General features: G+C 43.1%; 5 protein-coding genes, 1 long non-coding RNA gene and 2 pseudogenes across 7 annotated transcripts; 6 read left to right on the top strand and 2 right to left on the bottom strand.

The window, feature by feature from the left end:
• Positions 1 to 17,390: 17,390 nt before the first annotated feature.
• PSMB9 (proteasome 20S subunit beta 9) lies at positions 17,391 to 22,139 on the bottom strand. The gene is made up of 6 exons (XM_037052700.1): positions 21,990 to 22,139; positions 20,181 to 20,248; positions 19,339 to 19,470; positions 18,543 to 18,672; positions 18,157 to 18,298; positions 17,391 to 17,569 (listed from the first exon to the last, which is right to left on the bottom strand). The coding sequence occupies exons 1-6, from the start codon at positions 22,047 to 22,049 to the stop codon at positions 17,442 to 17,444; spliced, it is 660 nt and encodes a 219-aa protein (XP_036908595.1). The 5' UTR covers positions 22,050 to 22,139; the 3' UTR covers positions 17,391 to 17,441.
• Positions 22,140 to 22,446: 307 nt separating this feature from the next.
• On the top strand, positions 22,447 to 30,583 carry TAP1 (transporter 1, ATP binding cassette subfamily B member). 2 transcript variants are annotated; one of them, XM_037052695.1, is made up of 11 exons: positions 22,448 to 23,255; positions 23,703 to 23,817; positions 23,952 to 24,082; positions 25,002 to 25,207; positions 25,872 to 26,069; positions 26,904 to 27,032; positions 27,188 to 27,376; positions 27,910 to 28,083; positions 28,345 to 28,507; positions 28,852 to 28,988; positions 29,987 to 30,583. In XM_037052695.1, exons 1-11 carry the CDS (start codon positions 22,658 to 22,660, stop codon positions 30,197 to 30,199), a joined length of 2,253 nt encoding a protein of 750 aa, XP_036908590.1. In that variant the 5' UTR covers positions 22,448 to 22,657; the 3' UTR covers positions 30,200 to 30,583. The 2 variants fall into 2 exon arrangements, with proteins under 2 accessions (XP_036908591.1, XP_036908590.1); XM_037052696.1 differs by lacking the exon at positions 26,904 to 27,032 and having other exon boundaries at positions 22,447 to 23,255.
• An 891-nt stretch (positions 30,584 to 31,474) lies between these two features.
• Positions 31,475 to 34,705, top strand: PSMB8 (proteasome 20S subunit beta 8). Its single transcript, XM_037052699.1, has 6 exons — positions 31,475 to 31,908; positions 32,617 to 32,764; positions 32,921 to 33,032; positions 33,463 to 33,592; positions 33,964 to 34,168; positions 34,403 to 34,705. Exons 1-6 carry the CDS (start codon positions 31,762 to 31,764, stop codon positions 34,489 to 34,491), a joined length of 831 nt encoding a protein of 276 aa, XP_036908594.1. The 5' UTR covers positions 31,475 to 31,761; the 3' UTR covers positions 34,492 to 34,705.
• A 1,583-nt stretch (positions 34,706 to 36,288) lies between these two features.
• On the top strand, positions 36,289 to 50,623 carry TAP2 (transporter 2, ATP binding cassette subfamily B member). Its single transcript, XM_037052698.1, has 12 exons — positions 36,289 to 36,440; positions 36,884 to 37,383; positions 37,471 to 37,585; positions 44,067 to 44,197; positions 44,404 to 44,609; positions 46,784 to 46,981; positions 47,193 to 47,321; positions 48,546 to 48,734; positions 48,918 to 49,091; positions 49,275 to 49,434; positions 49,696 to 49,832; positions 50,204 to 50,623. Exons 2-12 carry the CDS (start codon positions 36,891 to 36,893, stop codon positions 50,381 to 50,383), a joined length of 2,112 nt encoding a protein of 703 aa, XP_036908593.1. The 5' UTR covers positions 36,289 to 36,440; positions 36,884 to 36,890; the 3' UTR covers positions 50,384 to 50,623.
• A 14,449-nt stretch (positions 50,624 to 65,072) lies between these two features.
• LOC118991541 (40S ribosomal protein S27-like) lies at positions 65,073 to 71,543 on the top strand (annotated as a pseudogene).
• On the bottom strand, positions 71,076 to 85,583 carry LOC118991540 (HLA class II histocompatibility antigen, DO beta chain-like). Its single transcript, XM_037052857.1, is given in 6 exon segments — positions 71,076 to 71,903; positions 71,906 to 71,986; positions 72,432 to 72,571; positions 72,573 to 72,672; positions 72,933 to 73,127; positions 85,475 to 85,583. Coding segments are annotated over 6 exon segments (732 nt in total). The 3' UTR covers positions 71,076 to 71,796.
• A 205-nt stretch (positions 85,584 to 85,788) lies between these two features.
• LOC118991539 (HLA class II histocompatibility antigen, DQ beta 1 chain-like) lies at positions 85,789 to 89,084 on the top strand (annotated as a pseudogene).
• Positions 89,085 to 111,874: 22,790 nt separating this feature from the next.
• Positions 111,875 to 113,980, top strand: LOC118991555 (uncharacterized). The gene is made up of 3 exons (XR_005067441.1): positions 111,875 to 111,926; positions 112,852 to 112,904; positions 113,716 to 113,980. It is a non-coding gene; the product is annotated as an uncharacterized LOC118991555 (long non-coding RNA).
• The last annotated feature ends 24,726 nt before the right edge of the window (positions 113,981 to 138,706 follow it).

Raw genomic sequence — 138,706 nt, 5'->3', positions numbered from 1 at the left:
AAGGCACAGAAAATAGCATAGATGGTAGGTAGAAAATAGATAGGGGGGAGGGCGAGAATAGTGGGGGAAATATAGAATCTAAAGAAATTGAGACATGTGGTTATAAACTAAGGGGGAGAGAATAGTGGGGGAGGGAGTGTGCGGGTGGAAGGGAATGAAGGGGGGGAATAGAACAACTGTAATGGTATAATCAATAAAATATTTTTTAAAAAATAAATATTTTCTTCTAACTATATGCACATTTCTGTATGTTTAAAACACACACATAATGATAAATTATAGTTAATAAGCAAAAATAAAAGAGAAGACTTGTACTTCATGGTTGGTCTTAGAATAGTCATTATACTCTTTTTTAAAATATTTTTTTAAAGATATTATTTATTTATCTTTAGAGGGGAAGGGAAGGAGAGAGGAAGAGAAATATCAATGTATGGTTGCCTTTCATGCGTCCGCCGCCGGGAACTGGGAACCGGGAACTGGCCTGCAACCCAGGCATGTGCCGTGACTGGGAATCGAACCGCGATCGTGTGGTTCGCAGGCTCGTGCTCAATCCACTGAGCTACACCAGCCAGGGCAAATAGTCATTATACTCTTAAAAAGAGGTAGAGGAAGTTTCCTCCCCCTTTGGTATAATCAGCTCAGTTAGATTTTTATTCTCATCAGAATACTTTCATTCAATGTCCTGACACCTTTGAGTGCTTTGAACTGACATTGTCACGTTCTTAAACCAGTTTGAAAGCAGATAACAAATGTCCTTTGCTTCTGAGAGATCTAAAACTTCTTTTTATTTTGCTTTATCTGTTTTTTAATCTTTATTGTATTTTTCCTGTTACCATTTAGTCCCCTTATATGACCCCGCCCCAGCAATCACCACACTCTTGTCCATGTCCATGAGGCCTTTTTCCTCAATCCCTCCACCCCTCACATCCCCACAGCGCCCACCCCGCACTCCAGCTGTCGTCTGTTCTCCGTCTGAGCCTGTCTCTGCTTCGTTTGTTAGTTCAGTTTGTTCACTAGATTCCACACATGAGTGACAACATATGGTATTTGTCTTTCTCTGCCTGGCTTATTTCACTTAGCATAATGTTCTTCAGGTCCATTCATACTGCTGCATTGGGTAATTTTTTTTCTTTTTCATGACCAAGTAGTATCCATTGTGTAAAAATCCCATAGTTGTTTTATCCACTCATCTGTTGATAGACACTTGGGCTCTAGAACTTCTTATAATTATCATACACTCCTTTATATTTATTTTATGTTTTTAGAAGAAGTCAATTGATTTTTAATTTTTTATACCCTTACCTGAGGACATATTTTTTTCCATTGCTTATAGAGAGGGAAGAAGGGAGAGAGAAAGAGAGAAATATTGATGTGAGAGGGAAGCACCTATTGATTGTCTCCCTTACGTGCCCAGACCAGGAGGGAGAACCCAAAACCCGGGTTTGCACCCTGAACAGGAACTGAACCTGCGACCCTCCAACTGCTGAGCCACACCAGCTAGGGCCTTTATATTTATTTTAGAATGTTTTGTCACTCTGGTCATTGGGACAGTAAAAGCTATAGCAATCGTTTACTCTCAGGTACCTGTGCACTTACATTTATTAAGTGACCTGTTTCTGTGAAAATTCTTTTTGATTATCGCCTTAATGACACCCAGAGCCTGAATTCAGAATGCTGAACTGTCAAACTATCTTTTATTCTGAAAAAAAAATTTTTTTTCCTGCTGGGTAGTCACTACCCACTTGACCACTAGAGAGCACCAAAAGCTTAATCTTTCACCTCATTAAAAATATAAATAAATGGAGCCACTTTTAAAAGGAGCATTAGCTGTGACCCCAGAGGAAATGCCTTGTGTGTCTTATGCCTCAAGCCTCTGGATGTTAAAACAGGGCAGAATAACCTCTATACTGGGTCTGAAGCAACACTGTGTCCCAAAGAACTGTTTGCAAAAAGGAAAGCAGGTATCATGACCAGACTGAGGAATATGGGACTGAACATTAGAACATGGTTTAGAATTAATGTCACTATGTTGTTGTCTGCACCGACAGAAATGCCTTCCTTCTGTGGATGTAATCCTTCCCCTTCCCTTCTTATAAACACCATCGCCTTTGTCTCCTAATCTGAACACTATCTGGGCTTCCACCAGAATTGCTGCATCCTCACGGGCTACTCTTATTAAACTCAACTAAGCATTTATTGCCTCTCACTTCGAAAGGCCTTTATTTTTAGGTTAACAACCTTATAAAATGAAGAGTCTAGAAAAATACTAGGTGCATTTGGCATGCTTTATGTGTTTTAAATTAATTTATACTATCAAAGAGCTATCCTGTGTATCAAACCTACAATGTGGAAAAAGCTGAAAAATTAAAAAAAAACTTTCTTGATTAATTTTGTTTAGGTAAAACTATAATGTATGTTTTAATGGCTATGTTTTAAGATAGATAAAAACATACTTTTTTTCATATTTCAAGTTTGGCATGAAGACACTCATTTTAAAGAGGATTTTGTTTTTTGGGTTTAAGATACCCAGAACTGGTAGGAATTGGTAAGAACCCTAAGACACACGTTACGGGACGGCTGGAGGGCTGTGGACGGCTCTCAGTGCCCTCACTACCTGCTACAGGGGTGGCCAACATTTTGGTGTCTCTGGGTCACAATGGAGGAAGAAGAGTTGTCCTGGGCCACACATTAAATATATTGCAACACATAATCACAAAAAATCTCATAATGTTTTAAGTACATTTATGATTTTGTGTTGGGCTACATTCATAGCCATCCTGGGCCTCATATGTCATGAATTTTTAAAAAAATGGGTCTTCTGAGGGAAATAACAGAAAAAGACAGTCTCAGAAGCTCAGTGTCAATGACTCTGGCAGGTTATTGCAGAGAATAGAATTATGAAAACAAACTTCCCAGTTCAAGCATTGGAATTATAGGACTTTTAGGATGGAAGCAGATGAATTGATTGATGTGTGTTAGCCCAAGATCAGTAGAACAAGAAATGAGACTGGATGAAACTGTTATCCTATGCTTAGTCATGACTATTTGTTTTAGAATATTGTTTAAATGTTTTATTTTCTGAGATAAGCATATGAGAAAACTATTAATTTTCTTCATGATTTTTCTATCTATAACCCTCAACTTTAGCCTGTGCTCATGGAAACTGAAACCAAATATTCTTTGAATGGTGTCTTTTTCCCATTGGAACCTAAGAATTCAGGAAAAAACATCCTATAGTAAATCTTAATATAGATTACAAAGTATAAATATCAAGAGAAATTACAGATGATGATAACCCGATTAACTGAAATTAATTAATTGTAGAAATGCTTCTACAATTTTTTAACTAAAAAAGTCTCAGTTATTTTTTGTTAAAGAACATTAACTGAAATTTTGCTTTTTATAACTAGCACACATCTACACATTGAACATTTCTGTGACAGCATCACTGGTAGAATGTATGGTAATTCTATCAAAAATTTGGCTTATAGTTCTTTTCTGAAAATACTATGCAAAGTGCTTTTATAGACTGCTTTCTATTTCATGGCAATGTGCCGATGTGCAGCAGTTCAGCAGTCTTATCTTCACATTGGGACACTGATCAGGCCAGAAATGTCCCATTTAAAGGAAAATCCAACTTCCGGCCAAGATGGAGGCATAGGTAGACACACTGTGCCTCCTTGCACAACCAAAATAAGGACGACAAATTTAAAAGCAAAAAAACCCAAGCAGAACTGACAGAAAATCAAACTGTATGGAAGTCCAGTAACCAAGGAGTTAAAGTAGACACATTCATCCAGACTGGTAGGAGGGGCGGAGTCAGGTGGCTGGGCAGAGAGGGGTTGTGGCAAAAAGAGAGGTGGCTGGTGGACCCCGGGTGCTCAAGGCGGCAGCAGGTGGATCCAGAGAGGCAGTGGATTGTGGAGGGGCACCGCACACAAGGTGGTGAGCGGACCAGGCAGTCCCACATTCCTGTGCAGACAAACCAGGCAAAACTGGGGATTGAGATAGACTGCACAATCTAGGGTCCCAGTTCGGGGAAATAAAGTCTCAAAACACCAATTGAAGACATCTGTGGGGGTTGAGGCACCTGGAGGAACTTCCAGCCTCACAGGAGAGTTCATTGGAGAGACCCACAGGGTCCTAGAATGTACACAAACCCACCTACTGGGAATCAGCACCAGAAGGGCCCAATTTGCTTGTGGAAAGCAGGGAAAGTGACTGAAATCTGGCAGAGAGCGGAGCAAATGCCATTGTTCCCTCTCAAACCCCCTCTCTCACATACAGCGTCACAACCCAGTGACTGGGTTGCCCTGCCCTGGTGAGCACATAAAGATTTGCCCCTCACTATGTAACAGGCACATCAAGACAAAAAAAAAAAGTCCCAAACAAAAGAACAGATCAAAGCTCCAGAAAAAAATACAACTAAGTGATGAAGAGATGTACAGTTCAAAACACTGGTGATCAGGATGCTCACAGAATTGGTTGAATTTGGTCACAAATTAGATGAAAAAATGAAGGCTATGCTAAGTGAAATAAAGGAAAATGCACAGGGAACTAATAGTGATGGGGAGGAAACTGGGAGTCAAATCAATGGAGTGGACCAGAAGGAAGAACGAAACAACCAATCAGAAAAGAATGAAGAAACAAGAATTCAAAAAAATGAGGAGAGGCTTAGGAACCTCCAGGACATCTTTAAACATTCCAACATCTGAATTATAGGGGTACGAGAAGGGGAAGGGGAAGAGCAACAAGTGGAAAACTTATTTGAACAAATAATAAAGGAGAACTTCCCCAGTCTGGCAAAGGAAATAGACTTCCAGGAAGTCCAGGAAGCTCAGAGAGTCCCAAAGAAGTTGGGCCCAAGAAGGAACACACCAAGGCACATCATAATTACATTAGCCAAGACCAAAATGAAGGAGAGAATCCTAGAAGCAGCAAGGGATAAGGGGACAGTCACCTACAAAGGAGTACCCATCAGACTGTCAGCGGATTTCTCAAAAGAGACCTTACAGGCAAGAAGGGGCTGGAAAGAAGTATTCCAAGTCATGAAATCCAAAGACCTACAGCCAAGATTGCTTTATCCAGCAAAGCTTTCATTTAGAATGGAAGGACAGATAAAGTGCTTCTCAGATAAGGTCAAGTTCAAGGAGTTCATCATCACCAAGCCCTTATTATATGAAATGTTGAAGGGACTTATCTAAGAAAAAGAAGATGAAAAATATGAACAGTGAAAGGACAGCAAACTCACAGTTATTAACAACCACACCTAAAACAAAAGCAAACCAAGAGGACAGCTAGATCAGGAGCTGAACCATAGAAATGGAGATCACATGGAGGGTTAGCAACAGGGGAGTGGGAAGAGAAGAGGGGAGACGGTACAGAGAATAAGTAGCATAGACGGTAGGTAGAAAATAGACAGGGGAAGAGTAAGAATAGTATGGAAAATGTAGAAGCTAAAGAACTTATAAGTATGACACATGAATGTGAACTAAAGGGGGGAATGTGGGTGGGAGGGGGTATGCAGGGTGGAGGGAAGTGATGGGGGAAAATGGGATAACTAATATCATAATTAAGCAAATATATTTAAAAAATAAAATAAAGGAAAATCCATTCAATTGGGCATGACAAGTCACTACTTAGAGAAAAGTCGGCAGTGCATGTATGGAGACAAAGCCTACACAGCCCCCCTAGTGCTCTGGCTCATGGTTTAAATCCCCACCTGACAGGTGGAAAAGGGCGCTACTTCTGAGCAGCCTGATCACTGGTGAACTTGGGGCACTTCAGAGAAAATGGGATTTCATGCACAGGTATGGGCACTGCAAGGAAAACTCTGCGGAGGTCAGTAGAGGGAGGGTTCTCCAAATGGATGAGCTGACAGGTGGCAACAAAAATATTTCTGGTTATGATAGAAGTGATTAAAATTACAACCTTATGGGCTAAATCCTTCCAGACAGGTGTGATCTCTCTAGATTTAATATCTTAAAACCTTTGTTTTACAGTTAACAACACATCAGGAGGTCTTTAACATCTTAATCCTAAAACAGGCCAAATAAGAGATTATCCAATTAATGATACTGAATTGGAACATTTCTGGAAAGATTTTATTTGGTCAACTCTGTACCTTAGGGGAAGGAATTGAACAGGGAAGGTGTTCCAAAAATTATAAATACGGTGGAATTGTGCTTGGTTAATTATTTAATACCACACCTGAATGTTTTCTCACAATCCTGCCTGACCAAAGTCTGAGTGTTATAGGGATTGCACTTGACTAAAAAGAGCCCGGCTGGCCCTGTACTAGTAGAAAGCTGATACAGTATGATGGCTTTGCTTTTTCTCTGGTAACGAAGATAACACCAAGGTTATGGTTTTATTGCCCTGTAGTACAGTAAACACTTTGACTCTCTAAGGTAGCGATCTCTCCTGACTACATACATGCTTTATTTTGCAAATACTCTTCGAATAAGTCTCTTGTATTCTTCCTGGTTAATTGGTTTGATAAAACTTTAAAGTCTAACAAATTTTTCTCAGAATTCTAACAACAGATGGACAGCTCATTACAAACAGATGAAGGCGCTCCCATCCCCCCGCCCCAGATCTGATAAACCGCATCCCTGCTGCGGTGTCCCTCCCTCCTTAGGAAGGGGACGTGAGCGTACTGGACTGCACCAGTACCGACGTACTTCCGGAGCCACTGTTATTTCTGGAACTTCCCCCTTTTGACCACTGCTTCCCCAAAAGCCAGTCGCGTCTTTGGTCACCTTCCTCAGCGAGAGGAATGCAGAATGAACCCCCACTTCCTCCTGTTGCTCAGATTGAACTGAAGTCTCAGGTGGATGAATTTGGTGGTGGGACTTAGGTCCCACATACATGCCCCAGCTTCCAAGAGAACTAGGGAAGTGAGTGTTCTGAACTCGCTATGGGGAGACCAGACTCGAAATGTGGGGGACATGTTTACAGCATCCTAAAGGTGTTCAAATCAAATCCGAGTGTAAGGTGCTGCAGAGTGGCTGCAGGGGCGGCGCGAGGGGGAGGGGCGGGGGTGCTTTGGTTCACCGGACGCATCAGTATCCTTAAAGCCCAGTAAACCTCATACTCACAAAAAATAACAGAATAATTGTTTTTGTTTCAAGCCACAAAATTTAGGGGTGGTTTCCCACCCAGCGATAGACAACTGAAACATATATTGTATATTTTTGTGTGTGTCTGTCATCTTCACTATTATTATTTCTGTAACATTTTCCCATGTTGCTGCATTATCAACAGTTGGTTAAAAAACATTTCTTACATAGTATTTCATGATATGAGTGTACTACATTTTTAAAGATTTTATTTATTCATCTTTAGAGAGAGGGGAAGGGAGGGAGAGAGGAAGAGGAACATCAACGTGTAGTTGCCTCTCACTCACCCCCTACTGGGACCTGGCCTGCAACCCAGGCATGAGCACTGACTGGGAATCAAACTGGGGACCCTTTGGTTCGCAGGTCGGTGCTCAAACCACTGAGCCACACAAGCCAGGGCAGTGTACTACATTTTATTTATCCATCTACTGTTGAGGAATTATTTTGTTAAACAATTGACAGTAATCTGTGGACACTATGACATCATGCCTCTAAACAGTTTGCTGTGTGTTTACAGAGCGGGGACATCTCTCCTGTATGACCACAACACCAGCATCGCCCCAGGACACTGAAAGTTGACTCAATATTATCAAGTCTTCATGTCCATGGTCGTATCCTCCTGATTGTCTCAATAGTGCCCAGTTGAAAAGCACTGGGTCTGTTTCTGCAAAGCTGTGCCGGGAATTTGGGGGTGCACAGTTCTCAGACTCCTCTGTACCTGTTCACATGCCCCCATTTCATATCTCAGGCTCCAAATCCATCCCAACTGGTGGCCTTACCTCAGCATAAGAGGCCCTGTGGGGTTATGCGATTAATATTTCTACAACTTCACAGCCTTTATCATCAGACCCTACCCTTGGCTCTCATCTGCATCTGTGCTGGGTTACAGGTGAAAAGGTTACAGTGGCTTTTCAAATTTTTTCATTCCTGTCTTGAGTTTGGATGAAAAGCTTGGACTTTAGTCTCTTTTCTTTGTATGTTCTCTAGGGTAAAGGCAGGAGAATGGGGGACATTTGTAATAGTGTCAACAATTTAAATGAGTAAATAAATAAGTGGAATATGTTGACTAGATTCTAAAAGATGGAATCAAGTTATGCATATACATTGGAGAGGAGTGCTACAAATGTAGGGAAAATCTGAGTATTTTTAATTCCTACCCTCTCTAAATCCCGATCTTCAACTGAACACTTTGTTTCCTGTTTATTTATTGGATGAGAAAAATATGAAATTATCTATTATTTATTATGAAACTATAGAAGAAATTGCTCTCAGAGCTGTTTTTCTTTGAGTCATTGACTTTTTAAAATGTTTAGATGCAGCTCTGGCTGGTGTGGCTCAGTGGATTGAGCACCAGCCTGTGAACAAAAGGGTAGCTAATTCCATTCCCAGTCAGGGCACATGCCTGGGTTGTGGGCCAGGTCTCCAGCAGGGGGCGCATGAGAGGACACATTGATGTTTTTCTCCTTTTTTCTTTCCTTCCCTTCTGTCTAAAAATAAATAAATCTTAACAAAAATAAAATATTTAGATGAAAATGGTAGAATTAATTATGTTTTTCAGTTCATGGCACATGCTCATCATTCCATACAAAATATCCTGTTTGTCATTCCTTATCCATTTTTATCCCTACCTTCTACTTCCAATTTCTGTTTCTTCATTGAGTGCAACCATTCTAATGTGTCTTATGTGTTTCTTTTTATTATATTTATTCTTCCAAAATGTGTATTGTTTTGAGTATTTTTTTTACTTAAAGAGAATAATTCTGTGCTAAATAAGCTCATCCAGTTACTTGTGTATTCCTTCTACCCTCTGCTTTAAAGATCCACCTGTGTTACTGTGTAAGCATTTAATGAACTTCTTTTTAACTTCTCCCTAGTACTCCAGGGCACGCATTCACAACATTTTCCTGTGCTCTTTCTGGTGGACTCATAGTTGACCTCTATTTATCTGCTAACACAATAACTTACAGACGACGACGTCCTTGTGTGGGTCTTCTCATGGGCCCGCAGGAGGAAGGAGCAAGGCGTATTCCCAGTAGTGGAATCGCTGGATCATAATATTTTTCACACTGAATTTGATTAAGCATCACAGAATTCTCTCCAGAAAGGCTGCCCCTGTTTGTTTTCACTAGCAGGCTTCCTTATTCGTTTTCTCACCAGGCCTTGGCATTATCTAAGTCTCTAATGTTTCCAGTCTAATAGCTCTAACGTATAAATTTGTTTCCCCATGATTTTTGTAGAGTTCAGTTATCTCTTCAAATGGTCGTTATCTTTTTTGTTTCCTCTTCTGTAAAGTCTGTGTCTGTCCCTTGTGCATTTTTCTCGAGGGCTTGCTGCCTTTTGTTACTGATTTGCATTTCATCGCATATTCTGGATATTATCCCTGGTCGGCTTGAGATGGTGCAAATATCCTCTCCCATTCTGTCATTTGTCTGTAAGAGTTGCCCATGGTCTTTGTTTTAAAAAAGCCTTTAATTTTGATGCAATGAAATAATATTTCCCATTATGGTTTTAGGGGATTTATATAAAGAAGTCCTTCTTTGTCTCTAGTCACACAGGTAATTTTTATGCTTTATTCTATTACATATAAAGTTTCCCATTTTCTCTTTCTCTCCTCTTTTCCCATCCTCTTCAATTTATGTGCTATTGTATGTGGCATTAGGTCAGAATCTAGCTTTGTGTTTCCTTATATGTGGGCCACTTTTATAACAACACCTATTAAACAATCCATAATTTCCTTATTAAATTTTGATGCCAATTTTATTGTATATTAGGTTCCCATATGTATATGGGCTTGTCTGTCAGCTTTCTACTTCCATACCTCATTTTGGATTTCCATTCCTTTGTCAATTTATTATATTTTTAAGATAACTATTGGATTTATAGTATGCTTTTTTCTTTTTTAAAAATTTAATCTTTATTGTATTTTTTCCATTATGATTTAGTCCTCTTATACCTCCCTCCCCCCATCAATGGCCACACTGTTGTCTATGTCCATGAGTTTTTTTCCTTTTTGCTCAATCCCTCCACTCCCTCCCGTTCCCTCCCCACCAGATGTCATCCTGCTCCCCACCTATGAGTCTGTCCCCATTTTCTTTGTTAGTTCAGTTTGTTCATTAGATTCCACATACGAGTGAAATCATATGGTATTTGTCCATGATTGGCTTATTCTCTGACTGGCTTATTTCACTTAGCAAAATGTTCTCCAGGTCCATCCATACTGCTGCAAAGGGTAAAATTGCCTTTGGGCTTGTATTCCATTGTGTAAATGTCCCATAGTTGTTTTATTCACTCATCTATTGATGGACCCTTGGCCTGCTTCCCTATCTTGGCTATTGTAAATAATGCTGCAAGGAACAAAGGTGTGTCTATATTCTTTTGAATTAGTGTTTTTGTATTCCCTCAGATATATTCCCAGAAGTGGGATCACTGGGTCAAAAGGCAGATCCATTTTTAATTTTCTGAGGTATCTCCATACTGCTTTCCACAGTGTCTGCACCAGTCTGCATTCTCACCAACAATTCAAAAGGGTTCCGCTTTCTCCACATCCTGTCCAGCATTTGTTTGTTGGTTTATTGATGACAGCTATTCTGACTGGTGTGAGATGGCATCTCATTGCGGTTGCAATTTGCATGTCTTTGATGATTAGTGAAGTTGAGAGTCTTTTCACATGTCTGTTGGCCATAATAATAATCATAGTTACATGTAATGTTTTAATGTTTTTTTAAGACAAGTATCTCTTTATATTGCATTTACTTAAAGTTTTGCTTAGCTATTTGAAGACCTTTGTCCTAATATATATTCTTTTTAAAAAATATCTTATTTATTGATTTTTAGAGAGAGGGGAAGGGAGTGAGAAAGAGAGGGAGAGAAACATCAATGTGTGATTGCCTCTCATGTGCTCCCTACTGAGGACCTGGCTGGCCACCCAGGCATGTGCCCCTTACTGGAAGTTGAACTGGTGACCTTTTGGTTCGCAGGCCAGCACTCAATCCACTGAGCTACACCAGCCAGGGCCTATTATGTATTCTTTAGGGTAAATTTATAAAGTTCCCCAAAAGGTCAAATGGAGTTTCAGTTGGGATTGTACTCAATGTAAAGATTAATTTTGGGAGGGGCAATTGATATCTTATCTCATCCATGAATGCAAAATGACTTTCTATTATTTGAAGTTATATGCAATAACTTTTTTAGAGTTTTAAATTTTTCAATGAATTCTTAATTGAATTAGTCAGTGAATACTTTAATAATTTTTTAGCTATTGTGAATCATTTCTAATTTTTATTCTATTTCTTATTGGTTATTCCAATGCAGAGAAATGCTACTAATTTTCTTGTTCTTACAGCTAAAAATCTTGTTATTTTTTTTTTGTTATTTTGATAGCTTGCTGCTTCTGTTGTTTCTATTTTTAAGTAGATGATGATATAATCCTCAAGTAACAGTAGTTTTACCCGGTCCTCTTATTTCTCTTTCCTTCCTGATGCAACAGCCTGNAAATGACTTTCTATTATTTGAAGTTATATGCAATAACTTTTTTTTTAAAGATTTTATTTATTTATCTTTAGAGGGAAGGGAAGGAGAGAGGGAGAGAAACATCAATGTATGGTTGCCTCTCATGCATCCCCTGCTGGGAGGTGGCCTGCAGGGAACTGGCCTGCAACCCAGGCATGTGCCCTGACTGGGAATCGAACCTTGATCGTCTGAGTCGCAGGCCCGTGCTCAATCCACTGAGCTACACCAGCCAGGGCTGCAATAACTTTTTTTAGAGTTTTAAATTTTTCAATGAATTCTTAGTTGAATTAGTCAGTGAATACTTCAATAATTTTTTAGCTATTGTGAATCATTTCTAATTTTTATTCTATTTCTTATTGGTTATTCCAATGCAGAGAAATGCTACTAATTTTCTTGTTCTTACAGCTAAAAATCTTGGGTTTTTTTTTGTTATTTTGATAGCTTGCTGCTTCTGTTGTTTCTATTTTTAAGTAGATGATGATATAATCCTCAAGTAACAATAGTTTTACCCAGTCCTCTTATTTCTCTTTCCTTCCTGATGCGCCAGCCTGAACTCCAGGGTCTTTCACTAGCAATTACTGGGCACATTCTTATCTTGTGCACTGAACACTTTTTTTCCCATTCAATATGCTGCTCATCATAGATCTTTTGGAATAGAATCTTTACTAAGATAAGAAAGTTTATTTGATTCGTGGTTCCCTAACTGTTTTTTCACAAATCATAAATGGATACTTAACTTTATAAATTGCTTGAGAAAAGCAGGGAATTTTTCCTCTTTAGTCTATGAATATGGTGACTTACAGTTATATATTTTATTATATTGAGTATCTTTGCATTCTAAGGATTCTCCATTTAATCTTGATATAGCATTATTATTTTAATACCATTGAATTCAGTTCATAAATAATTATTTATTCTTCCCAACAATGTTCAAGGTGAAATTGGCCTATTTTTTCCTTGACTTTTCCACAATTCAGTTTGAAATTGAGATTATACTAGCCTGATGCTAACATTAGCTGAGCAGCTTTTAATCTTTTTTCCTGTTTTTTTTTCTATATTTTTTCCTGTTCTTATCCTATATATATTTTCCCCAATATATATAGGATAAGAGTTGCATATTACTTGAATGTTTGATGTTTTTCACCTGTGAAACCATTCAGACAGGTTTTTTTAAGCAAATTATTTTTATCAGAGGTATTTGGCAACTTTTTCTATTTCTTCAGTGTTTACTGACATAGCAAATTTTGTATTCTTGGTAATTTTGGTAGCTTAAATTTTTCTAGGAATCTATTTCACAGAGGTTTTCAAATTTATTAGCATCTACTTGTTTATAAAACCATTTATTTTTCATATCTCTATTATATCTGATAGCTATTCCCTCCTTTTCATTCGGTACTTTGTTTAATTGTTCCTTTCACCCCTTTGTTCATGGTCAGTCTGGTTCTAAGTCTGAATATCTCACAACTAATTTTTAAGAAGCAGCTATGGGTTTTGTGAGTCTTTACTGCATAGTTTTGTTCTCTATTTTGCTTTCTATTCTTATCCTTATAATGTCCCTCTTATTTTTTCAGCTTTGCTCAATTGCTCTTATTTTAGATTTTTAGAAGAATTTTTAGGTTATTTACTTTTAAGTTTTCTAGTTCTAATAAATGTATATTTGAAGCTATAAAATCCTAAGTACTTTTTAAACTGCGTTTAACTGTTATGTATCAAAGTTTGATATGTAACATTTTTACTAAGTGAGTTAACTTCCTTTATGATTGCTTTTACAATCCATGTAATTTATCAGTTTTATTCTTAGTTTGCATTCCATGAGAACCTCAGGTATCCTTTTGTTCTTAAGTGCTGATTTTATATACAGTCTGACCACCGAATGTAGGTATTTTCAAAGATCCAAATACTTTGGAAATCATTGGAGTTTTCTATGTAGTCTAGTGTATATTCTATTTCAGTAAATGTTCTGTGACTTGAAAATTTTTATGTTTTTATGGCTTTTCATTTCATAGTGAATCATTTGAATCTTGTACCTGATTTCATTTCCTTCTTTGCTTTCACCACCCTGAGGCTCAGAGCCGGTTGGTTCCCAACTATCCATAGCTGGCTGATAAGTGCGCGTCCTGGCGATCTGGCTCTCTGCGCGGAAGGCTCTGACTGGCAGCATTGCTGGTTTCTGTGGCAGAAGTTTTTCACCACGGTCAAGGTTTAACAGCTTCCTTTCAAAATTCATGAGTAGTTTACAATCTTCTCTTATTAGCCAGTATAAGACAGTTCCAGCACACACCTTTTGAAAAAGATATTTATGTTGCCCTGGCTGGTGTAGCTCAGCGGATTGAGTGCGGGCCTGTGAACCAAACAACTGCAGTTGGATTCCCAGTCAGGGCACAGGCCTGGGTTGCAGGCCAGTTCCCAGCAGGGGACGCACGAGAGGCAACCATACATTGATGTTTCTCTTCTTCTCTCCTTTGCTTCCCCTCTGAAGGTAAATAAATAAAATCTTTAAAAAAAGATATTTATGTTGTAGACTAGTTTTACCCCCTGGCTTCACTTCTTTCTTTTTTAAAGTAATAATACTTTTAATTAAATTAACTGCTTTTTAAAAGGAATTTAAAAATTTTAATTGATTTTAGAGAGAAAGGAAGCACCGGAGAGAGAGGGAAACATTGATTTGTTGTTCCGATTATTCATACACTCATTGGTTGATTCTTGTACTTGCCCTGGCTGGGGATGGAACCTGCAGCCTTGGCCTATAGGAATGACATTCTAATCAACTGAGCTACCCAGCCAGGGCCAATAAAATTACCTCCTTAATAGCACGTTTGATACTAATATTAACAGTCCCCCTTCTTGGTTTCTTTGCATTTTGTGCAACATCCCTTTGACTCGATTATTCATGAGTCTGTTTGTCTTCACTTATTTCTAAATTTTAGTTTTTCTTTGTTCCAATTTCTTTTTTTTTTAGATTTTATTCATTTATTTTTAGAGAGGGTGGAGGGAGAGAAACATCAATGTGCGAGAAAAACATCAATGGGCTGCCTCTCGCATCCACACATGCACTCCCCCAAACTGGGGTCCAGGCCCTGCAACCCAGGCATGTGCCCTGACTTGGAATCAAACTGACAACCCCCTGGTTTTCCGGGCAGTGCTCAATCCAATGAGCCACACCAACCAGGGCTCTTTCTTCTTAAACTGTGTCTGTCTCTGTAAGTTGCTATAAGCCCTTTTTGGAATAAGGTGTATAAGAGGATAATTTGTTGGCCAATTAAGAAAAAGACAGCCTTCTGCTTTTAAAAGGTCTAAGTCTTCGCTGTGCTTCTTTCGGGCATGTTGTGGGCTTGTGCAGCTCAGTGGTCACCCGTGCTCACCAGGTTCATGTCTCATGAGCGAGGGACTCCCCTTCTTCCCACCCCTGTTTTGAAGGTTCCCCTCAACTCTCCCACCCGCAGGATCCTTTTCCTGGTTCCTTTGGCCAGACAAGGGGTGTCTCCTGGCTCTGCACTGCAGCTCTCACTGGAGACTGTGAGAAGAAAGAGGAAAAACAATTGAAAACCACCCCAGGGAGTTGTCTTTACAAGTTTTGACTCTTCACAATCTTGGTTTCTTTTTCAGAGTCCTTTAGTACTTGATTTTGTCTGCTCTCCAGTTCCTAGTTGTGATCACCAGGTGAGGTGGGCTTCTAAACTATTATTTTAAACTTTAAAATAAATTAAATATCATGGCTAGAAAAAAACCCTCAAGGATCTAGTAATTTTAGATCCTCCCTCCAAGGGCATAAGACTGTTTTTAGGGTACTTTGAATTTGTACGTTTAGCCTGAGGTCCAGAAAGACGAGCAGACAGAGCTTCCAAGGGAGCCCACTAAGGTTTCTAAGCCCTGGTGTGTCTCTTCGCCACTCACCTGTTAGCAAACTGGCATTGAATGTCAAAGTGGTACACCGCGGTGGAAGCCACTCAACAATTTCATCTGACGGAAGAGGCAATGAGGGCCCCAGCGGGGAATAATTTGTGTTGTCACCCAGGAAGTACCCAGCAAAGGTAAGACCAGAACTCGGCTTCTTTAATACAGTTAAGTCAAGTGTCTGGTAACAACTTCAATTTCCTAAGTGGCAACTATTGGCTACTTGGCTCATTATTGCAGATTTCAAGGAGGTGATGATATATGAAGCTTGAGGGAATGGGAAGTTTTATGTACTGGGAGGAAAGGCATATTTCAGCCTTTGGACTTGCTATGACTTTGGTCAAGTGACTTGCTCTTTCTAAGTCCCAATCTGTCCTTAAACAGAAAAAGTAGTAGGACCTATTGTGAAGCCTGAGGAAAAAGGGCTCCTGGTGGCTAACTGGGCTCAAATTAAAACAAAAAAAGTGCCCCCCACCCAAAAAAAGCAATGCCTAGTACTGGGTTCTGCAGAGGGACCTCTGCACAAAATGCACTTCAGGGAGAGGCCTGCCTACACTATGCTCCTGCCATCTGAGCCAGCCCTGGAATCCCATTTTAACCAATAGAACTGAGGTTTTTCATGTAGCTGCACAGCTCTGACCAATCAGAGTGGCTCTATTCTGACCAATCAGTACAGTGTCTTTTGGACCAATCAAATTTTAAAGATTTGGAGTTCTTATTTGCATGAGGATGGACCAGTCAGGGACTAGGGGCCAGGACTCCTGTCACTATAAACCAGCTCCCCTTCCTACCCAAGACTGAAGTCTATTTCCCCAGAGAAGACCAGGACAGATCTGAGCTGGCTAGCTGGAGAGAGGCCTGGCCCCAGGGTGGCTTCCCAGCCATGCTGTATCTACAGCTGTGCTGTCCCGTCAGTGAGCTGTTTGCACTGAATAGAGTATCCTTCACCGAACCCCAACTGAGAGTTCCTGTTTGTGCTGAATTGGCTCCAACAATCATCAGCTGACACCATACAGGCTTTTTTGTTTGGGTTCTAAGAGGTAACGTTTATAAGCATTTAGCAAATGCCTTGTTTAATAAATATAGATTTTATGGTTGTTATTACCCTTTGAAATTCACAAGTGCCCTCTTTGAAATGCTTTTTAAGAAAACCTAAGCATTTATCACCTGCTGAGTTCTAGTGTAAATGAATGCATTATGAAAGAAACTGTTTTCCAGGTGAGGCTGCTGGTGCCCTTAGCGACCTCTCATGTATGTCGCTGTCTCATCTGCCTCTCAGTCTAGGCCAGGGGTTTTCAGCCTTGTTCACCTCCTGGCACACATAAACCAATTACCAAAATTCTGTGGCACATCGAAAAATGGATTTTTCCTGATCTGACAAAAAATAGTATAACTTCGATTCATTCATACCTAATGCTATTGTTGTGTTGGCTGTTGTTATTTTTTAAATTTGACAATCTAAGGGAAAAGAGGCCTGTGCCCCTGACTAAATGGGGAGGTACTGCATGTTTTAAAAACTCTTGCCCCACATTGGTCGCTGGGGCATACCACTTGAAAATCGCTGGTCTAATTTAAAACTTGAAAACTAGCCTTAAAGGGATGAATCCTACTCTTCAACTTCCACCCTCCTCCTTGGAGTGTCAGAATGAATTTTTATTGTTTCTAATATTTCAATATCACTCAGTCCCTGATGACCTGCCGTGTATGGGGCTCTGTCTGGCATACTCCACACCCTTCTTTTCCTGGGAAAGGTGTTTTAGACCTGGGGGCAAAAGAATAAAAAGGTACGCTGACACCTGGGGTGGAAGGAGCCCCTCCACGAAGCTTCATTTCCCTGAATACCCATTTCCCATCGACCAGGCTGGGTTACTTATTAGAGAGTTTATTACAAAATAAGGAGAGGCATCTGAGGAAGATTCACTCGTCATAGAATTTCGGCAGCTCATTGCCCAGGATTACTCGATGGTCCACACCAGCAGCTGTAATAGTGACCAGGTATATGACACCCCCACTGGAGCCATCCCGGCTCATGGCCAGAGCAATAGCTGCAGAGGGTTCAAGTTGGAGAGAGAGAGAGAGAGAGAGAATGGCTCGACTTCAAAAGACATTTCCTTCCCCTCCTGTCCATATGCCTACTACCACCTTCCAACCTCAAAACCCATCTCCTAGAGAGGCATATTAGGTGGTGTGTTAATAAACCAACCTAAAAGTTAAAAAAAAAAGAAAAAAGAAAAAACCCCACCTTATATAAAATATCTCTGAATGTCCATGGTCTCAATATTCCTACCATGATCCATTTCAAGTTATAAATAGCTTAACCATCAGCTCCCAAATCCTCGAATATTTGTCAGTCGGCTCTCATGAGCTAGCCCAGGACAGCTCAGCACACCACTGGTTCTTACAGTAACCACTTATCCTAATTTGCTGCACACAGAACTTTGTCCTGAAGTCCCATCTATATCGTTTCGCATTTGTCCTGCCCCCTTTCACTTTCAAAACTGTCCCGGTTTGGACATTAAGTTAAATGGTCGCCCGACATATTCCTCTTCCTGTTCCTCCTACTCTACATCCCTCCCGAGTTAAAACCCTTGCCCCTGGTTGGGTTAATTAACCCTTCCACTTGGTTAATTACCATCCGTGGTGAAGCGCCTGCACTCCTCAGCGGACATGCCTGGTTTATAAGCTGCATCCACATAACCGTAGATATAGGTGCTCCCAGAGCCACCAATTGCAAAGGGCTGTCGAGTCAGCATTCCTCCCAGGGTTCCATATACCTGGGGGAGGCATCCTCAAGTCAGAATAAAGCAGCACCAATCCTCTTCTTGCCACGGAGACAAGCAGGCGGTCCCCGTGGTCTGCAGTGAGGCCTCAGTATCTCCTGCCCCCATCGGGGCAGACTGTCCCATGTTTTTAGAGGCAGTGTCTTTGGGACTCAATGCTAGAAGACAAGTGACCTCCAGCTCCCTCTCGAGGGGGACGGGGAATCCCAAGGGAGAGCGTGCCCTGGGAGAGACCCACCTGGCCACCTTCGCGTTGGTCCCAGCCGGCTACCATGAGGTGTGCAGACAGTTCCTCTCGGTATTTATAGCTGATATTTCTCACCACATTTGCAGCAGCGAGAACAAGTGGAGGTTCTTCCAGTTCCATCCTGAAGGAAATGTTAGGAATAGGAAGAAGGGTCAATATAATTTCCTGCTGTTCCACCCTCGTGTGCCATTACCATCGGCCTTGCCAAGGGACACGGAAACCCGTAGCTGTAATAGGGGTCAAACTCCAGCTCCCCTCCCACATGTGCAGGGGAGTCCAACCCCACCATCGACCGATAAGAAGATTTCAGTCGTTCCCCTCTTTCACCCTGTTCCACCTGCCACCCCCTCCCTGCCTAATGACATGACTCTCTGGGCTACCAGAGCCCCGTCCTTGTGGGTAAAAGCAGATAAGCATTACTTCCACCCCAGTGACCTGGTTTCCTATAGGGTGATGTGATACATGGGCCACATCACCATTTTCTCCCTTCTTATTTATATTGGGATAGTGTTGTGCAGTTTTCAAACTGCCTTCACATCTATCATATGATTCTCAAAATAACTATCTGGTGAGTTGGGTAGGTACTATTGGCTCCACTTCACAGGTGTGGGAATTAGCCCAGAGACATGAGAGTGCCAGTTAAAAGTTAATAAAAGCAGGAGTTAAAACCAGAGTTTTTCTTTAAATTTCTAGTGCAGTGCTCCTGGAACAGGGCACTCACTGTATGGGGGTTCACTGGTTGGGGGAAGTCTAGCAGGGGTAGTGCGAGGACCCCAAAGCTTCATACCCATGGAGCTCCAGCTGGTAGGCAGCCATGTCTGCCACAGCTTGGGCGTCAGCAGCCGAACCAGAGAGCGCACAGTAGATGCGATGGTGTAAGGGGGACAGCTTGTCGAACACCCGGTTCACCACAGCCTGTCTGTAGGGAAGGAGTCAACAGTCATCAGTGTTAGAGTTGCAGGAGATTGTCCAGTGTTTCCCAAATTTATTCGACAGGAGAACAGCATGGAGTGCACGAAATTTAATGCTTGCATTAAAGCAGGAAGCAAAACATCATCTCAAGTTAACCACTGCAAGGAATCAAAATTACACTTATTTTCAGGCTTAGATTTTATAATAAAATAAAAAATATTAAGCTAAGAATAAGGCTACTCTTACAAATTTTTCTTTACTGTTAACCATCCTGAGGAAGTTATGTGGTCTATGGGACATAAAGTAGTATTGCTGTAATCTTGTACTCATTTTGCATGCGAGGAAATGGGCAAAGAGGGAGAAAGACACAGTCAGTTCAACAGGTGACAGATGAGAAACCAGGATGCCTGCTTGTCAGAACCATCTTTTCTTTCTCTAAATATAGACGGATGGCGGGCCCCTCAAATCTCCATCTGTATCCCTTTCTCAGACCCAGTCTCTTCCAGGGACGGGCCACATAGCGTTCAGCCCCTGGACCTCCTCTGTGAATTCAGAGACCCAAGCACCCATCCAATATCTTATTATAGTGACCTTTCTGAAAGGTTAACTCCATTTCTCCAAAGTTCTAGTTCACCATGCTCTTCATGAATGGGTTAAAAATTGCATATTTGGGGCCATTAGCTTCTTTCTGAAGCATATACCTTCACTGGTACTCACCCTGCAGACACCCGAGAATCAGAACCCACCACAACGCCTCCATGGAACTCTACTGCCATAATCGTTGTCTGCAGAGACACAGAGGATGGGATGTCAGACCAAGAAGAGCCCTGATCCCCTCAGGTCAGAGGTGAGGAGACATTCCCAGAGAGAGGAGGACACTGGCTCAAGGTCACACATTTACTCAGGCCAGATCTGACTCCCAGGATAGGACTTTTCTCCACCTTCCCGTTTGCTCCATTGTCCTTCCTGCTTGCAAGGGAACGCCACAGCCTGGCCGTGGCACAGCACTGGAGGAACTGCAGTGCACCCCCACCCTTCCAAGGGGAATCCTTCCCACTGCAAAGAGAGCGCAGGGGATGAGGCTCCTAGAGGCAGAAGTCTAGCGCTGGGGCCCTTCCAAGCACCAGTGAGGCAGCCTCACGAGTGAATTACAATTTCCACCACATGTGCTTGTGTGTGCAGACCTGACAGAGCAACCACTGTGACCTTGGAAACAAGTTCAGGTCTATTTTGGGTCCAGAATCCTCCATCCACACCCTCCTTAATTAGGACTGAGCCCTTCAGTCTAATGAACACAGGAAAACATCGAGGGGGGCCATGGTCGGCAGGGCCATATCTTAAGGAAGGAGGAAAGCACACGAGGCAGTTTAAAACAAAGATTTCATTTAAGGATTTCTGATGAAGAGGTAAATAGACACTCAGCAGTCAGGAGATGTGTACCAAGGAATGATTTGAAGAGTTTGAGCTGACTTTTCCAGGTCAAGAAGAGAAATTAAGGAAGGGTAAAGGAGGATAAAAATACACTTTTCCCATTTTCATTGAGTTTGAAAAAGCCTAATGGTTCAAATGAGAAACTGAGTCATAGAGAAGGCAAGTGACTTGTCCAAGGTCACACAATTAATAGCAGACCTGAGACTAGAATCCAGGTCTAACTGCCATCTCCCGATGGGCTTCTGTTTCCTACTTTCTGCAGCCCATTGGAAGCAAAGGGAAATTTTCTAACTTCTCACCACTCTGTGAGTTACTCTGGCCCTCGGGGATACTGTCTACTGTGGGAGCAGTGCTTCCCTGAACACTGATTTACCTACTGATTAACCGAATAGAGGTTAATCAGTAGGACAGGGGCAACCACGTCCTCAGTATTAATCCTCTGCAGCAAAGTGTCCCCAAGAGAAGGTGGTGGCAGTACTCTGGGAGCAGAAGCTAGCCAGTGTTGGGCTGCCACCCCCACCCCTCCGGCAAAGTCCCTGGCGCGTGCGTGGCAGTGGGCAGGGATGGGAGCAGGCACCCTTCTGGGCCAAGCTGGAGAAGGGCACCACCGTCTCACATCGAACCCCCACTCTCAGTGCTGGGACCACGATTACCCAGGTGCCAGTTTATCAAAAGTCTGAGTGATGAGTTGGCCCTTCTCATTTAGTGCCCATACTAACTTCTCATTTAGTGCCTCTCCCAAATGCTGTCCTATTTCACCCGGGGCGCCATTTCCTTATCTCTGCACCTTCTCTAATCCCCTGCCTTGATTTGACCACCCCACTTTCTAGCCAGAGTGAAAGCGAAAGCGCTTTAGAGCTTCCAGCTAAGAGCCGAAGCACCCCATTCTCCACCAGCCTCGCGGGCCCAGTCCCCTCGTGAGCCCCTAGATAGTCCCCTTCAGAACAGAAACGCCCTATATTCATTGCGGGGACTGGGGCACTGAGGACTACAAGCTACCTCCTCACTGTTGGAAGCACTCCTTGGTGCTTCCAGAGTCCCCAGTCGCTCCACCTCCTCCACCCTTCTGCTAGCTCTCAAGCCCAGACTGATTACCCCAGTGTGGACTTCTCCGGCCTGGGTCAAGTCCCCTGTTGGTGGTCCCGGCCGCAACATCACGGCGCCGCACTGCTTGCTGACTGGGGCACTGAATAACGACCTCGGACTGTGCGCAGCGAGCACCCTGCAGCCCCGCCCCTTCGCCACGACCGCCAGGGGGCGCTAAAGCCCTCTCCGCGAGGCTCGCACCCAGGCGCTAACCTGTGTGGGGCAGATCTGCCTGGAGACTGGTGACCAAAGAGCCCCGCCCTGAGGCTGGGGTAGGGATGTCTCGACCAGTGGATTAGCTGGAGCCGACCAGGAAAGGAGGAGGGGCGGGTGTGCGCGGCGGAGAAGGGAGAGCACCTACGCTGCTCCCCAGAGCCTCAGGTCTGATTTCCACGCCTTTTCTCAAGATAGTCTGGGCTGGCGCGTTGCTAAGTGGGCGGACCTAGTGAGCCCCGGGCACTTTCGTTTTCTCTTTCCCCTAAACCGCTCGCTTCTAGCCAGCGCCACTAGGCAAAGCCGGTTCCCGGGACTTTCCAGGAGCGCCGCCCCGGCCCGCCCTTCTCCCTCGCCAGCCGCGCGTCCCCGCGCGCGCCCGGGAGGGCACTCTGACAGCACAGCGAGCCTCCAGCCCAGCCGGGACCGCAGAGAGCCCCGGGCCGGCGGGATCGCCGCGCGCAATGGCCAGCTCAGGGTCCCGCGCTGCCTGCGGGTGCCTCTGCCTCCCTCGAGCTTCCCTCGCGTGGCTGGGGGCAGCGCTGCTGCTTCTCGCCGACTGGGTGCTGCTCCGGCCGGCGCTGCCCAGAGTGTCGTCCCTGCTGGTGCCCGGCGGGTTGCCGCTGCTCCGGGTCTGGGTGGTGGGCCTGAGCCGCTGGGCTGGGCTGTGGCTGGGGGCCCGTGGGGTCCTCAGGGCCACAGCTGGCACCAAGAGTGAAAGCGGAGGAGTCCAGGGATGGCTGCCTTCTTTGGAGCCACTGGCGGCGGCATTGGGCTTGGCCCTGCCGGGACTTGCCTTGTTCCGTGAGCTGAGCTGGTGGGGAGGCCCCAGGAACGCCGACCGCACGGGGCTACTGCACTGGGGAAGTCGCCTCGACGCCTTCGCCCTTAGCTACGCGGCGGCACTGCCCGCAGCTGCTCTGTGGCATAAACTTAGGAGCCTTTGGGTGCGGGGAAGTCGCGGCAGTTCGGGAGACGCGGTGCGTCGGCTTCTAGGCTGCCTGGGCTCGGAGATACGCCGCCTCCCGCTGGTTCTGATCCTATTGATCCTCTCCAGTCTTGGTAAGAGATTCAGGGGAGAGGGACGGGCGCTAGGGGACTGGGCAGGAATCAAGAAGCATGGTTAGTGAGATAGGTTAGTGAGTTCTGGGAAATGTGGATGGGGAAGACGACCCAGCTCCGGCTGAGGATTCCACCTCTGGGCCCCGTGGGAGTCAGGAGTCAGGACTCCAGGCACTGCTTCATTGGACCATGCGGGGCAGCGCCTTTCATACACGTGCATCTTGCTCCAAGACCTCTAGGCTTCTTAATTCAACTCGTAAAGGTCTGATGGGGCCCTAGGACTGCGAGTTCCAGGGAGGCCTGTTCAGGTGCAGGGCTCTATTCTCAATGTGCCTGAGCTTCCCTCCCGGACATTCGTGAGGGGTGGAAGAGGGCTGCGCCCGGGGCAGACTGATCCTGCTGAGACTTGATATTTGTGACTGACACGTCTTTCCTCTTCCTCCCCAGGCGAGATGGCCATTCCATTCTTCACCGGCCGCTTCACTGACTGGATTCTACAAGATGGGACAGCCACCGCCTTCACTCAAAACATAACTCTCATGTCCATTCTCACCATAGCCAGGTCTGCGGCCCGCGGGGGAAGTCTGAGAATGGGGGACTCCGAAAAAGTGCACTCCGAAGTGCACTTCTGTGGGAACCTTCTCTCTGCTCCTGAACACACCCGACCCTCCACCTTCTGTCTCTGTCTCTCTCCAGTGCAGTGCTGGAGTTCGTGGGCGATGGGATCTACAACAGCACCATGGGCCACCTGCACAGCCGCTTGCAGGGCGAGGTGTTTCGTGCTGTCCTCCGCCAGGAAACAGAGTTTTTCCAACAGAACCAAACAGGTTTCTCCTGGAACTCCTTCTTTATACATCACATGCTAGTTATATCCCTATGTGTCCCCTTTTACTTACAGCCTTGATCTCCCTCTCACACACAGACATAGTCATTTCTTATTCTTGGTGTACCCCCTGAGCAAAACATTGCACTCTTTGCCTTCAGAAAAAACTAGTTCCACCCAAGACTTTTACATAAATTTATCACTATATGTATATTTAGAAGAATTGGCAAACCTGGAAATTTTGAGATCACAGAGCCTAAGTGCCTCTTTTACAGAAAAGGAAACTGAGGCCTAGGCCCTAAATGCTGAAATGTGCACAGTCACATATGGTTAGAGGTAAACTTGGGGACCGAACCCATTTCTTGATTTCTAATTCAGTGCTTGGTAGAAATCTAACAGGGATGCAGAGAATCAGAATGCTCAGCATTACAGAAATAAAAGGTCTCCTTCTGCCTGCATACAGCAGGAGGCTCAGTAAGTAGGAAGGAGGAATGAGCCATAGGGACCCATGGAGTCTCATTCTTTAGAAGTCATCAGCATCACAGGTCCTGGACTGCTCTCCAGCGGGACCCTCCGTTTTTCTCCAGCTCTGGCCCGTGATCAGCTGAAGCTGCTCCGGCCTACGTGTGCAGAGGGGGTGCACAAGTTCTTCAAGGAGCACAAATCTGCCAAGAAGTGGGAATTTACATGGGTGTCCATTTCTGTGTAGCTAAATGAAGGCTTTTAGCCAGACTTTTCTGACCTAACACACTCTCCCTGTATTGAAATCTCAGAACTTCCCTATACCCCCTGACCTTCTTTTCCCCACCACCCTTAGAAAACCATGTTGACACCCCTCCCCTCACATCCTGGCTCACTGCCAGTCCCTCCCATTCCTCCAAGACCTGCAGTCACTCCACTCTGTTTTCCCCACCGCCTGGCAGGAGCTATCACCTCTCGGATAACAGAGGATACCTCCACCCTGAGTGAGTCTCTGACTGAGAAGCTGAGCCTGTTGCTATGGTACCTTGTGCGGGGACTGTGTCTCTTGGGGCTCATGCTCTGGGGATCACTGTCCCTCACCGTCGTCACCCTAGTTGTCTTGCCTCTGCTTTTCCTGCTGCCTGAGAAGCTGGGGAAGTGGTACCAGGTATGTCTGGGGAGTTGCCTCAACCTGCACAGACTCTCATCTCCCACTCAGTCCCTCTCAGATTTCTTTCCTGGCACCTCAGTGATTCTCTGTTCATGCACTCCTTGTCTCTGTAGTCTGTGTTCCCACACTCAGTGGGAGTGTTGATCTTCATATTCTCAGTGTCTTCTTTTTTGTTTTTGTTTTTTAAGATTTTACTTATTTATCTTTAGAGGGGAAGGGAAGGAGAGGAGAGAAATAACAATGTATGGTTGCTTCTTGTGAGTCCCCTGCTGGGAACTGGCCTGCAACCCAGGCATGTGCCCTGACTGGGAATTGAACTGCGATCATGTGGTTTGCAGGCTCACGCTCAATCCACTGAGCTACACCAGCCAGGGCTCATATTCTCAGTGTCTTCTAAATTCTGTCCACAATTGGTTTTTAAGAACGTGATTGCTAAGCTAATCTCGAGAATATGATCCACCCTACCCCCGCCATCGACCTCCCGAGTAATTTTTTTCTCTTCTGGATTCCTTTAGTATCCAAGGGGTAGATCTGTGTCCCTTTTACTTCTCTCCTGTCCCTTTGCCTCTTCTCACCTTTAACCTTCAACCAGGTAACCCTGGTACTAGTTTCTTTGTGGTTTGCCAATCCTGTGTGACATCTCTTATCTGTGTCTCCACAGGTACTGGCAGCACAGGTGCAGGAATCTCTGGCAGAGTCCAGCCAGGTAGCCATTGAGGTTTTGTCAGCCATGCCTACAGTCCGGAGCTTTGCCAACGAGGAGGGTGAGGCCCAGAAGTTCAGACAAAAACAGCAGGAAATGAAGGCACTGAACCAGAAAGAGGCCCTGGCCTATGCAGTTAACCTCTGGACTACCAGTGTGAGCACCTGGAGATGAGTGCCCGTTCCCTTGTCCCTAAGGTGCCTTGGGTCCATTCACTTCTCTGTGGCCCTGCTCCACACTCCTCTCCCACTGGGCAATGGTTGGTTCAGTGTTCTCATCCTAGCAATCTGAGGCTCAATCACCCTACTTGGTGTTCCTGACCCACTTCTGCTTTTAATACTAGAGGGCTTCCTCTCACTGTGACACACAAAACCTACCTAACCCCCTTTTAGGAAGATGCAATGTCTTCCAGCCCTAGGACCTCCCCTTGTTTCTCAGGGGTTGTTCAATAAGCCATAAGTTCCTACATCTGGGCCTGCCTCATGCTGGGACTGTGTGGATGTGCTAGTGAGAGCCACGGAAGTAGCAGAGCCAAGCATGTGGTGGCATCTGTGATGTCCTCAAAAAAGAACTAGACCAGCATTCACAAGTTCCTGGCTTGGTGTTGCAATTCACTAGCTCTGTGACCATGGCCTTGTAACTTATCTTCTCTAAGATTGTTTCTTCACTTTAAACGATGGAAGACACTTAACCTTGTTTATAGAGCTTTTGATATGAATATTAGATTATTCATGGAAACCTCTTTTACAGAGCAAAATGCTCCCCAAACAAGGTGATAATAGTGATGGTGGTGGTAATAATGATGACTTCTTTCGTGTGTAATTGAGTAAGACTCCATGGGTCTCTGTGGTTCATTCTTTCCTTCTAGTTGTTGAGCCTCCCCCCATTACTGGGGGGAAAGGAACTTTATATCTCCTTAGTGCTAAGGATTCTGGTTCTTTCTCTGTTAGATTTCTACCACAATCCCTTTTCTCTGTGGCTTCTCCACAGATCTCAGGGATGCTGCTGAAGGTGGGAATCCTGTATATTGGCGGGCAGCTGGTGACAAGTGGGGTTGTGAGCAGTGGGACCCTTGTCACGTTTGTCCTCTACCAGATCCAGTTCACCACATGCGTTGAGGTGCGCTCCTTCCGGCTTCACTCCCCGGTGCTCCCCTTCCCCTTTCCATCACCATCCGTGTCACTTGCCTTCCATTCTCTACCCGTCTCGCATCACATAGCCTTGGCAGGTAGAGGAGGTGCCTCTGCCACTCACGATTCATATCTCCCTTCCAGGTACTGCTCTCCACCTACCCCAGGGTGCAGAAGGCTGTGGGCTCCTCCGAGAAAATATTTGAGTACCTGGACCGGATCCCTCGCTGCCCAGCCAGTGGAGTATTGACTCCTTCAAACTTGGAGGGCCTTGTGCAGTTCCAAGACGTCTCCTTTGCCTACCCTAGCCGCCCAGACGTCCCGGTGCTGCAGGTAGAGCCTCCCAGGGCTTGCATTCCACCAGCCACTCCTTCACCTCTACTGTCCTAAACTGTCTCTCTCACTTCAGCCTGCTTAACACCAGGTACAGAGAGATCCTTCCCAGCCCCTCAGAGGCAAAGATGAGCATCGCCTATTCCATGAAACTGCCAGTTTGGGTTTCTAAGGGGAAGGGCAGAGGAGGCGCTCAGGAAGGAAACTCTCACACCCTAAGGAATTGCTAAAGCAAAACCTGCCCTCCAGCCTCCTGTCATTCCTCTTTCTTGTATTTTGTGATTTTGAATGTGAATTTTTCCTGTTTTCTCGTGGTATCTGATAGCAAGTGTGTGGCATAGCGGTGCCTAGTCTTTGTTCCTGTGTTCGCTTCATCTCCCACCCCTACTCTGTGCATGTGGGAGGGTAGGAGTGACTATATTTCCCCATTTTTCTCCTGTGGTAAAACATCATATGATGTAACAGACAGTGACATCCTCAGGTTTAGGGGCTCAGTCTGCCTCTTACTGTGTGATTGATCCTCTGACACCCAGGGGCTGACCTTCACCCTGCGTCCCGGTGAGGTGATGGCACTGGTGGGGCCCAATGGGTCTGGGAAGAGCACAGTGGCCGCCCTGCTGCAGAACCTGTACCAGCCCACCGGGGGGAAGCTGCTGCTGGATGGGAAGCCCCTGTCCCAGTATGAACACCGCTACCTGCACCAACAGGTGAGCAGAAATGTGGCCTGGGGAAGGGTGAGGAGCACCAAGTAAGAAGAATATTCTCACTAAGCACTCCCTGAAAACTCTGAAAGGAGGGTTAGGGAATGATGGGAGACCTTGGGTGGAGATGGGGGTGTGGTCAAGAGAGAGGGTGTGTAATTTTGTGATTAAGATACCAGTACAGATTTTGAGCCTTTAATTTCTTTATAACTATATAACTATTCCAGTATTCCTTGTTCCTTGACTCTCCATTATATTTTGTCCCAGGTAGCTGCAGTGGGACAAGAGCCAGTGTTATTTGGAAGAAGTTTCCGAGAAAATATTGCCTATGGCCTGATGCAGAAGCCAACTATGGAGGAAGTCACAGACGCTGCAGTGGAGTCCAGGGCTCACAATTTCATCTCTAAACTCCCTCAGGGCTACAGTACAGGTGCTCTCTCCACTCTTCTCACCACTCAGGCATCTGGACCTTGAAATTCCAGTAGTCTTGTCTTTATTCATCAGTTCTTCTCATCCCACTGACATCAGTTTGAAGTTTTAAGATCCTGTTTTCATGGTTCCTTCATCCACACATCCTCAGGCCTCCTCCACTTTCCCAGAGCCTCCCCGTCCAACTGCATCCACATACTCCTAGTTCCATGATTCTTTGTCATATTTTGTCTCGGGTGGCTGCAGTCCTTGGGGGGGGGGTGCGTGCGCGCGCGCGTGTGTGTGAATAAGTGCGTGGGTCCACATGTAGTTATCCAACTGTCACCTTGGCTCTTTTCTGTGCAGAGGTAGGCGAGGCTGGGAGCCAGCTATCAGGGGGTCAGCGACAGGCAGTGGCCTTGGCTCGAGCATTGATCCGAAAACCACGTGTACTCATCCTAGATGATGCCACCAGTGCCCTGGATGCAAACAACCAGTTATGGGTGAGACAATCCTCTTCTTAATGCCGAGTGTCCCACCAATCGTCCTTCCTTCTCTCATGTCATGTTAGTTATGTTAATGTCATAATCATTCGAATTGGTCCTTGTAATTCTCAGCTCCTATTAGCTTCTCCCCAAGATGTGTAGAACCATTTACAAGAAAGTGTCTACATTCTTAGGATCTCTGAAGCCAGAAGTACGGAAAAAAATCCTAATATCAATATTTTTTATATAAATGCTTTAAAAAATATTTTATTTATTTTTAGACAGGGAAAGGGAGGGAGAGAGTTAGAGAAACATCAGTGTGTGGTTGCCTCCTACATGGCGCCCACTGGGGACCTGGCCTGCAACCCAGGCAAGTACCCTGACTGGGAATCGAACTGGCGACCCTTTGGTTCACAGCCCGCGCTCAATCCACTGAGCTACACCAGCCAGGGCCTAACTGAGCTTATACCATTGCCAGGCATGCTACTGGGCCCATTGCATGCATTGCCTCACTCATTTATTCATTGTGAATGCCAGTGAGCTGGCTGCTGTCATCCTCTTTCTGCAGAGGATGAAATGGAGGCTAAGAGAGGTTGAATAACCTGTTCAATGGCATTCATCTATTGAGTAGCAGATCCTAGACTGAAATTCAAGTCTGCCTAACTTGAATGTTCATGCCCTTTACCACTAAGTTATATTTCTTTAAAACAATATAAAACTTCCCAGTCCATAGGTAGAGACACTGTTTAATACAATTTTCTCTTTTCTCATTAGTTTTACCCTAGGACTCTGACTTTTATTACACCATTGCTCCTTGAGTAAAGTCCTTAACAAATCAAAGATTTTACAGAGAAACACTCAAAACTGAGTCTTCTTTGTTCCCCATCCCATGGGGTTGGAATTCCCGACACAAATGGTGGTGAATCTAGTGAGGTCTGTCTTGGCTCTGGAAACACAGATGTCTCCCTGGGCGGGGAGTGGTCCCCAGCTCTGACAGAGTCCATGTCCTTTCTCAGGTGGAGCAGCTCCTCTATCAAAGTCCTGAGCGGTGCTCCCGGTCTGTGCTTCTCATCACCCAGTGTCTCAGCTTGGTGGAACAGGCTGACCACATCCTCTTCCTGGAAGGAGGCACTGTCTGTGAGGCAGGAACGCACCAGCAGCTCATGAAGAACAAGGAACGCTACTGGACGATGGTGCAGGCTCCTGGTGGGTTGGGTGCTCCAGAATGAAAGACTTCTCATCGCCCTCCCTTTTTTTCCTCCTTTGTATACTGGAGAATTTAGGAACAAAGATCTTACCAGAGTCGCAGAGTTGTCAGGAGCGACATCCAGAAATGTAACCCTCCGGGTGATACTTGAAATTCTGCCATGAATATTACCCTCTCTCGAAGATCCTCTTGAAAAAACCGATTCCCTGGAAGAAAACCGGTGTATAACTAACTCCTTAGTGTAACTAGGTGGACAGTCAGGGTCAGTGTGGATAGCACTCTGAAAATAGTTATAATATAAAGAAAGACCGGCTACTTCCAAGGAAACCAAAGGCATATATATGCTGGCCCATAAGTACTGTGTAGATTTTTGGTATTTATAATAAAATTGGTGTCTTGTACTGTGGTCTCTTGGGTTTTCAGCGCACTGAATGGCTCACTGACTTCTGCAGCGCACGTTTCAGGAGCCTGGTGTCTTCTCTCCTTTAGTACCCTCCGTGTTTCACAGCTCAGTGTGCGCCATCTTTTCCCTTAGGTGTTCTGTATCCTGTGGTCGCCCCTCCACTTCCCAGTCCCCCAGCCCCGTGCCGTGCCCACCCCCAAGGGTGGGCAGACTGGGATATGGCGCCTAAGGCACCAGCAGCAGCGCTCATAGCCAGGGCCTTTCTAAGGTGGAAGATAAGGGCCAGCGAGGTTACAAGAAGCGCAAGTGCGCGAGCAGAGGACCTCACACTTCATTTTGCTGTTCAGGTCCTTCCGTGTAAGGGTTCCACCGGCACCGCCACGGAAGGGGCACCTGTCTGGCAAGTCTCAGCGCAGTGGCCAGGGTTGTCTAGAAAGTCCCTTCCAATCAGGGAGGGTCATGGTATGTGACGGTACCAGTTGCTGAGCAGATTAGGACAACACAGGTTGCAAAGAAAGGCGGGGTTTAGAGGAGTTAAACTCAGCCTTGCTCGGACAAGCAAGAATTAAGCTAGGAGGTGTGGGCAGAAAGGATAGTTCTTGCGGTGGCTACAAGTTTGGGAGACCGCTGAACCCCGCCCGAGAGGCCGAATCAAGGACCGTGTGGAAAGATGTGGCGTCTGCGCTCTCTCCGCGGTGCCCCCTTCCCCCACACGCTGCCGGTATATTCTGTTGCCTCGAGACTTAGTGCCTCCACTTAACTAGTGCACCTCCCCCACTTTAAAAATGATGCTCGTGAGAACGCCCCTCGCCCACCCGGACGCGCTGCCTCTTTAGCTGACGGGGGCCCACGGCGTGTACCGTCTCACTACCACTCCGGAACTTCCCAGAGGGTGGTTGCCCGGACGGTAATCTCATCGCTAGAGGGGCTTTCGAAGCCGCTCGGTCTCCTCATTTCTCGGGACGGCCCGTCTACCACCCATCGTTTCCCCAACCTGCCTGCAGGCGGAGCGGAGAAGCTTACCCCCAGTGTGACGCGCCTGGTCCCAGGCGCCCACTAGCTTCTTCTCGCCAAGGTCAGGGGGATGTGGAAAGGATTCTGGTTCCCTCCCCGTAGGGCTGCGGGCTTTCGCTTTCACTTCCTTCAGCGAGTGCGGGCAGGTCTCCGGGTGCCGGGCGATCATGGCGCTGCTCCAGGTGTGCGGAGCCCCCCGAGGGCTGGCGGACGACCCGGCTTTCCCCCTCGCGGGAAGGCGGCACGGCTCGGACCCAGGACACTACCGTTTCTCTGTGCGGTCTCCGGAGCTGGCCCTCCCGCGGGGAATGCAGGTCAGGGCTGTCAGAGAACCCTGGGGGAGGCACAGCGAGGGCGCGGAGGACCCGAGGGTCCGCCTGGGACGGCCCGGAGGCGGGGAGACGCGGAGGGGGCCACCCTTGAGCCTTGGGAAGCCACGTCCAGGGAAGGGGCCACGTGGGACTCGCGACTGACCATCTGAGGGTTAGAAGTGCGGGACCAGGGCAAAGTTAGAGGTGGCTGGGTGCGCCCATGGAAAGACAGGAGCGCTTTCCTTCCCTGACCACATCACACACAAAGCGCGAAGCATTTCTCGCTTGATACAGGGACGGGGCAGTGCTTTGGAAAACCTGTAAACTTAGGCGGTTAGCCTTGCCTTAAAAAGTCACTCACTGGGTGACTGGGATCAAGTCGCCCAGACTAGATTTTGGGTCTCTTCAGTAAAGTAGGGATACCAGTAGTAAATGTGTTTTGTGAGGGCTAGATGACCTATTAAAGTCACCCTTAAACGTTTTAGTTATGATAGCATTTATTTTCTTTTGGAAAAGATTGGTGTCACGTGTCTCTTTCTTTTCTTCTCCCGGGGCCATTTCCTTGTGGAGACGGGTTATTAACTATTCCATTTACTCATGGTTGGAGAATCTCTCTGTAGCTCCTCACCAGAACACTCTAGGCCCCTTTCTGGGAGCCTCCTGCATCGGAAGTTTTCATTGCCCCTTTCTCTGCCTCTTCTCTCTGACTAGCCCACTGAATTCTTCCAGTCCCTGGGTGGGAATGGAGAAAGGAACGTTCAGATTGAGATGGCCCATGGCACTACCACCCTTGCCTTCAAGTTCCAACACGGAGTGATTGTGGCTGTGGATTCTCGGGCTTCGGCTGGGAGTTACATTGGTGAGGCCCTGTCCCAGCAGGTTGACTCTGGGGAGCTGGGCCCTCTTCTCAGCAGGGGCCCAACTTCCGCACCGAAATGGAAGCAGATATTGAAGTAAGACACACAGGGAAAGTGTGGGCTCATTCTTGTTCTCTCAAAACTCCATCTTCTTCCAGCTACCTTAAGGGTGAATAAGGTGATTGAGATTAACCCTTACCTGCTGGGCACCATGTCCGGCTGTGCAGCGGACTGTCAGTACTGGGAGCGGCTGCTGGCGAAGGAGTGCAGGTAAGGGGGGCATTTCATCTCCCTTCTAAGGCTACTAGTCAATTCTGGATCCTGGATCCTCCAGACCACTAACTCTTTCCCCCTGTGCTAACGCAGAATATTAGTGCAAATGCAGGTTTACTCAAAATAGCCTTTTGGCGTTAACCTTCCCCCAAATCTCACTAGGTGTTCTTATCAATAAGCCAGATAATTTGTCAATTATTTAGCACTGTCACCATCAATCCTGGTGGGTTAGTATCATTACTAGAATTTCTTTATGTGAATGAGATACTTTAAATCTCAAATCTCTTCCTAATTCTTGATTCTACAAAGCCATTCCCTTCAAATGCTTGTCTGGTTAATTACTTCCTGCCCATCAAGTGGGCAGCTCACAGACCTCTCCTTCTGCCACCTCTAAGCCCCCTCCCCCCACCACCCTGTCCTCACGCAGGCTGTACTACCTGAGAAATGGCGAGCGGATCTCAGTGTCAGCAGCCTCCAAGCTGCTCGCCAACATGATGTGCCAGTACCGGGGCATGGGCCTCTCCATGGGCAGCATGATCTGTGGCTGGGACAAGAAGGTGGGCTGCCATTCTTCATACTGCCCTCCTGTATGAGATCAGTTCCCCACTGTACATTCCCCCTCCCTCCCCTACGAGATAGGTGGCGAATGGGGTGCTCTGTCATTGATAGGAGGCTGTCGCTGTATATTCATGGCCACTTCTGGGTCCAGATGTTTTAAAAGCTTGTCTCTTTTGATACACTAGCTGATTTGAAGTTCATTCTACCCTCTTCCAAAGTTCTATGATTGTTTAAAAAAGTGCTGTCCTAGCTCAAATATTCTTGTGGTAAACTTTTTTTCTTTTGTCCACTTTTTATGATTCATACTTGAAACTGTGTGTGACCAGCAACTCCCTCTGTTTCCAACCTGGACCCTTCTTGCATCCATTAGGGTCCTGGACTCTACTATGTGGATGAAAATGGGACTCGGCTCTCAGGAAGCATGTTCTCCACTGGTAGTGGGAACAGCTATGCTTACGGGGTCATGGATAGTGGCTACCGGCCGGATCTTAGCCTTAAAGAGGCCTATGACCTGGGCCGCAGGGCTATTGTTCATGCCACCCACCGAGACAGCTATTCTGGAGGCGTTGTCAATAGTAAGACCAGTGCTCCCCCTGGCAAGCCCTGGGTGGGGAAGGGGGGTTTCGCATTGGAGACTGGGGGAGGCAGAGTGGCAGGGAGGAGGTTTTCAGGGTTGGAAGAGGGACACTGAAGTCTCAGTAACAAAGGCTGTGGTGTGTGTGCTCTTGTCAGGGCCTGGAACATGACATCATTAACGAGAACTTGCTGAAGTGAAAGATGACTCCATGTTCTTTCTCATTCGTCCACAGTGTACCACATGAAGGAAGATGGTTGGGTGAAGGTGGAGAGTACAGATGTCAGCGACTTGATGCACGAGTACCGGGAGGCCAATCAGTAACAGTGGTGGCGGCTGGGCAGGCTTTGGAACCTGAGCCAGCTCACCTTCCAGGAGAAAGGGAGGCCCAACCTGAGCCCAGAGACAGGGAACCTGCATCCAGAGGGGTTGGAGCAATGTTTATCCTACGCGTATTCTCTGTTTCAAAGAGCATCCCCCAAACTCAATCATCTGGGTGTCCCCCACTAAGCACAATAAAGCAAAAACGGTTATAACAGCTTCTGTATTGTGGCTGAGTGGGCTTGGTGGTTGGAACAGGAAATAAAAACGTTTCCTGAGAAGACAGACTCAAACCTCTACCTAAGAAATGGGGCCTCACCAAATATTTCTCCTGGGTGTTCCTCCCACATCATCTCTTCAGGACCTCAGGAAGCCTGACCATTGTTATCTGTGGACACTCGTTTGCAATTTAATTCAGGTTAGGGCACTTAGAACAACTGTTTTTGAATTCGTAGAGTTCGATGAACAAGCTTCCACCTTGAATGTGTGTGGTAAGTGTAAACATGGTACCATTGATCTCCAATAGCACTTTGGAGATAGTGGATATTGAATATAAATATAGACATTAGAGGTTCAGTTTCATGGTGTGTCACTCTTAATTGCAAGATGACAGGACTGTGATTGAAGAAGAAGAGATAAGGAGGACACCCTCAAGTGGGGATTCTGAGGGAAAAGTAAGTTTAGAAAAATGAGACAAATATTGAGATTTTTCTGTATTAGGCTGGAACATGGACAATTCACCTCTCAGGAGAGTTAGTAAAAAGAAGAACTTGAAAGTAGGAAGTAGCTGAGCATGAAGTTTTTTTCATTAGGGAGAGACCCTTAAATTCCCAGAATGGGCAGGGGTGGAGAAATTTTAGTAATCCCCCCCCTTTAAATTTCTCCCCTCCCCCATTATCTTCAATCTGAAGTGATTCATTGGTAGTCATTCCAATCATATTTGCAAAGGGGCATCCGGAATCCCAGTGATCACCTCTTGGTTTCAACCCGAAGAGTCATTTCTGGAATCAACAAACCTGCTGGTGCCATAGATAGGCTCCAGGTCAGGCAGAACCTAGGGAACCCTGATGACCATTCTAGTTAGTGTTAAACCAAACCAAGAAACCAAGTCCATTCCCTTGTGCGGAAGGTGCTCCAACGTCTGAACACTGGCTCTACGCAAGGTGCTGTGTTGAGGGCGACTGAGGGTCAGGACCTTCTCAGCTCAAAATCTGTAAGTGGCCCTGGCTGGTGTAGCTCATGCCTTGGTTACAGACCAGTTCCCAGTAGGGGACCACAAGAGACAACCATACATTGATATTTCTCTCCCTCTCTCCTTCCCTTCCCCTCTGAAGGTAAATAAATAAAGTGCTTCAAAATCTGTAAGTGGAAATCCTCTTAGGCCCCGGGTGAGAGTGGCTGCTGACTTCTGCTTAGGAGACCCTATGTATTTTTCCGCTCAGAACTTGGCTATTTTTACCCCAAGACCCTAAAACTGGAGTTTGGGTAGGGAAGAGGGCACTTCTCAAAACAGGTTTAAAGGTTGAGGTAGTTAGACATCGAGGTAAGACAATCCAGCGGTTCTCAGATTACAAAGCAGCCCAATCCTTGAAACAGCTTTATTTTACTTAGTGACAATTTTTAAAAATTGCGATAGTTCTCTACTAGAGTAACAGTTGTTGCCAAGGACGAGATACTCAGCGAGGTCTGGCAACTGCCGGCAAGCGATTAAGGCCCGGGTGCAGAGTCTGCGGGGGTCGCGCCCCCTAGTCCCCCCGCTGTGCACGTGGCCCAGAATCCCGCCCCCGACGGAAGCGAAAGCGAAAGTGGCGGCGCGGGGACACGCTCGCTGGGGAGCGGCGTGGGCGGACAGAAGGTGAGAGGAGGCTGAGGCAGAGGGAGCGGGTGTCTGAGCTCAGTCCTCAGCACTTCACGGGAAGACCTCCGGAGCTGCAGTCCCGGAGCCGCAGCCAGTGAGTTCGTGCGGATGGAAGCCTGGAGTGTGCTACCAGGACGCATCCCAGCCCGCCAGCAACCCGCTGCCATTGCCCCTATACCCCTGGAACCCGGGGGTGGTGGGTGGAAGGAGGGGGTAGAGGGTGGGGTAGGGAGGGCCAGACTTCCGAACTCCGCGCGGGCCGGTGGGGGTGGGGGTGGGGGTGGGGGTGGGGTGTGGGGGTGGGGTGTGGGGGCGTGGGGCGACGGAGGCCTCCGTAGGCTCGGCTTTCCTGCTCCCTCGGACGGGCAGCGCGCCACCTGTCGGGAGAGGGATGTACTGATGAGCACGGGATACCGAGGGGAGCTTTCAGAATAGGATCAGCTAAAGTGAGAATCCGATTCGGCGGAGTGGGAGTCGGGAGCATAGGGGCAAGGACCGGGCTTTCACCTCTATAATTTCTCACTTTCCATTCCATAGTCACATCATGCGGCTCCCGGACCTGAGACCTTGGGCCTCCCTGCTGCTGACGGACGCGGCTTTACTCTGGCTGCTTCGGGGGACTCTGGGGGCTCTGCTACCCCGAGGGCTTCCAGGCCTGTGGCTGGAGGGGACCCTGCGACTTGGAGGGCTGTGGTGCCTGCTGAAGCTGGGGGGACTGCTGGGATTCGTGGGGACACTGCTGCCCCCGCTCTGCCTGGGGACTCCCTTGTATCTTTCCCTGAGGGCCCTGATCCCCGGGGCCTTGAGTGCCCCCCCAGTCAGAGTAGCTTCAGCCCCATGGAGCTGGCTGCTGGTCGGGTGCGGGGCTGCAGCGCTAAGCTGGGCGGTGTGGGCCGTGCTGAGCCCTCCAGGAGCCCTGGAGAGGGAGCAGGGCCAGGAAAACAGCAAAGCCTTGATGTGGCGGTTGTTGAGGCTCTCCAGGCCAGACCTGCCATTCCTCACCGCTGCCTTCTTCTTCCTTGTGGTTGCCGTGTTGGGTGAGTGAGGAGAAGGCTATGGTAATTGGAGGTGGGAAAGGTGCTTGGCACCAGCATATTCGTTTCTCTTCCTGCTTGGTCTTTCAGGTGAGACATTAATCACTTACTATTCTGGTCGAGTGATTGACATTCTGGGAGGTGATTTTGACCCTGAAGCCTTCGCCAGTGCCATCTTTTTCATGTGTCTCTTCTCTGTTGGGAGGTAAGTGATGGGCGACTGGGTTATTAGCTAAGACCCAAATCTTCACAGGGGCCCACACACCCCTAACTCGGTTTTCAGATACCTTTGTGCACAAAGCACAAAATATTTAAAACTAAAACATGCATATATTTATTTATTCACCATTCTTTTTCATGTATTCACTCTTTCACTTCTTCATTCTCCATTTTTGCCCACCATCTTAAAAGTTTACATTACATTACTATAGTACAAATACAGTGAATGTGGTACAAAAGGTGTTCATATATCAAATGGAATGTTTCTCAGTGGCTTCTTAACATTTTTGTCTCCATGAAATTCCAGTTCTCCTTTGTCTTCTACCTTCCACCTTAAGTTTGTTTCCGAAGTTATCCTCTTGTTAGGGTGGGCATGTTTCTCCCCCCGCCCCCCACTCGTCTTGTGACTCTGTGATGTTGTTCCCTGGTGCATCTTTTCTCTATTCCACGTAATTTGCTTTTCCTCTCTTTTTAGACAGGAATCTGCTGTCAGCTACCTAACTAACTAAGGCTGGGACTAGGATGACGTGAGTGAGGCCCCTAGGATGCAAAACTCAAGGCACTGCTCACTCTCAGGGTCTGCCAGTTCCTCCCTGTCCTCCCCCTAGAACCTGATAGCTCTCCTTTTAGGGTCATACTTCATTCAGAGTGTCACAGAAGCCAATTCTTCATCATGTCGTCATGTCATTCTTGCTATTTTTTGCTGAAACCAATTACCCAAAAGTTTGTATTAAAATTAAACTTAAAAAATAGGTCCTCAATTCTCTTTCTCCGTAGCATTTGGCACTAGAATAATCTCTTATTACTGATCTCTTTCTCAAGTTAGCTTTTCTATCTTTCTTTGTTATATATATATATATATATATATATATATATATATATATTGTTCTAATCCCCCCTTCATTCCCCTCCACCCTGCACACCCCCTCCCCCACTATTCTCCCCCTTTAGTTTATGACCACGTCTCAAGTTCGTTAGATTCTATATTTCCCATTCTATTCTTGCCCTCCCCCTATCTATTTTCTACCTACTGTCTATGCTATTTTCTGTACCTTCTCCCCCCTTCTCCTCCTCCCACTCCCCTGTTGCTAACCCTCCATGTGTTCTTCATTTCTATGGTTCCACTCCTGATCTAGCTGTCTTCTTAGTTTGCTTCTGTTTTAGGTGTGGTTGTTAATAACTGTGAGTTTGCTGTCCTTTCACTGTTCATTAAATAAGTGCCTTTAACATTTCATATAATAAGGGCTTGGTGATGATGAACTTCCTGAACTTGACCTTATCTGAGAGGCACTTTATCTGTCCTTCCATTCTAAATGCAAGCTTTGCTGGATAAAGCAATCTTGGCTGTAGCTCTTTGGATTTCATGACTTGGAATACTTCTCTCCAGCCCCTTCTTGCCTGCAAGGTCTCTTTTGAGAAATCCGCTGACAGTCTGATAGGGACAGTAACCTTTGTAGGTGACTGTCCCCTTATCCCTTGCTGCTTCTAGGATTCTCTCCTTCATTTTAATCTTGGCTGATGTAATGATGATGTGCCTTGGTGTGTTCCTTCTTGAGTCCAACTTCTTTGGCACTCTCTCAGCTTCCTGGATTTCCTGGAAGTCTATTTCCTTTGCCAGACTGGGGAAGTTCTCCTTTATTATTTGTTCAAATAAGTTTTCCACGTGTGGCTGTTTCTTTTCCCCTTCTGGTACCCCTATAATCCGGATGTTGGAATGTTTAAAGATGTCCTGGAGGTTCCTAAGCCTCTCCTCATTTTTTTGAATCCTTGTTTCTTCATTCTTTTCTGGTTGAATGTTTCGTTCTTCCTTCTGGTCCATTCCATTGATTTGAGTCCCAGTTTCCTTTTCATCACTGTTGGTTTCCTGTGCATTTCCCTTCATTTCAATTAGTTTAGCCTTCATATGTTCCTCTAATTTGTGACTATAATCAACCAGTTCTATGAGCATGCTGATCACCAGTGTTTTGAACTGTGCATTTGAGAGGTTCGCTATTTCTTTTTTGCTTAGAGTTATTGGCTCTGGGGCTTTGAGTTCTTCTTTAGCCATATTTTGGACTTTTTGTGCCTGTTACATATGAGGAGCGGAGCCCTGGGTGTTCATCAGAGCAGGGCAACTCAATCTCTGGGTTGTGACCCTGTATGTGGGGGCGGGGTCAAAGAGGAGCAATGGTGGTCTTGTCTGCCACCTCCCACCGCTGCCACCGTCGCCGGAGCCTGTGCGTTCCGTCCCACTGCGTGAGAATGTGCGACCCCGGTCAGCCTGCCCCTCACCCTCACTGCTGCTACCCAGGCTGCCTGCGTGCCTGGGTCGGGGGATCTTTCCTGCCCGACCCTGCTCCACTGCTGGCTCCGCCCTTCTTACCGGTCCCGGTTGAACGGTCGTTGTTGTCCGACTTCTGTATAGTTCAATTTTCTGTTCTTTGGCTGTATCTTTGTTCACTAAACCTTTGTTGTATTCAAACTTGGTTGTGGGAGAAGGCACAGTGTTTCCACCTACGCCTCCATCTTGGCGGAAGTCTCTCAAATTAGCTTTTCTGAACTCCCTTTCTACTTCCCAACCTATTCTCCTTGCTGAGGTGAACTTCTCTCTTCTGGACCCTTAAATATGGACTTTTCTCATGACTCAGTCCTTTATCTTTAAGAACATTTTCCCTGTTGAGCTCAGTTTGTTTCTGTAGGTGACTCCAAAGTCCATATTTCCCTGCCCAGCTCCAGTCTTGTAATCCAGCTGCCTCTTTGAGAGCCCCATTGGACAGCCTACTCTCATCTCATGCTCCACATACCCAAAGCTCCAACTACGTCACACTCCCTCCTGGTCTTCTTGGAAGTGGCTTCGTCTCCTTATTCCCCTTTATGAGACCATCAGTATTCTACACTATAAGCACCAGCAACACCGATGCCTTTCTCATAGTCAAAACTAGCTCTGTCATTTTCTGTTTCCAAAATGTTTCTCCTGTAGCTCCCTTCTCTTCATTCTTTTTAAAAACAATTTTAAAGACGATTTTGTTTGCTTATATTTAGAGAGAGAAGAAGGGAAGGAGAAAGAGAGGGAGAGAAACAACAATGAATGATTGCCTCTTGTGCTCTTCCCACTGGGGACCTGACCCAGCAACCCAAGAATGTGCCCTGACTGGGAATCGAATTGGTGACCTTTTGGTTCACAGGCTGGCACTCAATCTACTGATCCATACCAGCCAGGGCCATTCTTTTATTTTATTTTTCATTTTATTTATTGTTATTCAGTTACAGTTGTCCCACCTTTTTCCCCATTGCTCACCCCTACCAGGTCCCCGTCCCACTCCCACAGTCAACTCCCACCCCCCACCACCCACTATTCATACCCATGAGTCCTCTCTTCCTGTTCCTTTGTTTGCCCTTTCCCCTTCTTTGTCCCGTTATTCCCCTTCCTCCTTCCCTCTAGTCACTGTCAGTTTGTTTTTAATTTTACTGTCTTTTACTGTTTTGTTCACTTGTTTATTTTGTTGATTAGGTTCCACTTACAGGTGAGATCATATGGTATTTGTCTTTCACCACCTGGCTTATTTTACTCAGCATGGTGTTCTCCAGATCCATTCATGCTGTCACGAAGGGTAGGAGCTCCTTCTTTCTTACTGCTGCATAGCATTCCATTGTGTAAATGTGCCACAGTTTTTTTGAACCACTCATTTGCTGATGGGCCCTTACCCTCTTTCCAGCACTTGGCTATTATAAGTAATGCTGCTATGAACATTAGGGTGCATAGGTTCTTTTGAATTGGTGATTCAGGATTCTTAGGGTATAATCCTAGCAGTGGGATCATTGGATTGAAAAGCAGTTGCATCTTTAGTTTTTTGAGGAAATTCCATACTGTTTTCCACAATGGCTGCATATGTCTGAATTCCCATAAAAAATGTACTAGGGTTCCTTTTTCTCTACAAACTTGCCAGCACTTGTTTGTTGATTTATTAATAATGGCCATTCTGACCAGTGTGAAGAGGTATCTCATGGTGGTTTTAATTTGTATCTCTCTAATGGTTAGTGATGCTAAGCATCTTTTCATGTGTCTCTGGGCCCTCTGTATGTCTTCCTAAGAGAAGTGTCTGTTCAGGCCCTTTGCCCATTTTTTAATTGGATTGTTTGATTTCTTGGTGTGGAGTCGTGTGAGTTCTTTATACATTTTGGAGATCAAACCTTTGTCTGAGGCATCATCAGCAAATATGTTTTCTAATAGAGTGGGTTCCCCTTCCATTTTGTTGATGTTTTCTTAAGCCGTGCAGAAGCTTTTTAGTTTGATGTAGTTTCATTTGTTTAGTCCGTCCTTCCCTTGCCCTAGGGGATGTATTGGTGAAAATATTGCTTTGTGGGATATCTGAAATTCTCCTGCCTATGTTTTCCTGTAGGACTTTTATGATGTCATGACTTATATTTAAGTCTTTTATCCATCTTGAATTTATTTTGGTGTATGGTATAAATTGGTAGTTTAGTTTCATTTTTTGCATGTAATTTTCCAAATCTCTCAACATCATTTATTGAAAAGGCTCTTTTTACTCCATTTTATGTTCCTGTCCCCTTTGTTAAATATTAACTGACCATACTGACATGGCTTTATTTCTGGTCTCTCTATTCTGTTCCATTGGTCTATGTGTCTATTCTTATGCCAGTACCAGACTATTTTGATTACAGTGGCCTTGTATTATAGTTTGATATCAGGTATTGTAATTCTTCCTACTTTGTTCTTCTTTCTCAGAATTGCTGAGGCTATTCAGAATCATTTATGGTTCCATATAAATTTTTGAAATATTTGTTCTATATTTCTGAAAAATGTCATTGGTATTTTGATAGAGATTGCATCGAATTTATAGATTGCTTTGGGTAGTATGGAAATTTTAGTGATGTTAATGCTTTCAGTCTATGTGTATGTTATATGCTTCCATTTATTTGTGTCTTTCTTAATTTCTTTCTTCAGTGTTATGTAGTTTTCTGAGTATAGGTCTTTTACCTCCTTGGTTAAGTTTATTCCTCAGTGTTTTATTTTTCTTGTTGCTATGGCAAATGGAATTTTTTCCCTAATTTCTGTTTCTGATGTTTTAGTGTTGGTGTACAAAAGTGCCTTCAATTTTTGAATTTTGACTTTGTATCCCACTGTTTTGCCAAATTCATTTATTAAGTCGAGTAGTTTTTTGGTGGAGTCTGTAGGGTTTTCTAGGTACGCTATCATGACATCTGCAAACAGTGACAGCTTTACTTCCTTCTTTCTAAATTGAATGCCTTTTATTTCTTTTTCTTGTCTGATTACTGTGGCTAGAACTTCCAATACTACATTGAATAGAAGTGGTAAAAGCATATACCCTTGTCTTGTGCCTGACTTATGGGGAAAACTTTTAAATTATGACTCTTGAGTATGTTACTGGTTTTAGATTCCTCATATATGACCTTTATTATGTTGAAGTATGCGTCCTCTGTTCCCACTTTGTTGAGTGTTTTTATCGTAAATGGCTGCTGTACCTCATCAAATACTTTTTCAGCATCTGTTGATATGATCATGTGGTTTTTGTCTTTTGTATTATTTATGTGATGTATTGCATTTATTGATTTGTGAATATCATACCATCCGTGCATCCCTGGGATGAATCCCAGTTAATCATGGTGTATGGTTTTTTTAACGTATTGCTAGATTTGGTTTGCCAATATTTGTTGAGGATTTTATCATCTATTTTCTTCAGCGATGTTGGCCTGTCATTTTCTTTCTTCGTTGTGTCCTCTCTCTTCATTCTTATTGTGATCATCAAAGTCCACACCATCATTTTATCTCCTCACAGCCTTCTAAACATAGTAACTAGATTTGTATAAGAAACCCATATTTTATAAAATACCTGCTTCCATGTTTTCACATTTTTCCTTCACATTTTATTGTAAAAATCTTGTTGGTATAAGAGGAGTTGTCCAGCTTCAGGGACTCTTCTAATGGGGAGCAGCATGACCAGGGCTCAGGAGTTTGGTGGGGCAGAGTTCATTGCTGTGGTTCACACAGCGAAGTACCCGAAGTATCTGAAGTATCCAGGACTAGGAAGAAGGACTTTGAGGTTGGGGAGTAAAAGGAGCAAGGCAGAAGGGAAGCCTGGATGGCGGGATAGCCGGGGGAGGCCTTGTCAGCCACTGCCTGTTTCTATTTACAATGTCTTTTCACTTCTGTTGTATTTTTCCCTTGTGTCTAGCACAGAGTGAACTCCATAAATACTGGTGAATTTGTATGGGTTGGGGGTTAGGATTTTGTTCTCATGTAGAGCTCATCATGCCCCTTTTTCTTCCTTTGTTTATTTCTGCCCCTCTTGCCACCCTCCCCCTCCTGTTTCTCTCCTTCTCATGGTATACTTCCCCCGACTTTGCATTTCTTTTCATTCTGTGCTTTTTCTTCTGTTTCCTTCACTTCTTCCCTCCCTCTCTGTTCTATATCCCCTCCATTCTCCTGTCCCCTCCCTACTCTGCAGCTCCCTATCCGCAGGTTGCCGAGGAGGCTGCTTCACCTTCACCATGTCCAGAGTCAACTTGCGGATCCGAGAGCAGCTTTTCTCGTCCCTTCTGCGCCAGGACCTTGGTTTCTTCCAGGAGACCAAGACAGGTGGGACCTGGAGTCCAGGTGTGGGGTTCCCCTGTACCTGCACACACCCTGTCCCTTCACCTGCCCTGTGTCTCTGCAAGTGAGGGAGGCTGCTCAGAGGAGGGGGCTGTGCCAGAGGGAGGGGGCTGTGTCAGAGGGGAAGGTCTGGAGCGGATTTCTGAGGGTTTAATTGCACAGGGCTTGCCTGTCTGCTATGTCTTGCCCAGGGGAGTTGAATTCACGGCTGAACTCCGATACCAAACTGATGAGCTCCTGGCTTCCTTTGAATGCCAATGTGCTCCTGCGAAGCCTGGTGAAAGTGGTGGGACTGTACAGCTTCATGTTCAGACTGTCTCCTCGACTCACCCTTCTGTCTCTGCTCGATGTGCCTCTCACGATAGCGGCTGAAAAGGTGTACAATGTCCGTCATCAGGTACATGTGACTGTTAGGGAACCCCCAGAGAAGAATTGGTCCTGGAGATCTTCTCAGCCCTTAGAGCAGCAGTTCTGACAGGCTTCAGAAGGTCCATGGCCCCTGGGGCTGTATGTAAGAGAGAGAGAGTGTGTGTGTGTGTGTGTGTGTTTGAGAGAGAGGGAAGGAAGGAGGAAGACATGTTTTTCCAGAGACGATAATTGTCATCAGATTCTCAAAGGAGTTTGTACATACCTTCCCCACAAAAGCTTAAAAATGCCATCTTAGAGGGGTTTTAGGTAGAGTTTCCCCCTTTGTAATCAGCAGAAGGAGTGTAGAGAAAGTAGAACATGAAGTCAGTAGAACCTGAGTCTGAATGTTACTCCACCTTCTCTCTCTTTTGAAAAAAATTTGAGGTAAAAGATGCATAATGTAAAATTGACCTTCGTAAACTATTTTTGAATGTGCCATTTCAGTGGCGTTAAATACACTCACATTGTTGTACAGCCACCATCGCCGTCCACCTGCAGGATTCTTTTCATCTTCCCAGGCTGAAACTTGGTGCCCACTAAACAACCTCCCCCCACGCCCTCTCGCCCAGCCCCTGGCGACCACCATTCATTCCACTTTCTGACTCTATGAATTCGATGACTTGGGTACCCTATAAATGTGTTCATACATACTTGTCTTTTTGTGACTGACATTTTATTTAGCATAAGGTCTTCAAGGTTCATCCATGTGGTCGCATGTGTTAGAGTTTTTCTCCTCTTTAAGGCTGAATAATACTCCGTCCATGCAGACAGCACGTTTTGTTCACCCAGCCATCTGTTGACATGCACTTGGCTTGCTCCCACCTTTTGGCTGTTGTGGATAATATTACTATGAATATAAACACACAAGTATTTGTTTGCATCCCTGCATTCAATTCTGTGGGCATGTACCCAGAGGTAGGGTGGCTGGATTGCCTGGTAACTTTATTTTTAATGTTTGGAGCGCCACCACACAGTTTTCCACAGCGCTGCACCATTTTACATTCCCACCAGCTATGCACAGAGTTTGGTTCAATTTTTCCACATCCTTCTGCGACACTTACCTTCTGTAATTTTTTATTATGTTTCTTGTACTTACTTATTTTTAACTGGAAGTTTATACCTTTTGACCACCATCGTCCAATTTTCCTATCGTCCACAATTGCCTTTGGTAACCACAAATCTGATATCTTTTTCTTTCAATTGGGTAAGTTTTTGTTTTTGTTTTTAGATTTCACTAATAAATGAGCTCACATAGTTTTTGTCTTTATCTGACTTATCTCACTGAGCATAATGTCATTAAGGGCCATGTTGTTGCAAAAGGCAGGATTTCTATTTTTAATGGCCTAATAATATATATGTCACTTAAAATAACCATCCTAATGATTGTGAGGTGATACCTCATTGTGGCTTTGATTTGCATTTCCCTAGTGATGAGTGACGCTGAGCATCTTTTCAAATGCTTATTGGCCATTTTTATGTCTTTTTGGGAGAAATGGCTATTCAAGCCCATTGCTCATTTTTAAATCAGGTTGTTTTTCGATTGTTGAGTTGTAGGAGTTCTTTATATATCTTATGTTTTAGCCTCTTATCAGCTATAAGCAAATGTTTTCCTGTTCTGTGGATTTCCTTTTCACTCTGTTGATAGAGCCCCTTTGACACACACAAGTTTTTAATTTCGATGAAGTCTAATTTCTTTTTATTTTGTTACCTCTGCTTGTAGTGTCATATTCAAGAAACATCTGTCAAATCGAGTGTCATGACGCTTTCCCTCTGTGTTTTCTTCTAAGAGTTTTATAGTTTTCGTTTTCAGGGCTAGGTCTTTGATCCCTTTTAAGTTACATCTCCACCTTCTGTTAACCAGCTGTGGCTCCTTGGGGAACTACTCAGACACAGGGGTGGTGTGAATTAGCTTTAATAAAGGGGGAAAAAAAAGAAGAAATTCTGTGCATCTCCTACATTAACTAGCATTGAGAGCTGGGTGATAATTTGCTCCCTCCCTCCTTCACTCTTCTTACTCCTCCCGAAAATAAATGTAAGGAGGAGGGAGAGAAGTCAGTTTTCTAGTCTTAGGTAGATTGGGGAGCATCCACGGGCTGGAATGGGACGGAAGGTTTGCTGCCTTCTGCCGAGTGAACCCGTACATCTTCAGCCCTGCTTTTCCAGGCGGTGCTTCTGGAGATCCAGGACTCGGTGGCGAAGGCCGGGCAGGTGGTGCGGGAGGCAGTTGGAGGGCTGCAGACGGTGCGCAGTTTTGGGGCTGAGGAGCAGGAAGTCTGTCGCTATCAGGAGGCCCTTGAAAGATGCCGGCAACTGTGGTGGCAACGAGACCTGGAACGAGCCCTTTACCTGCTTTTACGGAGGGTGAGAAGGCTGAGTGGCTGGGGGTGGGGGCAGGGGAGGGCCCAGGAAGAGGGCAGGGTCTGGAAGCCGAGGAAGCCGGGAAAGCTGGAGAAACCTCCGGCAAGTCCCAGGTTTCTGCTGCTCAGCTTGGTGGAGAGTGGGGCGGGGGTGGGGGGTGGGGGGAAGGAACGGGAGGAGTCGTTCTCAGTCCCTTCTTTCTTGTCCTTTCCAGATGCTGCACTTGGGGATGCAGGTGCTGATGCTGAGCTGTGGGCTGCAGCAGATCCTGGCCGGGCACCTCACCCAGGGCGGCCTGATCTCCTTTCTGCTCTTCCAGGAGGACACAGGTAGTTACATGCAGGTGAGTTGGGGGCTTGCGCAAAAACAAACACCAGCTGGTGTGGATCAGTGGTTAGGGCAGCCTCCCTTAGACCAAAATGTTATTGGTTTGTTCCTAGTCAGGGCACATGCGTGGGATGCAGGCTAGTTCCCATTCCCTGTTGCTGGCTGGGGGCTTGCAGGAGGCAGCCTGTGGGCAGCTTCATGGTGTTTCTCTCACACTCTGATGTTTCTTTTCATCTCCTTTCTCCCTCCCGTCTCCTCTCTCTAAAAATAAAGAAATAAAATCTTTAAAAAATGCAAAATGCCAGCTCACTGTGTTGTGAAGAGTTTAAAACATGCAAAAAAGGAAAAAAAGAGACAAACTATAATGAACCTGCATGTACCTGCTTTGATAATTACCAATTCATGGCCAGTCTGGTTTCATTTGTACCCTCACCCTCTTCCCTTCCACCCATACTATTTTGAAGAAAATACAAGGTATAACTTCACCTGTAAATATTGTATTTCAAAAATGTAAACATTAAAAATATAACCACGAAGCCATTATCACACCTGAAAAGTTAACAGGTTTCTAAAATTCATCAAATGTGTAGTCAGGGTCAAATTTCCACGTGTCCCATACATGCAATACGTGTATGTACTGCATTGATCTCTTTCTTGTGTGTGTCTGGTGGCATCAGCCATGGCGCCCAATGAACTTACTAAGATCCATGAACTTACTAAGGCTGCAAAAATGGCTGCACCCTACCAACCCTCATCTACTGCTTGGTTACCCAGTCATGCGGTTGGACTAGGAAAGGCAGAAGGAGCATTCAGCTGTTCCTCTATATTTACTAGGTTTCAATATAGTTAGTTACGTCTACTGTATACATTTCCCAGACATTTGTTAAACATCTCCTGTGGAGGGGGAACTGTGGGAGGCACCTGTCTTTAAGAACTTCCCTGTCTAAGGGAGGCTGGGCCTGTGCACAGGGAACTCAGAGACTGAGAAGGTCGGGGGTCGAAGTCACGCTGTGGGGGAGGGTATGGATAGCTCATCTTTAACAGTGCAGTTGGGATGGGGTGGCAGGGTGTTGGTGCTGCTTTTAAATGTCATCCAGACTGCACATTTGAGAATGGAGAGTCTTTCTGGTTGAGGGTAAGCATGGCTGGGGTGAGGTGTGGCAGATGCGTGTGAGCAGTGGGGAAGTTGGTTCCTGGTGGAGCTGTGTTGGGTTAGTTGACCCTCCACTCTGTTTTCCAGACCCTGGTGTACATGTGTGGGGACATGCTGAGCAACGTGGGGGCTGCCGAGAAGGTTTTCCGCTACTTGGACCGGCAGCCAAAGCTGCCTCCACCGGGGACCCTGGAACCTCCCACTGTGCAGGGGCTGGTGGAATTCCATGATGTCTCCTTTGCCTATCCCAACCACCCTGACCAGCCCGTGCTCAAGGTGCCCAGAAGAGGCCAGGGGAGGAAACGGGAGCCCTCACTCCTTGCTGCTTACGTGTGATCAGGCATCAGATCCTGTAGATCAATTGCTTCTGAGAAGCTGATGTTACCTCTGATAGGAAGAGAAGGGGAGGGGGCCTGAGGGAGGAGAGGCAGGCCCCTTACTCTTTCCTGGCTTTTCTAGGGGCTGACCTTCACCCTGCGTCCTGGTGAGGTGACGGCACTGGTGGGGCCCAATGGGTCTGGGAAGAGCACCGTGGCCGCCCTGCTGCAGAACCTGTACCAGCCCACCGGGGGGAAGCTGCTGCTGGATGGGAAGCCCCTGTCCCAGTATGAACACCGCTACCTGCACCGACAGGTGAGTGGTGAGGAAGAAGGGTAGGAGAGAGGAGGGAAGAAGCAAGTGCAGAGAGCACGGGAAATCTGCGAGGGGAACTCAGAGTCCATTCTGGAGGAGGTAGAGGAAAAGGTAGAGAAGGAGGCCAGGAGGACCTTGCTGAGGGGGTTCACACACCGTCCCCTGCTCCCATTCCCTGCCCAGGTGGCCTCGGTTGGGCAGGAGCCTGTGCTGTTCTCGGGCTCTGTGAGGGACAACATTGCTTATGGGCTGAAGGGCTGCAGTGACGAGCAGGTGCTGGCAGCTGCCCGGGCAGCCCGAGCGGATGAGTTCATTAACGAGATGGAGCATGGGCTACGTACAGGTACCTCTGTGAAAGCAGAAAGGAGCCTATTCCTGGTGAGGGTTGTGTCCCTGACACTCCTGTGTGCTGTTCCCTCACCCTTTTCTCGGCTCCCAGTGCCTCTTTCCCCAACACCAGCAGCTCTACAGGGGCCACCGGCAGGTTGGAACCCCATTCCTACTTTACCCAGGGCCATCTTATTTGTGCCCTTGTCCCTGCTTGTGTGGAAGGTGTCATCATGGTTACTTGTGTCTGAGAAAGGGTGTTTGCCGGTTCCCTCAGATGTAGGGGAGAAGGGGAACCTGCTGGCGGTGGGACAGAAACAACGTCTGGCCATTGCTCGGGCCCTTGTGCGGGACCCACGTGTCCTCATCCTGGACGAAGCCACCAGTGCCCTGGACGTCCAGTGTGAACAGGCTGTGAGTATTGGGGCAGGGAACGGTGGGGCCTGGCCCGTCACATTTGAAGGACCAGCCTCTGCAGAACCAGGCAGCGGGGGGGACGAGTGGCCCACTAGCGGAAGGAGTGTCTGCCTTTTTGGTGGTGGGAAGTGGAGTGGAGAACGTGGTGCTTTGGGGACAGTTCCACGTGGGCATCCCTGCCTTTACCACCCTCCAGTGCCACCATGCAGTGGGAGAAGGGCAGTGCACCCCCTTATCTTCCCCTCTCTCCTACCTTCTCTTGTTTCACACCTTCTGAACCCTAAACAAGAAGGTGGGCCAGTGAGGGTGTGGTGTCCATCCTGCTCTCTCTCCCTGAGGCACTATAGCCCTCCCGATTCCCTCTTCAGCTGCAGGACTGGCAATCCCGTGGGGACCGGACAGTGCTGGTGATCGCGCACAGGCTGCAGACCATCCAGAGGGCTGACCAGGTCCTGGTGCTCAGGCAGGGACAGCTGCTGGAGCGCACTCAGCTCATGGTGGGACAGGACCTCTATTCCCGCCTGGCACAGCAGCAGCTGGAGGGCTGAGGCCCTGGACACTGGCCCTTTTCATGGCCGTCTTCCTGACCCAGCAGCTCTGCTTTGAGCCTCCCTGGGGCTGTGCCTCTGGGTACTTGGTTGTTCTGTGATGGAGATTTGGACCATGCGTGCCTTTGTCCATGGGGAGAAGGAGTTGCCGTCTGTGTCCAAGGACCTTACTTCCTTAGTGAACAGAGCTGTGCCTGGTGCTGAGTAGTGTACTGTGCATAATAAATGTACTTTAAAACACTTTTGCTTATTACCCGTATTTTTTGGACTATAAGATGCACCTTCCTCCCAAATTTGGGAGGAAAAGGAAGGGTGCATGTTATAGTCCAAATGTAGCTCACCCGGCTCACTGTGAAATATTGTTATTTATGTTATTAAATAGTTTACCACCTTTTTTGCTTCAAAAAATTTCCCCCCTATTTTCCTCCTCTAAAACCTAGGTGCATCTTATGGTCTGAAAAACACGGAATATAAATAGCACACATTCGTACAGAGAAGCAAATTTAACCTTTGTTTCACTTCCCAGAGGTATCACAGTTACCATTTTGCTGGCTACCCTATTAGTCTTGTCCGTTGTCTGAGTTCATGTTAGCCAGTTGGACATGAATATTGATGAGGTTGCCTTTCTCTACCCTTCCCCATTCCCAGCAATGTCTCATATTTGGGAGCTAGGGTATGGAAAGGCAAAATATAGTTTCAGAATTAAGTATTAATAAATATTGATAATAGGCCCTGGGTGGGTAGGTCAGTTGGTTAGAGCGTCTTACCGATACACCAAGGTTTTAGGTTTGATCCCCAGTCAAGGCACATACAAGAATTAAACAACAAATGCATAAATAAGTGGAACAACAAATTGATGTTTCTATCTCTCTCCTCTTCCTCTCCCTAAAAAATAAAATTTAAAAAAGTGATAATAATTGCCCTGGCTGGTGTAGCTCAGTGGATTGAGCACGGGCCCGTGAACAAAGGATGATAGTTCCATTCCCAGTCAGGGCACATGCCTGGGTTGCAGGCCAGTTCCCGGCAGGAAACACACCAGAGGCAACCATACATTGATATTTCTCTCCCTCTCTCCTCTTCCCCTCTAAAGATAAATAAATAAAATCTTTTAAAAAAACTGATAATAGCTACTGTTTATAGAGTTTAACTTGAGTGAGAACTATGCTAAGTGTTTTTTCTGTATTACCATTTTGTGTCCTTAATCGTATGAAGTTGATTATTATTATCCCCATTATATAGATGAGGAAACTGAGTCTCAAAGAGATTAAATAACTTCCCCAAGCTTACACAGAGGGAGAGCTGGAGTTTGAATCCAGGCCTGACCTCAGAGTCCACACTAGGCCATATATCATAATAAACTTTACTGTCTGGCACAGGGCTCAATTCATAGTAGACAATAATAAGTGTTGGATAAATGACTAAATCTCCTCCCACTGTCCTCATTCTCAACCCTCCTTTCATGCACCAACCAATGAAAATCCAAAGCTGTACACCTAACTGGTTACAGGGATGGACTTACCATTAAAGATTCCCATTCTAGGAACAGAAACTCCTTGTTCCCAGAAATAGCAGGTACTTTCCAGCGCTAGCAATGAACTAGCCAGAGGTGCTGCTGCGTGGGGTTTTGTTCTGCCTGGCAACCAGGCAGCAGGCTCAGAAGCTCCCTACGCACAGAAGCCTTTGCTTCATCCTGCTCGCACCCTGCAGCTCCAGGTATCTGTCTCTCAGCCGTCATAAGGGTGAAATATACCTTTGGAGAGGGGGAGGGCTTGCCTGGTTCCTTCCCCTTCCCACCAAATGCCCTTCCTGTATTTATATGCTGAGAATGACAATTCCTGTATCTCACAACCATGGAGACTATGTAGCCCTCGTGGAAGATAGTCTGTTAAAATTCTGTGACATCCTCAGCACATTTACATCCCCAGACTCATAATCCTTTCAACCCAGAAGGCCTCATAAAAATAAAGCAAGCAGTCAAATCTTATGTTGTAGAAAAGGAAAGTGGCCTGAAATGACACAGCTAATTAGTTTGTCATAGAGCTGGGAGGAAAAGTTGGGCATCTAATGGCAGTACAGGAAGACGCAGCAGACCTTGGGGTCTTAAAATGTCCCCCAACTCTGTCATCTCAGGAGAAACCGCCAGCTACACCTCATGTCAGGGACCCAGAAAAATGTTTCCCAACAGTCAAGGTGGTCATCCTCCACAGACAAACCCTACAGGTGTGGCCTGTCTGTAACCACAGGTGTTAGTGATGCTGTTGTCCCAGAGTGCTAGTTCTTTTCAATTACTCCTCCGATCCCCGTAACACCACTGGATTTTCTCTTACTTTTGCCATTAACATTCAGTATCTTCCTCATTCAGTCATGTTTTATTTTTTCCAAAGGAAAATATGTATGGAAAGGGGTTAACTTAAGAAACTCTCATTTCTTTGTAGCCCCAAACACCCCCACCTCATCTGCTTTGCTCAGTCTTGAATTTCAGGTCCTTTGTGCTCTAGCAGAGTCGGGTAGACGCCGAACGGCAGGGGTGAGTCAAGAAGAGGAGGAGTGGAGTTGTCGGAATTCGGGGACGGGGGTGGGGGTGGGGGTGGGGGAATGGGGGGTGGGGGGGTGGAAGAAAGGCCTTAGGGAGTAAAGAAAACAAGCATCTCCCCTGTTTTGGGTGGTGGGTGAGTAAAAGGAACACCATTTATTTGAGTCTGATGCCATCTAGTGGCTCTAGGAAATCCTGGGTTTTCTACCTAGAGTCTTACGGACTTGCGAACTTGAATAATTCAGTAACAATCGTTTACTGAGTCCTTCCTGTGTGCTGCTGCTGTGCTAAGTGCCTGAATATAGCTTCTTATTTTATCTTCAAGATAATTCTATGTGGCAGGTATTGCTGCCTCCAATTCTGGGAATGAGAAAAATGTAGACTTAGAAACGTGACTAACTTGCCTGGGTCACAGACTGGGAAAAGGTAACCTCTGCCCAACTTTACAACAAAACTCTTCAAAACAGTTGCCTATACTTCCTGCATCCACTTACCCTCCTATTGTTCTTTTTTTTAAAAGAAGCAATTTATTCCAATAGGCAATATATTAATGTGGTTTAGAATTTAAGACACAAAAGGGTGTACAGAAGGAAAGCCTCACTCCCATCCTTCTCCACAGTGTGCCAACACCCCTTGAGAGGTAATCCATACTTGGAGCTTTATGTTATCCTTCCAGAGAAATTTAATGTATATTTAATTATATATGTGTGTATACACTTGCATTCTATTTTTGCACAGAGCAACTCCCTAAATTCCTTGTTCTGAGCTTAACTTTTTAGATTTTAGAAATACATGTTTGTTTGTTTTTAAAAAGTAGTAGTACTGTACTTCATTTAACCTGCCAATTGCTGTTAATGAATAGTTAGGCTATTGGAATTTTTTCACTCTTATAAGTAATGTCTTGCATAGACTTTGTAAAACATGATGTGCAAGAAATTCACAACAGTAAAACCCTGATGGGGGAGTCGCTGAGTCCAAGTGTACTATATACATATTTTAAAAGATTTTATTTATTTTTAGACAGAAAGAAAGGGAGGGAGAAAGAGAGGAGGAGAAACATCAATGTGTGGTTGCTTCTCATGCGCCCCCTACTGGGGACCTGTCCCACAACCCAGGCATGCGCCCTGACTGGGAATTGAACCGGTGACCATTTGGTTTGCAGGCCTGCACTCAATCCACTGAGCCACACCAGCTAGGGCCAAGTGTACTATATTAGTAATATTGACAGATTTTGCAGAATTGCCCTCCTAGAGATTACACTACTGCACAGTTCCATCCGCAATATGAGGTTTTCTGTTTCCCCACATTCTCACCAACACAGTTTTGTTAACTTTTCTGTTTCCCCACATTCTCACCAACACAGTTTTGTTAACTAGATTTTTCCAGTCTTATGGATAAAAAGTAGCATCACACTGTGGTTGTCACTTGATTTTCTTTTATTACAATTTAAGAACTTGGAGGGAAAAATTAAGATCCAAGCAGCAAAGATGAGAAACACACACAGACACAACAACAAACAGCAGCGATGACTAACCTGTCTGACATATTGGCAAATTAAACTGGAAAATGAAAAATGACTGTGACTATAAAAATCACTAGCAGTAATGACTGTTAAATTTAAGAACAAGAGGGACAAATTACGAATAACATGAGAATGAGGCAGTAAAGTAAAAGCATTATAAAGTTTTTGTCTTGTTTGGAAGGAGGGCAGAGGTATCGATGAACTTCAATTGTTAGTCAATTGTTGCCAAGTTGTCATGTTAATAGTGCAGGGGTAACTCTTAACTAATTGGATGTAAAACCCCTAAGCCAGTAGGAGGACATTAGAGATTACTTAAAATTTAATCAATTTAATATAAATCATAAAAGGAGAAAAAAGCAAAGAAAGAACATAAAACAAAAGGCAAAATGTATGATAATGAAAACAAATCCAGAAAACTTGTAATCACAATAAATGTAAATAGCTTAAATTTAGGAGTTAAAAAATTCTCAGATTTTATTAATAATATCACCAAGTCCAGTTATGTGCTCTTCACATGAGTCACAAAAAATACCCTAAAGACATGAAGAGGTTAAAATAAAATGTGCAATTTGATATACAACACTAACAATAACAGAGGATGGCTTGTGAAGTCACGCTGATATTTAGAAAGATAGTCTAACGCCCTGGCTGGTGTGGCTCAGTGGATCGAGCACCAGCTGCAAACCAAAAGGTCACTGCTTGGACTCCCAGTCAGGGCACATGCCTGTGTTGTGGGTCAAGTCTCCAGTAGGGAGTGTGTGAGAAGAAACCACAGATTAATGTTTCTCTCCCTTTCTTTCTCCCTCCTTTTCTGCAAAAATAAATAAATGAAATCTTTAAAAAAATAAAAGAAATGTAGTCTAAGACCAAAGGCAATTATAGAGACAAAGGTGATCGTTGCATGATGATGACAAGAAGTCACCAGAACATTATACGAGTGTATATCAAAGTTTCTTCATTGAAAGTAGAGAGCACAACTTTTCAAGTTCCAACAAAACAAAATAAAAAGAGACCACTTTGGCCCTGGCTGGTGTGGGTCAGTAGATTGAGCACTGCCTGCAAACTGAAAGGTTGCCTGCTCGATTCCCAGTCAGAGCATGCGCTTGGGCTGTGGGCCAGGACCCCTGTTGAGGGAATGGGAGAGGCAGCCAATCTATTATTTTCTATACATTGATGTTTCTCTTCTCTCTTTCTGCCTCCCTTCCCCTCTCTCTAGAAGTAAATAAATAAAATCTTTAAAAAATAGACCAGTTTTGATGTCACAAAAACTCCAATAAATTCCTAAAAGTAGGAATGATATAGGTACTATTCTCTGACCATAATGGAACAAGGTAGATAATAATAAGAAAATCAGAAACAGTAAATGCTCTCTTCCACAAAAAGTCAGAAAGGATAAATGTGCTTTCACATAGAAACTTAAAAAAACAATCTCTCTCTTGACTAGAGGGAGAAATTTAAAAAATAAACTAAGAAAAATCTAGAAAAATGATAAAAATCACATTTCAAAAATTCTGAGATGTAGCTAAAGCAGTACTCAGAGGAGAATTCATAGTCTTATTTACATCAGTGAAAGGAAAAGAATGAAACAAAGTGAATTAAGTGAAAAGAACAAGATCAACCAAATGAAAGCAGGAGTAGGTAACAAAAATAAAAGCAGAAATTAAAAAGTTAGAAAACTAAAGAAGAGTATAATGCATAAATTCAAAAACTTCAACATTGTTTTCTAATAAGATAAGTCTCATCATAAAAAAAATAGAGCAGTTGCAAGTAAAGAAAATAAGAAATGACAAGAACAAAATAAATAGAGAAACAAAGGAAAAATCAGAAGAGACTACTTTGCTCAATATAACTCTCTACAAAAGCCAACCCCTGCAGAGGTATATCAATAAAATAATTTCCATAGGGAAAAAAGAGAAAAGTGTAAAAGAGTTATCCCCAGATACTTAGGGTATGTAATAAAGTCTTTAAAGAGAAAAGAAGATAAATCCAATTCTAATTAAATGGCTCAATAGCATAAAAAGCATTCTTTAAATGAAGTAAGTATATTAATGTTAAACTATGACAACACAAAAAATTATAAATTATTAATATTGATGCAAAAGTGCCAAAAATATTGCAAACAGAATTTAGCACAGGTTAAGAAAAAACTTGTCAGGATCAAATTGAGTTTGTTCTAGAAAACCTTTCTGATGTTCATAATATAATTTCAGTGGCTACTGAGTTCACCGAACTAGGTGAACTCGTGAGTTCAAATGAACTATGAGTTCAAATGAACTATGAATTCAAATGAACACATCGGCAAGACAAAGGGCTACACACATTCACTTTCCCAGGGTGAGGTGACAGACAAAACCATCACAGGGGAATGGTGTCATGTGATACACACAAATCGGTGCATGGGTGGATCCACATTAGACATCATATCAAAGGAGTGATTGCTGATTAGAACCCAGAACCTTTAGTTCCTCAGCTCCCAAAAGGATTTTCTGGGTGAGATCATGAGTTTGCTTCAGACACCCCAAATCCCACCTACTTCTGTTGTTTCTTACACCGTTTCCTTTTCACCTTCCCCTCATGTGACATGTCCTTCTGGTTTGGAGCACCAGTCACCACTGCGGGACAGTTTAGGGCTTTGAACTGGCAATGTTCTTAGCCTAGTACAATCCCTTCAGTTAAACTGTAGCTTAACACATAGTGTTCTCTAAAGATATGTTTCATTTCCTGTCTAGTATCTCAGAATATTTTTCTAACTTCTGTAAGGCAGCTTATGTTTCTGGTAATAAGAGGGTGTAGAAAGAGAAACATGAATTTAAATGAACAGTTTATTTCAAATTTAAGGTCACCAAAATAGCAACTGAAGGGGAAATTGTATCAGGTAATAGGGACACGTATCTGTTACCACTAACAAGAAACAACCACATGTATCACACTCACCTCTCACTTCCTAAGGAATGAGGAGAGAAAGAGGAAGAGAAATGCAAAACATGAGCCAGAGTGAAAAATCACAGAAAGCCCGTATTTGTACCAGGTAGGGCTCTTGGCTGAAGTCAGGCAGGATGAGAAGATCAAAATGCCCCACGTTTTTTCCAAGGTCATATTGTACAAACAGAACACAACCTCAAAAATGGGGGAGAAAGGAATCAGGCCATAACGTCTCCCTTTGTTTGCTGTCTCCCCAGAACTGCACATTCTCTCTGATAAGCCTGGGGAGCCAGATCTTTCTACCACAGACATTGACACTAAGTGTGGGAAATGACTCAACAAGGGCCACTGGCGAGGGAGATTCACGGGCTGTTTTGTCCTCTCTTCTTAGTTCCTACAGACTGTGCCATTCCTGCCTGTGACACACGTGACCACTGGCTTCCTTTTGTAAGAGAGAATATCATGGAGGTCTGTCCTAACACCACATAGTTATAATAAAAATCTTCAGTTATTTTGCCTCTTCGCACACCCTATCATCAGAGATGTGGAAGTTTAGAAATAAAGCTTTCCTGGGTTCCCAAGTGAGAAGTACAGTACAAGGGAATGAGAACAGCCTATGGACTCACTGTGATGTGACCTTTGGTTCATTTTTTCATTACTTCATCTACAAAATGGGGTCATAATAGCATGTACTGTGAAGGGCTGTTGTGATGATTCTCTCCCTCTCTTCCTCTCTGTCTTTCTCTCTCCCTCATCCTCACGTAGTCATATACTGCTTAGAAAACTGACTTGTAATAGCAGTCAGCAAATATTAGGTCTTATTATTATGATGTAGGCAAGTCTGATCTTAGTGTTTATGGACCTTGGAAACATTCACCTCAGAAGTAAGAAGGAGCAGTCCTCCTAACTTTTGGGATCAGCATCCATATCCTCCAATCTCCTCTCACCACACCTTACCGTCTGACAACTCCTTCTCTTCCCTCTAAATGCAAATGCAAGCTTCCATTTAATCTCTATTCCCTAGGCCCCATTTTTCTCCACTTCCCCTGGTCTCTGAGAGCAGCTCAGAAGCCCAGCCAAAGTAGTGCCTGCCGGGAACAGAAAAGGTTTAGACTTACGTCTCATCCACCCTGTCAGGCTTTTGTTGAGTCTGATAACCTCACTCACTCAACCTCATCTCAAATGTTTTTCTTCATTGTCAAATGAGCTAACATAAACCAGAAAATAAAGTAGGTGTGGGGAAGAAGGGAGGAAGTTAAAACTCAGTAGCTTGAGCTCCTTCTGTCTGCTGCCATTTTACTCAGCTTTACACATGCCCTCCCAAATGGGAGCAACACAGCCATCCACCTCTAGAAGAAGTATTCACAATCATAGGGCATGTGCTCTGCATAGTGTCTACCATTTTGTGGTTTGTGGACAGGCTTCTTTTATTCATGAATATTCAAATCTACCTGAGATATGTGGTTGGGGTGGGTCAACATCCTTGTTTCTCTCCTATATTAGTCAGGTCAAGTTAGACCACGCTGTGGTAACAAACAACCCCTAGTACCTTAATTAAGCAGCAGTTATCTCTCATTCACACAGCATCAGTTGTAGGCTTGGGTGATTCTCTGGGTAGCTGCCCTCCATGATGACTCAGCTAATTAGACTACTTTTATATTCTGATTCCACATTTCAACACAAAGCTGTCTTGGTTGACTTGGGAGGGGAAGAGAAGAAGAATCATGTAATGATAGTTTCATTTTTTGACCAAGAACCTTTTTTCCCCACTAACTGTTAGCTAAAACTAGTCACATAGTCCCAGGAAGCTAGAAGGTAGTTTCCCATGTGCCTAGGGAGCTGAAGATGTTTTCCACTTCTCTCCATCTTTTCCTTTATTTGTCATGATCTTCAAGAGAAGAAATTATTCCAATTGGTCAGATTCCAGAGCAGGGCATGTTTAGTAAGAGTTGGGGGGTGGTCATAGTACATTAAAAGGTTACATAGTAGCATTTTACTTCTCTTTTCTGGATCCATTTCTGTTACCTTGAACAGAGTCCCTTTGTGACCCAACCATCTTTCTTCTTCCCACGGCATTGGATGTTCTTAATTCTTCAGGATTTACAGTTGGCTAGTGGCACAGTGGGATTTAAACGGGAACACGAGACCTAACTTGAGGTCACATGCTTCAGAGAAGCTTACCATAAAACTAAGGGATGTCAGGGATTTGACCAGGTAATTATAGAGTAAACCTTTGATTGACAATTTGCTATTACTATTTATGGGTCAAGCTTTCCCGAGGGCATCACAGCATATTTGATAAGGCATCACTCAAGTATTCCTGGGTCTCCTGGTCAACTACTGTAATCCCACCTTACCTACCCATCGAAGCCTGTGTTCCTTTAGGGAAGTGAAGCAAAATTCTATTGTATTTGCTCCCACCAATGAAGTAGTGTGCATATTTATTTATTGTGGTTAACAAGTATTTTTTCAGGGATTTCAAATAAACTTTTTTTTTCACTGTTTATCTCTTCTGTTGTTCACATGTACTGGGTATTTTGAATTATAAAATTCTGCTTGTTAGGCCAACTGTATCAAATATTAACTACATCATTCTGAAAAATACAGTATTTGCAAAATTTGAAGGACTATTTACATGTACTGCCTTCATTTCCTCATTTCTAATTTACTTTTTACTCTTGAAAGACAGCTTTGACCTTTAACACTCTACATTCTAAGGAAGGTTATTGGTGCCCCAATAATCATAAAATATAAACATGTGTTTTAATATTTTATCCTCTTGAACATTTTTTCAGAATTTTATTCTCTTGAGAATCCTCTCTTCATGTCCACCCCCCCATGCCCCCTTTTTGTGGCACTGTTTGGTTTATAGGAAAGCATATTTTCTAGGTTATTCCCATATTCCTAGTCTCTTCTATTTCTTCTCTGATAATCCCTTCACTAACTGATCTTAAGGCATATGCTTCAGAATTCCGTCTACTTCTTTCTTAATTAACAAACTCTCTGTTGGCAATGTCAACCAACCCATAGGTCAGGACAGGCCAGGGACATGCCAAATGAGGTCATCAGGATACATAATGAACAATCTTCTCAGTTCTTCTAGGACCACCTACTATGTAAAACATTTTTTTCTTTTTCTCCCAAACCATTTTCCACATACCTAAACTACTGTCAATCATTCTGCAGGTAAGCAATACTTGATTGGTTAGCACAACTTTATGAAACAAACTATACTACCCAGCACCTAGTGATGCAAATCTTCTCTATCTTGATTGGTTAAGCAATGTGGGGAGTTTCCAATCGAGGAGAGGCCAGCAAGGTGTACACTTGATGAATAATTTTTGACTGACTTGTATGAGGGCAAGTCCCATTCTGAAGAGGTTGATGGTTTTCCTGTCTCATTTTTTCCTTCCAGAATGGGTTCTGGGTGGGTTCCCTGGAAGGTGGCTCTGCCAGTGTGTCTAATCGGGCTGGATTCCTCCATGACTTAAGGTAGAGACTGTCCAGGTAAGAGCAGAGTGATTTTTTCAGGTGTGTGTGCAGTAATTGGTATGGGGGAGGGATGCCTTTCTGTGTAGGTTCAGGCTATAGGCAAGACTGGGAGTGGCTTCTGGCTTTCAGGGGAATGTTCTTTCTTTTGGCAGAAAAGTGTTTCTTCTTCCCTCTTCACCACACACAATAGACGACTGGGACAGGGATTTCTTGTACCAGAGCCCCAGATTCAAGGAGTAGGGAGGCAGGAAGAAGGGCAACATTTTGTCTTGCTTATGGTTTTTATTGCATCAAGGTCAGTCAGGAGGCAGTCTGAGAAAAGCTGCCATTTTTAGTGGGGAATTTGCTCTGATGATTATGACCGTTTCTGTATTTATCCAACTGGGTTATACACAGACACAAGAAATTGGAAACAGTTTGCTTCTTTTGCATTTATTAAGCCCGTTATGTGGTTAGAATAGTACCACACAAATTCGAGAAATTAGAGAAGTTGAGTACATTATCCCTGTTTGCAGGTTACTGGGTATATGCATTTATTGCTTTTATTTTTCTAGTTGAGGAGACAGGCTATGCAAATCTGAAGCAATATTACACAATAAAAGCATAATTATCAGCAGAAAACAGGATAATGTGCTCAGAATGAAACCCTCTTGGAAGTCTCATTAATGACAAAATAGGAAAAAACCTGGAGGTTGGGGTGGGGTGGAGAGTGGGTAGGAGATCATTGTTCTTAGACAACAGAAACCTCTTTGAGATTAAAATGTCCATTAGATGACACAGATGGAAAAAATCCAGCCCACGTCTTAAGTCTGAACCAGAGGTATGGTAAATTTAAAAAATACCGCATTTTGCTATGTAAATAAGCAGTCATGTTTTTGACCCAATCTTTCAGGGAAAATAATCTTTTGTCTTAATTTTTAAATTCAATTATTTATTTATTTATATTTAGAAACAAAACCAATTATCATATTCCAGGGTGTAATTTTGTATAAGGATATTGTTATTGCTTTCTAGAGTCACACTTTTAATGCATAAGTATAAATAAAAGAATTAAAAACATATAGATATGGAATTATACCCATGTATAATGCACATCCCTATTTTTCCCTAAAAAATTGGGCACAAAGTGTGCATTATACACGGAAAAATATGGTATGCTTTTCCTGATTTCGACTGTAAGAAGGAATAGAGAACAGGAAGTGAGAGCCTCCTCTGAAATTAGCGTTTGAGGGAGACAGCAGTGTGGCGACCCAGGAAGGATCCTGCTGCCCTGAGAGCTCACCTCAGCGGTTCCTGGACGAGGCCTCTGAACTTGGAAATGAAAGTAAATTTGCAACTTAGGATCAGTAACAATGATCTTTCAAGTCTGAACTCCAATGCCCTTTCTTCAGGGAGATCTTTTCTGCCAACCTGCATTATTAACCACCTAAATTTCCTTAATGTTCTCAAGTGCATAGGAGGGAGCTACTCTGACCCAGTGAGTTCCCAGACATTGCAGTCATTGGTCAGTGAAAAGACCCTCTCCTCCCTTCCCTTGTCTCCATTCTCACCTCATTTTCTCTTTCCAGACACAAACACTATTAGATGGTCCCATTTTACAGGTGAGAAAACAGAAGCTTAGAGGGAGGTTGGTGAACTACACCCAGAGTCACAGCGTGGGAAGTGACAGAGTTATAATAAGAACTGAAATCCTTTTGACCCCAGAGCCTGAGTTCTGAGCTATTTTGCATCTCAGTGACAAGATGTACAAGCTTCCTATTTCTGCTGTAACAAACTACCACAAACTTAGTTACTTAAAAAATACAAATGTGTTAGTTGACAGTCCTGGAGGTTGTAATCCTGAAGTAGGTCATACGGGGCCAATCGAAGTGTCTGCAGGTCTGTGTTCCCTCTGGAGGCTCTAGAGGAGAGTCTATTTCCTGCCTTTTCCAGCTTCTGGAAGCCACGTTCCAGCCTTGGCTTGTGGCCCCTTCCAGAAATAACTTCACTCTGACCTCTGCTTGCATCATCACATCTCCTTCACTGATGCTCCGGCCTTCCTCTTTCACTTATTAGGACTCGTGATTATATTTGGCCCAGTTGGATAATCCAGGATTCTCTCCCATGTCAGTATGCTTAACCACAAATACAAAGTTTATTTGCCATGTATGGCAGTCAAAAGCTGTGGGGATTCAGATGGCAGGGTCCAGGGGTGGGAGTTATTCTGCCAACCATCTGAATGACCCACAGTGTATGAAAAATATCCAAATGGAAAAGGTCCTCTTTCTCCTTAAACCTCCATCTGTCCTGCTGTTCTCGGTGGTTGGAACTCTCCCTCTGCTCTCCCAAGCAGGTCCTGCTCTTGCCCTCTCCCCTCCCACATACAACTGCCGGAAACACAGCAGGCAGCACCAGTTCCTCACATCTCCCTGACACTCTGTATCAACCGGCCCCTGCTTTCATTCTGACCCCATCACCCCTGGCCCGTGTTGTCCTAATAGCCATCTCACCGCTCTCTGCCTCCAGTTTTGTGTCCCTCTAGCCCACCTCCCCACCAGAGTGTTCCTCCTGGAACATGAAACTGCTCTTGGCATTGGGCTGGCCAAAAGTGTTGTTTGGTTTTTAAGTAAAAATGAAAGACATATTTTTTCACTAATAACTTTATTGAACAACACATTCACCATTTTGTACCACTACCTTCTGCCATCTTTCAGGCAATTTCATAACTCCATCTTCTCCAAAACTTTTTATCTTTTTGAGTAAAGAACTCTTCTACATGTCTTTTGTAGTCTTTCAGGAAATTGAAATTTTTTCCATTAAGACTGAAATGGAAATCCAAAAATGCAATGTCTGGTGAATTTGGAGAATGAATCAGAGCTTCCCAGCCGAACTGTTAATTTTTGCTTGGACGTCAAAGAAACATGCAGTTTTACGTTATCCTGATGGAAGATTGTGCATTTTCTGTTAACTAATTCTGGATGCTTTTTGTCAAGTGCTGCTTTCAGTTGGTCTAATTGAGAGTTATACTTGTTGGAATTACTTGTTTGGTTCTCTGGAAGGAGCTCATAATAGAGGACTCCCTTCCAATCCCAGCATATATACAGACCGGCTTTTGGTGAGGTTGGTGATGGTTCATTTCGCTTGCCCCACGATGTCTTCCATTCCACATTAAAGTATCCACTTCTCATTGCCCATCACAATTTATTTTTTAAATGGCACATTTTTGTTACATTTAAGTAGAGAATTGCATGTGAGATATGATCAAGAAGGATTTTTCCATTTAACTTACGTGGAACCCAAACATCAAAGTGACTAGCATAACCAAGGTGGTGCAAATGATTTTCAATGCTTAATTTGGATATTTTGAGTATTTCAGATATTTCCCACATAGTATAATGTTGACTGTTCTCAATTAATATCTTGATTTGATTGCTACTAACTTCAACTGGTCTACCCAACTGTGGAACATCATCCAGTGAGAAATCTCCGGCATGAAACTTCACAAACCACTTTTGACATGTTCGATCAGTCACAGCACCTTCTCCATCCGCCCTCTGCACAAATCTGTTTTTGGTTTCAGTTGTGTTCTTATCTTCTTGAAATAATAAAGCATAATATACTGAAAATATTGGGTATTTTCTTTCATCTTCAAAATTAAAGTGGCTACACAAAAATTCAGCAATTTTGATGTTTTTCCGACCTGGGCCGGTTCACCCCTCCTTAGGCAACCTGGTGGCCCCCCGCTCCCGGGAGGTCACCATATTGATGCCGAACTTAGTGCGGACACCCGATCGGCATAGCGCACTACAGCCCAGAACTCCTGGGCTCAAGCGATCCTCCAGCCTCAGCCTCCCGANACAAACCACTTTTGACATGTTCGATCAGTCACAGCACCTTCTCCATCCGTCCTCTGCACAAATCTGTTTTTGGTTTCAGTTGTGTTCTTATCTTCTTGAAATAATAAAGCCTAATATACTGGAAATATTGTGTATTTTCTTTCATCTTCAAAATTAAAGTGGCTACACAAAAATTCAGCAATTTTGATGTTTTTAAAAAATGCACACTGATGTGGCAGCTGTCACAATACAATCTAAAAAAATGTGAACTAGCTGAATGTGAACACAAAAATCAACTAGCTATACTTCTATATACTAGCAATGAACTTACAAACACCAAAATTAAAAAATACAATACCATTTAAAATTACTCAAGATTTCTGGAAGTGATTTCCACATAAGAACATGACTTTCACTAACGACCTTCTTCATCCCTCTCCGGAAGAAGAGGAGACACCAGAAGAAGCGCCTGGTGCACAGCCCCAGTTCCCACCTCATGGATGTGAAATGCCCAGGGTGCCATAAAATCACCACTGTCTTTAGCCAGCACAAAGGGTAGTTTTTTGTGTTGTGGCTCCACTGACTTCTGTCAACCTGCAGGTGGAAAAGCAAGACTGATAGCAGGATGCTCCTGCAGAAAGAAGCAGCACTGCCCTGGCTGGTGTGGCTCAGTGGATTGAGCCTGAGAACCAAAGTGTCACTGGTTCAATTCCCAGTCAGGGCATATGCCTGGGTTGCAGGCCAAGTCCCCAGTTAGGAGCGTGTGAGAGGCAACTGATCGATGCACATCAATGTTCTTCTTCCTTTCTTTGAAAAGACAGATTGCAGGCTATTTGCCAATCACAGGACTAACAAAAAAACTAGCACCTAGACACAATACAGTTGGTTCTCCATATCCATGGGCTCTGCATCTGAAGATTCAACCAACCACAATAAAATATGTTCCCCCAAAACTTTACATTGTAGTTAAGTTTACAATGGTTGCATCTGTACTGAACATGGGCAGACTTCTTTTGTCTTATTCCTCAAACAATATAGTGTAACAACCATTTACAGAGCATTTACATTGTATTAGGTATTCTCAGATGGTTTAAAGCATATGGGAAGATGTGTGAGGTTATATGAAGTACCATTTTATATAAGGGACTTGGGCATCAGTGGATTTCGATGTCTGTGGAAGGTCCTGGAACAAATCCTCCATGGTTACCAAGGGATAACTGTATGAAGAACTTTCAAAATTCAACAGTAAAAGACAAGTAATCCATTTAAAAATGGGTAAAAAGATTAAAGTGAGATTTTACTAAAGAGGATATATAGATGTATACAATAAGAGTATGGATATGAAAAGATGTACATCATTAGCCATTAGAGAAATGCAAATTAAGCTAAAATAGGATGTCACTATCAGAATGGCTAAAGTTAAAAATAGGGACAACACCGAATGCTGGTGCAGATGCGGAGAAATGGGGTGACTCAGACGCTGCTGGCGGGAACGTGATGTGGTGCAGCCCCTCGGGAAGCTTCTTTAAAACTGACCGCGCCACCACCACACAACTCAGCAGTTACATTCCTGAGCACTTATCCCAGAGAATCAAAGATTTGTGATCACACAAGAATGTACACATGAATGTTCATAGCAGTTTCATTCCTAACAGCCAGACACTGCAAACAAACGGTCACATGTATATCATGAAATCCCGTTTGGCAATAAAAACAGACAAACTGGAGAAACAAGCAACCACCTGGCTGATTCTCCGGGGAATTAGGCTGGGTGGAAAAGGCCAACCCCAGAAGATTATATACCATATGATTCTATGTATATAACACTTTGAAGTGACACTATCATAAAAATAAAAAAGGATTAATGTTTGTTAGGGGTTACAGGAGGGGTGGGAAATGGGGGTACGTGGGTGTGGCTGAAAAAGGGTGAAGTGTGAAAATCGAGGTGATGTTCTGTCTCCACCACATCGGTGTTGAGAAGGACAGGTTCGGACAGTCTATAAGATGGAACAGGGTAAAGTGTACCTGAGATCTCTGTATTATTCTTTTTTAATACATTTTATTGATTATGCCATTACAGTTGTCGCATACCCTCCTTCATTCCCCTCCACCCTGCACACCCCTCCCCCACCATTCCTCCCCTTTAGTTTTGACCACATGTCTCAAGTTATTTAGATTCTGTATTTCCCATAGTATTCTTGCCCTCCCCCTGTCTATTTTCTCCCTACTGTCTATGCTACTTATTCTCTGTACCTTCTCCCCCCTTTTCCTCCTCCCACTCCCCTGTTGCTAACCCTCCTTGTGATCTCCATTTCTATGGTTCCACTCCTGATCTAGCTGTCCTCTTAGTTTGCTTTTGTTTTAGGTGTGGTTGTTAGTAACTGTGAGTTTGCTGTGCTTTCACTGTTCCTATTTTTATCTTCTTTTTCTTAGATAAGTCCCTTTAACATTTCATGTAATAAGGGCTTGGAGATAATGAACTCCTTGAGTTTGATCTTATCTGAGAAGCACTTTATCTGCCCTTCCATTCTAAATCAAAGCTTTGCTGGATAGAGCAAATCTTGGATGTAGGTCTTTGGATTTCATGACTTGGAATACTTCTTTCCAGCCCCTTCCTGGAAGGTCTCTTTTGAGAAATCTGCTGACAGTCTGATGGACACTCCTTTGTAGGTGACTGTCCCCTTATCTCTTGCTGCTTCTAGAATTCTCTCCTTCATTTGAATCTTGGCTAATGTAATTATGATGTGCCTTGATGTGTTCCTTCTTGGGTCCAACTTCTTTGGCACTCTCTGAGCTTCCTGGATTTCCTGGAAGTCTATTTCCTTTGCTAGACTAGGGAAGTTCTCCTTTATTATTTGCTAAAATAAGTTTTCCACTCATGGTTGTTCCTCTTCCCCTTCTGGTACCCCTATAATTCAGATGTTGGAACGTTTCAAGATGTCCTGGAGGTTCCTAAGCCTCTCCTCATTTTTTTGAATTCTTGTTTCTTCCTTCTTTTCTGTTTGGTCATTTTTTTCTTCCTTCTGGTTCACTCCATTGATCTGAGTCCTGGTTTCCTTTCATCACTATTGGTTTCCTGTACATTTCCCTTCATTTCAATTAGTTTAGCCTTTATATGTTCCTCTAATTTGTGGCTAAAATCAACCAATTCTGTGAGCCTCTTGATCATTCAGTGTTTTGAATTGTGCATCTGAAAGCTTGGCTATTTCTTCATCACTCAGAATTATAGGCTCTGGGGCTTTGAGCTGTTCTTCAGTCATAATGTTTGGTCTGTTCACACCTGTTACGTATGAGGGGCGACCCAGTTGCTGGGTTGTGACAAGGTACATGGGGGCGGGGTCAGAGAGGGGAAAAAAATGGCGCTTTGCTCCGCTCTGCTCTCTCTCAGATTTCTGTCCCCTCTGCAGCTTCCCACAAGCAAATCGGGCCCCTCTGGTGCTGGTTCCCAGGTGTGTGGGCTTGTGCACTCTCCAGGACCCTGTGGGTCTCTCCAATGAACTCTCTGTGAGCCTGGGAGCCTCTCCTTTTCCCTCGACTCCAAGAAAGTCTTTCCAGTTGGTGCTTTCAGGCTCTAATTCCCATCGCTGGCGCCCTAGTCTGAGCAGTCTCTCTCACTGTTCACTCCTTCACTTGGTTTATCTGCACATGGATGTGTGGCCGAAGTCAGCCAGCTGCCCTGCGCCCTCACTGGGTCTGCCCGTCGCCACCCTATGCCTGGGATCCACCAACTGCCTCCACCTCCACTCCCGGGTCAGACAGAATGATCTTTCCAGCCTGACCCCACTCCACCACTGACTCCGCCCCTCTTACCAGTCTGGATGAATGGTTCGTTGTTGTCAGACTTCCGTACAGTTCAATTTTCACTGTTTTGGCTGCGTTTTTCTTTCTAAACTTCGCTGTCTTTAAATTTAGTTGTGGGAGGGGGCACAGTGTTTCCACCTATGCCTCCATCTTGGCTGGAAGTCCTGTATTATTCTTATCAGTGCATGTGAATCTATAATTATGTCAAAATACAGGCAGATCTTGCTTTATTTCGATTCTGATACCGTGTTTTTATCAACATGGAGGCAAAACCCTCTCCCAGCAAAAAAGATTACACTCACTGAAGGCTCAGTCATGGTGAGCATTCTTTAGTGATAGACTATTTTTCAATTAAAGCACATGTATTGCTTTTAGACACAATGCTACTGTACACTTCACAGACCAGTACAGTGGAAACATTTTTTTTACGTGCTCTGGGAAACCCAAACATTCACGTGACTTGCTTTGTTGAGATACTTTATTGTGGTCCGGGACCAAACCTGCAATATCACCAAAGGATGCCTGTGAAAGCTTTATTTTTAAAAGTATATTAAAAATATTTTCAACAAAACTAGGTGACAGGGTACTTCCATAAACCTTAAAATACAAGTTGGTGGGGATAAACCACTAAGAGTCACACGATCTGCCTGGAATCAGTGACTGTTCTGCCGGTGCAAGGGAGCAACCAGGCACTCCACGCATCTGAGGATGTGGTAGGTGCCAGCCAGCGGACAGGCACTCCTCCAAAACCACAGCAAAGCAATGCAAGGAGAGCGGATGAAACTGAGGGGTTGGGGGGCGGTCTGCCCACTCCAAAAGCAGGTGCATACAGTGGCCCTGAGGAGGTCAGAAGGGCATGGTGCAGTCTCAGCCATGCAAAGTACCTAAACTGCCCCTCCAGGCACCTGCCAGGGCAGAGCCCTACCCTAAGGAGAAATTAGAGGTGGTAGAATCAAGAATGAGCCAGACAGGGACATGGAGAGAAGGAAGTTCAGAGTGAGAGGTGGAAACCTGAACTCTCAAAAAGCAAGTGTTCATATTGTCAAGCGCTACAAGAAAAAACAGAAGAGAAGGCCCTAAAGTCGAGGACAGGCTCCTGGGCTGTGCCTCCTCCCAAAGCCCAGGACAATGAAGGCCGTACAGACAGAGCAACCAAAAAGGGCGGAAGCTACATCTCCTATGAAGTTCATGTGAGTAAGAAGAAATGTGGGAAGCATAACAAAATCTTTACAATGGAGGCGCACCAGAAAAATATGCTACCAAAAATACTAAATTATAATCTATTTCAAAACAATCTCAAAGTCATTAAGAAAGTATTAGAAGACATAAAATAATGACATAGAGACAATCATACTACAATATAAAAATGAATCACAGTAACACAAATATAGCCTAAATTTACAAGATATAATGTCAATTTATCAAATAAAAATAATAATTTATAAAAAATTAGAAAATCTCAGAAGTATGATAGCAATGCTCAGGAAATAATTAGAAAAATGTTTAAATCCATTTCAGAAATGAAGAGTAAACTAGAAGGAACAGAACAAATAAATATAATGAGGAAGACCTCAGTTGAAGGAGAGAAGGTGAAAAGGAGGAAAATTTTTAATGAAAAAGAAATGAGACTTAAAGCATTCAAGAAAAAAAGACAAATATTGAAGATATGCAAAAAACCCCTCGTAACATGTAAATGATGAGTCCCTGAATAGGAAAACCCAAAGGAAGTACTGAGAGAACGTAACTCTATAAAACATTCCTAAAATTTTTTAAATGAACAGCATAGCAGATACATATATTCTAATAAAATTTCTGGACACCATAGAAAAAAAAGGAAATATCACCAGGGCATCCCACCAAAAAGAATGACTTAATAATTCAATTATCATCAGACTTTTCAAGAGCAATATTACATAAAAATACAGAAACATTATTTAGATGCTGCAATAAAGCATATGAATGAAGAACACCAACCTGCAATCTCCAGGGAACTGAGGGACCTCAGCAATGAGCATCAGTGATTCCTAACGCCACAAAAAGACAGACAAGCGGACATTGTGTTCCTAGTGGGGAAAACCCACACCACCACCTATACACTTTCTAAAGGAGCCAAAGCTAAGCCTGATCCAGCCTCTGCATCCAGACGTTGGCTCCCAGAGGGAGCGGGGGATGCTTTAAACTGTCCCTGGTATCTGCCCTCAGCAAAATCCAGACTGCAGAAAGTTCTGCAGGTCAAATGGCTCAGGCTGTCCAACATACTAATCATTAGGAAAAGAAAGGCACAGAGGAGAAACCTTCAAAGTATAAGAGACATAGAAGACAGCTAAAGGAATATCCAAAACTGGTTCCCGGCAAGGTCAGGATACGACGACCGTCCACAGGAGGAAGGGCCTTTGACTGGCTTGCAGCACACCGGCTGCGGTGGCTGGGAAAGTTCCGTTACCTGACCTGAGTGGGCATTATATGGGTTTTGTCTTAAATGATTAAGTAAATTGTACATTTGTGTTGTTATCTGTATCTCAATTTTATTTTACATTTTAAAATTTTTTAAGAGGGAAAAGAAAAGTGAAAATCTGAGCATTTGTCTTCTGTACACAGTGGAGACTGCAGTTGGAAATTGCCTCTCACGGGGTCAGGGCTGGACCACAGGAAAGTAGACAGTTTGGGACTGGAAGGAGTCAGATCTTAGTGGAATTTCTGGACACTGTCTTGGAAACAGGGACTCATGACATACACTAGTAGGAAGAAGAAGGGCAGAAGGGTGACAGATGCGTGATCTCAGAACCCAAAAATCTAGAATCAGTGCAGGACTCCTCCAAGGCCTCACAGAAAAGGGTCATTCCAGAACACTGACCTCATGAATGCCCTTTACTTTGGCCCATGCCACTCAGTGCTACTTCAGGCTCCAGGGGCGGAGCTTCAGTTAGGACCTGGGTATTTCCATGGTGGAAGAACAGTTCCTGAGACCTGCAGGGACAGTGATAAAAGTCTCATGAGTGACCTCCACCCTCACATTCCAGGGACTCAGCAGGTGGTGCCTCCCAGCCAGAGCCACCTTACATCTCTTGCCCATGATGTCCCATTCTGGCCAAAGGACTAAGAGGATGATCTGAAAGACAAGAAAGAAATTACACAGACAGCTGAGCATCCATATTATCTTGGAATGAAAGAGAGGGAAGAAAGAAGATGTCCCGATGAAGACTAGATGTTGTGATTAATTGAAAGGCAGCAGATGACCTGCATCACCACTCTGCCCACCCCTGTTGTTTTTGGCTTCAGAAAAGACTGTCCTGTGGATCCCTGACAAGTACAGTCAGCCTCCCCTGCCTCACACCTTTGATGTTAGGAAAAGTGGGAAGTGAGGAAACCACAGGACCGGTGGCAGGGTCCTCCCAAGAGACTCATTACCTTTCCGAGCCCTGAGGTGGATGGTGAACCCACCTGAAGGAAGATCAGCCCAAACAAGAAGGCTGCCACTCGACTTAGCATCTTTCTCCAAGAATATTCAGATTGGGCTCCTATGGGAAACAGGCCTTTAAGTTCATAAAAAGCTCCCACTGTTTGGTGTACCTTCCTGAAATCCCAGAACCTGTGCCATACAGCAATATAATGCTAACTGAAGAAAATAAATTTAGAAATGGTTCTTTGGAAACAAGGTTTGTACCCATGGAGTTTCTGTTACAGATTCTTATAGCTCATAAGAATGCTCTCTAAATACCAAGACCAAAGTACTAGAGGTTACTAGCTTCCAGTGCTGGAAGTAAGTGACAAGGTGATTAGACCTCCTTATTTCTTGGAAGATTAAGGGTAGATATCTGCCATGTTTTCTCCCACTTTGCCTCAAGGACCCCCTAACTCCCTCAGATCAGGGGAAAAGAATCAGTGCCGTGACCGAGGCGAGTGTGGAGTTAACACAGGCCCCTCATCAGTCAGTACGACTCTGAGTTGGGCCCAGATTCTCACTCCACTCCTCAGAAAGAGGGCTCAGCAGGCTGACATGATCAACAAAGCAGGTGTAGACATCTCCCAGTTCTGGAGTCATTTCCGGCATCACCGTTGTCTGAGAGGTCCAGTCTTCATTCCTGATAAGGCCAGTGGACATGACCCTGTCTCTCCTCCTTCCCATTCCAGGACCACCTGATTCTGATGTCCCCTGGGTAGAAGCCTGTCACAAAGCACAGCAGCACACTCGGAAACTGGAAATCTGAAAAAAATCTCAAAACCAGGTAAGTTACCCCCCACCCCCACCCCAAGGAGGATGTCAACATTAGCAGACACTCCCACAATTACCCCCTGTGTTTGACAGCACACTGGTCCTTAAAGTCCCTGAGAACCCCAGGGCCTGAGACCAAAATCAAGTGAACTGATCTGTGAGGATAATGAATGAGTCACAGTTGGGAACAGAATTCATTCACAGACTCCTTGGCTCCCAATCACTTATCCTGAAGCAGGAAATTTCCTGACAAGGAAGAAGAATAATGGCCCGAGATCCCTGATCCCACCAGACCTCGCCCTCTACCTCGCCTTCTCTCCCCTCAGGGCAGGGTGCCCCCAGGTTGTAGCTGCGTCTGCAGAGCACATCCCCTACTACAGAAGCTCTACTTCTCTCCAATATATCAGGCCCACTGTTCCACAGCTCTGCACCAGGTGGTGTGTTAGCTTTAATACCTCATTTCTAATCTGTTTATGTTCTGCAAAGCAACTTAATTTTTCAAAGCTATTTAATCAGTCCTCATGGACTGTTTAAGAAAAAGTGTGGCTCATTTGTAGAGCCGTGCTATGATCTGAATGTTATATTTCCCCCAAATTCACATATTGAAATTCTAAACCCCAAAGGTGATAGTAGCATTAGGTGGGACCTTTGGGGGTGCTTTAGTCCATGGGGGTAGAGCCCTGATGAATGGGACTAGTGCCGTTATAGAAATGGCTCCAGAGAAATCCCTCACCACTTCCATGATGTGGGACAGAGTGAGAAGGCGCCAGCTGTGACCCGGGAAGAGAACCTCCACCAGAACACAGCCATGCTGGCACCTGATCTGGGACTTCCCAGCCTACGGAACTCTGAGAAATAAATTTCTACTGTTTATAAGTCATCCAGTCTGTGGCATTTTGTTATAGCAGCTTAAACAGACTAAGACAGTGAGTGATATTTGTCTAGATTTAAAGAACTGGAAAAGTTTTAAGAGATATATTGATAAATGGCTCTGAGGTAGTCTCAGTTGGTATGAGTTCTAGTTCTAAATCCAGTTGTTTAACACAGAAACAGACGCGGACCCTCCCTGACCTGTTCCCCACTGACAGGGGTGGGTTTGGGTTCATGTACAGCAACACTGAGGGACAACTCGAAAACATAGTATTGAGTGAGAAAAAGAAAACGTGATTCAATGCACAATGACATCTGTTAAAATTTTTAAATGCACCCAGAATAAACAATGCTACATTTGTAAAGGCCACCCTCATACTTGAAGACATACCAGACCTATTAAAATGGATATCTGAAAACAAGCCTCTCTTTCCAGACAATGTTCTTCATAACAAGCTATACAGAAATACCTGGCATTTCAAACTATGTCCATATATGTTTAAAAAGTAAAATGAGCCCTGACTGGTGTAGCTCAGTGGATTGAGCCCGGGCCTGCAAACCACACGATCGCGGTTCGATTCCCAGTCAGGGCACATGCCTGGGTTGCAGGCCAGTTCCCAGCAGGGGACTCATGAGAGGCAACCATACATTGATATTTCTCTCCCTCTCTCTTTCCCTTCCTCTCTAAAGATAAATAAATAAAAAATATTTTTTAAAAAAGTAAAATGATTCTAAAATATTAAAATACTTAGAGAAATAAAAATACCTTTATTTCTATTTTCTGAGATGAAAATTCTTACACACTCTATTTTTCATATGCTTCAGAATAAAGTAATTATTATACTTCTGAGATTTATAGAAAGTCGCACACAGTTAATATTAAATTTATCAGAATAAATATCTTAGATCAGAATTTGTTTAATAGATATTTAGTAACTACATTAAGCTAAAATGTTAACAATATTCTGCTAAATTACCACTGCAATTGTCCAACTTAAGAGGGCTTAGGAGACAGTCAGCAGAGGAAATAGAGCTCCGCCTTCTCACACAGCAGCAAATGCGAAACACACCAGAAGATTCTGGGTGCTCGTTATTCTGTTAAGTCAAAACAGTTCTGATGTCACTTGAAAAACAGAATATACTAAGAAGTGGACAAAGTGAATCAGTCCACTGGACAGTGAGCTACATGAGCAAATAAGGAAATCCTGAGAGCAAAAGAAACTTTCCAATAATAGAAATAAACTCTGATAGATGATTTGAGATACAGAATATTTAGAAATAAGTCAGAATTCTGTGTGTGAATTATTACTAAAATATAAACAATTATGAGTCGTGGAGATGGGCGGAGATATGAGGAGACACGCTATGGCAGGGAGAGGCAGCCGCGGAGGTGGAATGGGTGGTTCCTTGCCCATATGTGGTGGATAAAAATCGGCAGGGATAGCTAAGGAAGAAGCAATTCCAGCCTCAGGCCAGACCACAGAGCCCAGAGTTCCAGCACCAGGAAGATAAATCTCTATAACTTCTGCCTGTAAAAACCAGTGGGTCTTGGGGTGGCAGAAGAAACTGCCAGATTTTCAGGAAACTCTGCTTAAAAGACCTGCACAGTCTTACAATGTACACAAACCCACCCACTCTGGGATTGATGGGGAGTGGATGAAGTGACTGGAAATAGGGCAAGTGCCAGGCAAACCCCAGAAGCCAGGCAGCAGTATTGTCCCCTCTCTGAGCCCTTGCCCTGCAGAGAACCACAGAGTGGTTTGCCCCACCCTGGTGATTACCTAAGGCTCTGCCCCACAATGTTACAGATGCCTTTTCTACCGTAGGACATGCTACTAAGACAGGGAATCAACGCACCTCTGCCTAATATGCAGAAACAAACACAGGGAGGCTACAAACTGAGGAGACAAAGAAATATGGCCCAAATGAAAGAACAGAACAAAACTCCAGAAAAAGAACTATATGAAGGGGAGATAAACAATCTATTAGATGCACAGTTCAAAATACTGGTGATCAGGATGCTCAAAGAACTCATTGAGTACAGCAGCAACATAAAGTAAGAAACGAAGGCTACACTAAGTGAAATAAAGAAAAATATACAGGGAACCAACAGTGAAGGGAAGGAAGCTGGGATTCAAATCAACAATTTGGAACATAAGGAAGAAGTAAGCATTTAACCAGAGCAGAAAGAAGAAACAAGAATTTTTTTAAAACGAGGATAGTATACGAAGCCTCTGGGTCATCTCCAAATGTGCCAACATCTGAATCATAGGGATGCCCAAAGGAGAAGAGGAAGAGCAAGAAATTGAAAACTTATCTGAAAAACTAAGGAAAGAAAACTTCTTTTATTCAGTGAAGGAAATAGACGTGTAAGTCCAGGAAGCACAGAGAGTCCCAAACAAGTTGGGCCCATAAAGGTCCACACCAAGACACATCATAATTAAAATGTCGAAGGTTAAAGATAAAGAGAGAATCTTAAAAGCAGCAAGAGAAAAGCAGAGTTCCCTACTAAGGAGTTCCCATAAGGCTGCCAGCTGATTTCTCAAAACAAATTTTGTAGGCCAGAAGGTGCTGGCAAGAAATACTCAAAATGATGAAAATTGAGGACCTACAACCTAGAATACTCTATTTAGCAAAGCTATCATTTAAAATCAAAGGACAGATAAAGTGCTTCCCAAAGAAAGTAAGGCTAAAGGAATTCATCATCACCAAGCCATTATTACATGAAATGTTAAAGGGGCTTAGAAAAAGAAGATCAAAACTATGAACATTAAAATGGCAACACATTCACAACTATGAACAATGGAATCTTAAAAAACAAAAACAAAAAAACTGAGCAAACAACCTGAGAAAAGTAACAGAAACAGATATGGAGATCGTTTGGAAGGTTATCTGCTAGAAGGGGAAGGGGGAGAATGGGGGGAAATGTACAGAGATTAAGAAGTATAATTGACCCTCGCTGGTGCAGCTCAGTGGACTGTGCACAGGCCTGCAAACCAAAGGGTTGCTGGTTTAATTCTCAGTCAGGGCACATGCCTTGGTTGCAGGCCAGGTCCCCAGTACGGGACATGTGAGAGGCAACCACACATTGATGTTTCTCTCCCTCCCTTCCCCTCTCTCTAAAAATAAATAAATAAAGTTATATTTAAAAAAGAAGCATAATTAGTAGCTATGAAATAGACAGGGGGATGTTAAAAATAGTATACGAAATGGAGAAGCCAAAGAATGTATATGCATGACCCATGGACATGAACTAAGGGGAGATTGCTGGAGGGAAGGGGGCTGCTGGGTGAAGGGAGACAAAAGGGGGAAAGCTGGGACAACTGTAACAGCATAGTCAATAAAATATATTTAAAAATTAAAAAAATAAATAAAAAAAATAAAAATTAAACTGTATGAAGCATAGACCAAAATAAGCATTTAAATAGATGAAATAATATCCATTTATGTTGGAAACCCGAAAGGGAATAAATATATGACACAGAGTCCAAGTTCAAAAAACTTTATGTAGATAGTAAATGAAAAGAATGTAGCTCATTTGACAACCAGTAGAAAAGGCAGCTGTAAGAAAAATGTGATCTGAATTATGATGTACATGTATGGAGTTTTCAGTTACATAGTTCAATAACTACTCTTTTTTATTTTTTTAAATATATTTTATTGATTATACCATTACAGTTGTTCTATTCCCCCCCTTCATTCCCCTCCACCCTGCACACCCCCTCCCCCACCATTCTCCCCCTGTAGTTTATGACTACGTGTCTCAATTTCTTTAGGTTCTATTTTTCCCCTACTATTCTTGCCCTCCCCCTATCTATTTTCTACGTATGATCTATGCTACTTATTTTCTGTACCTTCTCCCCACCTTTCCTCCTCCCACTCTCCTGTTGCTAACCCTCCATGTGTTCTTCATTTCTATGGTTCTGCTCCTGATCTAGCTATCCTCTTAGTTTGCTTTTGTTTTAGGTGTGGTTGTTAACAACTGTGAGTTTGCTGTCCTTTCACTGTTCCTATTTTTATCTTCTTTTTCTTAGATAAGTCCTTTTAACATTTCATATAATAAGGGCTTGGTGATGATGAACTCCTTGAATTTGATCTTATCTGAGAAGCACTTTACCTGCCCTTCCATTCTAAATGAAAGCTATGCTGGCTAGAGCAATCTTGGATGTAGGTCTTTGGATTTCATGACTTGGAATACTTCTTTGCAGTCCCTTCTTGCCTGTAAGGTCTCTTTTGAGAAATCTGTTGACAGTCTGATGGACACTCCTTTGTAGGTGACTGTCCCCTTATCTCTTGTTGCTTCTAGAATTCTCTCCTTCATTTGAATCTTGGCTAATGTAATTATGATGTGCCTTGGTATGTTCCTTCTTGGGTCCAACTTCTTTGGCACTCTCTGAGCTTCCTGAATTTTCTGAAAGTCTATTTCCTTTGCCAAACTGGAGAAGTTCTCCTTTATTATTTGTTCAAATCAGTTTTCCACTCATGGCTGTTTCTTTCCCCCTTCTGGTACCCCTATAATTCGGATATTGGAATGTTTAAAGATGTCCTGGAGGTTTCTAAGCCTCTCCTCGTTTTTTTGAATTCTTGTTACTTCACATTTTTCTGTTTGGTCATTTTTTTCTTCCTTCTGGTCCACTCCCTTGATCTGAGTCCCGGTTTCCTTTCCATCACTATTGGTTTCCTTTGCATTTCCCTTCATTTCAATTAGTTTAGCCTTCATATGTTCCTCTAATTTGTGACTATAGTCAAGCAGTTCTGTGAGCATTCTGATCATCAGTGTTTTCAACTGTGCATCTGAGAGGTTCGCTATTTCTTTGTCACTTAGATTTATCGGCTCTGGGGCTTTGAGTGCTTCTTGAGTCATATTTTGGACTGTTTGTGCCTGTTACGTATGAGGAGCGGAGCCCTAGGTGTTCATCAGAGCCGGGCCACTCAGTCACTGGGTTGTGACGCTGTACATCGGGGTGGGGTCCAAGAGGGGCAATAGCGGTCCCCTCTGCCTCCTCCCGCCGCTGGGGCCTGCGCGGTCTGTCTCACTGCTCACTCCTTTGTTGATTTATCTGTGCGTGAATGTGTGACCGCGGTCAGCCTGCTGCCTTGCGCCCTCACTGGGTCTGCCCGATGCTACCCCAGCTGCCTGGGTGCCTGGGGTCGGGGGATTCTTCCTGCCCGACCCTGCTCCGTTGCTGGCTCTGCCCCCCCTACCGGTCCGGTTGAACGGTTTTTATAGTTCAATCTTCTGTTCTTTGGCTGCGTCTTTGTTTACTAAACCTTTGTTGTATTCAAACTTGGTTGTGGGAGAAGGCACAGTGGTTCCACCTATGCCTCCATCTTGGCAGAAGTACTTGCAACCGACCTCAATACCTACACTTGATAAAATGCTCAGAAAAGTAAGAATAGAAGGGAACTTCCTTAACCTGATAAAGAGCATCTACAAAAACCATAGCTAACATTATACTTTGTGGTTAGAAACTGAATGTTTTCCCCCGAAGACTGAAGACAAGGCAAGGGTCTCTCCCCTCTCTCATTCAACATAGTGTTGGGAGTTCCAGCCAGTGCAACAGGCTAAAAAAGGAAATTAAAAAGCATACAGGTTGCAAAGGAAGAAATAAAATGGTTCCTATTTTCAGATGACACTATTGTGTATGCAGAAAGTCCAAGGAATCTACACATAAACCACCAGAACTAAAAGTGAGTTCGGGTACGACTGCGGTCTTTCCCTGTCTCCACACCCCTCCGGCGCCACTCGACCTGGCAGCCATTCTTCATGTTCCTCTGGGTCAGCTGGAATGTCCTTCCCACTAGAAAATTTTCCTGATCCTTTGTGACTCCAGTGTATTTTAGACTTACCTCATCTGCACCCCCTTGTTTATGTTTTCCAGATGATATAGAGGCACCACATCTTATTCATTTTTTTAATATCTCCAGAGCTCCGCACGCTTCCCCACACTGGAGTTTAGTGACGAGCGACTTCACTTCATTGCTCCTGCCTCGTTACCAACTTCCACAATAGAACGGTCTCTCCAGTCCTCGTCTGCTGCCACGTCACAGCCCCAGGCCAACAAAACACAGAGAGTCAATTTCTGAGCCTCTTCCACTAGAAACAAGGCCTCACCTTGCTCCCCAACCTGCCCTCTCCCTGCTCTGGTGCTGATTTTAGTTTTTGTGGTTCTCAAGCTCAGGGCATCTCTGTGTCTCTTACGTTCGGATTTGGGTGGTGAGCAGCAGCGTTGATCACACCAGCCTCACTTGTCTCTGCTGCTCTGAGTTTTGTCCTGGATTTGGAGGCACAGCTTTTGATGGGTTGTCAGTGAGGTTTCCAGGCTCCCTCCAGCTCTCTATTTTTCATGTTGACTGATTGAACCTAGGTGATTGCTAAGAGACTAAGTAAGATTCTATGGAATGTCCCTGGAGGCAAAGACTGTCCCCGGAATTTGACCAGATGCCGTGTTTCTGCCCCCTTGCTCCGTGGGGAAGATTTCTTTCTTTTTTTCCACCGAGGAGGTACGATGGCCTGTGAAAGTGCCCAGCGTTTTGCCACCTTGAAATTTTTTTTTAGGATATTGATTTTAACACGTTTATTAAGAAACAAGACTCAGAGGGAGCCTTTGACCCACCCCCCTTTCCTGCCCAAGAGATTCAGACAGAAAAACTTGCTTTGGGAAGGGAGCCTTGGCTTGGTCAGCTACGAACCCTCACCTTAGGTTCAGTGAGGAAGACTGCAGACCTGCTAGCTCGATGTCCGGTCCCGCGGTTTCTGAGTCACCTGAGGGATCTGGCTGCCATCTCTGTGCTCTGCTCCTCCTCACCTGCCTGTAGCCTCCTGTTCTCACTTTGGAAATCTGACACCCTGTCCCCATTCCTCCTTTGTCCAAAAATGTCTTATATACCCGGTGTTGCCTCACTGTCTTTGGAATTTTTGTGCTTATGTGAATTTCCCATGTGCATGTATTAAGACTTGATTTTTCTCCTGCTAATCTGTCCCTAGTAATTTGATTACTAGCCCAGCCTAGAACTCAGAAGGTGGGAGGGAAAGTATGTGTGTGTATTTCTCCCCGATGCCTCTTAGGGTTGGGGCGCAGGGTGTGCTGCGGGATGGGGAGGTTGAGGCTCCAGAGGCAGTCACAGGTCCTCTGCGGGTGGGGTGTTAGGGACAGAAAGATCTCATTTAATAAACCAACACCCTTCATAAACCAGCTATAAGCCGAAATAAGATGTGGTCTCGTGCCAAAGAGAGGGACACCCTCGTGATGTCAGATTAACTATCGAAAAGTATTCTAGCTGGGTAAAGTTCAGATAGAATCTTACACTTGAGCCGGTTTTCTCATGCAAAGAACAGACGAGGTTTCCAGGATGCGATGTGTCACTTCGACCGTCAGATGTCGACAGAGACCGGAATTTAAGTTGAGTTTTTGACTTCCTCCGTGCAGGGAATCCCTGTGGAAACCCTCAGTTTATAAGGGGCTTTCCCCATTAGCCTTCCTGTCTCCTTCCTTTCTCACACTGCCTTCCTCTGCAAGGCTCTGAAGGGAGCGGTGGGGGTGTGGAAATTCAGGGAAGGGAGAAGGGATGGCGGGAAGCTGCCCAGCTGGAGGGAAGCCTCCTGCGGGCACTGCTGGGCCTTTCCCTAAACAGCTCCCGCCCCACCCTGCTGCTGGTTTTTAAATTTTTGTTTAAGAAATCATTATAACTTTTTTCAACTACAGTTTACACTCAACATTATTTCGTGTTAGTTTCAGGGGTACAGCACAGTGGTTTTACAATAACACACATTACAAAGTGGTTCCCCTTATACCCAGCTGACATCATACACAGTCGTTACAGCATCATTGACTGCACTTCCTATGCTGTGCTTTACATCCCCGTGACTATTTTGTGACAACCGATCTGTACTTCTCACCCCCCTCACCTGTTTCACCCAGCCCCAACCCCCTCCCCTCTGGCAGCCGTCAGTCTGTTCTGTGTCTGTAAGTCTGTTTTGTTTGTTCCTTTATTATGTTCTTTAGATTCCATATAAGTGAAATCACGGTATTTATCTTTCTCTGTCAGACTTAGTTCACTCAGTATAATTCACTCTAGGTCCATCCATCTTTGGTTGCTGTTCTTAATTACTTCGTTTGACTTTTATCACCAAAGTCTCCAGTGATAGAAACTTGGGTCAAAGGCAAATTTAATTTAATAATCTACGAAAGGGTCTTGTGCATACAAAACAAAATCTGGTTAATTAAAACTTAAGAGTTACAAGAAGTAAGTCCATTTGGCAAATTGGCTCTTCTGTGACCTCAGGGCACCGGCCAGCTCCCCAGTCCCCGTGAGATGACCGTGGGCACCAGTCGCATGTGGAAAGCCTAGAAGGGACAAGGGAGAGCACCGAGGTCAGTCCATGCGTGCTGTGGAGTGTAAAGCGGTCCCCGAACCCAGCTCTGAAGGGCACGAATGTTGCCTATTTTTTCACTGATGTGTTCCCAGGGCCTAGAACAGTGCTGCTCAATACATACATATTTGTTTAATGAAAGAACGAAGTAGAAAAACCTAGGCCGTGCTGTTCTATACCGTTTATCCAGGGTCACACAGCCAGTCAGTGGCCAGGACGGTTCTAGGACTCCGGTGTTTTAGCTTTCAGTTTGTGTTCCTTTTGCTAATTTGTATAATATCAACAATGTTTCTATTTTGAGTCTTTTAGTCTTTATTGTAGGAAAGCCTTCATGCCCTCTTAAAGCAGTTTAGTTGCTGGAGAACTGGGAAGATTTTCTTTTTGTTAGCGGTATCTAAATGATATATTATTTTTTAAGGTTTTGCTACAATATTTCTTCCCCTGATGAACAGTTTGTTAGCACTTACTGCTCGTCTGAATGTGAATGTACAGGCACACACGGATATGAATTCATACATATGCACATAGACAGACACACACATGGTCACTATCTGGTGTTTCTCAGGGGATGTATTAAAATTCCTGCCCTTACTGGCCCTAGAATAGAATATTCTGTAAGTTTCTTCATGCAGATTACAACTTGGGCACAAACCAGTTTCGGCAATTCTGCAGTTCTGACTTTGCAGATATAGTTTTTATTTAGGGGCTCGTATTTGAAGCCAACACTCACTCGCTGTTTGTCCCTCAACCTCGGGCCTGTGCACAGAGCAGCCACGCAGGTCTCCCACCCCAACTGACCACTGTGCTACGAGGGCAGAGGCCCCATCCTCGGGGCTCAGTGGACAGACGGCTTGATGTGGAGTGAGCTGGTCCAGGGAGCCTCTCCTGCCAGCCCACGGCCTGAACTGAGGCCAGCCTTCAACTTCCCATGAACCAGAGGGGTGCCCCTCTCCCCAGCCTGAGATCACAACTCCTCAGACTAAAGGTCCCCGGATTTCTGTGGGTGTTCCCAGAAAACTTTCAAATGTCTGTGCCCGAATCCTCTCTTCTTGGCACCAGAGTAAGCTGGACATCTGCACTGACAGGGCCATCTTCTCATGTGTGGCCTGTAAAGGGGGAGCAATGAGGACGTGAGGTCCCAGCCCTGGAGTGCGGACTCTCCATGCGGGTGCCTTTCCTTCTGCGGTTGACCTCTGGCCTTCAAAAGACGTTTTCCATTTCTCCAGTGAGTCTGCAACTTACGCGGTGAGGTGTTTTAGACTTTTCCCACACCCTCACCCTTTGTTCCACACTCACTGCTCTGCAGAAAGACTGCCCTGGGGGAGCGCCGCGCCCGTGCTGGGCCTGCAGTGTGGGCTGTGGCTGTTGGAGCTCAACAAGCCTCTCGCGCTGCTTCTGTGCAGAGGCGGCAGAGAAACAGACGGGCGGCACACACAAGCCCTCCTCCCCTGTCCCTCCCTGAGTCTGCCTGTTATCTATCATCTATCTACCTATCTATCTATCATCCATCTGTCCATCATCATCATCTTATACTGTATCCCATGGTGTCGCAGTCCTAAGTCAAGGAAGAAAATGAACAGATTTTAATTATTTTCTCTTCCAGAGAATAACATTTTATTTCTTTTTATTTTCCTACTGTCAAACTCTACATATAAGAATCAGAGGAATTAAATAAATGTCCCAGAAAGAAGTACTCCAAATCTCATTCTTCTCTTGGTTCCTGAGACTTCCAAACATATTTTCAGTGCATCACAAAGTTCAGTGATATTTGGTGATGACCTCATGCTGGGCACCAAGTACAATGTCCATGAACGAGTTTTTGCACTGAGAGCTTTCATCAAAAGTGTTTACCCAGAGACAAGTGACAACTTACATTATTGGGTTGATTGGCTCTTCCTCTAAGAACCGTCCAATCCCAAAATTCATAGAAGGATTTCTCATTTTCATTTTCTGCAAAGTGAAACATCAGGTGGATTGGTGGCAGCTGAGCTGTCTGTCAATGTTTCTGTGAAATTGTTTCTGTTTCAACTGTGGAAAGATGACCGTGACGACCCCCTGGAGCCCTAGGACGCTAGCTGGAATTTGATGGTTACTGTCACAGTGCTGAGGACTCCCGTGGTTCACCACAGCGGTGCTCCCTGGAGACCTCAGATCTGGGAATTCATTTCTTGGGGGCTCTGGGGCTTAGGGTCAGGTGTGTTGCATTCTGACCAAATGTCAGGTAGAATTTGGAAGGCCTCCTATTTACAGCCCAGATTTCTCCTCCTTAGGAAAAAGAATTTTGTTAGATTCCCTTTTTTTTTCAACCTCTGCAGTTGAAGGGAGGGTAGTTTCTCTCAGGGAAAAGATTTTGGCATCTCAGAATTGGAAGAAAAAGAGAAAGTACCTTTTTATATCAAGTGCAAGACAAAGTTACCATACAATTATTGACTATATTCCCCTTCACGTTTTTCTTTTTCATCTATCCTTTCCCCCTCTCCCCTTTGGCAACCAGCAGTTTGCTCTTTGTTTCTATGAGTTATTTTTGTTTGGTTTTGTTTGCTCATTTGTTTTGATTTTTTAAAAAAATTCAATGTGTAAGTGAAATCATGTGTTTTTTGTCTTTCTCTGTCTGACTTATTTCACTGAGCATAGTACCCTCTATGCCCATCCGTGTGGCCGCAAAGGGCAATAATTCACTTTGCACCGTGGCAGATGGCTCCTAGACTTAGTGTGATGTTCCAACTGTAAGATATATAAACGTCAAATCACTATGTTGTACACCTGAAACTATCAGAATATTGTATTCAAACCATACTTTAGTAAATAAATAAGTAAAGGGGAAAAGTGGATGAGACCGCTTGAGATGCACTAAGAAACCCCAGAGTAAGTTAAAAGGATTTGCCACTGAGGGACTTTCTGGACAAGCGGTGATCACGTACTGTGGGACTCAGGGCTGCAGAAACTCAAGCAGCCAGTCTCTGCAGCTCACGGCTGAGCACGGCGCCCTCCCGAGTGCAAGCAGCAGGTTCACGGAGGGAATGTAGTGGCCTCTGAGATGAGAACCCTCATGGCCTGAGGACACGCAGTGACTGTCACTAAGTTTGAGTTGATGTACAATCTTGAGTCAGTATTAATGGTGAATAGAGCTATGAGAATGGTGAAAAACAAGAAAAATTAACATTTATTTGGTATTCACTGATTCCCCAGTCCTGTGGTGATATTACAGAAACCTAACACACACACTCACACTGATGACTCTAGGGTATTATTATTCCACTTTCTAAAATTAATTACTCTGAAATATAACATAATGCAGGTATTATATCAAATGTATATAAAAATTTAACTAAAGTTATGAAGAAGTATCCAAATAATTAATAATCAGGTCAAAATGACTGAATATCACTAGTACCCCACGAGAGTCCCACGTGCCTCTTCCCAGTCACACCCACTTTTACTTCCCAGAAGTCAGCACTATTGTGACCCTTGTAGTCTTAACTTCATTACTCTTTGTTATGTGTTTCACATACATGAATGTATCCTTAAACAATATAGATTCATATTTACCTTCAAATGTTCCATAAATGTTGTATTTTGTCTTGCTTCTTTTGTCCTGTCCTATGTCTGAGGAGACCTGTCCAGACCTCTCATGGACCAGCCGTCCATCCATTTTCATTGTCGTGAACCAGGTTCCGCTTGATGAGGGTGCAACACTGTACTCACCACTCCAGGGTGGACGCACTTTGGGGTTGCTTCTACTTTTCCATGCATCCGGGAGCACACGAGCCTGACTTTCTTAGACTTAGTATACACTTAGATTGGAACCGGTGGGTCATGACGGTCTGCTTATCTTCAGCTCCACAAGAGAATGTCTGACCGCCATGCACATGTCTGTCTCTGCCACTTGCACAGTGGTTCGTAAGAGAGCCCAGTTGTTGGCAGCTCTCGGTAGTTACGTGTTCTTGTGTTTCCCTATCTCGTGGGTGTGCAGCGCTGCCTCACCCTGCTTCTAACCCGCGTCTCTCTGATTGCTAATAAGGACAAGCCATTCTGTGTGTTTATTGTCCATCGGTATTTTCTCTTTTTGAAGTATCTAGATATTTTCTTATCTTTTCTATTATATTGTCTCTTATTTTTAAAAAAGATATAAAAATATTTTGTGAATCAAGCCCATTGTCAGTAGGTGCTTTGCAAACTGGCAAATTTTGTATTTTGTGGTTTATCTTTTTAACTCACTAATTTTTTTGATGGGCAGAAATTATTAATTTTAGTGAAGTTGAATTTTTAAAGATTTTCTCTGTAAGGTTAGTTTTTTTTAAATGATTTGTTTAAGAAATCCTTTACACCTCCAAAGTCATGAAGATGACTTTGTAGTATTGGTTTTCATTTGCAGGTCTTTCACTCATCTAGGTTCACTTTGTAAATGGTGTGAGGCGTATGTACCCCTATTTCTCTTCCCCACCATGAGAACACCATTTAGTAACAAAAACGTTGTCTCCCTACCGACCGACAATGCCACCTTGGTCATACATTTAGTGTAAGTATGTGCATGAAACTTATGTTGGGACATATTATGCCATCTGCCTGTTTCCCTATGTCTGTATCAGTAACACAGTATGTACTTATCACAGTTTTATTTGATATTTTGATATTTAGCAGAATAGGATTTTTATGATATTTACTTCTTTAGTAGTAGTTTGGCTAATCTTTGCTCCTTTTATTAAATTTTAGAGTCAGCTTATGAAGTTTTAAATAATAAAAAACTCTAGGAACTGTCATTGAAATGCATAAAATCCATAAATTCACTTGGGATAATTGTCATGTTTAGAATACTGAGTCTTCCAATCCATGCAGAAAATGTATTTTTAAATTTACTTAGGAATCTTTTAGTATATCTCATACAATTTTATTTCCTTCAAGAAATCTTATATATCTTTTGCAAGTTTTATTCCTAGATAATGTTCTTTTCACTGTGGTGATAATTGAAAATTTGTTCTTGGTCTACATAATGTTTTAAAATGGGTCTTGTGTTCAGCTACTTGATAAACGGTTGCTTGAAATTCATTTAGCAGTAGACTATTTGGGATTGCTGTATTCACAGGTTTCTCATATGCAAATTGCTGAGTTTTATTTCTTTTTTACCTGTCATTAGTTGTCCCATTATTTTTCTTTACATTCGGTTTTCTTTAATAGCGTTCAGAATTTGAGGCAGAGAAGCCATCTGAATTCTTCCTGGGGACAAAGTTCCGAGGGTTGAGACAGGTTTTATTGGGCCACTTGGCTGTGCGGTTGTCTTCCTTCCCTTCCCCTCCGTCCCCACACGAAGCGGTTGGTTGCGAGCCAGGTGACGAGGTGACGGTTCCCCGCAGAGGACTTAGTGTACCTGTTTAAGGGCATGTGTTACCTTCACCAGCGGGACCCCACATGGTGAACTGAGCTTGCGTCCAGACAATCTACAACAAGGTGGAGATTGTATGCTTTGACAGCGACGTAGGGTGTTCGTGGCTGTCACAGAGCTGGGGTGTCGAGTGCTCAGAGCTGGAACAACCAGAAGAACCTCCTGGCGCCTGCAGACACGCTGTGCGACATAGTTTCAAGAAGACAGTTCATTTCACTGTTCAGTGGAGAGGTGAGATGGGATGGGCCAGAGTCTCATCACCCAGTCCCCACCTATTGGGGAGGGCCCCGGGGAAGAGATTGTCTTGGTGGTCCTGGGACGAGTTTCACCTTTCAAGGGAGAGGCCTGGCCGGAAGGCCTGGCTGGGAAGGGGGACTGAAATCTAGGCAGGATGAACTCTGTATTTGGGGCTGCGGCTGGCATGTCACTGCTCTGAACGTCAACCTTTCAAAGGTCACAAGACCCAGCCCTATCTGACTGGCTGGGAGACCCTCATATTGTTGGAGTCCTATTGCTCCTGCTACATCTAATTCTGTTTCCTGCCTGGTGGGTCAGAGCTGGCCCTCCACCTGCCTGCACATATGTGTATACATGCACGTTAAAAAATTATCAATCCACATTGCAAAGAGTTTTCACATGAATTATTTTGTTCAATAACTAAGTAGAATCTGAGTAAAGGTATTATTTTCCTAAAAAGCTGGCTAACAAGTCAGCTGATTAAAACCAGAGCTGGGTTTCTAATAAAAGACTATTTAAAACCTGTTATCCTTCTCGTTAGTCCAAAAGGAGCGACTTGAGCCCATGGTGAGGATTCCTTTGCTGCCTCAGCCTCTAACCTTCTTTGTCTGTTATCCCTCCCACTTGGGCCTGCAGTGACCATCTCCCCAGCCAGGACAAATGTCCTAAACCACCACAATCTGTTGGTCTGCTCAGTGACAAATTTCTATCCTTGTCAAGTTAAAGTCACATGGTTCTGGAATGAACAGGAGGAGACAGCTAGAGTTGTAGTCAGAACAGGGACTGGACCTACTAGATTCTTGTGATGCTAGAAATCATCCCACAGTGAGGGGGTGTCTACACCTGCCACGTGCAGCACCGCAGCCTGCAGAGCCTCATCACAGTGAAGTGGCGTAGGGGGCACTTCATGGACACCATGAACTCACAAAACACACAGGGCAGGGAGGATCCTGGTCTGGTGGGGTGAGGTCCTTCCTTATCTCTGCTGTGTCAGGCATGTCTCATGCCTCTCCCCTACATAACTCTCCGATCTAATTTCTGGGATTATGGAAGACTGAGATCCCATTATCTCAAGCCAAAAGGCACTGTTGAACACTGATTTTATCTTCTCCCAAGATGTTATGGCAATCCCTTTACATAACCTGAGTCCCCAGGCTGAAGCTCAGCCTTGGCAGTGTGTCTCCTCAGTGTTGGAGTTCTGGGCTTTAACATTAAGGCTGGTGTCTTGGAGAAGGTCTGTGGGGATATAGATGGACATACTTTCTGAGGAGCTGCAACCACCCCCTGACCTGCCTTCCATCTACACTGCCATCTGGGGGTCTATGCATGCCCTTGACCCTCCTGTATTTGCTTTCAGAGCTCCTCTGTATCTTGTGTCCTAGAATAGACTCCAGGCTCCCAGATGAGAACACTGTGGAATGTGGGGACAGACACTGACCAGGGGCACAGTCTGAATCTACCCAGAGCAAGATACTGAGTGGAATTCCGGGTTTTGTGCTGGGGCTGGTCTTTCTTGGTTTGGGCCTTATCATCCACATTTAGAAGAAGAAAGGTAAGGCATGTTGGGAGAAAATGGGGGAAGACTGGGGCTGGGACAGTAGCATTCTGTTGTGACTTTTCCTACCTGACACCAAGAGGAAGGGAAACTGAGATGGGGATGTGGAAAGTTGCAGAATTTAGAAGACTAGACCTTTTTGTCTTAGGTCAAGTTTGCTTCATCACAGAGGTGAGTGGTGAAGCCTTCTTTTTTTCAGGTCTTCAGTATTTTATTTTATTATACAACTTTTTATTATTGTTCAACTATAGTTGTCCCCATTTCCCCCCTACCACTTGCCCTCTCACCCCCTCCCCCATCTTCCACCCTCAATCCTACATGCCCTTTGGCTTTGTCCAGGGGTTCTATATACGTGTTTCTTTTTTTTTTTAATATTTTATTTATTTATCTTTAGAGGGGAAGGGAAGGAGAGAGGGAGAGAAACATCAATGTATGGTTGCCTTTCGTGCATCCCCTGCTGGGAGTTGGCCTGCAGGGAACTGGCCTGCAACCCAGGCATGTGCCCTGACTGGGAATCGAACCGCGATCGCCTGGTTCGCAGGTCCGTGCTCAATCCACTGAGCTACACCAGCCAGGGCTATATATACGTGTTTCTTGATGACCCTTCCCCATCTTTCTGCCATTTCCCCTGGACCCCCTCCCCTCTGGTTACTGTATGCTTGTTCTTTATTTCAATGTGTCTGTCTTCGTTTTGTTGATTAAGTTCCACTTATATTTGAGATCATGTGGTATTTGTCTTTCACTCCCTGCCTTATTTCACTTGGCATAATGCTCTCCAGTTCCATCCATGCTGTTGTGAAGGGTAGGAGTTCCTTCTTTCTTTCTGCTGTGTAGTATGCCATTGTATAAACATACTATAGTTTTTTGATCCACTCATTTACTAAGGGGCACTTAGGTTGCTTCCAGAGCTTGGCTATTGTAAATTGTGCTGCTATGAACATTGGGGTGCACAGGTTCTTTTGAATTGGTGTTTCAGGATTCTTAGGATATAATCTCAGCAGTGGAGTTGCTGGGTCAAAAGGTAGCTCCATTTTTAGTTTTCTGAGGGAATTCCATACTGTTTTCCACAGTGGCTGCACCAGTCTGCAGTCCCACCAGCAGTGCACTACAGTCTCTCTTCATCTTCCTTCAGTGACTGACTCACTGACTTTGGGGTGCTCTCACTGTATGGCAGTTGAAGTCTTATTGAACCTGGGTGGGGGTGCAGGGAAGAACATCTGGAGTTTGTGAATTTTCTTTTGGAAAAGGGATAAGGAGAAACAGATGGAATTTTCCCTCTAGTCAGGTCTACAAGCTTTTCTCCCTTCTCTTTTCATTCTTCCTGATGATAGAACACCCTGAGGCTCCACCCACAAGTAATATTCCCACTCTTCTTGCCCAGAACTGTGACTCACATAAGATAGAAAAAGGGGCTGAGTGGATTTGTCTTGATATGCTTCTGTTAGGTTGTCCTGGCTTCATGCCATGTTCTTTCTAGTATGAGTTGGGGTCAGGAAATTCTGGAACATTTTGCATGGTCTCTGCAGGAAACTTCAGAGACTGCTTCCTGGACTAAGACCCAACCTTTGGCCTCAGCTGTTCTGTGAGGTTTGAATAAGACTCTAGAGTCCAAATTACAGAAAATGCCGCTGAACTTGCTGAATTTGAATGACAGGGAGTTACAGTTCCTACTCATTCATTTAGTCCCTGGACTGTGCTTCACCAAAGCACTTTGTTACACCCCTTCAGGCTGAGGTCTGTGCTTTAGTAGAGTGTGGTGTTTACTCATTACAGGAGAGAGGATGTGAAGCAGGTGTTGATATAAGTTAACCTTCATGTCCTGATCCTGCAGACATGTCCCCAGGGTGGGCAGGGGCTGAGTTTATTCAGGGGTGGTGTGGCTTATGACTCTGCTCCAGGGCTTGAACACTGACCCAAACATTCTTCTTCCTGGGGTCTGTCACTTCCTTCCCTTGGTCTTGTCCTGCTTTCACCCAGCCTGCCTTCCATCAGGTCCTTGAGCAAGGCACCCATGCCAGCTGTCACCCACCAAGATCCTGCTCCCACAGGACTGAGAAGCAGCTGCCATGTCTTCTTTTGGTTCTTGTCTTTCCTGCGTTTCTGCCTGTGACTGATCTGCACCCTGGTGCTGGAGGCTCTTTCCCTGTGCTGCCGGCTGTGTCTGTTTGAACCCCAAGCATTCTCAGTCAGCACTTCAGATTGTGTTCTCTTTCTGAAGACTGACTATGAATTAAATCTCAAGTTCTTATCTTTCAGTAATTTTTTTCAAAATTAAATAGATTTGTGTCTCACTTGTGTTCTAATTCTGCTTGTGTAGAATGGTGGTGGTTAGTGGGGAAACACTGAGCAAAGCAAAAGTCAGATTCTCAAGTTCATCTACACTGCAAAGAAGTCACTATCCAGGCCAAGAGGCTATAAAATCATGGGTCTCCATACTCGGTCTAACTCAGGTGCCATATAAGAATGCAACACGAGGTATGAAACAAATTCAATATTCCACCATCCATGGGGCCTTGGAGCTGGGACTGTGGGCAGCAGCCTCTCCTGGCTCCCACTCTGGTCTGATGAGTTCCACGTATCGTGCAAGAGCATTTATTTTGTGTCAGTCACGGTACATTATGCCTAGTGCTGTAAGGAACAGAACTGACAGCACAGGTATCTCCTGTCAAGGGCCCTGTCTGTGTGCACTGGGCAAAACAATGATTGTTAATTGAATATGACTCACCCCAATGTAATCAGCAGTGGAGGTTTTATTAGATAGTACTTTTTCAGTTGCATATGATGAAAACCTTACTCATACCAGCTTAAGGGAAAAATCAATTTTGGGGGTTCATGTGATTTGAAAGTTCATATGTGAGCTGACCTTAAGGAACAGACATTATTCTGGGTTAGCATGACCCAATAAAGTGAGCACTTAAATGGAACTGAACTCTTTGGAAGAGAGATTCAATGTGAGGGAGATNGGAACAGAACTGACAGCACAGGTATCTCCTGTCAAGGGCCCTGTCTATGTGCACTGGGCAAAACAATGATTATTAATTGAATATGACTCACCCCAGTGTAATCAGCAATGGAGGTTTTATTAGATAGTACTTTTTCAGTTGCATATGATGAAAACCTTCCTAATACCAGCTTAAGGGAAAAATCAATTTTGGGGGTTCATGTGATTTGAAAGTTCATATGTGAGCTGACCTTAAGGAACAGACATTATTCTGGGTTAGCATGACCCAATAAGGTGAGCACTTAAATGGAACTGAACTCTTTGGAAGAGAGATTCAATGTGAGGGAGATTTGATGTTGTTGATATTGAATATGGGAAGGGCCATTGGAAGGGTCTGAGAGGTGCCTCCAGGAGCTGAGTGACTCCCTGCTGACAGCCAGCCTGAAACAGGAACTTAACACAGATAGGGAAAAGAACTCTGCTAATAGCCAGCAGACTTGGCAGGCTTGGCCCCAACTACACCTTGAACTACAGAGAACAGGCCCCAGAGAACTACAACCTCACCTTGTCATGTCCGTCTTGTGAGACCTTAAGCAGAGAGCACAGTTGAGCTCTGCCTAGACTTCTGACCTAGAAACCAGAGATAATAAAGAGGTGTTGTTTTAATCTGCTAAGTAGGTACTAATTTTTTATGGCAGTGGTAGAAAACTAGGGCAGTAGCTTTGCTCATTTAAGTTTTTTTATACTGCATCTTAAGCACTTTTTCTATAGCTGGATGCTTAATGATTGATAATCATTTCACATATCAATTTGTGATTTTTATATAACTTGTGGTGGCATTTACAATGATTTTTAAATATAAACTTTAAAAAATATAGTATAACAATGTTTTTCTCTATACTTTCTTATAGTTCTGTTATTTAAAATCATTTCACCATATTTTGGAAGATCAAAGATGGTGGAAGAGTAAATGGAAGCTACACTAACCTCCTCTCAGGACCAATCTGGAATTGCAAACTATAGAGAAATCATCCAGAAAAACCAACTGAACAATAGCTGGAGAGAAGCCTTACAACCACGCACAGAGAGGAGAAACCAATTCACCACAAAGTGACTGGTACGGAGTGCAGAGGAGATGTGAGGGGGCTGGCTGGACTCCCATGGGCAGCAGATAAAGTACTGGAGGGATATTTCAGTGGCTGGGGGTTTTCCCTCTGAGGAGTGTGGGGTCTAAACCCCAAGCTGGGCTCCCCAGCCTACACAACACCAGAGCAGGAAAAGAACCCAGATAACATGTAGCTGTGAAAAGCAGCAGGGTTTCTGTCTGCCAGGGAGTGATGGTTGGAGATGCAGAGAACCTCTTTAAGGGCGAACCTACAAAATTACAGCCACTCACCCAGGGCTCTGGCAAAGGGAGGGCAGAGTGGACTAGAGACACTTGAGGAGAATCGGGGGTTGGTGGCTCTGGGGAGAGAACTGAAGGAACAGCTACCAAGATCCCTGTGCTGAGGATTCCCCATACTGGAGGAGACATCTCTCTTAGGCTAAGCACTCTTCCCTGAATGGTGTCAATCTGAGAGGAAGCAAGAGGCCCACCCACAGTAATTATTCTGTCCTACCCTGTGGTGCTGAAGCCTGACTGCTGATTACAGGTTGGTTAGATTAACAGGTGAAGGACACAGCCACAGACTGTGGATCACTTGAACTGGCTGCCTAGGGCCAGACTGGGACACCATCTGACATCACCAGGGGCAGATCCAGAAAGAGAAGACAGTGGTAAACACTGGATTCTACTGACACAAATTCCACCCCAGTCTTCTTCATGGTTTGTATTATTTTCTCTCCTGTATAGCTTTTTTAACATTCATTTTTTTGTCCTTCAAGTCTGTGCCTATTATGTCAGTAGTTTTTATATTACAGTTTATTTCAAATATCATATTTTGCTCCTCCCTTCTCTTACTCCATTTTACCTTCTTCTTTCCTCTTCTTATTTTCAGTTTAACTTTCACTTTTTGTCTCACTACAACTTGTTTCTATTCCATGCTCTTACCATTTCTACCACACCCAGCTTCTGAAAACCATTTTTCTTGTCATTAGTTACCTCACACTTTTTCCTGTTCTTAAAGTACCCTTATTATCTCTCCATCTTTATCAATCTTTGCTTGTCAGTTGTGGATATGGTGATTGTTGTTGCATTTCTTCAATTTTATTTCTAGATCTTCACTATTTTTTATTTCAAATCTCAAATTTTACCATTCCCGTCTCCTACTCCATTTTACCTACATCTTGCCCCTTTTTTTGTTTTAAATTTTAATTTTTCCTGGTCTTAGTCTAGTTTTCATTCTTCACTGTAGTATTCCTTTTCCTTTTTCTTCTCAAAATTTACTTCTCTTTCCTCAAGACATCCCTTAGGCTTTTCTTTCTTTCCTTTTTCCTATTATTCCCATCTCACCTATAATACTTTCCTCATTTGTTGTTGATATTGCTGTGCTGGATGTTTTTCCAATTTGATTCCTGTGTTTTTTCTTTCTCACCATATATTTTTAAAATTTCTGCTTAAACATAGTATTATACGCTCTCTTCTTACATCATTCTGCCTTTTCCCCTCCCATTTTTATTTATGATGTCAATTTTATTTTCTTTCCCTCTTTGCCTTGTCTCTATTCCTCACTACTATTATTGGCTCTCCCTCTATGCTCTCAAAATCATTTTTCTTTCAGTTAGTCATATCATATTCATTTTTCCTTTCTAATAATAGTCTTAATCTTATTACACCTTTATTAATATTGGCTCATTTGCTGTTGATAGTGTGGTTGTGGGTACGCGTTATTTTTGAAGGTGTGGGTTTGTTTTCTGGGCTGTTTGGTTTTGTTCTGGCAGCACCTGTACAACAGCATACAAGACATGGTGGGTAGAACAATTCTCAGTCAGAAAGCCAGAGGGAAGAATCCACTAAAGAATGACCAAAACCCAATACATCCAGAGAGCTAACATAAATGGCATAACGGGCATCCTAAGAGGATGAAGTCAGGCTCAGGAGATCAAGGAGACTGCACAACTGAGTTCCACAGGTCTTCTACCATATAAGGTTGCATCAGAAAGAAAGGGAATCNCTCACTGTGCGTGAATGTGCGACCGCGGTCAGTCTGCCCCACACCCCAACTGGTTCCAGGCTGCCTGCGCGCCTAGGTCGGGGGATCTGTCCTGCCCGACCCTGCTTGCTGCTGGCTCCGCCCCTCTTACCGTCCCTGTTGAACAGTTAGTGGTTGTCGGACTTCCGTATAATTCAGTTTTCTGATTTTTGCTGTGTCTTTGTTCTCCAAACCTTTGTTGTATTCAAACTTGGTTGTGGGAGAAGGCACGGTGTTCCCACCTATGCCTCCATCTTGGTGGAAGTCTTAAGCACTTTTTCTATAGCTGGATGCTTAATGATTGATACTCATTTCACATATCAATTTGTGATTTTTATATAACTTGTGGTGGCATTTACAATGATTTTTAAATACAAACTTTAAAAAATATAGTATAACAATGTTTTTCTCTATACTTTCTTAGAGTTCTGTTATTTAAAATCATTTCACCATATTTTGGAAGATCAAAGATGGTGGAAGAGTATGTGGAAGCTACACTAACCTCCTCTCAGGACCAATCTGGAATTGTAAATAAACTATAGAGAAATCATCCAGAGAAACCAACTGAACAATAGCTGGAGAGAAGCCTTACAACCACGCACAGACATGAGAAGCCAATTCACCACAAAGTGACTGGTACGGAGTGCAGAGGAGATGTGAGGAGGCTGGCTGGACTCCTATGGGCAGCAGATGAAGTACTGGAGGGATATTTCAGTGGCTGGGGGTTTTCCCTCTGAGGAGTGTGGGGTCTAAACCCCAAGCTGGGCTCCCCAGCCTATACAGTACCAGAGCAGGAAAGGAACCAGATAACATGTAGCTGTGAAAAGCAGCATGTGGGGGCCCACCAGGCCGCAGGGGATCACGGACAGAGCCCCCACTGTGAAAACGGTGGCGGGACTTGGTTTCTGGTCCCTGGAGCCGGCGGGTATCTTGACATCTTCCGGACCTTCTCCTTCTCAGCCTTGAAGGAAAGAACAAGGTCTTGGCATGTGCGTCATGTTCCAGGAAAGTGATAGTCATGAGGGCACTGTTATCTGTGGGCTAATGTTCTCAGGATGTGAGAACATCTTGCCCTCTTGATAGCCTTCGGGAATGTACAAACTTTTGTAACACAGCATTGTTCTCAGGCCACTGTAGTTCTGCATATAAGCCAGCAGTTCCTTGAATAAACTTGCCATTTGCCAGCCAGGAGCACTTGGACCTCTCCATTATTTTAATTAAGTTAAGTCCATCGCCTCACCTCGCGAACACCTTGCTGCCGCGGGCGGCGGCAGCAGCAGGGTTTCTGTCTGCCAGGGAGTGATGGTTGGAGATGCAGAGAACCTCTTAAAGGGCGAACCTACAAAATTACAGCCACTCACCCAGGGCTCTGGCAGAGGGAGGGCAGAGTGGACTAGAGACACTTGAGGAGAATTTAGGGTTGGTGGCTCTGGGGAGAGAACTGAAGGAACAGCTACCAAGATCCCTGTGCTGAGGATTCCCCATACTGGAGGAGACATCTCTCTTAGGCTAAGAACTCTTTCCTGGATGGTGTCAACCTGAGAGGAAGCAAGAGGCCCACCCACAGTAATTATTCTGTCCTACCCTGTGGTGCTCAAGCCTGACTGATGATTACAGGTTGATTAGATTAACAGGTGAAGGACACAGCCACAGACTGTGGATCACTTGAACTGGCTGCCTAGGGCCAGACTGGGACACCATCTGACATCACCAGGGGCAGATCCAGAAAGAGAAGACAGTGGTAAACACTGGATTCTACTGACACAAATTCCACCCCAGTCTTCTTCATGGTTTGTATTATTTTCTCTCCTGTATAGCTTTTTTAACATTCATTTTTTTGTCCTTCAAGTCTGTGCCTATTATGTCAGTAGTTTTTATATTACAGTTTATTTCAAATATCATATTTTGCTCCTCCCTTCTCTTACTCCATTTTACCTTCTTCTTTCCTCTTCTTATTTTCAGTTTAACTTTCACTTTTTGTCTCACTACAACTTGTTTCTATTCCATGCTCTTACCATTTCTACCACACCCAGCTTCTGAAAACCATTTTTCTTGTCATTAGTTACCTCACACTTTTTCCTGTTCTTAAGGTACCCTTATTCTCTCTCCATCTTTATCAATCTTTGCTTGTCAGTTGTGGATATGGTGATTGTTGTTGCATTTCTTCAATTTTATTTCTAGATCTTCACTATTTTTTTAAAATATTTTATTTATTTATCTTTAGAGGGGAAGGGAAGGAGAGAGGAGAGAAATATCAATGTATGGTTGCCTCTCGTGAGTCCCCTGCTGGGAACTGGCCTGCAACCCAGGCATGTGCCCTGACTGGGAATCGAACCGCGATCGTGTGGTTCACAGGCCCGCGCTCAATCCACTGAGCTACACCAGCCAGGGCACTATTTTTTATTTCAAATCTCAAATTTTACCATTCCTGTCTCCTACTCCATTTTACCTACATCTTGCCCCTTTTCTTTTGTTTTAAATTTTAATTTTTCCTGGTCTTAGCCTAGTTTTCATTCTTCACTATAGTATTCCTTTTCCTCTATCTTCTCAAAATTTACTTCTCTTTCCTCAAGACATCCCTTAGGCTTTTCTTTCTTTCTTTCTTTTTTCCTATTATTCCCACCTCACCTATAATACTTTCCTCATTTGTTGTTGATATTGCTGTGCTGGATGTTTTTCCAATTTGATTCCTGCGTTTTTTCTTTCTCACCATATATTTTTTAGATTTCTGCTTAAACATAGTATTATATGCTCTCTTCTTACATCATTCTGCCCTTTCCCCTCCCATTTTTATTTATGATGTCAATTTTATTTTCTTTCCCTCTTTGACTTGTCTCTATTCCCCACTACTATTATTGGCTCTCCCTCTATGCTCTCAAAATTTTTTTTCTTTCAGTTACTCATGTCATATTCATTTTTCCTTTCTAATAATAGTCTTAATCTTATTACACCTTTATTAATATTGGCTCATTTGCTGTTGATAGTGTGGTTGTGGGTAAGGATTATTTTTGAAGGTGTGGGTTTGTTTTCTGGGCTGTTTGGTTTTGTTCTGGCAGCACCTGTACAACAGCATACAAGACATGGTGGGTAGAACAATTCTCAGTCAGAAAGCCACAGGGAAGAAACCACCAAAGAATGACCAAAGAACAACCAAAACCCAATACATCCAGAGAGCTAACATAAATGGCATAAAGGGCATCCTAAGAGGATGAAATCAGGCTTAGGAGATCAAGGAGACTGCACAACTGAGTCCCACAGGTCTTCTACCATATAAGGTTGCATCAGAAAGAAAGGGAATCAAAGCAGAAAAAAAAACCCAAGAACAATCACATAAAATGGGGAAACAATGAAACAACTCACAATCAAAAGGAAAGGAGGAATCCCCAGAAAGAGTGACAAGTGATATAGAATTGAGCAAACTATCAGATATTGAGTTAAAAATAAGGGTTATATGGATGCTCAAGAGACTCAGTGAGAACTACAGAGAACTCCAGGGAAGCTACAAGGAACGTATTGTGAACTATACCAGCATGAATAAGGACATAGAAACTATCAATAAAAGACAGGAAGGAATGCAGAATACAATATCTGAAATGAAGAACACAGTAGAAGGAATTAAAATCATTTTAGATGAAATAGAAGATTGAATCAGTGAGCTGGGGGAAAAGGTAGGAAAAAATTCTCAGACAGAGCAACAAAATGAAAAAAGGCTCAAAAAGAATGAAGATGGTTTAAGGGAGCTGCAGGACAGCATGAAATGTAATAACATCCACATCATAGGAATACCAGAAGGAGAAGAGAAACAAGGCATAAAAAACCTGTTTGAAAAGTAATGACAAAAACCTCCTTAACCTGATGAGAGAAAAAGTCATGCAAGTCTAGAAAGCATAGAGGGTCCCAATCAAGATGAACCCAAAGAGGTCCACTCCAAGATACATCATCATTAAAATGACAACATTTAAAGACAAAGGGAGAATCTTAAAGGTAATAAGGGACAAACAGCTAGTAACATACATAAGAGCCCCATAAGATTACCAGTTGATTATTCAACAGAAACACTACAAGCCAGAAGGAAATGACAAGAAATATTCCAAGTGATGAAAAGCAAAAGACTGAAACCAAGACTATCCTGCCCAGTAAAGTTCTCACTTAAAATGGAGGGTGAAATAAAAAGCTTACCAGACCAAAAAATATATATAATGTATACATTTATTTTAGCACATCTCTAACAAATCAGCACTGCAAGATATGATAAAGATACTACTTTAAGAATATGAAGGAAAAGAGAGAAGGAGAGAGGAACACAAGTACAAAGAGAAAAATTGGTACCTATTAATAAGTACCTATTAATAATAGCCTTAAACATAATAAGATTAAATGCTCCAATCAAAAGACATAGAATACCTGAATGGATAAGAAATCATAACCCACATATATGCTGCCTACAGGAAACCCACCTTAGGACAAAAGACCTATATAGACTGAAAATGAAGGGTTAGAAACAAATTTTATAGGCAAACAGACAGAAAAAAAAAGCCAGGGTAGCAATACTCATATCAGACAAAATAGACTTAAAAAAGAGGGCCCTAAAAAGAGACCCGGAAGGTCACTTCATAATACTCAAAGGAAGAATCCATCAAGAAGACATAAACATTGTAAATATATATACACTTAACACAGGAGCACCCAAATACAAAGAAAATCTTGTAGGACTTCAAGAAGCATATTGACAGCAACACAATAATACTAGGGGATTTTAACATTTCACTGTCAAAAATGGATACATCTTCCAAACAAAATATCAACAAAGATATTACAGCATTGAACAATGTCCTAGATCAAATAAACTTAACTGATATATATAGAAACTTTCATCCCAAAGAAGCAAAATACACATTCTTTTCAAATGCACATGGTATGTTTTCAAAGATAGATCACATGATAGGACACAAAACAAGCCTCAACAAGTTCAAAAAAATTGAAATCATATCAAACATTTTCTCTGAACACAAAGGATTGAAACTAGAAACCAACCTCAAGGAAAAAAAACTCAAAACCCCTCAAATTCATGGAGATTGAATAGCATGCTATTAAACAATGAATGGGTCAAGAATGAGATCAAGGATGAAATCAAAAAGTTTCTGGAAACAAATGAAAATGTACTCACAACAATCCAAACTTATGGGAGACAGCAAAGTCAGTCCCAAGAGGGAAGTTCATAGCAATACAGGTCTATCTAAAAAAGATAGAAACATTTTAAATAAACAACCTAACCCTAAGCCTACAAGAACTCAAAGAACAACAACAAAGACAGCCCAGAGCAAGTAGAAGGAAGGAAATAACCAAGATCAGAGTACAATTAAATGACATAGAGACTAAAAGCACAGTTCTAAGGATCAATACATCCAGGAGCCAGTTCTTTGAAAAGGTAAACAATATCAACAAGCCTTTAAGCAGACTCATCAAGAAAGAAAGAGAGAGACTCCCCCAAAACATAATCAGAAATGAAAGAGGAGAGATTACAACTGACACCACAGAAATACAAAGGATTGTAAGAAATTACTATGAAGAACTATATGCCAAGAAATTTGAACATCTAGGTGAAATGGACAAATTTCTAGAAACATATAATCTTCCAAAACTTAATGAAGAAGAAGCAGAAAGACTGAACAGACCAATAACAGCTGACAAAATTGAAGCAGTAATCAAAAAACTCCCATCACACAAAAGCTCTGGACCAGACAGTTTCACAGGAAAATTGTACAAAGCATTTAAGGATGAGCTAACCCCTGTCCTTCACAGATTATTCCAAAAAATCCAGGAAGATGGAAGACTCCCAAACTCTTTTTATGAAGCCAGCATCATCCTAATCCCAAAACCAGATAAAGAAATAACAAAGAAAGAAAACATCACGCCAATATCACTGATGGACATAGATGCTAAAATCCTCAACAAAATATTGGCAAACCACATCCAGCAATACGTTAAAAAGATCATACACCATTATCAAGTGGAATTCATCCCAGGGATGCAAGGATGGTACAATATTCACAAATCAATAATGGCAATATATCACTTGGGAAAGGAAAAGGAAAGACAAAAGGAAAGACAAAAATCATATGATCATCTCAGTAGATGTAGAAAAAGCATTTGATAAGGCAAAGCACACATTTATGATAAAACACTCAGCAAAGTAGAAATAGAGAGAGCATTCCTCAACATAATAAAGGCCATATATGAGAGACCTTCAGCTAACATCATACTCAATGGGCAAACACTTGGAGCTTTCTCAATAAAATCAGGAACAAGACAAGGTTATCCACTTTCACCACTTCTATTCAACATAGTATTGAAAGTCCCAGCCACAGCAATCAGAAAAGAAAAAGAAATAAAAGTCATCCAAATTGGAAAACAGGAAACAAAACTGTTATTGTTTGCAGATGACATATAGTGTACATAGAAAATTCTATAGACTCCCTCCCAAAACTGCTCTACCTAATAAAGGAATATGGCAAAATAGTGGGATACAAAGTCAGTATCCAGTAATCAAAAGTATTATTGTACACCAACAATGAAACATCAGAAACAGAAATCAGGAGAAAAATCCCATTTGATATAGCAACAAGAAAAATAAAATACCTAGGAGTAAACCTAACCAAGGAGGTAAAAGGCCTGTACTCAGAAAACTACACAACACTGAAGAAAGAAATTAAGGAAGACATAAACAAATGGAAACATATAGCATGTTCATGGATTGGAAGAATTAACATCATCAAAGTGTCTATACTACCCAAAGCAATTTATTGACTCAATGCAATTCTTATTAAAGTACCAATGGCATATTTCACAGGTATAGAACAAACATTTCAAAAATTTATGTGGAACTGTAAATGACCCCGAATAGCCACAACAACTTTGAGGAACAAAATAGGAGGGATCACAATACCTGATATCAAACTGTATTACAAGGCCACTATTAACAAAACAGCCTGTTACTGGCATAAGAACAGATACATGGACCAATAGAATAGAACAGAGAGCCCATAAATAAACCCAAGTCTCTCTGGTCAATTAATATTTGACAAAGGGGGGAGCAGCATAAAATGGAGCAAAATGTACCCTCTTCAACAAATGGTGTTGGGAGATATAAACAGCTACATGCAAAAAAATGAAACTCAATCATCAACTTACACTATACACAAAAGTAAAGTTAATGTGGATAAAAGACTTAAATACAAATGGTGCGACTTCCACCAAGATGGAGGCATAGGTGGAAACACTGTGCCTTCTCCCACGACCAAGTTTGAATACAACAAAGGTTTAGTAAACAAAGACGCAGCCAAAGAACAGAAAATTGAACTACACGGAAGTCCGACAACAACGAACCCTTCAACTGGGACGTGTAAGAGGGGCGGAGCCAGCAGCGGAGCAGGGACAGGCAAGGAAGATCCCCTGACCCAGGTGCACAGGCAGCCAGAGGAGCAGCGGGTAGCAGCACGGACCTAGTGAGGGTGTGGGGAAGGCTGATGGTGTGCATTCGTGCGCAGATAAACCAGCAGAGGAGTGAGCAGTGAGATGGACCGCGCAGGCACCAGCGGGTGAACCCAGTGAATGTGCAAGGCGGTGGGCTGACCGCCATCACACATTTGCGGGCAGTGGGATGGACGCGCGTGGGCCCAGTGGGCGGTGGCTGAGGGGACCACCATTGCTTTCCTTTGACCCCACCCCCACATACAGCGTCACAACCCAGCGACTGAGTTGCCCGGCCCTGGTGAACACCTAGGGCTCTGCTCCTCATATGTAACAGGCACGAACATTCCAAAACATGGCTCAAGAAGAACTCAAAGCCCCAGAGCTGATAACTCTAAGCAAAAAAGAAATAGCAAACCTCTCAGATGCACAATTCAAAACACTGGTGATCAGGATGCTCACAGAACTGGTTGATTATAGCCACAAATTAAAGGAACATATGAAGGCTAAACTAATTGAAATGAAGGGAGATGCACAGGAAACCAATAGTGATGGAAAGGAAACTGGGACTCAAATCAATGGAATGGATCAGAAGGAAGAATGAAACATCCAACCAAAAAAGAATGAAGAAACAAGAATTCAAAAAAAATGAGGAGAGGCTTAGGAAACTTCAGGACATCTTTAAACATTCCAACATCCAAATTATAGGGGTACCAGAAGGGGAAAAAAACAGCCACGAGTGGAAAACGTATTTGAACAAATAATAAAGGAGAACTTCCCCAGTCTGGCAAAGGAAATAGACTTCCAGGAAATCCAGGAAGCTCAGAGAGTGCCAAAGAAGTTGGACCCAAGAAGGAACACACCAAGGCACATCATAATTACATTAGCCAAGATTAAAATGAAGGAGAGAATCCTAGAAGCAGCAAGAGATAAGGGGACAGTCACCTACAAAGGAGTTCCCATCAGACTGTCAGCGGATTTCTCAAAAGAGACCTTCCAGGCAAGAAGGGGCTGGAAAGAAGTATTCCAAGTCATGAAATCCAAAGACCTATATCCAAGATTTGCTCTATCCAGCAAAGCTTTGATTTAGAATGGAAGGGCAGGTAAAGTGCTTCTCAGATAAGGTCAAATTCAAGGAGTTCATCATCACCAAGCCCTTATTATATGAAATGTTGAAGGGACTTAACTAAGAAAAAGAAGATAAAAAAATATGAACAGTGAAAGGACAGCAAACTCACAGTTATTAACAACCACACCTAAAACAAAAGCAAACCAAGAGGACAGCTAGATCAGGAGCAGAACCATAGAAATGAAGAACACATGGAGGGTTAGCAATAGGGGACTGGCAGGAGGAGAAGGGGGGAGAAGGTATAGAAAATAACATAGACAGTAGGTAGAAAATAGATAGGGGAGAGGGCAAGATTAGTAGGGGAAAAATAGAATCTAAAGAAGTTGAGACACATGGTCACAAACTAAAGGGGGGAATGGTGGGGGACGGGGTGTGGAGGGTGGAGGGGAATGAACGGGGGAAATAGAACAACTGTAATGGTATAATCAATAAAATATATTTTAAAAAACTAAGCAAAAAATAATAAAAAATAAATTAAAAAAATAATAAAAATAATTTTATTTTATTTTATTTTTTTAAAATATTTTATTTATTTATCTTTTTAGAAGGGAAGGGAAGGAGAGAGGAAAGAAACATCAATGTATGGTTGCTTCTCGTGCACCCTCTGCAGGGAACTGGCTCCTGCCGGAAACTGTCCTGCAACCCAAGCATGTGCCCTGACTGGGAATCAAACCGCGATCGTCTGGTTCGCAGGCCCACGCTCAATCCACTGAGCTACACCAGCCAGGGCCAAAAATAAATTTATTTTAATAAAAATAAAAGTCCTAGAGGAAAACATAGGCAGGAAGATCTCAGACATTCCATGCAGCAACATCTTCATTGATATCTCCCCTAAGGCAAGGTACATAAAGGAAAGAATAAACAAATGGAATCCCATCAAACTAAAAAACTTCTTCATGGCTAAGGAAAACAGCATTAAAATGAAAAGAGAACAAATTATATGGGAAAACATATTTGCCAATGATACCTCAGACAAGGATTTGATCTCTAAAATATATAAAGCACTCACATGACTCCACTTCAGGAAGACAAAAAAAAATTAAAAATGGGCAAAACACTTGAACAGATACTTCTCCAAGGAGGATATACAGAGGGCCCAGAGACATATGAAAAGATGCTCAGCATCACTAGCCATCAGAGATATACAAATTAAAACTACAATGAGATCCCATGTTACACCAGTCAGAATGGCCATCATAAACAAAAAAACAAACAAGTGTTGGAGAGGATGTGGAGAAAAGGGAACCCTACTGCACTGTTGGTGGGATGCAGAAGGTTGCAGCAGCTGTGGAAAACAGTATGGAATTTTCTGAGAAAACTAAAATGGAATTACGTTTTGACCCAGCAATTCCACTGCTAGGATTATATCCTACGAACCCTGAAACACCAATCTAAAAGAACACATGCACCCCAATGTTCATAGGAGAACAATTTACAATAGCCAAGTACTAGAAGCAACCTAAGTGCCCATCAGTAAATGAGTGGATCAAAAACAGTGGTACATTTACATAATGGAATACCATGCAGCAGGGAGTAAGAAGGAGCTCCTACCCTTTGCAATGTCATAGATGGAACTGGAGAGCATTATGCTAAGTGAAATAAGCTAGCATGAGGGACAAATACCATATAATCTCATCTTTAATTAGAACATAACCAACAAAAGAAAAAAAAGCAAGCAAAATATAACCAGAGACATTGAAATTAAGAACAATCTAACAGTAACCAAAGGGGAGGTGTGGGAGGGATAATGGGGCAAAGGGTTTTTAGGAACTACTATAAAGGACACATGGACAAAACCAAAAGAGGGGTAGAAGCAAGGGAGGGAGGTGGGTTTGGCTGGGGTGTGGCAGGGGATTGGTGGGGGAAAAATGTAGACAACTGTAATTGAACAACAATAAAACAATTAAGAAAGAAAAAAAATAAAGTCTTGGTTCTGAACTGCTGTTTCTTTTGCCCTAGTCCCCACCACAGAACTGCACTGGGTGGGGGTGGGGGGTGGGAGGGTGGGTCTGGTGGGAGTAATCAGGTTTGGCAGGGCTGATCTAAACAGTTTTGGGGGTGGTGCCCAGTACCAGTAAACCCATGGGAGTGGGGCAGGCAATTCCTTTTTTTCCCAAGATACCATGGGCTGAACTAAACCCTGGAGATTGGATTTGCTTTCCCACAATGTAGCCAAGCAACTTACACTCACCCATCTGGCTCCAGGACAGAAGCCTCCCCAGGACAGACAGTCTGAAAATCTCAGCTCTGTGTGCTCCCCTGCTTGCTGCCAAACCAAACATGGCAAGGCTAAAAGTTCCAGCCTCGTGCTACACTCTTATGTCTTTAAGCAGCTGGTCTCAGTTGGATGGAGCCAAAAGTTGCTGCTCTGTAGTGACTCCTAACCCAGCTTGGGGTGGTGCCTCTATGCCTCTGAATTCAGGAGCAGGAGTCGCTCCAGGTTAGGGGAAGGGTGCTTGCTGTGCACTTGAGGTGAGGGTGACCAGTCCTCTTTCCTCAACCACACCATTAAGTCACTCTCTGAGTCTCCACCTAAATAGAAAATAGAGAGCCCCCTAAAGTCACTGCTGGGTGTAGCCAGCAGACCCCTCCAGAGGACCCGAGTACGGCAGTGGGGCCTCTCCAGCAGCCAGAGTCCGTCCACAGCATGAACCCCCCAGGTTGTTACTGTAACAAGAGTGCTCTACCCTGGAAGGTGCACTCTGAGTCTCCCAGCCTCACTGAATCCCCCTGAGTCTCCCTGCCAGATGCCACACAGACCCCTTCCCAGGGACCCCTGCATGACCCCATGCTCCTAGGTGGAGGGAGTGCTGCAGCTGTGACATCTCTCTGGCTCCTCAGCTGCTGAAGCACCCTCATGCAGGGGCTTTCCCCTGCTGCAGCTCAACCCTCTCACCAGTGTCTATGTAGCTTCTTCTCTACTCCTTTGTTATATTTCACATCAGCTATCTTTCAGTTGGTTGTTTGGGTTGATTGCTTTGCAATTTAGCTCTTAACTTGGTTTGGAGCTGGGAGCACGTGAACACAGCTCCATGTACTTTCCATCTTGGAAATCTAGTATATCTTTTTCTTTAAATATTTCCTTATTTTTTTCTGAACAGAGCCCAATTCACTGAAAAAATATGCAATGAACAAGGATTGTGCCAATTTTTGCCAGTGCTCCATGGTTCAGAAAACCATTCTAGGTTCAGAGTAGTTGCTAAGTAGTATATGAAGAGACCTTCTGAGAGAAGCCAGAGACTAACCGACTGTCTCCAAGCTGGGCATTATCGCTCTCAATGGTGGGACTTGGTCATATATCCAAATTGTAATCTCATTCTGACTTCATATCCTTTGTCAAGTAAGATTATCAAAGGGGCTGGGAGTAATGGTGGATGTAGTGCAACACCCACCTCAGTCCCCTGTCCCTCAGAATAGCTTCAGCTTTCATACATGAGAATATAAGGTCATTCTCCCCACATATCATTGCTGCTGATGCAGTTGTCCATCAACCATGACTCTAGGTGTAAGCTTAAGCAGGGCTAAATATATTCCAGTTGAATATTAGAGACTCTCTTACTGGTAAGAACTCATGGAAGAAGGTAACATTATAAAAATTCCATGGAGAGATATTTGAGGTTTTCCTGAAGAAGAAGCAACATGGTGACCACAGATCTAAAAGCAGGGGAAGAATGGTTTCTGGAAATATCCCAGGAATCAGCAGGGAAAAGGAAACAGAGATGAGAGGAAAAACACCAGAGATGAGCAGGAAACAGTAACATGCATAGGTGAGTGCCGAGTGACCTCACTGAGGCAGGAAGGGGATGAGGAGATTGACAGGAAGAAAGAACCTGAAGAAATGGATCAGGAGATAAGGCCCAGTCATACAGGGAGTGCATAGCGCGCAACCTGGGTTCTCATCACTTTCCTCTTCTGTTTTGAAGGGCCATTTCTCTGCATGAAATTGGTGTTTCCGGCTTCTATACCAGGGGCATGCACTTCTCATGTTCCCAGATTTTGAAAATTCCCTGTGTCATCTTATTTTCTATCTTCCTGCTTAACCCATTTCCATAGTCCTAGTCCTTTCACCCTCCAACATCCTTGGCACCATCCAAGCACAGCCCTTAGATGATAAGGAAGGAGTTCTCCTCAATGCCCAGGTCAACCTCTGCAGACTGGTGTCTCTCTCTTCTCTGAGAATGGGTTGGAACCAGGGATTCTGGGAAAAGAGGCGATGGGTTTAGAAAGGCATAGGGTCCAAAGGGGAGCAGAGAGAGTCCGTTGATCAGAGGGTCAGGAGTGAGGGTGTAGGCAGAGTTGGAACATTCAGTCGTGATGTCCAGACTAGCCTGTGAGTGAGCAGTGTTTCTCAGTTCTCCAAAGGGTCAAACTCTACAAACCTGTCACTCTCAGGTTGCTCCCACTTGATCCTCTTTTCAAGGTTCCATGGAGACCTGCTCATCTGAATGAAAATCATTGGGCAACTGGTGTAAAGGGTGTGCCGTATGCCTACGTGGTCAGTTACTGATCAAAGGTGGCAGAGCATGGAAACAGGAGAGGGTGGGCGAGACTACAGGAGGGAGTCCGACACGCTGTGCACACCGATGGAATGCAAACAATGCTTGAAAGTGCCTGGGTACAAATCCCAGCTTCCTTTCCTTTTCTCTTAGCTTTCTCACATGTCTGGGGTTTTCTAAGGTTGTGTTTGAGAAGTCTGGTCCAGAAACAAGAACTGGATAAAAACAACTTGTGGTTTGAGGCTCCTGCGCACTCGCAGGGATGTGTCTTACAGATTAGCCCATATATTGGTGTGTTGACTAATAGACTGACCAGATTTAGTAAGGTTAGCAATTGACCAAAACTGTGCTCAAGGGATAGTTGAATTTATTTATTAATTGTCCAGTGAACATTACAAAAATGTCAGCATTTCAGAAAGAAAATTTTCTTTATTTTAACCTATTTTGGTATCAATTATTTTTAAAAGTTATATTTTATTTTTATAAATGTTAACAATTCAAAGTCTCTTTTGCTAATTTCTCTGAAGGATCAATTTATAATAGATACCAAATTCATCCAAAACATATTTTAAGTAAAATTTTTATTTCAATTTACATTCAAAGCATTTTAAACAACTTCTGAAATTTTAAGTGAATTGTGATTGTCTGGTTTACATTTTGTGTTTACAAATGCACTTGTTATAATCTGTAGTGGAAGCCTGGGCTGCTCGTTGGCAGAAAGATGGAGTGGAGTCCTGGAGAACAAGGGAATGGGGTGGGGGGTGGGGGAGAGGGCCCCAGAAACTTGGGGGGTGTGATTCTCCGTGCTCTAATACACTTCCAAACCTCCAACTGTGGTTTAGCATATTTTTAACAACTTGAGAGATATAAAAAAAGAAATTATTTTGGAGTACATTAATTTGGGGTACATTTAGCAAACTGGCCATTGGCAAATGAGTTTCTTAGTAAACCAGTTTTTGGTGGATTGGGTTCCTCCAATTAACCTGGATCTTTTTTGAATCACATACAAAGCTCCCTCCACACTGCTTCCCAGGTGGCTTTATGAACAGAAAACCATGTCTTGGCACTTCTCTGCTTAAGTTATTGATGCGGACTCTGGCCAGCAGGGTCTGTGTGTTGTGGCGGCTATGAGTAAATTCACACGGACTGCAGAAGTTCTGTGGAGAAAAGGGATGACAAGGCCACTCTCTGAGAGAGAGAGAGGGCCCTGACCCCTTCCTGGACAGGCTTTTATTGCTTTTCTGGATTACATCAAGGGTGGTCCTCATTTACTATGCACAGGTTTGCTTTAGGTGATTACCTTTTACAGGTAACGAAGGAAAGGATGTTGCTGATTGCTTCTTACAGGTATCAAGGAAAAGGATGCTGCAAATGCAAGGGGAAAGGTGGTCAAACTGGTCATACTATATCCTTGGGAGGTTTAGCATAGATTTTAGGAAGCCATTTTAAAGATATGCAGTAAACATTTTCTACTTCAATCCAGGGTGAGGGAATTTTAGCAAAAAGCAAGCCTCAAAACAGTTTAGGTATGATGCAGACCTAGTTTCCCACGGGGAAACCAATCCATGGGTTTGGCTTCTTGTGTGCCGAGCTGCGCCTGTCAGTTTCCCGATAGATCTGGGCTATATTTGCCATGCCACGTGGAACAGTTCCCTATAAATTACCTCTATTTTCTCTTGTCACACTGGGAAGAACAAAACAGGTGAATTTCAATGGTGCTGTTGCTAAACCTTGGTAAGACCAGAATACCTGAATCCCACCCTCTAAGCATACCAAACCACACGCTGTGAGTTCTTCCCCCCACCCCCTACCCTGCCAACCCTTGCATCCCTGAAGTCTTGCCAAACTTCCCTGTCTGCAGTCAGATAAGTCTCTGTGTGGTGTTTTTCTTTTGTTTTTGCTCAGAATGGCCCCTATTGGCTCAGCCATCACCTGCTCTGAGAAGCACACCTGGAAAGTCTGTCTCAGTTCCATCATGACCTTTACACCATCAACTCTTCGTCCTCCTCATCTTGAAAAATTATTATTCATGATTTAATTCACAAATAAAGCTCATCTTCTAGTCCTATGTTGCCAACCCTTTGCAAGAGAAAAAAATAACTGAACCAATGGGCATCATTATTAATTTATAGTTCTGAGTCCCTGAGCTTTCAACCTTGTCTTTAGTCAGCACATATGCCCTTCCCTGTAGCAGCTGTTGCAAACTTTTGTCTTGTTTATTTTTCCCCATATATATTTCCCTCCCCACGTGTGAACTCCTGGAAGGCAGGATTCTTGTAGTTTCACCTTTGAAACCAAGGACCTTACCTCTTTAGGGGTATAAAAAGTATTGTTAAGTGACAGTAACCACTGTCTGGTACCTGCTGGGTTTTGGGGGAAGGGGAAAAAGCTATTGAGAACAAGACTGCATGGATGTGTCGGTGCTGAGATGCAGGGGACCCCAATCATGGGGTGGGAAATGCGAGGCACTCAGCCCATGGTCAGGTCAGGGCTTTAGAGATTTGGCGGCAGCTACAACAAGGAGCAGCCAGTCCCTCTTCCTCTAAATCTCATCATGATGGGTGACGTGTGGTCCTCGACTCTCTGCCTTAACAGCCCACGTGCTCACAGAGCTGCACTCACTTTGCTCTCCTTTCGTCAATCTGTGTTATGACTCTGTTGCACTCAAGTTTCCACATGTGTGAGCTCACTGAAAGGAGGACCAAGTTCTGAGATCTGAAATTATAACTAAGTGGCAGTTCTGGGCAGGGGTAGTCTTATCACTGCAGAGAAGGAAAAGGCAGGGGTTCATGATCAAATACATCTGATGCACTTCCCCCACCCCTTTCCCTCCGTAATGAGGGGGTAAGGGGTAGGGATTCAAAATCACGGTAATTCCATCATGTGGACAGATACAGGAAATAACAAGAAGACTTTGCTGTCTTTTTTAGTGATATAAAAAAACCCCGATGAACTCACTACTATTACATTAGAACTCACGTGTATGCAGCTCAGCACAGGTCACAGAGGAATTTTCCACATTATAAAGGACAGTGTCCTTTGAGGTGTGCATTCTTTCTACAGATAAGGCAAAACTGAGTCTCTCAGAGCTAAAATATTTTATCCTCGATCACTCTGCTACTAATTTGACTCTTTTTCAGATTATCTAAAATGAGATTTTAAAGTGATAATTTTGTGTAAAGAGAAAGGACTGACTTTATATGAGTTGTCAGGGCCTAAAGATGGTGGATGCAATCTATCAAGAAGATCGCACCAGGAGGGCTTGGCTAAGGCAACCCAAACAGGATACTGCAGCCGAGCCAGGTGGCCCCACCCTTGGGGGCATCCCTTGATCACGAGTACTAACTACCAATCAAGATGCTGATCACGCGCCCACCCACCAACTGCCGCCAAGAGCATGCAGTGAGCATGCACAGGACAACCTATCAGGACCACCTCCCCTTTTCCCCTGCCCCCTATATAACAGCCCCGCCCAAAATAAAATTTGCAGCTTGATCAGAATCCTTTGCCTTGCTGCCTTTCTCTGCACCTCTTGTTCCCATCCCTATTCATCCATTTCAGGTAGACTCGGGACCCCAGTTGACTGTTCCGCGGGACGGAACAATGAGTAGTCATGAAAAATTCATCTGACTGGTTACCTAGCGGATCACATGGGAACATATGTGAGTAGCTTTGTAAAGATTTAGAAAATGTAGGGATAAATGCTTGATAAATGCTTGTATTTCTAATTATATTACCATTGACATTAAGAAGGTCACAGAATCCTTTAAAATAAGTAATATTTCTTGATTACTAAAGTGAGTGGAAAATGGGGTCCTGGATGGCAATTCAGGTGACAAAGTAATTGTTATGTTCATGGTTAACGCACTGACCACACACAGATTCCAAGGGATGTTGACCAGGGAAGATGATTTCTCCCTGGATTTCCACAAAGAAGGAGTCCATACCCTTAATCTTCCACACTGAGGGAACAGAGGATGTCCCCTGGGGGAGTCTCAATACTGTACCTTCACTCATGTTAATGACTGTTTCTTTATTTCATTGTCTATCCACATGGGCACACACTGCCCTCCTCCAAAGTGCCCTGCCTTTGGGCCAGTGGGATGATTCAGGTGAGGTGCCAGGAGCAGGGATATCTGTCTGAGTGGCCTTCGTCTCAGACCAGGCCAGCAGTGGCTGCACTGAAGAATGTAGCCAGGACAATGACAGTGTAGGGAACTCTAGAAAGGGTAGAGAATGCTGATGGGGTCAGGGCAAGCGGCTGGAAGATATCCAAACCAGGGCCTTTCAGATGAGATTTCAGCCAATCAGAAAAAGGAGTCTAAGTTGACACTTTTGTTGCTAGTAGAGAAGTCTGTGTGAAGAGGTCAGTGAGACAGGGAATACCCAAGTCTGACGCAGCCTCCACGGCACAGCCCCAGAACCAAAGTGATGAATTTTCCCTTTAGGACCAGGGAGGGGGTGTGGCAGGGGAATGGACCAGAGACCTCTGTTATTCTGAGGGACCCTGAATGAGGGTTGAGGAAACTACGGTAACTTCAAGTACTTTCTCTGACCATTCTTTCTTATCCCCAAACCCTCTTCCAGGTGTGAGTTGGATGGATGTTCACCCTTTATGCTTCCACCCTCATTCTTGAGTTGTGCTGACCCTGACACCCCACTGCACGAGGAAGCCCAGGGACAAATTCCCCAGGCTCAGGGTCTCTGGAGTGATGCGCCCGATGGAGAAGACTGGAGCAACTCACTGCTGCCCTGTGCCCTTAGTGGGACCTCTTGTTGTTAGGGTGGGCGGGGATAGGAGAAAGCTCTGGCTGGACTTTGCCAAGACGGACATCCTCACAGTAACCTGAGTCTGAGGAAGAGACCACCAATGCTGTATTGCTGCTTTGTTTAGAGGGGACCAATCCCCAGCTCCCATGGGCAGCCAACAAAAATAAAACCCCACGACATTCCCTGCTTGGGTATGACTTCTCCCAGCCTCTGCAGACTTGGGGAACCTCGCCTGGGTGCACAAACCCCAATAAAGCTCTTTATTGGCTATTTTATGGCTGATTGGCTTTTTTATCTTGGCGGAGCCTAAGAAAACCTCTCACTTGTCTTTCCTCTTCCCTATTTCTTTTTACCTGGCAAACTCCTTATATTCTGCTTTTAGAGCCTATTCTCAATATTTAAAAGGAGATGCTAAAATACAGAGAATAGAGAGAAGAAGACAGAGAAGAGAGGGAAATGCTTATTGTCTTGTTTATTAGTGTTTGCCAGGCATTGTTTTAATTGCTCTATAACTTTTAGTCCTGCCCCTAGTCATGAGCAAGAGGAGCCTGATAAATGACACATTCATTAAATCCCCACGTCAATAGTCCTGCCACATGGGGTTTGATGCTTAGGGGCTGGTACCATGCAAGCTGTGACTCTGAACATCTGCTCCCCCCGTTAACACTATTCAGGCCCCAGGGAACGCTTCTCCACATCTTCTGCTCCCTGTTCTGGAAACCGAAGGTGACCGTGTCTGAACGTTGTGAGTGGTTGTGGATCATGCCTTTGCTGACAGCTGATGAACCTGTTTCATGGTTCAGGGAGGATTTAAGCAGCTGAAGTGCTTCTAAGAGAAAAATCAACTTCAATGTAGAACCCACCTCAGAGTGGGTTATCCCCTTTGATAAGTGAGGGAGCAGGGGCATTTATCACCTGATTCCCATCTTTCATTGGCCAACAGATATGCTCCAACTGCAGGCTGAGGAAACTTCATGTGGGGAGTTTTAAGAGCTTGCAATAGGTGGCATCACGAACAAGCAAACAAACATGCAAACAATGCCCTTTTCCTCCAAAAAAAAGAAAAAACAACTTAACTTGCAAATACTTTCACTCAAAGAGCACAAATGCAATAAATTCTTTCATAATGAAGAATCACTTGCCAGCAGGGCTGGTTGCGTGTCATTCGTTTGTTTGTGACATTACTAACAGTCACACACAACAGGAGAGAGGAACACAGCGAAATTAACCAGTGATATTACTGGTAAGTTTCTGTATAAGAAGATGTACATGTAAAATGCATGAAACATGATCCACATTTTCCAAAGAAAAGCCCAAGGCAAAAGAGGTTGAGTAGTAATTTGTTGACATTCACAAAGTACATTTGAAAAAGAGCATCAGTTCCCAAACGTTTCCTCTCTGAGCTCTGCTCCTCCCACCACAACTTAAGGCCCCTGGAGTGTTTAAGGTAATAGAAGGGAACATCTCTGTGACAACAATTTTCTCTCTCCTGATATATGATCCCCACTTACTATCCCCCACTAAAAATCTCAAAAGTATAAGAACTATAGGTTTTAACTAAATTATCACACAGATATCTACTCAAGCCATTTTTCTCTTTGGGTTCTGTAGACTCCTAAGGCATTCAATCTTAGATCTTCTATAACAGAGAAAATCATCAGTGCAGTTTGATGAAGACTAGGTTCCAGGCATTGGGTAAAGAACCTTCATAAAAAAACATATGCCCAGAGACAGATGAGGGCCTTCAGCTGCAATGCTGATTGGTTCCTTTTCTGGGGACCCTCCAATCCCACCTTGCATGGACACTTTCACAGGTTTTTATTCTCTGAAGTCTACCTCAGAGTCATCAGGAGGAGCTGTGTTCACTACGGTTACTTTTCCTTTGTTCTCAGTTATGTCTGGGAAAATGGCTCTGTGGATTTCCAGAGGCCTTTGGACAGCAGCTGCAATGGTGACGCTGTTGGTGCTGAGTGCCCCGGTGGCTGAGGGCAGAGACTGTCCACTCGAGAGCAGCTGCTCCCCAGAGCCACCAGCCTGGGGACCAGGCTCTGAGGGACCCTTGGGCTGGGGCATAGGTTGACTATGACCTGAGAATACAGTCTGTTATCACTCATTTCCTCTCTTCAGGAAAGATAGCTATGTTACATTCTCTTTCACCTTTGAATATGAAAGTGAGGGCAATGGCCATCCACTGGCTCAAACCTGGGGATGTTATAGTGGGAGGGAGGAGTTGGTGTGCATCCACTACCAGTGATAGGAAAAGGGGTTATTTTTGAAGGTAAGGATTCTCCAAGGAAGCCACAGCAGGATTTGTCTTTTCAGGGTCCCCCAAGATCTTGTCTGGACTAAATATTGGGTTGACCAAAAGTTTGTCTGGTTTTTTTCCCTTATGATGACTCTGGTACTGCTTAGTTGTCTTTTACTTCTTTCAAAATAATTTTGTTAGATTGTATTATGACATTGTCATATCAGCATGCATTTTTTAAAACATTCAAAATTGGTGAATTTTTGTACAGCCATTTTAATATTGCAGATGGAAAAACATATGGAACATTTTTGGTATATTATGTTTTATTATTTGAAGAAAGGTAAAAACACAACTGAAATGCAAAAAAAGATTTGTGCAGTGTATGGAGAAGATGCTGTGACTGATCAAACATGTCAAAAGTGGTTTGAGAAGTTTCTTGGTACTATTGACATTTTAGCCAAATAATTCTTTGCTGTGGGGCTGTCTCATGCATGGGAAGGTGTTTAGCAGCATCCCTGGCCTCTACCCACTAGAAGCCAATAGCAAGAGATAGCTGACACACTCAAAATATCCAAATCAATAGTTATTGGTGAAATGGAAAATGCCTTTTATTTTATGGAAAGAACCATATGGACTTTTGGGCCATCCCAATACTGAGGGATCCCGAGTTGCAGAAATGTGTCAGCAGGGGTCCCTGGTCTCAGATTGGAGGGAAAGGCCACCACAGCCCTGAGTCCCAGAGGAGGGCTCTGGAGGTGAACTCTGGGGACCTGAGTGCAGCTGGCTGACTGGGCAACTGCAGAGAGGGAATCTCAACTCCAAGTTCCACTGATTTAGGGTCAAATAGTAAATTGAGGGATTCAGAGTCTTGTGTTGGTGGTGGACTGAATTTAAGAGAAAGGAGAATGTAAAGAGGGGAATAGAACACACAGAGAAACCATTTGTTTCAGACACAGGACTCTATCTTCACATAAATTCTGCCAGTCTTCCCAGCACCCCTTGTGTAGGTATTACCGTCTTCCTTGTACACAACTGCATTTATGCTACGGGCGCTCTAGGTAACCTGTCCAAGCTGGGAATTGGCACAGCTTAACTGGATTCTAATTTACATAATTGGAAGCCTGAGCTCTTTGCATGAATAAATGTTGCTTTCTAAGAGTGTGGAGGTGTCTGCCCCTTGCAGCGGTGGTGCGGGGGGAGGGAGGCACTTTCAGGGCCGGAAGAAGATGCCTGTCTGGACAAGGACAGGCTTAATTCCAGACCTTTCCATCACTGCTTCCCTTGAACTCTCATGCACGTGTGGGCACCTGTCTCTGAGGCCTTCAGAGCACATTAAAGCCTTCACCTGACTGTAGAGCTTTTATCATAATTAAACGTGTTATGTGTTATCTGTATATTGAGACTTAGCTGGAGGGAGGCGGGAGCCCACTGAAGAATGAAAGGACTGTATTTTGTTCCTTGAGAGAGACTGGAGGCACCTTGGGGAGCCATGTGAAAAAGTGGGCAGAGGAGGGGAAAAACAGTAATAACATAAGCAAAAAAATACAATAACAAATTTTAAAACTTTACGACAAGTGCTTGTGAGGATGTGGAGAAAAGAGAATCCTCATACACTGTTGGTAGGGTTGTAAATGAGTGCAGCCACTAATGGGAAACAGTTTACAGGTCCCTCAAAAATTATAAATTAACCTGCCACAACATCAGAGCCAAGTAACATGTCAAGGAGCTTCCCTACATTTTCTCCTAGGAGTTTTAAGGTTTTAGGTCTTACATTTAAATCTTTAATTCATTTTGAGTTAATTTTTATGAGTAGTTTAAGAATAAAACCTCATTTTTTTACTAGTGAATATTCAATTTTCCCAGCACCATTTATTAAAGAGACTGTCTTTGCTACATTGAGTGTTCTTGGTTCTCTTGTCAAATGTTAATTGACCATATGTGTGTAGATTTATTTCTGAGCTCTCAATTGTGTTCCATTGGTCCATGTGTCTGTTTCTATGCCAGTACCATACTGTTTTTATTAGTGCAGTTTTGTAATATAGCTTGAAATCAGGAAGGATAGTGACTTTAGCTTTGTTCTTTTAAAAAGATTGGGGGGGAGCGCTATTTAGAGTCTTTTGTGCTTCCATACAAATTTTAGAACTGTTTTTTTCTATTTCTGTGAAAAATGCCATTGTAATTTGGTAGGTACTGCATTGAACCTATGGATGGCTTTCATACAGTATGGATGTTTTTAACAATATTAGTTCTTTTGACCCATGAATATAAAATATCTTTCCATTTATTTGTGTCTTCTTCCATTTCTTTCATCGAGGCCTTATAGTTTTCAGTGTGCAGTCTTTCTACTTCCTTGGTTAAATTTATTTCTAGGATTGTATTGTTTTAGATGCTATTGTGAGTGGAACTGTTTTCATTTTCAGACAGGTCATTGTTAATATATAAAAATGCAACTGATCTGTATGTTTATTTTTCATTCCTGCAACTTTACTGAATTCTTTGATTAAGTCTAACACTTTTTGTCAGAATCTTCAGGATTTTCTACAGATAATATCATATATTTTCTTCTTACTGTGTATATGTGTGTGTATGTATGTGTGTGTATTTATATATATATTCTTTCTGATTTGGATGCCTTTGTTTCTTGCCTAATTGCTATGGTTGGGACTTCCAATACTATTTGAGTAGAAGTGGTTAGAGTGGGCACCCTTGTTTCTGATCTTAGAGGGAAAGCTATTATGCTTTCACCATTGAGTATGAGGTTAGTTGTAGGCTTGTCATGTAGGGTCTTTATTATGTTGAGGTACTTTCCTTTTTTACTCAATTTGTTGAGAGATTTTTTTATTATGAAAGGACATTGTATTTTTATAAATTCTTCTTTTGTACCTATTGAGATGGCCATGTTAATGTTACACCTTCATTCTACTAATGTTGTATCGCATTTATTTATTTGCATATGTTGAACCATCCTTACATCCCAGGGATAAATCCTGCTTGATCATGCTGTATGATCTTTTTAATGTGCCATTAAATTGCTGGTATTTTGTTTGAGGATTTTACAGCTAGTTTGATAAGGAACATTAACCTGTAGTTTTCTTGTAGTGTCTTTATCTGGCTTTAGGATGAGTGTAATGCAGGACTTACAAAATGAGTTTGTAGTGTTTCCTCCTCTTCAGATTATTGGAACAATTTGAGAAGGATTGTCATTAATCTTCTTCAAAGATTTGGTAGAATTTACTGGTTTAATTATCTGGGCTTTTCTTTGTTAGGAGCTTTTGATTACTGATTTAATTTCTTTACTTTTTATTGGTCTGTTCAGATTTTCTATTTCTTCATATTCAGTCTTGGTAGTTGTATGTCTCTAGCAATTTTTACAATTCTTTCAAGGTAATAATTAGTGTATAATTATTCATAGCAGATCCTTAAGATACTTTGTATTTCTCTGCTATTAGTTGCAATGTTTCCTCTGTGTATAATTTTACTAATTTGAGTCACATCTCTTTTTTTCTTAATGTTGTTAAAGGTGTGTCAATTTTGTTTATCTTCTCAAAAACCTGCTCTTAGTTTTGTTGATCTTTTTCTAGTGTCTTCTAAACCACTATTTAATTTGTTTCCACTCTGATCTTTGTTATTTCTTGCTTTCTTTTTTTTTTTACCTTATGATCTCATCTTTAACTGGAACTTAATCAACAAAACAAACAAGTAAGCAAAATATAACCAGAAACATTGAAATGAACAATCTGACAGTAACCAGAGGGGAGATGGGAGGGAATAATGGGGGTAGGTGAGGAAGGGTTTTCAGGAACAACTATAAAGAACCATGGACCAAACCAAGGTGGGGTGGAAGCCACAGAAGGAGGTGGAAATGGCTGGGTAGGGGGCATTGGTGGGAGGTAAATGCAGACAACTGTACTTGAATAACAATAAAATAAATTTTAATGTATAAAAAATAAAATAAAATAAAATTATTTTTCACATCTTTTGTAGTAAATTGGAAACCTTCCAGTGTTAATTTAGTATTAAACCTTCCAGTGGCAAATATAGCCACTTCTGAAGGTATTGTGTCCTGGTTAAAATGCTATTAAGCATTCTTCTTTTTTCTTTTTTTAAATATATTTTATTAATTATGCTATTACAGTTGTCCCATTTTCCCCCTTCAGTCCCCTCCACCCTGCATACCCCCTCCCATACACATTGCCCCCACTTTAGTTCATGTCCATGTGTTATAAGTTCTTTAGTTCTACATTTCCCATACTATTCTCACCCTCTCCCTGTCTATTTTCTACCTACCATCTATGCTACTTATTTTCTGTACCTTTTCCCCCTCTCTCCTTCTCCCACTCCCCTGTTGCTAACCCTCCAGGTGATCTCCATTACTGTGGTTCTGTTCCTGTTCTAGTTGTTTGTTTTTGTTTGTTTTAGGTGTGGTTGTTAAAAACTGTGAGTTTGCTGTCATTTTGCGGTATATGTTTTTTATCTTCTTTTTCTTAAATAAGTCCCTTTAACATTTCATATAAAAGGGCTTGCTGATGATGAACTCCTTTAACTTGACCTTATCTGAAAAGCACTTTATCTGCCCTTCCATTCTAAATAAAAGCTTTGCTGGATATAGCAATTTTGGAGGTAGGTTCTTGCCTTTCATGACTCATAGTACTTCTTTCCAGCCCCTTCTTGCTTGCAAGGTCTATTTTGAGGAATCAGTTGACAGTCTTATGGGCACTCCTTTGTAGGTAACTCTCTCCTTTTGTCTTGCTGCTTTTAAGATTCTCTCCTTATCTTTAATCTTGGGTAATGTAATAATGATGTGCCTTGGTGTGTGCTTCCTTGGGTCCAACTTCTTTGAGACCCTCTGAGCTTCCTGGACTTCCTGAAAGTCTATTTCCTTTGCCAGATTGGGCAAGTTCTCCTTTATTATTTGTTCAAATAAGTTTTCCACTTGTTGCTCTTCCTCTTCTGGTACCCCTATAATTTGGATGTTAGAATGTTTTTTAATGTTTTTTAAAATTTTTCATTTATTTATCCTTAGAGGGGAAGGGAAGTAGAGAGGGAGAGAAACATCAATGTATAGTTGCCTCTTGTGGGTCTCTTGCTGGGAACTGGCCTGCAACCCAGGAATGTGCCCTGACTGGGAATCAAATCACGATCGTGTGGTTCTCAATCCACTGAGCCACACAAGCCAGGACCTGGCTGTTAGAATGTTTAAAGATGTCCTGGAGGTTCCTAAGCCTCTCCTCATTTTTTAGAATTCTTGTTTCTCCATTCTTTTCTGATTGGATGTTTCTTTCTTCCTTCTGGTTCACTCCATTGATTTGAGTCCCAGTTTCCTTCCCATGACTATTGGTTCCCTGTGCATTTTCCTTTATTTCACTTTGCATAGTCTTCATTTCTTTCTTTATTTTGTGACCATACTCAGTCATTTCTGTGAGCATCTGATTACCAGTGTTTTGAACTGTGCATCTGGTAGGTTGGCTACCTCTTCATGGCTTTGTTGTATTTTTTTCTGGAGCTTTGATCTATTTATTTATTTATTTATTATTTTTTAATTTATTTATTGCTTTTGACATGCCTGTTATGTAGTGAGGGGCAGAGCCTTAGGTATTCACTGGGGCAGGGTAACCCAGGTCTCTAGGTTGCGACCTTGTATGCAGGGCAGGAGTCAGAGAGGGAACAATGGTGCTTGCTCTGCTCTCTGCCAGTTTTCAGTCATGTCCCCTGCTTCCCACAAGCAAATTGGGCCCTCCTGGTGCTGATTCCCATATGGATGGGTTTGTGTACATTCTAGGACCCTGTGGGTCTCTCCAACAAACTCTCCTGTGAGGCTGGGAGTCTCTCCCAGTGCCTCAGCCCCATCACAGGTGTTTTCAATTGGTGTTTTTAGGCTTTATTTCCCTGCACAGGAACACTTTGTTGAGCTGTCTGTCTCACTCCCCAGTTTCTCTGGTTTATCTGCATGCGAATGTGGGACCACCCAGTCGGCCATCTGCCTTGTGCACCCCACCAGTCCACAATCTGCTGCCTCACTGGGTCCACCCACTCCTGCCCCTCGCACCTGAGTCCTCCAGGCACCACTTTTTTTGCTGTGAGCCCTCTCCACCCATCCTACCGGTCTGGATGAATATGTCTACTTTAACTCCTTGGTTGTCGGACTTGCATATGGTTCAATTTTCTGTCAGTTCTGGTTGTTTTTTTATTTCTAAATTGCTGTTGTCCTTATTTTGGTTGTGCAAAGGGGCATAGTGTGTCTACCTATGCCTATATGTTGGCCAGAAGTCCCTGATCTTTCTTATTTCTTCTCTCTTGTACTAACTTTGGAGTTACTTCTTTTCTGGAGTTAGTTTGTTCCTTGAGGTGTATATTTAGGCCTGTTTTGGGGGGTATTTTTTTTAGATCTTTTCTTTTCTTAATGTAGGCATTTATCACCATAAACTTTCTCTTAGAACTACTTCTTGCTGAATTTCATTAGTTGATATGTTGTATTTCAATTTTCATTTGTCACAATATATTTTATGATTTTCCTTTTGATTTCTTTGACCAACTGGTTGTTCAGGGGTATGTTATTTTCCACATATTTGTAAATTTTCCAACATTTCTCCTGTTTTGTTTTTATTTCTAGTTTTATACTATTGTATAAAGTTAGAAGATACTTGACATTATTTTAATCTTCTTACTTTTTTAAAGACTTGTGTTGTGATCATTATAACGTATGATGAATCCTGGAGAATGTTTTGTTTGCACTTGATAAGAATGAGTATTCTGCTGAATGGAATTTCTGTACATGTGTGTTAGGTCCATTGGCTCTAAAGTGTAATTCTAGCCAATTATTTTCTTATTGTTTTTTATCTTTATGATGTATACATTGTCAGAAGTACTATTATTATACTCTCATTAATTTCTCCTTTCAGATTTGTTAGTTTTTTTCTTAATATATTTAGGTGTTCCAGTGCTGGGAGCAAATATATTCATGTTTGTATATACCTTGATGAACTGACTTGTTTATTATTATATAATGGCCTTCTTTGTCTCTTTTATAGCTTTTGGCTTAGAATTATTTTGTCTGTTATAAATGTAACTGCCCCTGCTCTCTTTTTGTTTCCACTGTCATAGAATATTGTTCTTCATCTCTTCACTTTGAGCCTATGTGTCCTTAGAGTTGAAGTGAAAGTCACTTATAGGCATCATATAGGTAAGTCTTTTGTTTTTTAAATCCATCTAGCCACTGTATGTCTTTTGATTGGAGAATTTAATCAATTTATATATTACATAGAGTATTGATAGGTAAGGACTTAATAAAGTTCCTGTCTTTTAATTCACTGATTCTTTCTTCTGCTTGATCATTCTGCTATTGATGTTTTCTGTTGCATTTTTTAAATTTCATTTATTGTATATTTGTCTTCCAAATTTCAGGTTGTTTTTTAATAATTTTTATTTTTCTTATAGACTTATATTGCTTATATTTTTTCTGGATTTGTTGAGTTCTTTTTCTGTGTTTTCTTATTGAGCTTCTCTAAAAGAGCTATTTTGAGTTCTTTTTGGGTAAATCACAGATCTCTATGTCCTGGCATTGGTTACTGAAAGAGTTTTTTCATCCTTTGGTGGTGCAGTGTTTCATTGATTTTTCACATTTCTTGAAGTTATGCATTGCTCTCTTAGCATGTGACCTAGCAGTCACCTCCTTCTGTCTTTATCACTTACATGACTTTAGAAGAGAAATATCTCCCATCAGCCCTACTAGGGATTCTGAGGCTCCATGCTTCTTGCTTCCTTTGTGACATAATTTTTATGCTTCTATTCATTCTCTTAATCCTAAGGGCAGGTCTAGAGCTCAGGTTTGTTTCTCTCCCTGGCCCATAGATTCAGGCTGGCTTTCCATGCTGCTAACTAGTTGTCTAACAAAACTTTGTCTCCTTGCCATAAGTTCACACAGAAAGCTGGCCACAGGGTGGGTGGTGTGTGGTTAAGGCCCATGGAATATTAGGGGTGCCCATTGGCCAATGGGAGGGATCTGCTCATGAAGCTCCCAAATGGCTTGTGGATGAGTTTCTTAATGAAGTTGAAGATACTGTTAATAGGATCCATGACTCTTCAATGTCATAACTGGCCTTTTCCCTAGCTTCTTTACGCCTCTTGTCACACAGCTTACCACTCAGGACTCTGGATGGGGTGAGTGAGAAAGGGGCCTCTATGGCAGCATGTACACAGCAAGGGATCTGGGTCCTCACTCATTCACACACTCTCACTTCTCCCACAGGAAAGGCCATAGGCCCAGACGTTGGTTTCTTTTGGCACCGAGCTGTGCTCTCTTAATGGAATCGTCATGTAGGGTAAAGTCAAATTGTTCCTCTTACCTTCTTCAGTGCATTCAAACTCACATTTCTTAGCTCCAGTGATGTGCTGGAACTTCTTTTCTGGAAACTTGAACTTCCACAAAGTTCTCTCATCCATGGGTGATCGTCAAGACTGTTCTCCAGAGGTTTCTGGGCCACAGCTGAGTAACTGGAGTTCACGGTCCATTGGCAGATCCACGGGGGGAACTGAGGTATGTATTCCTATTATATGATGCATGGGTGGGCAGGACTCCTCCTGGGTTCCTTGGCATATGGTGCTAGATCTCTTAACCCCCACAAAGGCACTTTTGTTTGGGGATGGGTACAGTTGCTTTTAAAAGATGGTTATGAACAAGAAGTCTCTCTTTTTTAGCATTTTATTGATTATGTCATTATGGTTGTCCCAATTTTTCTCTCCTTTGTCCTCCCTTGACCCTGCACCCCCTCATCCTTCCTGTCAGCCCTTGTTCATGTCCTTGGTTATACATATAAGTTCTTTGGCTTTTCTATTTCCTATACTGTTCTTAACCTCCCTCTATCTATTTTGTGTCTACCACTTATGCTTCTTTTTTTTTCTAAATTATTTTATTGTTGTTCAATTAAAGTTTTCTGCATTTTGCCCCACCACTTCCCCCATACCCCAGCCAAACCCACCTCCCTCCCTTGCTTCCACTCCTTCCTTGGTTTTGTCCATGTGTCTTTCATAGTTGTTCCTGAAAACCTTTCCCCCTTCTCCATTATCCCCTTCCACCTCCCCTCTGATTACTGTCAGATTGTTCTTAATTTCAATGTCTCTGATTATATTTTGCTTGCTTGTTTGTTTTGTTGATTAGATTCCACTAATAAGTGAGATAATATGGTATTTGTCTTTCATCGTCTAGCTTATTTTACTTACATAATCCTCTCCAGTTCCATTCATGCTGTTGCAAAGGGTAGGAGCTCCTTCTTTCTCTCTGCTGTGTAGTATTTGATTGTCTAAATGTACCGTAGTTTTTTTGATTCACTCATTACTGATGGGCATTTGGGCTGTTTCCAGCACTTGGCTATTGCAAATTGTGCTGCTATGAACAATGGGGTGCATAGGTTCTTTTGAATTGGTGTTTCAGGGTTTTTAAGATATAATCTCAGCAGTGGAATTCCTGGGTCAGAAGGCAGTTCTAGTTTTAGTTTTCTGAGGGAATTTCATACTGTTTGCCACAGTGGCTGCATCAGTCTGCATTTCCACCAACAGTGCACTAGGGTTTCCTTTTCTCCACATCCTCTCCCGCACTTATTTGTTGATTTGTTTATGATGGCCATTCTGACTGGAGTGAAGTGGTATCTCACTGTGGTTTTAATTTGCATCTTTCTGATGGCTTGCAATACTGAGCATACTTTTCATATGTCTCTGGACCCTCTGTATGTCTTCTTTTGCCCATTTTTTAATTGGGCCTTTTGTCTTCCTGCAATGGAGTCATGTGAGTTCTTTTTATATTTTGGAAATCAAACTCTTGTCCATGGTACCATTGGCAAAAACGTTTTCCCATATATTTGGTTCTCTTTTCATTTTAATGCTGTTTTCCTTAGCCATGCAGAAGCTTTTTGACTTGATGAAGTCCCATTTGTTTATTCTTTCCTTATGTCCCTTGCTCTAGGGGACATATCAGTGAGGATGTTGCTGCATGGAATGTCAGATTTTCCTGCAGATTTTCCTCTAGGACTTTTATGGTGTTATGACTTATATTTCAGTTTCTTATACACCTTGTATTTATTTTTATGTATAGTGTAAGTTGGTAATCGAGTTTCATTTTTTTGCATGTAGCTGTCCAAATCTCCCAACACCATTTGTGAAAAGGCTATTTTTACTCCATTTTATGCTTCTGCCCTCTTTGTTAGATATTAATAAACCATAGAGACATGGGTTTATTTCTGGGCTCTCTGTTCTGTTTCATTGGTCTGTGTCTGTTCTTATGTAAGTACCAGGCTGTTTTGTTAACAGCAGCCTTGTAATACAGTTTGATATCAGGTATTGTGACCCCTCCTACTTTGTTCTTCTTTCTTAAAATTGCTGTAGCTATTCAGGGTTGTTTATGGTTCCATATAAATTTTTGAAGTGTTTGTTATATATCTGTGAAATATGTCTTTGGTACTTTACTAGGGATTGCATTGAATGTATAAATTTCTTTGGGTAGTATGTCTATTTTGATGGTATTAATTCTTCCAATCCATGAGCATGGTACATGCTTCCATTTGTTTGTGTCTTCTTTAATTTATTTCTTCAGGGTTGTATAGTTTTATGAGTACAGGACTTTTATCTCCTTGGTTAGGTTTACTCCTAGGTAATTTATTTTTCTTGCTGCTGTAGCAAATAAGATATTTTTCCTGATTTCTGTTTCTGATATTTCATTGTCAATGTACAAAAATGCCTTTGATTTCTTAAATATTGACTTTGTATCCCACTGTTTTTGCCAAATTCCCTTGTTAGGTCTATTAGTTTTTTGGTGGAGTTTATAGAATTTTCTATGTAGACTATCATGTCATCTACAAACAGTGACAGTTTTACTTCCTCCTTTCTAATTTGGATGCCTTTTATTTCTTCTTCTTGTTTGATTGCTTTGGCTAGGACTTCCAACACTATGTTGAATAGGAGTGGTGATAGCAGGCATCCTTGTCTTGTTCCTGATCTTAGTGGGAAAGATTTTAGTTTTTGCCCATTGAGTATGATGTTGGCTATAGGTCTCTCATATATGACCTTTATTATATTGAGGAATGCTTCCTCTAACTCCACTTTGCTGAGTGTTTTTATCATAAATGGTGTTGTACCTTATCAAAAGCTTTTTCTGCATCTATTGATATGATCATGTGATTTTTGTCTTTGCTTTTGTTTATGTGGTGTATTACATTTACTGATTTGCAAATATTGAATCATCCTAGCATCCCTGGGATGAATCCCACTTGGTCGTGGTGTATGGTCATTTTAATGTACTGCTAGATGCGATTTGCCAATATTTTGTTGAGGATTTTAGCATCTATGTTCATCACCAATATTGACCTGAAGTTTTCTTTCCTTGTTGTATCTTTATCTGGTTTTGAGATTAGGATGATGCTGGCTTCATATAAAGAGTTTGGGAGTGTTCCATCATTTTGGATTTTTTGGAATAGTCTGTGAAGAATAGGGGTTAGCTCTTCCTTAAATGCTTTGTAGAATTCTCCTACGAAACCATCTGGCTCTGGCTGATGTAGCTCAGCAGATTGAGCATGGGCCTGCAATCCACACGGTTACGGTTCGATTCCCAGTCAGGGCACAAGCCTGGGTTGCAGGTCATGTTCCTAGCATGGGACACACGAGAGGCAACCATACATTGATATTTCTCTCCTTCTCTCCTTTCCTTCCCCTCTAAAGATGAATAAATAAAATCTTTTAAAAAAAGAAAGAAACCATCTGGTCCAGGGCTTTTGTGTGACGGGAGTTTTTTGATTACTGCTTCAATTTCATTGGGTGTTATTGGTCTGTTCAGGCTTTCTACTTCTTCATTGAGTTTTGGAAGATTATATTTTTTTAGAAATTCATCCATTTCACCTAAGTTCTCAAATTTCTTGGCATACAGTTCTTCATAGTAATTTGTTACAATCCTTTGTATTTCTGTGATGTCAGTTGTAATCTCTCCTCTCTCTCATTTCTGACTGTTTATTTGGGTCCTCTCTTTTCTTTTCTTGATGAGCCTGCTTTAAAGGCTTCTCTATTTTGTTTATCTTTTCAAAAAACAGCTCCTGGACTCACTGATCCTTAAAATTGTGCTTTTAGTCTCTATGTCATTTAATTCTGCGCTGATCTTGGTTATTTTCTTCCTTCTACTTTCTCTGGGCTGTCTTTGTTGTTGTTCCTCGAGTCCTTGCAGGCGTCGGATTAGGTTGTTTGTTTGAAATGTTTCTATCTTCTTTAGGTAAGCCTGTATTGCTATGAACCTCCCTCTCAGGACTGCCTTCACCATGTCTCATAAGTTTTGGGTTGTTGTGAGTTCATTTTCATGTTTCCAGGAACTTTTTTATTTCTTCCCTAATTTCATTCTTGACCCATTTGTTGTTTAATAGTATGCTATTTAATCTCCATGATTTTGAGTGTTTTAGGTTTTTTCTTTTGGGGTTGGTTTCTAGTTTCAGTCCCTTGAGGTCAGAGAAAATGCTTGGCATGATTTAATTTTTCTTGAATTTGTTGGGGCTTGTTTTGTGTCCTATCATGTGGTCTCTCTTTGAAAATGTTCCATGCACATTTCAAAAGAACATGTATTTAGCTTCTTTGGGATGAAGGGCTCTATATCTATCAGTGAAGTCCATTTCATCTAAAATGTTGTTCAATGCCACAATATTTTTGTTGATATTTTGTTTGGAAGATCTGTCCATTTTTGACAGTAGGATGTTAAAATCCCCCACTGTAATTGTGTTGCTGTCAATATCTTTCTTAAGTCCTCTAAAATTTTCTTTATATATTTGGGTGTTCTTATGTTGGGAACATATTTATTCACAATGTTTATGTCTTCTTGGGGGATTCTGCCCTTGAGTATTATGAAGTGATCTTCTGAGTCTCTCTTTATGGCCCTTTTTTTGAAGTCTATTTTGTCTTATATGAGAATTGCTACCCCAGATTTTTTTTCTTGTTCATTTGCTTGGAAAATTTGTTTCCATCCTTTCACTTTTAGTCTGTGATGGCCTTTTGTCCTGAGGTGGGTCTCTTGTAGGCAACATATGTGTGGGTCATGTTTTCTTATCCATTCAGCTATTCTATGTCTTTTGATTAGAGCATTTAATCCATTTACATTTAAGGTTATGATTGATAGGTACTTATTCATTGCCATTTTTGTACCAGAGTTCCTCTCTCTTTTCCTTCCTTTCCTTAAAGCAGTCCTTTTAGTATTTCTTGCAGAGCTGGTTTGGTGGAGGTGTATTCTTTTAGACTTCTTTTGTCTGGGAAGCTCTTTATTTGGCCTTCTATCTTGATTGAGAGCCTTGCTGGGTAAAGTAGCCTTAATTGTAGGAATTCTGTTTCTCATTACTTGAAATATTTCTTGTCATTTTCTTCTTGCTTGGAATGTTTCCAACCTTAGTAGCCAACCTTATTGGGATTCCCTTGTATGTTACTTCCTTTTTCTCTCTTGTTGCCTTTAAGATTCTCTCTTTGTCTTGGAATTTTGCCATTTTAATGATGATGTGTCTTGAAGTGAGCCTCTTTGTGTTCCTCTTGATTGGGACTCTCTGTGTTTTCTGAATTTGTGTGACTTTCATCAAATTAGGAAAGTTTTCCATCATTACTTTTTCAAATAGGTTTTCTATCCCTTGCTCTTCTTCTCCTTCTGGCATTTCTATTATATGGATATTATTATGTTTCATATTGTCTTGCATTTCTCTTAATCCCTCTTCACTCTTTCTGAGCCTCTTTTTTTTTTCTTACTCTTTCTGGGTGTTTTCTTCTACTTTGTCTTCCATCTCGCTGATCCAATCTTCTGCTTCAGCAATCCTGCTTTTGATTCCTTCAACTGTGTTCTTCAGTTCAGAAACTGTATTCTTCATTTCCTCTTGGCCCTTGCTGATAGTTTCTATTTCCTTTTTCATGTTGATATAGTTTGCAGTTAGTTCATTGTAAGTCTCCTGTAGTTTCTGGTAGCTCATTGTGAGCTCTTCCTGATAACCAGTGCTTTGAATTTGATATCTGATAGCTGACTTGCCTCTGTTTCATCTAGCATTCTTTCTGAAGAATTTCCTTTCCTTTCACTGGGTTTTTTTTCTTTGTTTTCCCATTGTTTGTGAGACTCTTCTTGTTAGCTTCAGCTTCTTAAATTGATTTGTTCTGGCTTCCTGGGATTATGGTATGAACTTCTGTGGTAGAATACCTGTGAGATTCAGTGGTGTAGTCTCCTTGATCTCCCCAGCTCACTGGTCTTGGGCTGCTTTTTATGTTGGCTCTGAGTTTGTCTTTGGGTTTTGGTTGTTTTGGGGTCTTTCTTTTTTGGGTCCTTCCCACCAGCTGGTGAACTGATGGTCCCTCTGTCCACTACCTGTTTTAATTTGCTGTGCTGGTGAGGACAGTTTGCGTTGAAGTTCTTCTGCATGTACAGGGTTTTGAGGATTCTCTTTTGCTCTTGTTGATTTGTTTGCCCTGGGTAGTTTCTCTGCTGTTTAGTTGTATTGCCAGATAGGTCTTGGGTTGAGGTTTGTGTGGTTTCTACTCCCTCCTTCACCTTTCTCTGTTGTCATCTGTTGGTGGTTCCTTTGTTGTTGGGTTTCCTCTGCCTTTGGGTATCCTGGTGTTCACCACTTCCACCTATTCTTTTTTTATGTGTGTGTGATCAGTTGGAGCGGAAGGTAACCTGGTTTATGACAGCAGGAGAGTATTCTATGATATTTACAGTAGCAGCCAGTAGAGAAGAGATAGGAGATCCCCTGGCTATGTAGAGTGATAACTGTAATCTCCAACCTAACTAGCCACTTTTTAGAAAGGATGGAAAGAAGATAAGGCTCTTGTTGGGGAGGGAAGTTTTGTGATTTGGATCTAGAAAGGAGTGAGGTTGAGGGAGATCAGATTCTGAGGTAAGGTGAGAATAAAGGATGATAAATAGGTGTAGTATGAGAGAGAACAGAGTTAACCACTACAGTATTATAGCTCAGGCAACAGTGAAGTGGGCTAAGATCTGGGGGAGGGGGAGTTGTGTAGTATTTACAATAGTATGTATTAGATATTATTTACAATAATATTAGAGCAACAATCATATGACAATCTATGAGATAGCAAGATTAGGGAATATTGGGCCTTCAATAGTGTGCTAATGGAGCAAGGGGAAGTAAGGGACAGTAAATTAGCAATACACTATGAATGAGGAGACAGGGAAAACCTGTCAAGTGATACAATATATCCAGCCAAGGCAAAGAAGACTATACAGAAAGAGGAGGAATACAAAGATACTACTAAAATAAAAGATGTAAGAATAATGAAAAATAATACAAATATGCAGTAGCTTGTAGTTTTTCTGCTATAGCAAAGTGAAATTTGTCTCTCTGTCTCTACTGTTGGGATGCCCCCTCTTTGGGTCCAACTCTAGTCTTTTCACAGTTCCAAGTTTTTTGTCTCACTTGTGGGGCGGGGGGAGGTATCAGAAAGGAAGAAAAAGTGGTAAGTTTGGAAAGAAAGGAAGAAAGAGTAAAACAAGAAAGAAGGAGAGGGTAAAAGTATTGAAAGATAAAACAATAATAAAGTTAAAAAACAAAAGATTATTAAAAAAAAAAAAAAAAAACCTCTTGTTGGTTTCCAGCTGGCCAAACTGGTTTTTCTGGTCTCACTGGCTGCAGCAGTCTGAGGGGCGATTTGTGTGGCCTTTCTCCCTTCTCGGTGTACTCAGCCAGTCTCAGGAGTGCTCTCCCAAGATCCAGACCGGTGCCTCTCTCCAGTGCCCCACTGAGAGCAGTCTTTCCCCTGGAGTCACTGTCCTGGGCTGGGATGCGGGCTCATGCTCCCTGCCAGGCTTTCCTGGTCCTGCAGGCTTGGGCGAGAACTTTTCCCAGTGCTACAGGGAACGCAAGGGTGACTCTCAATTCTCCCAAGCCAGTGACCACAGATTCCATGGGTGATCAAGGCCCCCTTGTTTGCTTCCTCGTGCCCATTCCTCTCTCTGACACTTTAAGCAAACAGACCTCTACCAGCGTTTTTCAAACTGCACCCGGCTGTGTAGGGAGGGAGCTGATTACCCAATTCTCTCCCAAGGACCTTGCTGCCAGCCCTCGGCTCCCAAAGAGTTCCCGGCAGACCGGGCCCAGGCCCTGGCCTGGCCCAGCAGAGGCGGCAGCCTCCGCCTGCAGCCTTTGCACTGCTCCCTCGGACCTTATTGACCTGCAGCTGTCTCCTCACCATCTGGTCTTTCAGTGTCCACTACAATTTCTGAGCTCCTATTTTCCTATATGCTGGGGCACTGTTGGCTATTTGCTGTGTTTCTCCACAGATCAGCCTGGTTTTTCTCCCATACATGGGGGGGAGCGGAATCCTTTGTCCTACTCCACCACCATCTTCTCTCCCAATCTAATTAATTTTTATTTCTTTTATTTTTTTATTGTTGTTCAACTACAGTTGTCCCCATTTCTTAAAATTTTAGTTGGTACTCAATATTACAGTATCTTCAGGTGTCCAAAAAGTGATTCAACATTTATATACTTAATTTTTTTTCTCCCTCTTACTTCTAGTAATCATCTGTAGTCATATAAACTTTCAGTCTTATCAACTATATTCCCCTTCACCCTTTTTACCTATTCCTTTACCCAGTTCCCCTCTAGCAACCATCAATTTGACCTCTGCTTCGGAGTTTGCTTTTGTTTTGTTTTGTTTGTTAGTTTGTTTGATTTTTTTGGATTCTGCATATAAAAATGATATAGTGTTTGTCTTTCTATGTCTGACATTTCACTCATCACAACACCCTCTAGGCCATTCAGGTTGTCACAAATAGTAAGATTTTCTTCTTTTTATTGCAAGTAATATCCCATTGTGTATATGTACCACATCTTCTTTATTAATCTACTTTATTAATATATGGACACCTAGGTTGTTTCCATATATTGGCTATGGTAAATAATGCTATGATAAACACAAGGATTCATATATGTTTGAATTAGTATTTTTGTTTTCTTTAAATAAATATACAGAAGTGGGATTGCCGTGTCATATGGTAGACGAATTTTTAGTTTTCTGAGAAATCTCCATACTGCTTTCCACAGTGGCTGCACCAGTCCGCATTCCCACCAACAGCGCAGTAGGGTTCCCATTTATCCACACCCTTGCCAACCCTTCTTTTCTTGACTTTTTGATAATAGTCATTCTGACTAGTGAGAAATAGTATCTCACCATAATTTTAATTTGCATTTTTCTGATGATTAGTGAGGTTGAACATCTTTTTATGTTTTTGTTTGCCATCTTCATAACTTCTTTGGAGAAACATCTTTTCATGTCCTCTGCCCACCTTTTTGGTCAAATCTTTTCTTACACCCCTCTGGCTGGCATGGCTCAGTGAATTGAGTGTCAGCCTGTGAAACAAAAGGTCACCAGTTCGATTCCCAGTCAAGGCACATACATGGGTTGCAGACCAGGTACCGAGTATGGAGCATGTGAGAGGCAACCAAACATTCATGTTTCTCTCGCTCTCTTTCTTCCTCCCTTCCTCTCTCTCTCTAGACATAAATAAATAAAATCTTTTAAAAAATTTTTTCTTACACCATATACAAAAATAAATTTAAAATGTATTGAACACTTAAATGTAGGACATAAGGCCATAATATTCCTGAAAGAAAACATTGGTAGTAAACTATTTGATGCCAGTCTTAGTAATATCAATTTGGCTATGTCCTCTTGGGTAAAAAAACAAAATAAAAAAAAGCAAATGTGCCTTTATCAAACTGAAATCTTCTTTACAGGGAATGAAACAATCAGTAAAATAAAAAGAGAACCTACTAAACAGGAAGATACAAGGTGGGGCAAATGTAGGCTTATAATAATGTGTATTAAAAAACATGCAGGTTATGCTTATTACAATAGAATTATTAATATTCATCAGCTGTAAACCTACTTTTGCTCCACTTTATATATTTACAGATTACATATCTGATGAGAGTTTGATATCCAAAATATATAAGAAATTCAAACATCTCAATAATTTAAAACAATTTCTCTTGTTTTAAATAATGTCTTTTTCTATTCTCCTATGGTACATTTCACTTACCATGTTTCTTTAGGCCCTTCTTGATTTTTGACACTACCTCAGATTTTATTGTTTTTGTTGACCTTAACAGTTTTGAGTACTACTAGGTAGGTATTTAGAACATGCCCTTTTTATTTTTTTAATTTTTTTAAAGATTTTATTTATTTATCTTTAAAGGGGAAGGGAAGGAGAGAGGGAGAGAAATATCAACGTATGGTTGCCTCTCGTGAGTCCCCTGATGGGAACTGGCCTGCAACCCAGGCATGTGCCCTGACTGTGAATCAAACCGCGATCATGTGGTTCGCAGGCTCGCGGTCAATTCACTGAGCTATACCAGCCAGGGCAGAACACACCCTTTTATTTTGATTATTCTGATGTTTTCTTATGATAAGACTCATTGCCAAAGTCTCCTATGTTTTTGTGAAGAAGTTTTATTCTTTTGTTTTTCACATTTAAGTCTATAATTCATTAATGTAATGTTTAATTTTTACAAAAGGTCTAAGCTCCATGCCTACATTCATTATTTTTTCATATGGATGTCCAAATTGCTGGTATCATTGTTAAAAACAAAACTATTTTTTATGAAACTGAAATCTCTCCAAATCAAAGATCAGTTGACCATGTTTGTGTGGATCTGTTTCTAGGCTCTCTGTTGTTCTGCTGCTCCATGTCTTTCACATAAGGCCTATATGTTCACCTTTTCATGAGTTCCACACTGTCCTACTCACTGTGGCTTTTTACTGAGCCATGAGGTCAGATTTACTTCTCTTTCAGGTTGAATTAGCTATTGTGGGTCTTTTATCTGCCTATTCAAACTTTAGAATCAGTGTGTTGACATCTACAAACTAGATTGTTGGAATTTTTATTGGGGTGGAGTTGAATCTACAGATTAAGTTGGGAAAAAATGACTTGCTAACATACGGACTCTTCCAACCTACAAACATGGAGCGGCCCTTTATTTATTTAGATATTCCTTGATTATTTTATCAGGGCTTTGTAGTTTTCTACAGAAAGACCTCGAACATATTTTGCTGAACTTATACCTAAGTATTTCATTTTTTGATGCCACTATAATTAGTATTGTGTTCAAATTATATTTTCTCTTTGCTGGTATTTAAGAGGGCAATTAAGTTTTGTTTATTAACCTTATATTATGTGACCTTGCTATAATCACTAACTGCTTCCAGTAGTTTTTTTCTTCAATTTTTAAAAATCTTCTGTATAGAAAGTCATGTAATTTGTAAATAGAAAAAATTTGACTTCTTCTTCCCAATCTACATATTTTTTTCTTTTTAATTTTTTAATTCACCACCTAGGGCTTTAGTATAATGTTGAATAGTAGTGGAAAGAAATACATCCTTACTTTATTTCTGATATTATGGGGGAGTATCTAATATCTCAACATTAAGTATCATGTTAGCTGTAAGGGTTTTTTATTTTTAATATATCTTTATCAAATTGAGTTCTGCTCTATTTCAATTTCTTCCTTAGAGTATTATCTCATTTTGTGTTCATGTTATGTTTACTGTGAAGATGATTATTTTATAGTTTATTTTACTTCCTATTAAATGTATTGCCCATTATCTTGCAGGCCATCTGTTTTAGTCTGTGCAGGGCTGCTGTGACAAAAGACTGTAAGTTGGGTGACTTAAACAATAAATTTATTTCTCACAGTTCTGGAGAGTGGAGAGACCAAGACCTGGCAAGAATCAGATTTTCAGAAGGCATCTTTTCTAGGCTTACAGACAGGTCCCTTTCTGTGGTACCTGTCTTGTCTCTCACAAGACACAGAGAGAGCTAGTGTCTCTGTAGGAGCCCCGCCCTCAGGACCTCAAATAACCAAATTATCTCCCAAAGCCTCCACTTCCAACACCATCGCCTTAGAGTTGAGAAGTCAGTATAAGAACTAAGAGGAGGAACACAAATATTGAGCCCAAGACCCCCTTTTTCTTCCAGATTTGTAAGCATTGTTTGCATACAAACTAATAAATCATTTTTCTCTAACTTATGTAGAGGCTATTTTTCTGCCCATCTCTATTTTCTGCTCACCCTCTTATAAGGTACAAGATGAGATTTCTTATGAAGGCCTTCTTTTGATTTCAAGCTGTAGTAATGGTAATACAAAATTCTTTGCTATGACTAAATCAAGTTATCTGCAACTGGCTTAACTTCCTGGATAAGGAACCAGTGCCTAGGAGCTGCCACTTACCTGGAGAAAGCCAAGATGCTTCCTCACTTTCTAAATAGAGAATCCTTCAGCTTGATTTTCCAGTTTGAGTGTGTTTATGTCACATGTCCCAGATGCACTGAGGTACAGTGAGTCCATGAGCCCATGAGCCCAGTTCTGGGGAAAGAGTAGGATGGAAATGCTGCTCTTAGACTTCTGGCCAAGATGGAGGCGTAGGTGGAAACACTGTGCCTCCTCGCACAACCAAGTTTAAAGACAAGAAAGTTTTAGTAACAAAAATGCAACCAAAACAGACAGAAAATTGAACTGTACGGAAGTCTGATAACAACGAACCATTCAGCCAGACCGGTAAGAGGGGCGGAGTCAGTGGCTGGTGAGCAGGGTTGCCCAGGAAAAAGTGGCCAGACCAACCCAGGTGTGCAGGCAGTAGTTGGCAGATCCCAGGCATTAGGTGGCAATGGGCAGACCCTGTTGAGGGCACAAGGCAGCTGGCTGGCCACGGTCACACATTCCTATGCAGATAAACCAGGCAAAAAAAAACGAGCAGTGACACAGACCACGCAAACCAGGGCCCAGCGCCAGGAATTAATGCCTAAAAGCACCAATTGGAAAAACTTTAGGGGGTTGAGGTGCCAGAAGAGGCTCCCAGGCTCATAGAGAGTTTGTTGGAGAGACCTACAGGGTCGTGGAGGTACACAGGCCCACACATCCAGGAACCAGCACCAGAAAGGACCAATTTCCTTGCAGGAAGCAGCTGAGGGGACCAGATTCCAAGAGAGGGCATGGAACAAGTGCCATTGCCCCTCTCTGACCTTGCTCCCACAACCCAGGGACTGAGTTGCTCCACCCTGGTGAACACGTAAGGCTCTTTCCCTCATGCATAACAGGCGCGAACAGACCAAAACATTATGGCTTAAGGAGAACAGCTCAAAGCCCCAGAGGCAATACTTCTAAGCGACCAAGAGTTAGACAACCTATCAGATGCACAGTTCAAAATACTGGTGATCAGGATGCTCACAGAACTGGTTGATTTTAGCCACAAATTAGAGGAACATATGAAGGCTAAACTGATTGAAATGAAGGGAAATGCACAGGGAACCAATAGTGATGGGAAGGAAACTGGGACTCAAATCAATGGAGTGTACGAAAAGGAAAAAAAATGACCAAATAGAAAAGAATGAAGAAACAAGAATTCAAAAAATGAGGAGAGGCTTGGGAACCTCCAGGACATCTTTAAACATTCCAACATTTGAATTATAGGGATACCAGAGGGGAAGAGAAACAGCAACAAGTGGAAAACTTATTTTAACAAATAATAAAGGAAAACTTCCCCAATCTGGCAAAGAAAATAGACTTCCAGGAAGTCCAGGAAGCTCAGAGAGTCCCAAAGACATTGGACTCAAGGAGGAACACACCAGGGCACATCATAATTACACTAGCCAAGATTAAAATGAAGAGAGAATTCTAGAAGCAGCAAGAGATAAGGGAACAGTCACCTACAAGGAGTTCCCATCACACTGTCAGCTGATTTCTCAAAAGAGACCTTCCAGGCAAGAAGAGGCTAGAAAGAAGTATTCCAACTCATGAAATCCAAAGACCTACATCTAAGATTGCTCTATCCAGCAAAGCTTTCATTTAGAATGGAAGAGCAGGTAAAGTGCTTCTCAGATAAATCAAATTCAAGGAGTTCATCATCACCAAGCCCTTATTACATGAAATGTTAAAGGGACTTATCTAAGAAAAACAAGATAAAAACTATGAACAGTGAAAGGACAGCAAACTCACAGTTATTAACAACCATACCTAAAACAAAAGCAAACTAAGAGGACAGCTAGATCAGGAGTGGAAGCATAGAAATGGAGATCACAAGGAGGGTTAGCAACAGGGGAGTGGGAGGAGGAGAAGGGGGGAGAAGCTACAGAGAATAAGTAGTATAGACAGTAAGTACAAAATAGACAGGGGGCAGGGCAAGAATAGTATGGGAAATATAGAATCTAAAGGACTTGTGACACATGGACATAAACTAAAGGGGGGAATGGTGGGGGAGGGGGTGTGCAGGGTGGAGGGGAATGAAGAGGGGATGGGACAATTGTAATGGCATAATCAATAAAATATATTTTAAAAAAGAAATGCTGCTCTCATCTGAAGTATGTATTGTCGACCTCACTGTTGCTCAGGGCCCAAAAGGGGCCTTTGGGACCTATACTCTCCAAGATCTAATACGAGCCATAATCAGGCAGCTTAGGGGTTTCTGTCTTTTCCTTTTACTCTCCTCTGGCATCTAATTATTATTATATTAGAGATATTTTTAGCTAAAATTTTGTTTGGTTGTTAGATGTTTTGCTGTTATCTTCCAGACCTTTCTTCCAATATTCTTTGATGTATTATCTTTTATATTCTGATATTTGTTAATTTAATATGGCACAAATGATCACCCATCTAAATATTTAAAATGTATGAGACATGCTCTCCCCCATATAATATTATTCTTCAGTAAGGGCTGCAAGAACAGGGTGAATTAAGCAGGCCAATCAATATCATATTGCTAAGCAACAAAGGCAGCGTTTTGAGAGATTAGCTGCATAGGTTCTCATTAACAGGGTATCAGAATTTCTTAGCTCTAGAAGTTAAGGCAGAAAAGTTTCCCAGCTCACAAAATTATGAATTTAATATTTTATGTTACTGAACCCCATAAGTGTGTATTATGACAAGAGAAACTACCATACACAGGTACCCCTCAAGAACCTCAACTACATGTCTGAATTCATAGTTTCGAGAAGCTGGTTCAGTGAGCTGATCCATTTCTTAAGGCTGGTAGCAATCTTGGGGAGATGGACTTGACAGAAAGTGCACCAGGTTTCCATCCTTGTGCAGTGCCTCATAACAGTGGCAGCAGTTTGAATTCCCTGGTAACTACCTGTGGAGGAAAGGCTATCCTGCAGGGCAAAAGTGCGGCATGCTGCGTTCCTAGTCATTGGAAGGGTAGTAACCAACACCCTCATAGAGACACCCAGGTGGTGAGACCACTGCGCAGGTCAGGAATCAGTACAGTGGAAAGTGAAAAGCAAAGACATTAACATTTGCAAATGTTCTACATAACATTTTTGCAGTAAAGTGAGACCCAAGGAAGGAAAGAGCTACCTCCAAGGAAGTCGAGGGAATATTCAGGTCACAAAAGAGCAATCCTCAAAAGGGACAGAATACTTTG

The sequence above is a fragment of the Sturnira hondurensis genome, unplaced genomic scaffold (assembly GCF_014824575.4).
Source record: "Sturnira hondurensis isolate 20B ecotype Veracruz unplaced genomic scaffold, ASM1482457v3 Scaffold0007578, whole genome shotgun sequence".
NCBI lineage: Eukaryota > Metazoa > Chordata > Mammalia > Chiroptera > Phyllostomidae > Sturnira > Sturnira hondurensis.
This window is presented reverse-complemented; position numbering and strand designations above follow the sequence as displayed.

Coding starts and splice junctions, on each gene's coding strand:
- TAP1 (XM_037052695.1), top strand. CDS start 22,658: ATGGCCAGCTCAGGGTCCCGCGCTGCCTGCGGGTGCCTCTGCCTCCCT. Junction 23,818..23,951: donor TCCATTCTCACCATAGCCAG/GTCTGCGGCCCG, acceptor GTCTCTCTCCAG/TGCAGTGCTGGAGTTCGTGG. Junction 26,070..26,903: donor TTAACCTCTGGACTACCAGT/GTGAGCACCTGG, acceptor GCTTCTCCACAG/ATCTCAGGGATGCTGCTGAA.
- TAP2 (XM_037052698.1), top strand. CDS start 36,891: ATGCGGCTCCCGGACCTGAGACCTTGGGCCTCCCTGCTGCTGACGGAC. Junction 37,384..37,470: donor CCTTGTGGTTGCCGTGTTGG/GTGAGTGAGGAG, acceptor TTGGTCTTTCAG/GTGAGACATTAATCACTTAC. Junction 46,982..47,192: donor TTTACCTGCTTTTACGGAGG/GTGAGAAGGCTG, acceptor TGTCCTTTCCAG/ATGCTGCACTTGGGGATGCA.
- PSMB8 (XM_037052699.1), top strand. CDS start 31,762: ATGGCGCTGCTCCAGGTGTGCGGAGCCCCCCGAGGGCTGGCGGACGAC. Junction 32,765..32,920: donor TTCGGCTGGGAGTTACATTG/GTGAGGCCCTGT, acceptor ATCTTCTTCCAG/CTACCTTAAGGGTGAATAAG. Junction 34,169..34,402: donor TTCTGGAGGCGTTGTCAATA/GTAAGACCAGTG, acceptor ATTCGTCCACAG/TGTACCACATGAAGGAAGAT.
- PSMB9 (XM_037052700.1), bottom strand. CDS start 22,049: ATGTTGCGGCCGGGACCACCAACAGGGGACTTGACCCAGGCCGGAGAA. Junction 20,249..21,989: donor CCGGAGAAGTCCACACTGGG/GTAATCAGTCTG, acceptor GTGTCTCTGCAG/ACAACGATTATGGCAGTAGA. Junction 19,471..20,180: donor GATTCTCGGGTGTCTGCAGG/GTGAGTACCAGT, acceptor CCTTCCCTACAG/ACAGGCTGTGGTGAACCGGG.